Here is a 138,307-nt window from a genome sequence, read left to right on the forward strand (position 1 = left end):
TTTCAATAAATAAATTGGCTAAATCAGACATTTTCTAGAAACTTGGGTCCCCTTGGTAGGGAAGGTTCTAAGTTGGTACCATTAACTAGAACCAGCTGGGGATGCCAACCACCCCCAGGTCCTCTAAACCCCAGTGTGTGGATAGAATCCCCAAGTCTGTATTACGCCTGCCTCCACCAGCCCTGGGAGGGTGAGTGAGATAGGACACCTACCTAGTACCTCTGTGCCAGCTATTTCAATAATCCCAGGTCCATTTAGGAAATAGTGTAGTCTCATCATAGCAAAGAAATAGAAAGTAATGGGATGCAGATGACCTGTGGCTACACTGATGTCGGGACAGCAGTAAGGTTAGAATCCAAAGCCAACACTACCCCCAGGGCCCTCCTTGCCTTCTGTGGGCCACATGTCCAAACAAATCAAAATCTTTTCAGAGAATGGTCCCAGGAAGATAAGCAGGAACTGTGGGTTCTTTCCTTCAGTGGTCCACAGAGGCCGACATCAAGGAGACTCAGTGTTCCAGAAAGCCCTGTGTGGCTTATTGAAAACCACAGGCGCACAGGCTACTGGAAATTGACTTACTAGGCATCAGTGGTAGCCTGCTCCATGGAGCCAACAATGGTTGCTGGTTCAGTGAGCAAGCTCTCAGAGATGACTTGTATGCCCTAACAGCCAGGAAAGACTGGGCAGAGAGAAGGAGGAAGCTGGGTAAGGCTCACTCCGCAGGGGATAGCAGCCCAACATGGGCTGGGGTAGGTATCCACTTCTGAAGCTCAGCTCCATCCCGCTTAGGGTGGCTTTTCTCAGACACAATTTTCGTGTCCAACTGCTATGGCCATACCCAGATAGAATCTAGCCAAAAGAGACAAGCATCTGTGTCCAGCATCTTCTACAGGAGAACTGAGTTTGGACCGGCCTCTGTGCTCTCTACTCATGTATCAGTCAAGGAAGTGAAACCCTGAGGTGTCCTGTTAGCTTCCAGTTGGACCGCAAGGTCTCCTCCTGAAGCTGGGAGCAGAACACCACTACCTAAAGGGTCACGCATGGATCAAAGTCAGGTGGGGATGTTCCCATAAAATATGAGCTCCAGGCTACCAAAGAGGCAGTAGGGATGGGACTGACCACATTGCTCTCAGAACTCCGTAAACATCCACTTACTCTGTTGCCTATGAAGAAGTGATGGTTCAGCCTGCCAGGAAGTGGATGGAGAGCTTGAGTCAGATCTATTCAGGACCAGAGCCTGTGTGTGTCTGGAGAGAGCAAAGGGAAGATCCAGGACCCACTGGGTTGACAGCTACGGGGAGTTCTTGGGGAAAGAAATTGCTCTGAAGGATGAAGAAAACAGAGGAGTTCTGAGGACTAGAACAGAGAGAGGGAGAGAGGGAACCTCCAACTCATTCCTGGCTGCTTGCGGGGGGCCTGAACACACCAGTTCAGACAGATTCCCCTTTAGCCTGGAGGATGCTCTCAGGGGATGGTGTCCAGGAGGTAGCCCACTCCCTGCCCACATAGTCTGGCTCCAGCTTGTCCTTCCAGATCCTCGCCTCTCCCCCACCCCCTTCCTGGTGCTGTGGGTTTGGCAGCCACTTGGGAAACTGTTACTTTTAAATGAATCCACCCCAGAGGAAGTGAAGAGGCAGGCATAGTTTGCCAGCCACTTCTGAGTGACCAATGTTTCTCCCTTCTCTTCCTCCTCCTCCTCCTCCTCTTCCTCCTCCTCCTCCTCCTCCAAAAGGAGAATCAAACACTTCTTCACGATGGAAGAAGGAAGGCTGGTGAGGCTCCCCGCAGAAGGGGGAGGGGAGAAATACAGGAACAAAAGAAGGGGTGATGAGAGGGACTCGTTTGATCTTAATTTTTCCCTTCCATGATAAAAACAAAAACAAAACCTAAAAGAAAACACATCACATTATTTCCCTTGAATTCTTCCTGATTGAGAGACTTCCTGATTGAGGAGGCTACATGCTGTGGTGACTCTGATCATTAGGAGCAAGACCACAAAAATAGCAGAATATTAGCTGGCAGGTGGAAGCGGCCTCAGCTTTAGATCCTGCAATTGGCTTTCTACTGGTTATGCCTTCTGATGGTAGGGACCATCCAAACGCACCTCTGGCCCCATTCTTTTCTCTGAGGCTCAATTCAAGCCACAGTACCCTACCTACATGGGGCTGACAAGCTACATTTAAGCACAGAGGATAACCAAAGCAGCAAGCCCCAAAGACGGTTGAAGGAGTGATTGTCCCAAGTGGCAGTGAATGTTCTGCTCAGTGTTTTTACTGCCAAAAGAGTAAACACTGTAGTGAGGGAATCCAGTTGTCAGCCCAGGCCTGGGGGAGGTACCTGTGGTAACTGGGTGACCTGAGAGGCACTGAAACCCGGGCTAGATGACCTGGTGCTGACTGGCCTGCCTGGAGCCAGGGCTGAGAGAGAGGGAGTAGAGCCAATGTCTGCCTGGCCCTGGCTCTGGCCCTGGTTCTTTGAGCCAGTCTGACCTGTCAGAGTGCAGTCTCTAAGGTCAAGACAACTATCAGTACTTTTTCCTCTCTATCCACTGATCCTGATGTCGTCCCTTGACTCTGTGATCCTGGCATTCTGCTGAGTATTAAACTGCAACACCCCAAGTTCACTCTTCAACAAAGGTGAACTTGAATCTGTGAGTCTCCTTCCTGCCTCCAAACCTTCCTGCTCCTGCTAGCAAAGCCCTTCAACATCCTTAAAAACATCCTTTGCCCATTCCCGACTGTATGGGCTTGGTTGGAGTTAATTCTCTCCCCACCCCCACCCCCAATCCAAGGTTGATTCTTGTGACCCAACCCTTAACCAAGCCACATACCACATTTCCCTGGCCTTCGCAGTTGTTTCCAGGGAAGGGTGATGAGCCCAGTCAGGCCACTCTCAGGGCTAACAAACCTCAATTCTGAGAGTTCTGATTATATAATTAGGGAGGTTGATCTTTCTCTTTGTCTTCTGAAAAGAAAAAGGAATTTAAAAATGGAAGGGGGGGCTGGAGAGATGGCTCAGTGGTTAAGAGCACCTACTGCTCTTCCGAAGGTCTTGAGTTCAAATCCCAGCAACCACATGGTGGCTCACAACCATCCGTAATGAGATCTGACGCCCTCTTCTGGTGCATCTGAAGACAACTACAGTGTACTTAGATATAATAATAAATAAATCTTAAAAAAAAAAAAATGGAAGGGATATCGTTCCCAGAGCTCTTGAAACCATTTTGTGACCATGAGCACGCTTGACCAAGAGGGAACCCAAAGGGTACCAGACTGAAGGCTGCATGGCACTGTATCCCTGCGATGCTACTTCAGCTGATACAATGAGTCATGCTTGGAGCTAGATGCACACGGACTTCCCAGGTAGACTTTATTTAAATCAATTCACTTTCAAGTTCTTCCCTTAGGCTGCTAAAAATTCTAGCTGAGAAGTCAGTGCATGTTCCGCTGCATTCAGATGAGCATTTATAGACACTGCTATAACTCTCTCCTCGGGGGACCTCTGGGCGTCCTCCTGAGATAGGAACTCTCTTCTCCTAACTCTCACCCTGATGGTGCCAGTGAGCAGCCCTGGCCCTCCCTAGAAGGAGGAAAATATTCCCAAACCACATATAGACAATGAAAAGGCACAAGATCAGCAGCCTGCAGGGGCCACAGCAAGCTTTCTGAGGCTGGAGTCTGTCCTGAGTAGCTTCTAGAGAGATCCAGAGGACACCTGAGACATCTAAGCAGCTCAGACGCTGACAAGTAGCAGAACTCTAGACGCTGGGCTAAGACTCCTGACCAGGAAAACTTGCAGAAGCAAGCAGAGTTTCCAACTTGGGCCAGGGACAGTTATTTAACGAGGAATTCAGGCAAGAAGGCATCCACATACCAAGGGCAGCCTTGGATCTGGAGCCAGGCAGAAGTCCAGTTACTTCAGCAAAGTGAGGACCAGAACCGGCTTAGATGCTGAGCCAACACAGTCCTGTGCCTGCCTTGGTAACATCTGGCCAGGAGGTAAGTCCATAGGCCTCCAGATGTGGAGCCAAGGCCTGAACTGACCATCTACTGCGGTAGGGGGCTACCTGTCGTCTGAAACCCTCCTTCCCTCCCTTCCCCTTCCTGGATCTTTGCAGACAAATCTAGGTCAAAAGGAGCCATGTGCCCAGCAATGTTAGAAGGCAATCCTTAAGTCAGGGGTGGTGGCACTTGCCTGAAAACCCAGCAGCTGAGGATGACACAGGAAGAGTCCAAGTTTGAAGTCTGAGCTACAGAGACCCCATTTCACAAACAAAAAAGTAAGTTTTCCCACCCTGCTCCCTTCTGCTGCAAATGTTAGTATGTGGGGAAGTTGCTTGGATGATGGCAGCTGATTTCAAAGCTGAGGGAAAGGCCCAGGTGAGAGTCAGGACTCCACCAAAGAGCCAGATGCCCCTGAGATATTAAATCAATCTCAGGTCCTGTCCATGCTTGGTGTCTTAGTCAGGGTTTCTATTCCTGCACAAACATCATGACCAAGAAGCAAGTTGGGGAGGAAAGGGTTTATTCGGCTTACATTTCCATACTGCTGTTGATCACCAAAGGATGCAGGACTGGAACTCAAGCAGGTCAGAAAGCAGGAGCTGATGCAGAGGCCATGGAGGGATGTTCTTTACTGGCTTGCCTCATCTGGCTTGCTCAGCTTGCTCTCTTATAGAACCCAAGACTACCAGCCCAGAGATGGTTCCACCCACAAGGGGCCTTTCCCCCTTGGTCACTAATTGAGAAAATGCCTTACAGTTGGATCTCATGGAGGCATTTCCTCAACTGAAGCTCCTTTCTCTGTGGTAACTCCAGCTGTGTCAAGTTGACACAAAACTAGCCAGTACAATTGACCCCTTGTCAACTTGACACACAAACACATCACTAGTAAGCCTCAACCCTTACAATCTTATTCATCCCCAAGATCTAAATAACTTTAAAAGTCCCACAGTCTTTACATATTCTTAAAATTTCAAACTCTTTAAAATGTCCATCTCTTTTAAAATCCAAAGTCTTTTTACAATTAAAAGTCTCTTAACTGTGGGCTCCACTAAAACAGTTTCTTCCTTCAAGAGGGAAAATATCAGGGCACAGTCACAATCAAAAGCAAAAGTCAATCTCTAACCGTCCAATGTCTGGGATCCAACTCACGATCTTCTGGGCTCCTCCAAGGGCTTGGGTCACTTCTCCAGCCAGGCCCTTTGTAGCACACAGGTCATCCTCTAGGCTCCAGATGCCTGTACTCCACTGCTGCTGCTGCTCTTGGTGGTCATCTCATAGTACTGGCATCTCCAAAACACTGCATGACCCCTTCAGTCCTGGGCCTTCAATTGCAACTGAGGCTGCACCTTCACCAATGGCCTTCCATGGCCTCTCACAGTGCCAAGCCTCAGCTGCTTTGTGTGACCCCTTCATGCCTTCAAAACCAGTACCACCTGGGTGACCCTTACATATTACCAAGTCCCGCTGCAGCAGGAGTACAACCTTGGCCATCTCTGGAACACAGCCTCTTTGTGCTTTCAGAAAACACTTCCCAGAAGATGTCACCTCAATGATGCTGGTCTCTTCTTAATCACCGCTAATTTCTTAGCTCCAGCTAACCAGCATCAATAGTCCCAGTAATGCAAAGTTTTTGCTTTGGTAGTTCTGGTATCTTGTTAATCACAGCTGATTCTTCAGCCCCAACTAACCAGAACTACAGAATCTTCACAATCAAAACAGCAATGGCCCTGAAAAGAGTCTTTAATTTTCCCTCTGAAATTTCACAAACCAGAGCTCCATCTTCTGCAGTGTTCTCAACATTATCTTCCAAGCTCCTACACGACATCCGACAGAGCTCTTAACAACGGATGGATCTTCAAGCCCAAAGTTCCAAAGTCCTTCCACAGTCCTCCCCAGGACATGGTCAGGTTGTCACAGGAATACCCCACTCTGCTGGTACCAATTTGTCTTAGTCAGGGTTTCTATTCCTGCACAAACATCATGACCAAGAAGCAAGTTGGGGAGGAAAGGGTTTATTCGGCTTACATTTCCATACTGCTGTTGATCACCAAAGGATGCAGGACTGGAACTCAAGCAGGTCAGAAAGCAGGAGCTGATGCAGAGGCCATGGAGGGATGTTCTTTACTGGCTTGCCTCATCTGGCTTGCTCAGCTTGCTCTCTTATAGAACCCAAGACTACCAGCCCAGAGATGGTTCCACCCACAAGGGGCCTTTCCCCCTTGGTCACTAATTGAGAAAATGCCTTACAGTTGGATCTCATGGAGGCATTTCCTCAACTGAAGCTCCTTTCTCTGTGGTAACTCCAGCTGTGTCAAGTTGACACAAAACTAGCCAGTACACTTGGATTTTTTGTTTTATGAGGTAACATAACAATTTAGGTAATTTCACGTCCTAATGTATTCCTATACAAACAGGGTTAGCACCAAGTGGGAATGTGTCAAAAACGCCCCACTCCAAACCTAAAATGCTGTAGATGGGACCCTGAAATGGAGTTCACCAAGGCCCTCAGTCTGGTTGTTGGTTTGAGAAGAGCTGGGGTTTGAACCAGAGGCTCTTGGTGGTGGGTGCTGAAGCTGAAAATCATTGTCTTGCGCCACCATTCCCCTGGGATAAGCAGCTGAGAACATTTCTGACATATACATTTCCCCCATCACGTCCCTGAATTGTTTGCTTATGGAGGCTAAGACTGAGCTGGGCATGGTGGTGCATTTGTGTAATCCTAGCACTTGGGAAGTGGAAGCAGGAGATCAGGAGTTCAAGGCCAGCATCTATTCCATAGTGTGTTCAATGTCAGCCTGAGCGACCTGAGACTTTGTCTTAAAAAACAAAAACAAGTAAAGAAAAAGCCAAAAAGCAAATTGGGGTGGACAACAGTCACAAAGGCAAATGGGAAGCCTCCAGGAGGAAATGGAAGAGATAGCTGAAAGTTAAGGACCTCCATTCATCAAAATAAGTGCAACTTGAAGAAAAGGCAGAATCAAAGACCAGAGAAAATAATTGCAATAAATACAACGGGGCTTGAAACCCTTTGTTTGGGAAAAGGTCACAGAAACTTAAAAAGACTCACGATCCCAGTGATATAAACAACATTCCCAGGCACAAATGCTATGCATGAGCACACGCACGCACTCCCCACTCCCCGGGGCCGGAGGGGGGTGAGTAGGACGAGACTAATCAGAGTCCTGTGAATCAAAAGGAAAGTCTCTAGCCTAACGGAGTAGTGCTGATTTAAACTTGCACATGTCCTTGGAGGTGTGTTTTGGTGGCTTTGGGGGTGCTCTTTGGAATTGCTCTTGCCGTTCTAAACAGCATCAGAAGGGACAAGAAACATGCCCAGGTTGGTCCATCAGGAATTCAGCTTCCATTTGCTTTCGTCTAGAAGTCAGAAATGCCTGGTTGTATATGGTTCTTACAGAAGATGGGGACTCTCACCATTTTTCCAGCTAGGTTGGTAGCCGACAAAAGCCAGCAATCCCATTTCCGAGCACCAAGGCCCCAGTGCAGGGATTTCAGGCACATACTTATTCTTAACCTGGATGCTGGGATTCGGAATTGAGGACCTCCAAGCTGCACAGCAAGCATTCTTAATCCACGGAGTTCATGCCTTCCTTTTGTTGAGATGGGGGTGGGAGTCTTGCTATGTATGTAGCCTGCCCAAGCTGGCCTTGAACTTGCAATCTTGCTGCTCAGGCCCCCTGAATGTTGGCTGTAAACATATGCTACCATGTCTGGTTTATTTTTTAAAGTTAGAAAGGATAAAATGGGAAGATGAAGGAGATAAGACATTTTAAAAAATGACAAAGAAAGGAAAGAGGGGTCAGTGTGAGAAGGAACGGCAGTGACAGATTATTTGGGCCCACCGTGTGTGTGTGTGTGTGTGTGTGTGTGTGTGTGTGTGTGCGCGCGCGCGCGCATGTGTGTATATGCATGTGTGTGCAAGCATGTGAGTGTGCATGCATGTGTGTGTGTGTGCATGCATGTGTGTATGTATGTGCATGAATGTGGACATGCACATGTGTGTTATGTGTATGTGCATGCATATGTGTGAGTATATACGTGTGCATGCATATGTATGTGACTGTGTATGTGTGTGCATGCATGTGTGTGTTATGTGTGTATGTGTGTATGAATGTGTGTGCACACGCATGTGCGTGTGCATGTGTGCTGAGGCACATGCATGTGTGTAAAGGCTAGGGGGTCAACCTTGGATGTCACTCCTCAGGAGCTGTCTACCTTGTTTTTCTGAGTGTCTTTTATCCACTAGTCTGGGACTCTCAGTCTGAATAAAGGAGGCTGGCTGGCCAGGGAGCTCCTTACCCCTATCCCCCCTGCTCTGAATTACAAGTATGCTCATTTCACCAATGGCAGAGAAATAACCTATCACCAGTCACTACACATGCATTGTCACCCTGTCAATCAACCTGTAGGGACTATTGCAATGTCTTCCCAATACATTGAAACTGAGGCTCAGAAAAGTCAAGTAGTTTGCCAACAGGTAACCCCGGAAGCAGCTGCTCTGAGATCCCAGCTGTGTGACTCCAAAGGTCAAGACCCTTCCTGGACCCCAAGTATTTCCTGGAAGGAGCACTTTGTGTTCTCTCTGCTGTGACAGAGGCAGAGGCATCCCACCCGAGCAGAGCATCTCTGCTCTGAGGCTGTTGTCCGTAGCCTTACCAGGGCCGTAAGCAATGTTCAGCCGCAGAAGCCTGCTTCCAGGTGTCTGTCCCTGGCTCACATGATCTCCAGCAGATGAATGCCAGGATCAAAGGAAATGGGCCAGTCACAAAAGAACAACATGCAAGACTCCACTTATGGGAAGTAACAGAATGGTCACATTCAGAGACCAAGCCAGATGTGGTCAGTTACCAAGGGCTGGAGAAAAGAGGATGAGCAATTAGCGTGTTCAGAGCTGCGTGCTCAGAGCTGCATTGTGGAATGCGACAAAGTCCTAGAGATGGAAGGTGGCCAAACAATGTGATGGGCTGAAAGCCACTGACTATACATTTAAATATGGCCAAATGGTAACTTTTATGTTATGCAAAAATTACTTTTGTTTTTGATTTTTTGAGAAAGGGTTTCTCTTTGTAGCACTGGATGTCCTGGAACTCACTCTGAAGACCAGGCTGGCCTCAAACTCGGAGATTCACCTTTACCTCCTGAGTGCAAGGATTAAAGGCATGTGCCGTCACTACCCCACTACAGTCTCAGCATTTAGAAGGAGGAAGCAAAGGATTAGAAGTTCAAGGCCATCCTTGGCTACATAGAGAGTAGGACAAGGCCAGCCTGGGCTACTTGGAATCTTGTCTCAAAGAAACCAAAATAAAAATAGTGGAGAAGAGAAAGAAAGTGAGAAGAAGGAAAAAAGAGACCCAGAGGCGTGTAGAGAGGGAATGAGGACATTCACTGAGCCCCTAAGAGCTGCTAAGTCAAGATGCTGAGGTTACTGCGGCCCATCCATGGTCCTGAGGATGACAGTCGGAAGCAGCCTTTGAGCCTCAGCCTCTTAGCTAACCAGACACTGACAGAGGGCGACAGTTGGAGGGGTTTAGTCCCCACTATTCATTCACTCAGTCACAGAACACTACCTTGAGACCCTGAAGTCACAGTGGAGGGGACACCATCGCTGATGGGGAGGGGTTGGGGCAGCCCGAGGCTGTGGGACCTTAGACAGCCACCCTGTCCTTCCTGCCCTCTGAGAAGAAGCTGATATTACTTTGACCAAGCCTCTGTCTGACATTTCCTGGTCTGATTGGGGGCCATTCTTCCTCTGACATTTCCCTAACCCAATTTCCCGTGGAGGTAGGAGCTGGATTTAACCTTGACCATCTCCAGAAATGGCTTTCCAGGTCCCCTCAAAGCAGAGGGTTACTGGTTCAAATGTGCGCCCAGGCTGGACATCAGCTAGGTAGAACAGAGCGGGGCTGCACGGGTTTTGGAGTCACCTGATCTTGAATTCCGAGTCAGCTTCTGCTGTTTACTATATGACCTGAGCTTAGCCCAAATCAAAAGAGAAATAACTCTAAAGTGGGTTTTTTTGTTTGTTTGTTTGTTTGTTTGTTTGTTGGGTTTTTTGTTTTGGTTGTTTGTTTTTCGAGACAGGGTTTCTTTGTATAACCCTGGCTGTCCTGGAATTCACTCTGTAGACCAGGCTCTCCTCGAACTCAGAAATCTGTCTGCCTCTGCCTCCCAAATGCTGGGGTTAAAGGCATGTGCCATCACTGCCTGGCAGATTTATTTTTCTATATGTGCATATGAGTAAGGAAGCCAGAAGACAACCACAGATATCATTCCAGCTACCTTTCTTAAGACTTATTTTTATTAATTTCTAAGTGTGTGTGTGTGTGTGTGTGTGTGTGTGTGTGTGTGTATGCTGAGGTTTGGTCTGTTGCTATATATTGTGATGCTAAATCCTATACCCAAAGGTCTAGTTGCCTACAAGTGCAAAATTACAAGATTTTGTTGTGCAAATCTTGTTTCTTAATTTAAAACTATTGGCTAAGTAAAAATGACACAGCCAATTATTGGAGGGATTAGAGGTAGGCTGGTATGCTCCTGGTTGGGCATAGAAGGAGGTAGAGAAAATGGGAGAGAAGGAAGCTGCCCTGAAAGGAGATGGGCCATGAGCACAGGGCCAGGAGAAACAGCAAGTATCTGGGGTACACCACTGGGGAGGTAGCCAGGAGAGCAGTTAGGAGAGTAATTTAGGGACGACCCCCCAATAATTGTCAAAGTCAAATAAAATAACCACAATGTGAGTCTTATTCATTTGTAAGCTAGACAGAGATAAGCTTAAATTGGTTCAACTACAGTGTGTGATATACAGTATGTACGTACACATACACACACACACACACACACACACACACACACACACACGAGTGCAGGTGCTCTTGGCCTGAGGTGGTGGATCCCCTGGAGCTGCCCCTACGTGGATGCTGGGAACAAACTCTGGCCCTCTCTCTGCAAGTGAGGTATGTGCTCTTAACTCACCATCTCTTAACACTCTTAGCCATCTCTCCAGCTTTTGTTTTTCTTCTTAAGACAGTGTCTCTCACGGGGCTAGAACTGGTCCAGTAGCTAAGCTAGCTTGCTGATAGGCGCCAGATCTATCTGCCTCTTCTTCTCCAGCACTAGGATTATAGGTGTGTGTCATCACACCCAGCTTTTTAATGTTCTGGGTTCCGGGGATTTAACTCAGGTCTTATTGTTCATGGGGCAAGCACCTTACCGGCTATCTGGTCCAGGTTTCTTTTCTTTTCTTTTTTTTTTTTTTGTTTTGTTTTGTTTTGTTTTCTTTTGTTTGTTTTTCGAGACAGGGCTTCTCTGTGTAGCCCTGGCTGTCCTGGAACTCACTCTGTAGACCAGGCTGGCCTCAAACTCAGAAATCCACCTGCCTCTGCCTCCCAAGTGCTGGGATTAAAGGCATGTGCCATCATGCCCAGTTGGTCCAGATTTCTTGTCTGTCAAAGGTACACAGTAGGGCCTAATTTACACATTGTCCCACAGGAACTCAAGACAAATTGCCTGTCTCCCCACTGATTTGCTCTATGAACTTGAATGAGACTAAATTGAGCTGAAGTTATTCTAAGAGTAAAAGCCACACGGTGCGCTTTACATCCAAGCTCTGCTTGATCTCCCAAACTAGAAACTTTCCACTGTTGCCTCCCTCCACTCTGAGCAACCCCATCAACTCTGCCACTCACTTGGGTGAGTCTCTGGCCTTTCCAACCCCCCACCCCAAAGCTACAGCCCTAAAACAAAGGATCGATGGCTCAGTGGTTAAAGAGCTTGCTGCTCACTCCTGACGACCTGAGTTCTGATCCCCACACCACATGAAAAGAACAGCATGGCTGTGTATACCTGTGAACCCAGATCATGGGGCAGAGGAGATAAGCAGACCCCAGGGACTCACTAGCCCGCCAATCTAGTTGAAGAAGTGAGGGAGGGAGCCCCTGTCTCAGCAAATAAAGAGAACAGCTGACATCAACATGTCCTCCATGCGCACTCACACACACCTATGTCACAGACACCAGCCCCCAATATGCACTCATGCAGAACATTCCGAGGCTGGACCCGGCAGGGCTGCTGGTCACAGTATCTACACACTCTAGCATTTCCCTCTTCTTCATGGTTGATTTTACTTTTTGAGGCAGAGTTTTGCTCTGTAGGCCAGGCATTGCAATCCCTCTGCCTCAACCTCCCAACTGCTGGGGTTGTAGGCATGCATGCCACGACACTGGGGTCTGGCTTGCCCTCTTAAAACAGACATTGTTGCCCAACTTCTCTCCAAATCATTCCAACCACCAAAAATAACTCCTCTATCCTAAAATGACTAAAGAGACAATCGTGTCCCGCTAGGCAACTACCAGGCTAAGCAATCTCTGTTGCCTGGGAGTCATCGCTGCCCCTTGAATCTCTGATAGGAGCATACATGAGTATACATGTCTTCCTTCTGTCACATGAGTAAAAATAAACAAACAAGCCCCTCCCCCCTCAAAAAAATCCACCCCCGTAGTTCCACTCCAGAAAGAATTCTATTCTAAGAATTTCATTCCTAAGGACATATGTAAATTATCCAAATAACTCCTAAAATCCCTGCCCATAGATTGTTCCATAGACTGGCAGAACACCAATGACCAGGAGAGTTAAGCTGTCTGAGGTACTAGGAAGCCACCATAAGAAGCAAAAATTTTGGCAGCTGTCAGGGGGCACGAGAGCCTTTGGGGTTTTTTTCCCCCTCTTTCCAAATCCAAACAGCAAAGAATGGTTTACATTCTTGTAATAATTGGAAGAAAATAAACTGTACAGAAAAGAAAAACCAAGCATCTACAAAGAAAGCCCCACAGTGGGGACCTGTCCTGTGGAAGCAGAGACGCTGAGAAGACCGGACACAGAGCGGCCACGCAGCCTTCCTCAAAGGCTCTGCACTCTAGAGCTTTCTGCTGTGGCTAGATCAGGGAAAGACAAACCCCAGAGGCTCTGGCCAGTCACGGTGAGACTAAGAGGCCGTCTTTTTTGTCCTTGTCACCCCATCTGCAAGTGTGTCAGTGAAGACAGTTGGGCACAGAGCAGCATAGAGTTTATTCCCATATCCCAAAAATGATGGTGGTGGAGCTGAGGAGGAGCACAGCCCTTCTGGGATTAAACTGTTCTGCCTGTAAGGTGGGGATAATTAATGGTACCTATCTCATGGAAGTAGGATGCGCCTGTGTGCCGAGCAGGATGCTTGGGGCCCCCGACATATTTTGCCACAGAAGAACAGGCTAGAACAATGTTACATTTTTCTAAGGGAAAACCCCCTGCCCCATCTCTCCCCCCACCCCACCCCCCGCCCAGTCCCCAGCACCTACACTACAGAATAAGGCCAGTGGCCCCTTCAGCACCACTAGGAAGCCCTTCCAGGGACCTCAAGGAGTCAGGAATCATAGTCCTTTAATCTGAAGGGCACTTCACCAAGGAAATCTGTGAGGAAGACTTAAGAAAACATAAGTGTGCATGCGCAGATCGCAGAGTGTAGTCTCACATCGTGAGAAGCAAAGAACTGAAGAGCCTCAGACAAAGCAGGATTTCGTGATGCCTACCTATACTGGTCTTCTAAAATTCTGCTGCAGAGAGTGTGCACGGCTCCTTTACAGAACCAGATTCGGCCTGCTGCTTGCTGCAGGCGAACCAACCCCGAGAGGGGACAAGATCCTTGGATAATGACACACAGGAACAGGTGGAGGATTCTCATCGCTGTTTTACAGATTGCATGGCATCTCACTAGCATTCTTGAATATTTTAGCTTTGGTAAACACATCCATTTATCCAATTTCAGGGACTTTCAGCTTTTAGGCATTGGGTTTTAGATTCTTATAGGCCTGTCTATTTTCTCAAGCTGCCTCCTCCCGTTTTCCACAAGCCCTTGTCTAAATTGTTGCTCTAATTTCTGAACCCCCAGAGACCCCGTGGGCATAATGTCTGTATGCTATAGCACTTAGAAGTCACTTCTGATTTGGAGATCCAACCAGATAATACTTTAACACGACGCGTGCTCATCTGTTTCCAAGACAGGATCTCACCATGCAGGAGTAGCTCAGGCTAGCCCATGCACCCGCCTCCCAAGTGCTGGGATTACGAATGAGCATCACACATGGCTCATCAGTTACCCAAGGCAGCATCACAAGTTAGTGACAAATATGACTCCATTCCTCTCTGAGTCAGAGGCTGCCGTGTGGATGCTGCCTGGGAACGAAGCAGCCGCTCTGCATCTGTCTTTCATCTAACTGTCTTGTGAGCCCAGAGCACATTCTTATCGTGGCCAAGCCTTGGACTGCCCAACCGACCATCCGTGTGCCTAAGTCCATATTCCACCCTGTGCAGAGAGGAAGGACGTGACTTTGCAGTGACTGGGCTTTCTCTTTTACACCTTTCTAGAATGCCTGGTGTTTTACAGACTATAAATTGCTTTTATAACCCTGATCCTACCCAAATAATACAAAGGACAAGGCGTATTAAAATGAAAGTCAGCGGGAGTTATTGATAGGCCGGGCAGTGAACACTGAGCGCAGGGACTCGCTGGACGTGGCCCGGGCTGAAGCCCTATGAATGGCCAACCTCCCTTGGGGAGGGAGCTAGTCACATAGTCAACTTGAAGTTCAGATAGTTCTAGAAAGAACCAGGTATGGATCCCGGTCTTAAGAGAACTCTCTACCTGAATAAAGACCAAACCAGGTGTGGTCTCCATTCTCAGAAAAGCAGCCGGCCCAGCTAAGCCAAGGAAGAGCATGGTGACACGCATGAGCCTCTCTCAGCCTCTTACTCTTCAGTCAGCAGAGCGTACAGTTAAGTCATGGCTCTTCAACTATCAAAAGAGCACAGGCGTGCCTGCTTCACCAGAACCACTAAGGTGTTAACTAGTCACGGTTAACCATGACTAGTTAACAACAGAGAAGGTGGGCGTGGTTCCTGCACAAGAATGATGAGAAAATCTAAAGGAGTAAGGACTTTTCTGTTTTATTTTTGAGACAGGGTCTCTTTATGTAGCCCTAGCTGTCCTGAAGCTCAGTATGTAAGCTAGGCTGACCTCAGACTCACAGAGATCTGCCTGCCTCTGCCTCCGGAGTGCCGGGATGAATGCTGTGGGCCACCATGCCCAGCCCGAGTAAAGGATTCTTAAACACAGTAAAGGAGGCTGCAGAAAATAAATATCACTGTGGCTGCTCAAGAGCTTTGGAAAGCATTTGGTGGGGTGGGTGTGGGGGGATAGGAAGGGGGGAGGGGGGGAATGACTGCATTAAGATGTTCCGGGACCTTTGTAATTCTGTTTCTAGAAGTCTGCTCTAAAGGCAACACAAGCTGCTTTATTATCAGAGCTACTCACTGCAACAGGATCCATACCTCTTAGAAGGCAAAAACGTACATACTGCCACCATGAGAGTTGGCAGGGTAAGCTTTGACAGAGTCTCTCAGTGGTGCGTCCCGTGGCCATTGAAGACAATGTTTATGGAGACTGTAGTAACACTCAGGACCATGTTTATGTCACCATGCTAAATGACATGGGGGGGGATAAAGTTGTACATAGAGCATGATTTTAGCTACATAAAATCCACATAAAGGAACAGACAGAAATGCTGTCTTGCATGTTATATGCCCCCGGGACTAGTCAGGCTGAGTGGGTTTTTAAACCTTCCTTTAAATACATTTTATTTTGAAATGATAGCAGACTTGCAGAAAAGCTGTCAGAATGCCAAAGCCTACCCTAGTTTCCCGTGCTCCAGTTTCCTAGCAGATATATTTTCCCGCATTGGCACATGCATGTGGACCCTCTCTGCTCCCACATGTGCTGAGGGGGATGCGAAGCTAGTATTTTCTGAACCATTGGCCATGCCTAAAAACACACACAGAGATTCATAGCCAGGCCTTACCAACCAGGAAATCAACATCCAATCCACAGACCTCATGCAAATGTTGCCGCTATCCTAACAACAGGCCTTTTGTCCCCGCCTTTCCAGAACTGGATCTAATCGAAAATCATACCACATTTAGTCACTGAGTTGTTCTGAGGGTTTTCTGGTTTTGTTGTTTAGGTTTTGGTTGGTTGGTTTGGGCTGTGCAGACTTATTTTTACAGGTTAACTCTTAACCTGGGCTAGCTTCTACCTCTTTATGACAAGATCAAGAGTATGCAGTCAAGGCAAGAGTAGAAGGGTTTGCCTTCTCCCCATGTTCACTCTTTATATAAATATGAGCTCCAAGACTCCAGTTTCCTTCCATGGTTTTGTTAGTTACTGTCATTATTTATGCTGACACCCAACAGCCCAAACCTGGGCCCCTTCTGGACAATCCTCTGCCCCTTACAAGTTACCCCCTGAATTTGTCCTTACTTTGCAGCACGCATGCTCCCAGATCATCTGGGAGCAGCTGCTCCTCTAAGAAGCTTTGCTTCACTGTAGCTGACAATGGTTATAGAAGCCAAGATCTAGGAGCTTGGTGCACTCTGTGGTTTCCAGGACCTCGGAGGTCAAACGACGCATGCACATGTCCAGGCATCAACAACTATACATGGATTTACATATATCTGAATCTATACAGCCACTGCCCTCTTTCCCCTGGCAAAACAATCAAAGACACAATACCTTACAGAGGTAACTCCCATGCTTAACATCTGTCTCAGTCAGGGTTTCTATTCCTGCACAAACATCATGACCAAGAAGCAAGTCGGGGAGGAAAGGGTTTATTCGGCTTACACTTCCATGCTGCTGTTCATCATCAAGGAAGTCAGGACTGGAACTCAAGCAGGTCAGGGAGCAGGAGCTGATGCAGAGGCCATGGAGGGATGTTCCTTACTGGCTTACTTCCACTGGCTTGCTCAGCCTGCTCTCTTATAGAACCAAGACTACCAGCCCAGAGATGGCACCACCCAAAAGGGGCCTTTCCCCTTGATCACTATTTGAGAAAATGCCTTACAGTTGTATCTCATGGAGGCATTTCCTCAGCTGAAGCTCCTTTCCCTGTGATAACTCCAGCTGTGTCAAGTTGACACAAAATTAGCCAGTACAGTATCATAGTCCTAGTGTGGTTAGGAGTATGCTGGAGTATAGGCAGCTGGGACCACGCCCCTCGTCACCTCCATCTTACTCCTGTGCAGGCCTCTCCCAAGGCTGCAGCTTCCATCACCACGACCTTCTCAAGAGACCTTTCCTTCTCTCTAGCAGACAGCCAGCCCCTTCCAGGAATGCTGTGGTGGTTTGAATGTGGATGGCTCCCCTAGGCTTACATGTTTGAGTACTTGGTGGCACTGTTTGGGAAGGATTAGAAGGAATGTCAGTGAGGGTGGGTTCTGAGGCTCCAAAAGATTCGCACCATTCCCTGTCTCTGTCTCTCACTGTCTCTCTCTGTAGTCTCTGTCTGTGTCTGTCTCTGTCTCTCTGTCTCTATCTTTCTATCTCTGTCTGTCTCTATCTCTCTGTCCAGCCATCTCTGTCAATCTATCCTCTCTCTTCTTTGTCCATTCATCCCATCTCTCTCTGTGTCCATCTGTCCTGTCTCTGTCATCTGTCTCTCTTGTCTGTCTCTCTCATCTCTGCTTCTCTTGTTTCTTCTTTTTTCGCTCTATGTTTTTCTGTTCATCTTATCTCTCTCTGTCATCTGTTTCTCTCATCTCTATCTGTCCCATGTCTCTCTGTCTGATTCTGCCTCTCTGTGTCTCTTGGTCTCTGGTCTCTGTTTCTCTCTCTCTCTCTCTCTCTCTCTCTCTCCCTACTCCATCCCTCCCTCCCTCCCTCCCTCCTGCTTGTGGATCAAGATATGATCTCAGCCACTGTTCCAGCTGCCTGTCATCATGCCTTCAGCTTGCCGTCATAGATTTCAATGCTCTGGAACTATAAAGCCAATTAAACTTCCTTTTATATGTTGCCTTGGTCATGGTGTCTTATCACAGCTCTAGAAGACAAACTGATACAGACCCTGAGGGCTATCTTGGCTCATCCCCCATGAAGCCTTGCACAGAGGCACCTTCTCTCAGAAGGGAACCCCAACTTATCCCTCCTCATCACCCTTACAGGTCAGGCACTAGGAAACTAAACTGTGTCAAGCCCAGAGAGAGATCAACAGAAGCACAAAGCTGCTTCACAAAGGTGGTTTTCTGGAAAGCTTGCATGTCAGTCAGTTTACCACTCATGGTCAGGCAGAGCAGGGGGGCTGGAAAAGAGGGGGTAAGGCACAGCAGGTTCTGGAGTTGGAAGCTAAGGGTAAGCAATGCCTGGGCAAGGGTCAGCACATTGGGATACTACTCTGCATAGGGATACCTACACAGTGTGGTTTAACCCCAAGACCCAAGCCACCTTGCATGATAGAGGCTGTGTTCCAGACAATGCCCAGGCATGACCTGGCCATGTGTTCTCAGGACCTGTTGGCTTCAGGTTCAAATTTGGCCTCTGACCAAGTCTGTCCCAACATCTTTAGCCCACACACGGAGGAAGCTTTGGGAGGCCCCTCAGCTCCAGCTCCCTTCCCCACTTGTTCACTGGAAGAGAATTGGGACAAAAGAGGTCTCTCACTCCCCGCCTCACTGGGCAGCTCTGGCTCAGCCTCAGAGAACAGCTAAGCTGAGCACAGATGTCAGGATGCTGGTGACATCCCGCTGGTCAGCGAGAATTCAGATGGCCTCCTCCTGTGGAGGCACAGTTGTTACGCCTCTCTCTCAGGACAGCAGCAGCCTGGGAGAAGTCCCATGGTTCCCTGGACACTGTGCTGCTGACCAGACCCTGAAACTTCACAAAGGGACTGTACTGTGGCTTGTGTTTTATCAAACTGACTGGACCATGAGATGCTCTGGGATTATTCTGAGTGTCTCTGGGAGAGTGTGGAAACTCCATCACTGACTGTCTTCAGTCTTAGGGCCTTCAGACCCAAGCTACAGCTGAAACATCAACTATCCAGGGTGTCCAGCCTACTCGCCCTGCAGATCTTGATACTCAGTGGTCTCTGCAACTGTTTGAGCTCATTTCTTATACCCACACACCCTAGTGGCAGCTTCCCTGGAGAACCCCAAGGGACCTAGTAACTCAAAGAGACATACTGATCCGGTTCTGACTGGTTTCTCGGCACAGCCAGGGTAGAGACACAGGGACTCACACCCAAGCCCAGCAGATTCCTTCCCACTCAGTGCGATGGAGACACTCGCTTGTGAATGTATGAACACCCCCTCCTCCTCAAACTGCTTCAGCCAAGGCAGAGGGACCCAATGAGTGGGACAGGCACATTCAGATGCCAGGCTAGTTGGCTTGGCCACCAGCAGGAAGAAACATGTCTAATTCAGAGCCACTAAAGAACTGAGTTCAAAACCTAGCTCTCCTACAAACAAGTTACTTGGTCTTGGCAGCTGGCTTCATCTTTCAGGCCTCAGTGAGCCCCTCTGTAAAATGGGAGTGGCACAGCAGTAGGGTAAACTGTAAAATACTGAGATGGGTCTACTGCATTCATAATAACTCCTGCCTCTTCAGAACACTGATACCAAGGAAAGAGACCACCCAGCCAGTACCGGCAGCCACAGATAGCTGATAATATCCTGTCCATCCTATCCCTTCAAGAAGCAAGAAGGGCCCCTTTTGGCCTCCTCAACACCCTCTGGCCCAGGCCTGAATCTGGCCCTTTCAGGAATGGCCAAGCTCACTCATTTCCACACACTCATGCCCAAACCACACCAGCTCTCTGAGGCTTACCAAAATTAAGATATTTGGAGGCCACAGACTCACCAAAGATCCTTAGGGTGTAACACCACTTACAGGTTCTGCAGTTGAAACTTAGCCAAAGATATAATCAGTTGGTAGCCAAGCCGGACACAGGACACCCGTCTGGAAAGTCTCAAATCTGGCGTCCTTTGAACTGGCTTTGAAGGAGAAGGTGCTGCCCTGGGTCGGGCAGCCAGAGCAGGGCATCACCCGAGGCCTGTTAGATATGCAAATTCTCAGACTCCAGCCCAGACCAACCAAGCCAGAGCATGTGGGCGGGGCCCCACCACCTGCCTTGAAAAACCACTGCTTCAAGTCACCAGCTCTCAAACCTGATGCCCATTCAAAGCGCCTGTGAGGCTCTGAAACACCCCAGTTCGTGATTTTAACCCGGTTGGTCTGTGCTCACTCGGCCATGCAGTTGAGAAACACCCCAGGCTAACCCTGCTCACCTGGGTCTTCCACCCTCCCTCCACGTGCTCAGAGAGCTAAGTTAGAAAGCCACACAGAGCGCTTCAGGACTGTGTGTATGTGTGTGCCTTACTAAAGCCGGCTCCCGGAATCAGAGAAAATGGCTCAGCCTGTAAAGGCGCATCCTGCCAAGCTTGACTAAGTTCAATCCCCAGGTCTCAAGCAGCAGAGGGACCAAACTGACTGTTGCAAGCTGTCTACTGACCTGAGCTCCACATGTATAGCATGGCACAGCTCCCCGCCACCTTCCCCACACCCCCAAAACACACACATGCTAAATGTCAAAGCATATTTTTAAAAAGTTAAGGCAGCTCCTATCCCTTCATCTCATTGTCTTACTACTGGCCCTGGGCTGGCCGATCTTTGCATCTCTGGAGTGGTCCAGCCTGGGACCTGTGTGCTGAACTCAGAAGGCCCCTATGGAAACCTTCGCATCACCACCTTAGCTTCCTTGTCTGAAATACAACTCCTAAGAAAAGGACTGCAGTGTGGAAGTCAGCTCTAGGCTGGTGTATAGATAAATGTGGACAATATCGAAGCCGTTAGCAGTCCAGTGGCCATTTCTGTCCACCCAGTCACAATTTCCCTGTCTAGTCATCAGTGTGTGCTTAGCAAGGATCTAGATTTGCAATACACAAAAGCCCGACTCAAGCTACCTCCTGTGGAAAAGTAAGAGATGTGGCTGTTGCCGCCTTATCTCAGTTAGCAGAGTGCTTGCCCAGCATGCTTAAAGCCCCGAGTTCAATCCCCAGCTCCTCATGAAACCTGATGTGTTGGCGCATGCCTGTCTGTAATTGCAGGAGAGGACAAGAGAATCAGATGTTCAAACTCATCCTTCGTTGTACAGCCTGGGTTCTGTGAGGCTCTGTCAGAGGGAGGGATGGAGAGAAGAGCTGGAGGCATGGCTCAGCTGGGAAGAGCACTGGCTGTTCTTCCAGGGGACCAGGCTCAATTCCCAGGACCCATGAGGTAACTCAAGACTCTGTAATTTCAGTTCTAAGGGACCTGACACCTTCTTCTGGTCTTCAAGGGTACCAGGCAAGCTCATAGTACACAGACACAAATTAGGCAAAATACTCATATGCAATGAAAATAAGACATTTTAAAAGGAAGGAAGGAAGGAAGGAAGGAAGGAAGGAAGGAAGGAAGGAAGGAAGGAAGGAAGGAAGGGAAAGAGGAAGGAAGGAAGGAAGGAAGGAAGGAAGGAAGGAAGGAGATATAATAGGCTTTCCATCTATACCCTGTCTCCCAGGATATCTTTCCTCTGTTCTTGATGCTAGCTCTGTGAGTTATTCTTGCCAGCAGGTTTGCTCTATGAGGTGACCTGCTGGTCACCAACATCTTCGGGCTCACGTCCTATCAGCTGAGCAACCCCAGGAGAGTCTGGCCCCACATTTCCAGCACACACCTGAGCTTTATTTTCACTAACTTGGTTTGGATGCCTTGTCTATCCCTAACAGTCAACTGCTGTCCAGAGGACTCTGGTGAGCCAGATAGGCCTGGGACATATGCCACCTCTCCCCAGTGGGGTGAGGAGGGGGGTTCTAGAGGGAAGTTAAGGAGCATTATGGGGCAGGAGGATAGGAACTGTGTACTAACATCCTGTAGCATGTAACTGTAAGGAGGTCAGGCCCCAGGCTCGGCTTCAGTAGGTCCAGCTGGCAGTGCCCTCTCCTCAGGCATGACAATCACTGTCCTATGACTTTCTACCCTCTGAGGCACTGGCTGTACAACAGAAAGAGGAAAAGGGCTAGAGAGATGGCGCAGCAGTTAAGAGCACTGGCTGCTCTTCCAGAGGACCTGGATTCAATCCCTAACACCCACAAGGTAGCTCACAATTATCTGTTATCCAGTTCCGGGAGATCTGATGCCTTCATCCGGCCTCTGCAGGCACCAGATGCACATGTGGTATGCAGACATACATGCAGGCAAGAAGACGCTCATACACATAAAACAAACAAAGAAGTAAATAATTTTCCTTTGAAAAGAATATAGTGGGGACTGGCCACGGAGTCACACATGTAATCTACACATTTGTGGGGCTAAGACAGGAAAATCACAAGGTCCAGGCAAGCCTGAGCTGTGTAATGAGATCAGATCCTTTAGGGTGAGGTCCTTCGGGGTACAGAAGACGGAGGGAGGGTGTGGCTCAGTAGGGGATGTACTAACCACTACTGAACTGTACATTCTTAAATAGTTAAATGGTAAGGTTTACCTTGTGTTTATTCGACACTGATAATAATGTAAAGAAATAAAAACAGGAGCTAAAGAAGTAAGCCACGCTGGGCAGTGGTGGCGCACGCCTTTAATCCCAGCACTTGGGAGGCAGAGGCAGGCGGATTTCTGAGTTCGAGGCCAGCCTGGTCTACAAAGTGAGTTCCAGGACATCCAGGGCTATACAGAGGAACCCTGTTTCGAAAACAACAACAACAACAAAAAAAGAAGAAGAAGAAGAAGAAGAAGAAGAAGAAGAAGAAGAAGAAGAAGAAGAAGAAGAAGAAGAAGAAGAAGTAAGCCACAAGCGGCCACTGTCAGGAGGTCCTAAAAGAAACCGGAGCCTGGGAATCCCAGAGTATGGGCCGTGGGTTAGGAACCGGTTTGCTTATCTTGCATCTTAAGGAAAATGCTATTTATGATGTGTAAGTACATGAGTGATGTCGTCACAGCTGTGATTGTCACTCTGCTGTACATGACTAACTGTAAGCCTGCCCACGGCTCCGGCTAAGTATCATGCTGTAACTCAAAGTCTCGGAGACATTCTGAAAGCAGGACTCAGTTTGCATGCAATGGTTGCCAGCACTTTTGCCTTCTTTTGTGGCGAAGACGCCAAATAAAACCCAAAGTCCGTCCAGTGATTACCAGGCACTTTGGATTCCATGCATTGCTACAGTTAAAATAAGAATGGCTTGTTCCGCTGCTCCTGGCCCAGTTCAGGCAGTAAGCCTGCGCTCAGATCTGCATGGCACAGATCACAGGGACACATTGAGGGTAAAGTGCAATTCTGTGGTGCAGTCCTGGCAATGAGCCGGCTGCCCTGGCCATTTATATTTTATTAAATCCAACCCCTGCCCACCAAGGGCCTGTGCAGCTGGGCAGGACATACCTAGATATGAAAATCAGTTTATCAGATGCTCAGGGTTTGCAGAGGAAGGAAAGTGTGTTTATTCCATGAGCCCTGCACCTGCACTACGAGATGCCTCTTATGTTGGTGACCAAGCAATAGCCCAAGGCCCTCAAGAGCCCCCAGGGGCTGGACAAGAGCCCATCTCGCTTGAGGGAGAGAGAGAGAGAGAGAGCAGTCAGCAATTACCTCAGAACTGGTCTGTTTTGTTGTGAGGAAGTGCCATTGACTTAAGGAGCCTGGGTGTCTTCCCAGGTACCCTGGGTTTTCTGAAACTGCTCTGGACATCTATACTCACCCAGCTCCTTACCCTGGCTGTACACGTGAGGAGACGCTGGGAGGGGCTGAGGCAGGGTTGGGGGGAGGGGGCTCACTCCTAAGAAGCGGCTTACAGTACCAGCAGGAATTGAATGGTACCAGGCCTGATGACACACCTGTAATCCCAGCAGCACTTGAAAGGTGAGGCAGGAGAATCACCAGTTCGCGAAGAGTCTAGGACATGTAGCTAGATTCTGGCTCAAAAAAAAGAAAAGAAAAAAAATCTAATAAGACATTTAGAGTTAATGTCCTTGCTTGAGACTTAAAATGTAAAACAACAAATCCCAGGTTCCCTAGAATCCGCTGCGAGCGGCGGGTAAGCTGTCAAGAACCGCTTGCCTCCCTGGGGCAAATCCCTGTGCCAGCTATACCTGCCTTCCCTTCTCTCCCCCAGCCTCTCATACAGCTGAAAAGTTATAGCCCTCCAGGGTTGGCCAAATGTTTTGTAGGCTGTGTCAAGTTCACCCTTGGGTTATTCAAATGCTGCTTCCTCTGCCCTCAAATCTTGTTTTAATCTGGACACATGACGTTGTAATGTTTATATCAAGAATCTCCTGTCTCAAGTTTGTGTAAACAGTTCTTACCGTTTATTCTCTGCCTTGTCAAAAAATTCTGATCGCCCAATGGCTGGGCAGAATAGAGAATAGGGCGGGACATCTGCCAGCAGGGGAAGGAGAGGAGAGTCAGATCTCCAGGGAGGGCAGAGGAATTGGAACGAGGAAGAAGAGCTCTGAAGAACCAGATTAATAATAATATGCAAGCATCATGGGGCAGGGCTGGGAGCTAGCCAGATTAGCATAGAATTTTAAGATACGTCATTTAACCGCTCAGCTATTGAGGTGCAGTCTTAAGTGAATCTTGATTTATTGGTGAAGTTATTTGGGATTAGCATGAGGTAAATAAATACAGCCACCAGCAAATTCACTGCTTGCATGTATGTTTAGTATAATTCATTTTCATTCCAGTGCTGGGGAGATGGCTCAGAGGATGAAAAGTACACATGCCACTCAGGTGTAAACTCTTGAGTTTGAGTCAACGGAACCCATTTGGAGCTGCTTGTATTACGTGTGCTAATTATGTCTCCCCCCCCCAAAAAAAACCTGTTTGTACAAGAGGGTCTGCACGTAGTTTCTGGGAACCTACCCCCACTTGGTTCTGATTGGTAAATAAAGATGCCAGCAGCCAATAGCTAGAAAGGAGAAAGAGAGGCGGGATTTTAGGATTTCTTGGGCTTGGGACAGGGAGGAGAGAAGGGAGATCCGCCATGCTTTAGCAGAGTGTGGAGAGAGAAGAGACACAGAAGCGCCATGAGGTAGAGAAGCAAGGAGAACACCTCAGGCTGTGGGCCAAGAAAGCACAGGCCAGAGAGAGGCACAAATGGGTCTGGAGCAGCCGGGATGGAACATAGAAATTAGTGAGTAGTAACTTGGAATAGTTAGCGGAAGGTAGATTCTAACATCATAGAGGTTAGGCAGTCGCTCAGCTGTTGTGCTGTTTAAGGCATATTAAAATATAGAGGCTGTGTGTGTGTGTTTCATTCAGGAACATAAACCATTGAGGCAGGAAGCAACCCCACGCTGGAATTTATTAATCAATATTTAATACTGCATCCATTAAAATATACATGCATGGTAGTATGTGTGCAATGCCAATGTTCCTACTGCAAAGTGGGAAGCAGAGGCAGGGGGATGTCCAAGAGATCTCTGGCCAGCTAGCCTGGCGTGCCTCATGATGAATGGCAAAGAGATCTAATTTCAAATAAGATGGAAGCAAAGACAAACACTAAAGGTTATCACTATCGGCCATGGCCACGCCCAGGCCTACTCTGACGAACTCTACACTGACCACAGAGAATTCTCTTTCCTTAGCAAATCAATGGTTCTCAGGTAGCTGAGGCAGATCATAGGCATAAAACAGGGGCTATTTTGACTGGGGAGGGGGTAGCATGAGGAGGGGAATGTCTGAGTTGAGACCTAAATGAATCCAAAGTCTGCAGCCACAAGGGGATCCAGGACAACAGCTTTCCAGGAAGAAGGATGGTCAGTCGAGGGGCTCGGGTGGACCATTAAAGGTGGCATGTCCCAGAAAGAGCAAGACAGCCTGGCTGCCAATCAAGCTTGAGAAGCCCCACCCCACATCCAACAAGTCATCTCTTTTTCTTCCTGGACTAATTAATGCTGACTGTTGGCATTTAGTCTAAGCTCCGCTCCATGGTTACCTGGCAACAGCCAGGTGTGCCTGACTCACTGTAAAAGGGGCTACTTGCCCTGTCCTCATTCTCTTGTTCCCTTACCCTCTTCCCCCTCTCTCCACATGCTCACAGCCGGCCTCTACTCCTCTACTCCCCTACTCCCTCTCTGTCTCTCTGCCTTTCTCTGTCTCTATTACCCTCTCAACTCCCCTCCCCATGCCCTGAATAAACTCTATCCTATACTATACCATTGTATGGCTGGTCCCTCAGGGGGAAGGGATGCCTCAGCATGGGCCCACAGAGGCACTCCCTTCCCTCACACCTGACTGCACCTCCACCAAACATATTCCCTCTCCCCTTATCTTTTTATAAAACACAACACCGACAGTGATCTTGCTCAAATGTTTGTTCACCATTACAAGATAACCCCATGTGAGCAGAGGGCTCATCTTGTTTAACCTGGCACCATACCTAGTTTCTGAATGTCTAGTGTTTGGTAAAGGAACCAGCCTGAGTGTAGGAATCCCTGAATGCCACGACAGAGGCATGGTCTAGGCATAACAGAAACTTTAAAAGAAGCATCCCCTGGGCAGAAGCCAGGAGCAGGCTCTGAAGGTTTCTTTTACTGACAATATCTATGAGCTGTTCCAACCAGACAAAACAAGAATACTGAGCACAGAAGGAGCCACTATGCCGGCTTTGCCCTTCTGCCTCTTTATCCGAGGGCCAGGTTGTGTGCAGCTCTTTCTGATGCAGACGTTCTCGTGGGCTGAACAAGGAACAGGGGCTTTGAGGCTGATGATTGCCCGTCTATTTCAAAGCTAAGCTTCAAAGTCAGACACACCTCCGTCCGTGTAGGGAGGACTTAATGGAAAGATGTGTCCATGCATCAACATGGAGCCACGTGCATGACTTTGATGCACTAACATGGAGCCACGTGCATGACTTTGATGCAACAACATGGAGACACATATATGACCTTGATGCATCCACATGGAGACACATATATGACCTTGATGCATCCACATGGAGACACGTGCATGACCTTGATGCATAGATATACACAAATCTTTTTTTCCTTAAGATTTATTTATTTATTTTATATATGTGAGGGCTCTACATGAATGAATGGCTGCAGGCCAGAAGAGGGCATCAGACCCCATGTGAGCCACCATGTGGTTGCTGGGAATTGAACTCAGGTCGTCTGGAAGAGCAGCCAGTGCTCTTAACCACTGAGCCATCTCTCCAGCTCCTACACATACATCTTTTAAAGCGAGAAATGTGTGTCTACGTGTTGCTACAGTGACACGAACTCCCTAGGAGGGGACTGAAAAATGCAGCAACTGAAGAAAGTGCACAGCTGGGTTGCTGAGGTCTTAGCCCGGCTGCCTCTGCCCTCGCTCATCCATGACAATGAAAACACAGATAATAAACATGGCCTTCAGAAAACAAATCTGGACCCATCAGTTCCCTGCGCTAAGCCCATCCTATGAGTGCCTCACAGTGGCCTGCTCAGCTCTGCTGTCAGACCGGTCACTGTCACTCTGGCCTCCTCAGGAGCTTCAACCAGTCAAGAACTCCCTTGGGCCCTCTGTGCTCCTCATCACAGCCAGCTTGAGACCACGCCCACTCTCAAGGGCCTGCCCTCACCATGCCCACAGAGCAGGTCAGCTCGGTGTTCCCTCTGAGGATGCCATCCAGTTAGTTCTTGATGCCATGCTCACCTCTCTTTGATTTTTCACCTCTGCCTGCCCCCTCCCACTACTTCACTGAGAATGCTTTCAAAGCGAAATCTTTCCATTAACTTACACTTGGAAGCCACTGCCTAGTAAATGCTCAATACACATGTACTTGACCTCACGGCTACCATGTCCACTCTATGGGGAGCGGAGGAGACCAGGAAGTTCTTCCTTCTAACCCAAGGGAAGAAAGGAGCATCTACCCGGTGACGGTACCCAGAAATCCAGGGAGCTAGGCCCTCACTGAAGAGACAGAGGATTCCTGCCATGTGGTCCCAGTCCAGGGACATTCCCTCTGCCATACCCTGAAACGATCCTTTTCTATGGTGGCCCTGCTCCCTTAAGCGGAGGCCAAAGCAGAACTCACACCTGGGTTAAATTCCCTGCTCAATCCTGAAGCACTGTTTCCCCCTTAGCAATCATCCTAGCAGACACTTTATCACCTCGTCCTCCACCCAGAATTTGGCCTGAGGAACTTATAAGCAGCTGTGGCGGCAGCGTCACCTTTAAGTCCTCTTAAAGTGTCTCGCTTTCGAGTTGGGGTTTGGGTATGGATGCTAATGTTCGCAGAGATTCGCAGAAGTTCCTGAATCCAGAAGGGTTGCTCTCCACGGTTGCTCCACCCTGCCTCTTTCTTCTTCAGCGTAATTGCTCTCCCTTTCTGCCTAGCCTCCTGGCTCCCCATCACGCAGAGAGAACCCTGGAGGCCTATCAGGAGGGCCAGGGATTAATTAAGGATGAAGGGTAGGAATCACAGCTGAAGAACTGGGTGGTTGACCTCACTGAGAGATTTATGACTCCATGGGAGAGTCCTGGGCTGACTTAGGAAGATTAAGAGAATGCTAAGCAAACTGGAAAACTATCATGTAAATGCTGACAGCATTAGGTCATTAATGCAGCTGTCACGGCAGAGACATCTTGAAATCTTGCTGGCTTAAGAGAAAGGTTACATATCATTCGTGCCAAGCTTGGGAATGCTGGGGCAGTAGCCCCAAACCCCAGCGGCTAACACAAGCTTCCCTCAACTCCAACACTCCCATGGGGCTGTAAGAGTCACAGTGCTGTATGCCAGCAAGATTTTGCTGAAAGGACCCTGATATAGCTGTCTTGAGTGAGGCTATGCCAGTGCCTGGCAAATACAGAAGTGGATGCTCACAGTCATCTATAAGATGGAACCCAGGGCCCCCAATGGAGGAGCTAGAGAAAGCACCCAAGGAGCTGAAGGGCTCTGCAACCCTATAGGTGGAACAACAATATGAACCAACCAGTACCCACAGAGCTTGTGTCTCTAGCAGCATATGTAGCAGAAGATGGCCTAGTCGGCCATCATTGGGAAGAGAAGCCCCTAGGTCTTGCAAACTTTATATGCCCCAGTACAGGGGAATGCCAGGGCCAAGAAGTGGGAGTGGGTGGGTAGGGGAGCAGTGGGGGAAGGTGTAGGGGACTTTCAGGATAGCATTTGAAATGTAAATAAAGAAAATATCTAATAAAAAAAAAGAATGGAAAAAAAAAAAAGAGTAACTGTGCTGGACCGTGCTGAGGCACTCAAGGGCACGCCTGAGGGCATGTGGCACCCTGGGCTGAGTGTGCCTGCTCTGTCCACTCTAGCATGCAGAACCACACTGACGTATAGTCCTCTCCGTGTCCAGAAGGTGGAAGACACATCCTGGTTCCCCACTTCTGCAGGGGTTACAGAGAGACTGAAGAGAGTCTAGGACTAACCCAGGTTGGGAGAAACAGGACTTTGCCAATAGCCAAAAGCTTTCCACCAGACCCTAGTATGGGACCTTGATCTGTGACCTGGAGTCTGAAGCTGTTGTGACTTGAAGTTACTTCTAAGCAGGATGAAAGGGGGCAGGATGTCACCGAATCAAACTCCCCTGCCCCTGCTGCAAGCAGGGTCTCATCAGGCAAGCGCTATGGATTACAAAGCAATGGACCATTGAAAACCTAAAGCAGATAAAGCAGATTAGAAACCACAGGAGAACTCTCTTTGGAGGCCTGCCAGCTTCCTTCAAACCCAACTTCCTGTTCAGCTCTGTGACCCCAGGGCACTCTCAGTGAACAGTCTCATCAATCGGCTCCAGCTGGAGAAACATCTCCACCGTCCTGTTAGAGGATTCCTTCTAGATATTTCTCCATGCTTGAATATGCAAAGACTGTCAAACTTTCCCAAGGCCTCTAAAACAAGGAAGAGGCCTCTTCTGGAGCGTTTTATGATAGGTACCGGCTCTCCCTGTGGCACTGTGAGTGTCCTAGAGAAGTCCAGCGACCCAAAGTCACGTGTAGCCACTACGCAGTCACGCGTAGCCAGGGCCTGCTCAAGTAATTTTCATTGTTTTGCTACCTCAGATCATCTGAGACAGAAACTGTCACTGAGTTGACCAAGGTCAGATGGGAACTAACAAGAGACATCGTAATTTCTGCAGATGCAGGTCCAATATCTAGCAAGGGGAGAAAGCCACAGAGGATCCCAGCATGTGATGCCACCTAGCCAGCCTTGGGACTTTCACCAAGTCCAACCTTGAAGCCAGCCGTGGTGACACATGCTTATAATGCCAGCACTCAGGAGGCCGAGGCAGGGAAATCGAGAGTTCCAGGCCAGCCCACCACACAGCAAAACTGTCTCAAAAAAGAGAACAGTTTCCTCAAGTTTCAGTCATAGGTCTACACGTGGTACACACATGACATGATGAGAAAATCATCTCTTATCTTTGAGCTTCATTTTCTCCAAAAATGGGGTAGCAATAGCCCCTCTCTCTTGGTTACAAAGGACTAGGTAGAACGCCCTCTGTAACTCTCTCAGCACATGCCTGATGTAAGTTCAGTGAGTGAAGACTCCCTTACCTTCCCTGTGTGGAGACAAGAAGTGGTGTAGGGGCTGGGAGCAGGGTGGTGACCTCCTAGAGCACAGGAAGAGAAGATTGACGACAGCAGTTTCAGTAGGGAGGGGACTCCCTGACAGGCACCGAGAAATCACAAGGACATTGCTCGAACAATACCTCAAACCTCCTCGTGCTAGAAAAAGAGAAGCCAGGCATGGTGCTGCACATTTCTAATCCCAGCGCTTAGGAGGCAGAGGCAGAAGGATCTCTGTGAGTTCGAGGCCAGCCTGGTCTACAGGTTGTGTTCCAGGACAGCCAGGGCTGTACAAAGAAACCTTATCTTGAAAAAATAAAAAAAAAAATAAGATAAAATAAAAGCAAATGAATCTTTTAGCATGAGTCCAGTTGTGTAGCACTCACATGTACAGCAAGACCAATTGACCTCAAGAAGCTTGGGATAGCACCCTACAATCTTTGCCTGGTGCCTTAAAGGACTCTGGGAAGATTCAAAATTAAAAGGAGAGCGTGGACATGTAGCAGTTGTCACCCTGTCTTCCTCAGGGGACATTTGAGAGGCATTTGTTGGGTGAATGACAGACAGAAGAGTTGAACAGACAATTCCAGACAAGAGCTGTGAACCTTACAAACTGAGGAAGGGCTGTGGAGAGAAAGGAAGCCCTGACAGAGCGTGGCTCTCCTCAGTGTGCCTCACAACCAGCTGGGGCACTCTGGACTAGTTAGCCCCATAGCTAATTGGTTAATGGTTGCTCTCCAACTCTCCTGTGTGTGAGTCACACCAAGGCGAAAAGCAAGGAGGTGCCTAAGGCAGGCAGGGTGCCTCAGCTTGCTACCACAAACACCCTTCACCCCAGAACAGAGCTTGGCGAGGTTGGACTTTTCACACCATGAAGGCACCGAGCAGAGTCTTTCTCCCCCCATTTCTTCCCTCTCCTCCCCACACCCAGCCTCCTCTGGCCCCACTCTCTTTTCTTCCTAGCTTTTCCTATCCTCTCCCACTTCTCCTCCCCTCCCTCTTCTGTTCCCACCCCTTTCTGCCCCCCTTCCTCTCCCTCTTCTTTCTCCTCCCCTCCCCTCCCCTCTAGGTTTGGATCTGGTCCGGGTTCTCACTGTTTGAATACCTGGCCTCCCCGGTCTGCCCGGGCCTGTGCCTGGCTTCACTTCTGCCTCTTCTCCTCACATCCTGAGTCACACCACACCAGGTGGGAAGGCACCTCAGGGGGTGACTGGGACACACCTCCTGGCACAGCCCTCACCCTGGCAGTGGAAAGCGCAGAGGAGGCACAGATGTGTGTGCAATGTCACCCCATGTGGGAAGATGCTTGATCAAGAACGGTTTCCCACTGTCTACATCACAAAGCACAGACTCCACACCTTTACACGGAAGGCTTAGCATGATCCAGCCTATGCTGATATTTTCCAATTCTTCCTTTTAAATTTTCTCTTTATGTGTGAGGAGCCGCCCTCACATTTGCCATTATAAGATGGCACTGACAGCTGTGTTCTAAGTGGTAAACATAGTCTGCACACATGCAGGGGCAGTTTTCCCACCATGTGTTCTGCCTTTCCCGTGATGACAACTGGGCCGATGGGCTGCAGCCAATCAGGGAGTAATACGTCCTAGGTGGAGGATAATTCTCCTTAAAAAGGGATGGGGTTTCGCCATTTCCCTTTCTTGCTCTCTTGCACTCTGGCTCCTGAAGATGTAAGCAATAAAGCTTTGCCGCAGAAGATTCTGGTTTGCTGTGTTCTTCCTGGCCGGGCGTGAGAACGCGTTAATAAGAATTGGTGCCGAAACCCGGGACGAGAAAATCCGGGACGAGAAAAAATCCGGGAAGAAAAAACCCGGGAGGAAACTCGGGACGGGAGCTTCACCGGCGCAAGGAAGATCCCTCATTCCAGAACCAGAACTGCGGGTCGCGGTAATAAAGGTTCCCGTAAAGCAGACTGTTAAGAAGGATTCAACTGCATGAATTCAGAACTTTTCAGCTGGGGAACGAGAGTACCAGTGAGTATAGCTTTACGAGGTAAGCCTGGCCTTGAACTTTCTAAGGAAATTCAAGACAGTCTATCAGAAGTAAAGTGGAAAATAGCTTTATAAGGTATGTTTGGCCTTGAACTTTCTCTAGTGTTAGAAGCCCTTTTGTTCCTTTTCACATGTTATCAAGTGGTTAAGGCAGGGCGGATTCTGGACGAAATTCAAGACAATCTATCAGAAGTAAAGCGGGGAGAGAGAGTAGGAGCAAAGAGGAAACATGGTGCACAAAATAAGTATACAGGCCTTTCCAAGGGTCTTGAACCTGAGGAAAAGTTAAGGTCAGGTAGGAATACCTGGAGAGAGATTAGAAGGAAAAGAGGGAAAAGGGAAAAGAAAAAAGATCAATCAGCGGAGGTTTCTAGGAGAAGGAGCCTATACCCATCACTAGATGAGTTTAAGGAGCTAGTTCTTAGTAGCTCTGAATCAGATAAAAAATTTAGCTTCTCTGAAGAAACAGACTTGGAGGAGGAAACAGCTCGTTATGAGAGAGAAAAGTGCCAGCCAGATAAAATGCGAGCTAATCGGTCAAGGAAAAAGCCAAAAGCGGCTGGCAAAGGCCAGCTTGCTGCTTGGCCTCTTGGCAGTCGGCTTCAAGGTCATAGTGCACCTCCACCCTATGCTGAGCCCCCGCCCTGTGTAGTGCATCAGCCCTGCGCAGAGAGGCAATGGACAGAGAGGCAATGCGCAGACTCGTTCATTCCAAAGGAGGAACAAAGGAAAATACAACAGGCATTTCCGGTCTTTGAAGGAGCCGAGGGTGGGCGTGTCCACGCTCCGGTAGCGTATATACAGATTAAAGAGCTTGCCGAGTCGGTCCGTAACTATGGAGTCAGTGCTAATTTCACTATAGCACAAGTGGAAAGGCTTGCGAATCACGCTATGACTCCTGGTGATTGGCAGACGGTAGTAAAAGCTGTAGCCCCCAGTATGGGAATGTATCTTGAGTGGAAAGCCTTGTGGCAGGACTCCTGCCAGACGCAGGCAAGGGCCAATGCCACCATGGAAGGGGATCAGAGAACGTGGACTTTTGAATTACTTACAGGTCAGGGACAACACGCTGCTAACCAGACAAATTATCATTGGGGAGCATATGCTCAGATCTCAGCTGCTGCTGTTAAGGCATGGAAAGCACTACCTAAGAAGGGAGAGGCAAGTGGGCAGTTGACCAAGATTACTCAAGGTGCACAAGAGTCCTTCTCAGATTTTGTGGCCAGAATGACAGAGGCAGCAGGGCGTATTTTTGGAGATTCAGAGCAAGCCGCCCCTCTGGTAGAACAGCTCATTTATGAGCAAGCCACACAGGAGTGCCGAGCAGCCATAGCCCCAAGAAAGAACAAAGGTTTACAAGACTGGCTCAGGGTTTGTCGGGAGCTTGGGGGACCTCTCACCAATGCAGGCTTAGCGGCTGCCATCCTTCAATCCCAAAAATGCTCCATGGGCAGAAATGATCGGAGGACATGTTTTAACTGCGGAAAGCCTGGGCATCTTAAGAAAGATTGCAGAGCTCCAGATAAAAAGCGGGGAACTCTCACTCTTTGCTCTAAGTGTGGCAAGGGTTATCATAGAGCCGACCAGTGTCGCTCTGTGAGGGATATAAAGGGCAGACTCCTTCCTCCGCAGTCAGAGAGGCGACCCAGGAAGACCCACAAGGGTGGAGCCTATACCATCCTTGCCCCCTGGAACCATGGGCCTTATTCTCGGCCGGGGTTCACTCACCTTGCAGGGCTTAGTAGTCCACCCTGGAGTTATGGATTGTCAACATTCCCCTGAAATACAGGTCCTGTGCTCAAGCCCCAAGGGCGTTTTTTCTATTAGCAAAGGAGATAGGATGGCTCAGCTGCTGCTCCTCCCTGATAATACCAGGGAGAAATCTGCAGGACCTGAGATAAAGAAAATGGGCTCCTCAGGAAATGATTCTGCCTATTTGGTTGTATCTTTGAATGATAGACCTAAGCTCCGCCTTAAGATCAACGGAAAAGAGTTTAAAGGCATCCTTGATACCGGAGCAGATAAAAGTATAATATCTATACATTGGTGGCCCAAAGCATGGCCCACCACAGAGTCATTTCATTCATTACAGGGCCTAGGATATCAATCATGTCCCACTATAAGCTCTGTTGCCTTGACGTGGGAATCCTCTGAAGGGCAGCAAGGGAAATTCATACCTTATGTGCTCCCACTCCCCGTTAACCTCTGGGGAAGGGATATTATGCAGCATTTGGGCCTTATTTTGTCTAATGAGAATGCCCCATTGAGAGGATATTCAGCTAAAGCAAAAAATATCATGGCAAAGATGGGTTATAAAGAAGGAAAAGGGTTAGGACGTCAAGAGCAAGGAAGGACAGAGCCCATATCACCTAATATCTAATGATTGGGCAGTTTTAGTTACCTCCTTTTCAGGAAAAATAGATAACCATTATCCAAAACATCCACTTTTACAGTTTGTCCAAAATCAATCTGTTGTGTTTCCACAAATAACAGTAAGAAACTCACTTAAAAATGGGATTGTGGTATATACTGATGGATCAAAAACTGGTATAGGTGCCTATGTGGCTAATGGTAAAGTGGTATCCAAACAATATAATGAAAATTCACCTCAAGTGGTAGAATGTTTAGTGGTTTTAGAAGTTTTAAAAACCTTTTTAGAACCCCTTAATATTGTGTCAGATTCCTGTTATGTGGTCAATGCAGTAAATCTTTTAGAAGTGGCTGGGATGTGAATAAAAGTTTCCGGGATTGTGCGTTACTTCCATTCAGTATGAGAAATTTACTAGGGCAGCTAATTTGTTAAAAGGTCTTTCTCAGTATATGTTACAGAATTGGACGGCTGAATTTGAACAGACCCTTCGGGAATTGAGACTTGCCATCATTCAGGTCAACTCCAAGCGCTTGGACCTGTCCCTGATCAAAGGATTACCCAATTGGATCTCCTCAGCATTTTCCTTCTTTAAAGAATGGATGGGGGTGGGATTATGTGGAGATACACTTTGCTGTGGATTAGTGTTGCTTCTTTGGTTGGTCTGTAAGCTTAAGGCCCAAACTAGGAGAGACAAGGTGGTTATTGCCCAGGCACTTGCAGCTCTAGAACATGGTGCTCCCCCTGATATATCTATGCTTAAGCAATAGGTCGCTGGCCATTCAGCTCTTGCACCTCATTGCACGGGATAGAGTGAGTGTGCTTCAGCAGCCCGAGAGAGTTGCATGGCTAAGCACTGCAGTAGAAGGGCTCTGCGGCACATATGAGCCTATTCTAGGGAGACATGTCATCTTTCAAGAAGGTTGAGTGTTCAAGTGTCCTTCCCCCAGGAAAAACAACACGGGACCAGACCAGGACCCCTCTGGGTGATGAGCCTGGGAGGAGGTTATGTGTACGGCTCCTTTACCTGCACACTGGGGATTTGACCTCTATCTCCACTCTCATTAATATGGGTGGCCTATTGCTCTTATTAAAAGAAAAGGGGGATCTGTGAGGAGCCGCCCTCACATTTGCCATTATAAGATGGCACTGACAGCTGTGTTCTAAGTGGTAAACATAGTCTGCACACATGCAGGGGCAGTTTTCCCACCATGTGTTCTGCCTTTCCCGTGATGACAACTGGGCCGATGGGCTGCAGCCAATCAGGGAGTAATACGTCCTAGGTGGAGGATAATTCTCCTTAAAAAGGGATGGGGTTTCGCCATTTCCCTTTCTTGCTCTCTTGCACTCTGGCTCCTGAAGATGTAAGCAATAAAGCTTTGCCGCAGAAGATTCTGGTTTGCTGTGTTCTTCCTGGCCGGGCGTGAGAACGCGTTAATAAGATTTATGTTTATGTGTGTGTGTGTGTGTGTACATGCCTGTATATGAGTGTGATTGTGTGTGTGTGTGATTGTGTGTGTGAGACACATGTGACCCCCCACATTCACACACACGCACGTGCACACACACACACACACACACACACACACACACACACACGGAAGTCAGAGGACAGCTTGCAGGAGGTGGTAATTTTCTTTTTTACCCTGTGTTTCCAGGGATCACACTCAGGCAGCAAGCACCTTCGCCTGCAGAAGCATCTGGCAGGCCTCACAACTTCTTTCTTAGCCCTCCCCCACACCACGACACACTCCAGCCAGTGTAAACACTTGCAGTTCTCTGAATTCACCAAGCTCATTCCTGCCTCTGCACTGAAAGTTACTTCCCTCTGCCCTCTTTTCTGGCAGATTCTGCCCAGTTACCTCCTTAAGGCCACCTCCTCTGGGAAGCTTTTCCTGACTGCAGGGAACTGTACTGGGGAGCTCTCCTCACATTCTCCCCCACACTGCTTGAGAAGTATCTCACCCCCTCCCCCTCAAGGCAGTGAGCCCTAGGAAAGCAAAAACAAGATCACTTCCCAGCTCCCAATACCTGGCACAAAGTAGACACTCAATAAACACTTATCTGTCTATCAAAGCCCTAAATCAATGAATATAGTACAGGCTGAGTTCTAGCAGCCAGCATTTATATCTGCTTTCAAAACCCATATCCTTGTGTTGCCCCGTGACTCCTGGGCAGGTTGGAGATGTGCTTAGTCTTTGGAAGGTTGTCCTCACGCCATGGTCATTTTTTAAGGGTTGCCTCTCTGCCGTTCCCCTAACGCATGCTTTCTAAAATGGCTGCACTCAGGGAATGCTAAGGCTGGTCTTACCCCCAGAGATTCCTATTTAACGGTCAGGAGGATAGCAGGGCTCTCTGGGGGATTGTAGTAGAGTTTATCATCATACAAGGCTGCGATGCTCCCTCTGCAGTGTGGCTCCTATTCACCCTTCAAAACTCAAGAGAAATGTTACCTCCTGAACGAAGTCTTCCCAAGACAGAACAGAATCCACCCCCTCTTCCCTCCCTGCAGGTTCTAGATCGGCACTTGTCACCCTTCATCCCCAATGCCTAGCACGGCATCTAACACCCTGAGATGCTCAAAGGACTCTGAATGGACAAATATGGGAATGAGCAAGAGCCCTGTGTCACTCTGGCTAAGGCTGAATGCTGGCCTGCACTGGGAAAAGAGGAGGAGTCTGAGTTATGTTCTGGAAGAGCTCTGCAGGCCTGAGGTCATTGCTGCAATACCAGAAATTACGACACCCCAGCCAAAGCGAGGCATGACCATTAAACAGAGTTCTCTCCTTGTACTTCGCTGGTTAGGCTTGACAATGCATTATTAAAAAAAAAAATACTGAATAAATAATGAAACGATGTCCCAGGAACCACGATTGAGAAGGGCTCTGGTGGCCACTTTTCAAAGCAGAAGCACAGCTGTTCCCTGGGGCAGGGACAAGTCCCTTTGCCCTGTCCTGGATATGTGGGAATATCCTGGACACTCAGGAGGGCTGGCTGTACAGAATATGACCTTTGGCACTCAGTGGTTGGACACATGTCCTCTTTATAACAGTAGAAATACAATGTAAATCGCTTACATTGTTGTTAATTTATTGTAGCCACATTTTAAAAGTTAAAAGCAGCAGGCAGTGGTGGTGCAGGTCTTTAATTCCAGCACTGGAGAGGCAGAGGCAGGGGGACCTCTATGAGTTCCTAACTGCCCTGTTTTACATAACAAGTTCCCAGGTCAGACAGGGCCACATAGTGACACTCTATAAGTGAGACTCATTCAAGCTCCTGTATAGAGAAGTGGCCCATTAAGAGGCTTGACACCAATGCCTCCTCTAGGGTGATGTGCACCAACCCCATACCTGGCTTCGGATTTGGATTAAAGTCCTCTAGTTCTATGGGATCCATCTCATCAGTCTCTCCCACTTCCTTCCTCTCAAGAAGTTGTTTCCAGCAAAGATAGTTTATAGAAATTTGTATTTTTAAAGCTCCAAGACAGGCTGTCTTTCACAAGAATTGGATTCATCCTGTGTTGTAGGTAAAGATCGATTTTGAAAATGTTCACAGACTGTGTTCTCAAAGTGCTTGAAATCCCAGCCCTGGAGAGGTGGAGACCGGTGGATCCCCCAGCTTGCTGGCCAGCCAGCCTAGCCTACTTTGTGAGTTTCAGGCCATTCAAGGACCCTGTCAAAAAAAAAAAAAAAAAAAGTATAAAACTTTTAAAAGTGGTTGGTTGTAGAGATGGCTCAGCTGGTAAAGCAACTCGGAACCCAATTCTGGTGCCCTGAGTTCAGTCCTGGAACCTGCAGGAAGACAGAGGACGGAAGGCGAGTGTTAGCTCCACAGAGTTGCCCTGTGACTTCCACACACGTGTGGAGGAGCACACAATAATAATAAATAATTGTTTAAAGGTGGGGAACACCTGAGGAAACGACACCTAAAAATGATTATGATTATGACAGTTTCACTGGTGACTTCTGGGATATCAGAACCCAAGGACACCTTTTTTTTTTTTTTTTTTTTTTTAGTTTTTGGAGACAAAAACTAAACTAGTTTTCTCTGTATAGCCCTAGTTGTCCTGTAACTCCTTCTATTGACCAGGCTGGCCTCCAGCTCAGAGACTGTCCTGCCTCTGCCTCTGGAGTGCTGGGACTAAAGGCATTTGCTGCTGCCACCTGGCACCAAGGGCAACCTTTTAAAAGATTTTTTGTTTCTTTGTTTGTTTATATGTGTGTGAGTGTTTTGCATGTGTGTATATAAGTGTATCATGTGTGTGGGGTGCCCTTAGAGACCAGAAGAGGGCATTATACCCCCCAGGACAGTGGTTCTCAACCTTCCTAATCCTGGGACCCTTTAATTCCATTCCTCATGTTGTAATGAACCCCAAGCATAAAATTATTTTGTTGCTACTTCATAACTGTAAGTTGCTACTGTTATAAACTGTCATGTAAATATTTGGTGTGCAGGATATCTGATATATGACCCCAAGGGGGTCACAACCCACAGGTTGAAAACTGCTGCCCTAGGAAGAAGATAATTTTTATGTTAAGAAAAAAAATCCATGGATAGGACTCTTTGTGGTAAAGCTATACAGTAAATGTTCCTGTAATTATAAAGACAACTCAGACAGCCATGGCTCCCGGGAACCAACAAGGCCAGAAGATGCCAAGAGAGCGTGCTCGTGTAAGTAGAAAATGCCGCTTAAACTTGGCCTGGCTTTAGACCACCATCCCATGCTAGAAAACCATCTCTTACACTCAGGGAAATGAATAGTTGCATACAGGTAATGCTCTAGAAGATGAGAAACTGAGGCAGGCCTGGGTTCCAACTAGACCTGGAGAAGAGAGTAGGAAGAACCCAGCCAAGCTTCTAGAACACACTGCTAACATCCCCCTGGAGGAGCTGTGCATCACTGAGGCTGCAGAAGCTGAGGCTGGGTCCAGTGAGTTTTGGGTGGCAACCATACTGTATTCTCAATACAAAAACACAGCGTGGAGAGGGAACAGTTGTTCCTCTACCAGGAGATGTCTCCATCCTAGCCCTAAGAAGGGATCAGAATGTAGACTCGGGCAACAGAAATCCACTGGAAAGGGAAAGTGGAACCCTGCTTTCTGAGCTGCAGGAGTCAGAGGCATGGCCTGGGCAGAAGGCAAGCAGGCTCTATGACATGCCCACCAGCTCATGTCAAATCCAGGATGCCGGGACGGCAAGTGACAACAGGGGTGATCAGCTGAGTGAATACGTAATCCCTGAGAGAGTTGCGGACATGAAAGGAAGACACACATGAACTAAGACACAGTCTGGATGCTAGGAATGTGACGATCTCTCAGGAACTACCCACTGAGCCCGGGCTTGTTTGCACCCTTCCTCTAGCCTGTGGGTCTTCAGAAACATAATGCTTTCTTACCTTAAGTCTCCAAGATAATCCTGGCGCAGAAAAGACAGCTCAGTGAGAAGAGCCTAAAGGCTATAGACCTGAGTTTGAGCCCCAGGGACACACATGGTGGAAGGAAAGAAGCAACTCCTAAAAGTTGTCCTCGGATGCATGAAGCATGGTATGTGCCCACCCACTGAGCCCATCCCCACCCCCACATAAATCAATAAGTACATAACTGAATGTTTAGGGGGGTTGTTTTTGTATTTGAGGGAAAGCGTTCAGTCATCACAACCTACATGAAGTGAGAACAGGCATAAGTCTGCAGAGAAAGCCGAAGCTGAAGCAAGAGGCCCTCGTGCCATAGAGATTCCCCGTCCCCTTTCTCTCTTTGGTCCCTTTCCAAAGAAAGGGACACCTGCTCTGGATCTTTAAATGTGCCTCTCCACAGAGCACACCTCCAGAGACAGCACCATTGAGAAGCCAACAGAAAGTTCTAATGAAAAAGACAGGGCCTGTGCTGGTGAGATGGCTTAGGGTAAAGGCGCTTTCCGCCGAGCCTGATAACCTGAGTTCAACTCTCTGAATCTACATGACAGGAGGAGAAACGGGACTCCATGTGTTGTCTTCTGACCTGGACACACATGTGACAGCAGGCGGGTCACAGACACGCACACACACACACACACAGTGTAGTTTTAAAAATCATTTTTAAAACAAACAAACAAAAAACAACCAGCCGGGCGGTGGTGGCACACGCCTTTAATCCCAGCACTTGGGAGGCAGAGGCAGGCGGATTTCTGAGTTCGAGACCAGCCTGGTCTACAGAGTGAGTTCCAGGATAGCCAGGGCTACACAGAGAGACCTCTCTGTCTCAAAAAAAAAATGGGGGTGGGGGTTGGGGTGGAGGGTGGTAAGCCTGGTGTCCAGGCAAGCACTACAGTTAAAGCAGATGTTCAGGAATAAAACCGCGGATAGGACAGCCCACCAGGATGTTCTTCCCAGCTGTGATCTGTCACAATTAATGAAAATGACCCCAACAGGGAGGAGGAGCTAGCTGTATCTCAGAGCATTCCCTGCCTCGAGTGAACAGACAAGAAAGGAGCTGGGACCTGACCAGTCCATCGGAAGGAAGTCCCCAGCAAGGATGTTCTGTCCACAGCACTCACAGCATTCACAGGACCCACAGGACCCTCAGCACCCACAGCAGACACAGCACCCACAGCAGCAGACACAGTACCCACAGCAGACACAACACCCACAGCAGACACAGCACCCACAGCACCCACAGCAGACACAGCACCCACAGCACCCACAGCAGACACAGCACCCACAGCACCCACAGCAGACACAGTACCCACAGCAGACACAATACCCACAGCAGGCACAGCACCCACAGCACCCACAGCAGACACAGCACCCACAGCACTCACAGCAGACACAGCACCCACAGCAGACACAGCACCCACAGCACCCACAGCAGACACAGTACCCACAGCAGACACAGCAGACACAGCACCCACAGCACCCACAGCAGACACAGAACCCACAGCAGACACAACACCCACAGCATCCACAGCAGACACAGAACCCACAGCAGACACAACACCCACAGCATCCACAGCAGACACAGAACCCACAGCAGACACAACACCCACAGCATCCACAGCAGACACAGAACCCACAGCAGACACAGAACCCACAGCAGGGGGATTCAGGTAACTGTGGCCTCTGTTCTCTGGCAGCTTCCTAATAAAATGCAGGCATGGTTCTAGTGCCTAGCTAGTTAAGAAAAAGGAATTCAAAATGGACATAAAACAAAAATATATAAAAGGAATATCTATGATATAATCATGAAGCAGAGGCAGGAAGATCTCTATGAGTTTGAAGCCAGACTGGTCTACATAGCAAGCCCATGGCCAAAGTACATAGTGAGACCTTGCGTCAAATAAAGAAAGGAAGAGAGAGAGAGAGAGAGAGAGAGAGAGAGAGAGAGAGAGGAATCACCCACACTGAACTGTGCCAGGCACCTGGATGCCTTCATGTGGTCATGAGAAGCCTCACCTTGCCACTGGGAGCCACCACCATGAAAGGTAGTTGCTTCTACTGCCATCTATATTAGCAAAGGACCTGCTGTATATTGTGCCTCTGTGTAATCAAGGTCTGCATGGCTGCAGCTAATTGACTAAGCCTGGTCCCAGGCTTATGTCCTGGCCCCTGAACGGCCAGGAATGTAAAGTCTGATGTCCCCGCTGGAGTGACTGATGTAAGAGGAATGTCCCTGGAAGGTTACAGTGTGGTGGTACACATCTGCGAACACTGAGGAGAAGGCACGGAAGGTGCAAATTTGAGGCCAGCCTGGGCTACACAGTGAGTTCCAGGTCAGCCTGGGCTATAGAGGGAGACCTTATCTTAACAAAGAAACAAACAGTGGCTTCGTGGATGGTTCAGAGGACAAAGTGCCTTCTGCACAAGGACACTGACCTGATTTGGATCTCCAGCACCTGTGTAAAGAGCCAGGTGTGACAGTGTGTCCCCTCCAGTTCTGGGGGTGGAGATGGGGACCCCTCAGGTTTACTGGCCAGAAGTCCAGCCAAGATGACAAGCCGTTTCAAGTAATAAAGTGGAGAAGTGACTAAGGAAGACACCCAACACCAATTTCTAACCTCTACACACGCACATGTGAGACCCCGGCTTAAAGCATTTCTCCCTGAAAGGTAGAGCCCCTAAAGCATTTCCCCAAGCTTGTTTTCCCTGGTCTTTAAAAATACAGCTAGAAAGAAGCTCTTTGTTCTCTATAGCCAGCAAAAAGCCTTTTAGTTTCTATACTGTACAGCCAGAGATGCCTGCCTTCCTGTGCGAAGGACACGGAGATAAAAATTCAGAAAGAACTCATTCCCCACTCCTGCCTTGTAAATTTCACCAAGGACACCCAGAACTCTTCCCAACTCCTCCCAACTCTCCTCCCAACTCCTCAGCTAGTTGTTAAAAACCCCCTACTGTCACCGCTCCGGTCGAACTCCCCTGCCCTGCCCTGCGGAGGGACTTCGTCCTCAGCTAGCTGATAATAAAACCTCTTGCAGTTTGCATCAGGTGTGGTTTTCTCTCGGGTCACTGGGGTGCTGGCCAGCTCATCCCGGGACTTGAGCGGAGTTCCAGCTTCGGGGGTCTTACAGAGAGAGAGATAGAGAGAACATGCACACACAAAAATAGGGGACATTACATTACAAGGTGACTCAAGTTCATAGTGGAGATAGTGTGCTTAATACCACTAAACTGTACATTTAGAAACCGTGAGAGGCTAAAAAGGCAACTCAGCAATTAAAAGTACTAGCTGCCCTTCCAGAGGACCCAGGTTCAATCCTTGTGGAGTTATAGCCATCTGTAACTCCAGTTCCAGGGGATCTAATGCTGTCCTCTGGTCTCCTCCAGAAACATTCACAGCACACAGAAAATAAATGCAGGTAAAACATCCATACACATAAAACTAAATAAGAAAAAATGTAAACCAACCTCTCCCCAAATTTTAATGAAAAAAACAAACAAACAAACAAACAAAAAACAGTTAAGGCATACCTCTTGTTGTTTTGAGACAGAGTAGCCTTAACTGTCCTGGAAGTCACTTCATAAAGCAGATAGCCTTAAACTCACAGAAATCCTCCTGCCTCTACTTCCCAAGTGCTGGGGTTAAAGGCATGTGCGGCCATACTGGGCAGTTATGTTTATTTTAACACAACTAAAACTTAACTGAATAAGCAACAAGACCACATGGGACAGCTGTAAATGTACCTCAGTGAATCTCAACAACCACTTGGAGAGTAAGATAATAGAGGAATTAGGCAGGGACACTGGATCCCTAGACAAGCAGGGGTCAGAGACATCGGTTAGACTTGCTCAGCTTACTGAGTGTCTTCTGTGTACCTTGAACTTTCTGTCATCATAACTCACACGAGACGACCGTCATTACATAATTTTACCAAGTTAGTAGTGACCGCCATGCTCACACAGTGTCCACAGGGCTCACCTAATGTCCACAGTGCTCACCTAGTGACCTCAGTGCCACCTAGTGTCCTCAGTGCTCCCCAGTGTCCACAGTACTCAGCTAGTGTTCCCAGCGTGCCTGATGCTTTCACTCAGTCTCACCACAACCCAGGAGGAGGACCATGGCTCTGCTCAGAAGGCACAGCTTATGACCCTGAGGGGAAGGGGTCAGAGTTCGTCCACAGAAGCATAAAATGAAGTTAGTGGGTTCGAAGTAAAGATCTAGAAAAACCTACAGAAAAATGGTAAAGAAGAGCCTTCAACCCCAGTGAGATGGTTCTGGGGGTTAAAGGTGTTTGCCATGCATGTCAGGTGACCTGATTTGAATCCCTGAAATCCACAGGAAGGGGCAAGAATAGAATTAACTCCACAGACTCATCCTCTGACCTCTACGTGTCTGCCACAGCACACCCACCCATGTATAAGCACCATGAACACATACATAATAATATAAATTTTAAATTAAAAAAATTTTAAAGAAGAGATCTCAGCACATTTATGTCTTTGTTAAAGATTTATTTGTTTTTTTTATTCTATGTGTATGGGTATTTTGCCTACGCGTATGTATGTGCACCATGTGGAGCCTGTAGGGGTCAGAAGAGGGCATCAGATCCTCTGGAACTGGAGTAAGAGATGGTTGTGAACCACCTCGCAGGTGCTGGGACTAAACCTGGGTCCTCTGTTAGAGCTGTAAGTTTTCTTAACCACTGAGTCATCCAAACCTTGTACTTAGGTTTTGGTGACCACAGAAATGAGGTGTCTGGAACAGAAGGGTATGTGAACATATGGGATCTATACCTAGTCAAAACTAAAACAACCGGCCTACAACCGGCCTACAACCGGCCTCCATCCCTACATCAGGAAGTCTGACAGTAAGCCTCCTCCCTTACCATATATAGTCATGAGGGAAAACACGAAAGGCAAACAGAGTAGTCACTGAAACACATGCGCAGGAAGCAGTCATTCCAAATGGGCCCACACAGAGTCCGGGAAGCTGCAGCTTAGGAAGGCCTTGGGAGGACTTTAGACTGCAGTGTCCCAGGGGAGGACCTAAGAGGACGTTAGCCTGCAGTGTAAGCTGGAGTCACGGGGTATATCATCTGAAGCTCATATAATAAAGGATTAACTTGAACCTGCTCACTCTAAGGAATGTGTGGGTCAGCCAACACCTGTTGCATCTCTCACTGATGTGGACCAAAGTCTGTATGGCTGCCCAACCATGCGCTCGAGTTTGCTTGTTTATCTACGATCACACCTGCTCTGTCTGGAGGGAAGCCCAGGCAGACTAGGGTGACAGTTCCCCGTTTCACAGTTGATTCAGATTGGGCAGAGGTTGTGTGTCAGGCCCAAGATTGCACGGAGCTAGCAGGCAAGGAAACTGGGATCTGGACCTCACCACAGGAGAAGGTATAAGTCCCTGTTCCAACCCTAGCTAGCTACATACCCGCAACAAGTTACAAGTTCCCTTAGCTGGTCTGACCATATCTGCTATTACTAAAAAGGTGGCCAAAATGTCAGCCTACCAGAATAGTTGAGAAAGTTGGAATGAAGCTTATCAAGTGTTGGCCAGGGACCCAGCTCCCACTGAGGAGGGCTGAGGAACAGGGTCATGTGGTTACCACTATCAAACATAAACACTATTTTTTTTCTTTCTTGGGAAGTCTTACATAGCCCAGGCTGGCCTCTAACTTGCTATGTACCCTGGAGGAGCTTTGTCTGTGATCCTCCTGTCTCTACTTCCTGAGAACTGGGATTCTGGGCTTGCACAGCTACACCCAGTACTGGGGGTAGACCCAGGCCTTCCTATATGCTAAGCAAGCTCTCTACCAATGAGCTACAGCCCCAACTCCCGGCCACAGGTGTACGATCTTGCTGTTCTTCCTCCAAACTCCATGCCCGCAGCCCACGTGAGGGTTGGGGTGGGAGGGTACAAAGGATTAACCTACCAAGGAAACCCAACTGTCTCTATCAAGGGTAAGTCTGTGTGCATTTCCTCCATGGAAATACCAATGGCAGCCATGCAGAGTAGAACAGGATGAAGGTAACCCAGCTCTGTCCTGAAAAGGGCCTGCCTCAAACTCTGTAATGAGAGCTCCCTCCTGCCCTGCCCTTTTTTGCCTTCCACCAGGGAAATGGCTGACTAAGCCAGTAGCTCTCAGCTTTGGCTGTACCCTGTCTCCTGAGGCATAGCTAAGAGATCAGGTTTGCAACTTGAGCATTAGAGGGCACAAAGGGGTCCCCAGGGTGAGAACCCCACACTTGGGCAGAGTTGAAGTTCACAGCCAACTAGATAGAAGGGCGAAGGTGTGTGGTTTTGGGGGGGGAGGGTCAGAGAACTAAATGGGCCTTTGAGGGCAATGATGAGGGCTAGATAGAGTATATACCCGAGGGTACTAGCCCCTCAGAAATCATGATAGAAACAGGAGAAGCTCTGCCTCTGACCAACAACTGCAGATGTCAAAGCAGACCTCAGATGTCAGGAAGAAAGCACCACCTTCAGCTGGAACCATCTCCCTCACTGTCAGACTCAGGGCAAGGCCTTCACAGCCCACAAAGAGACCTCTGGGCCTTGGGAGGCAAGAGCCGCAGCCATCTGCAAACAGTGTATTGCCATTTTGGATATGAAGTCGGATAGCCAAAACACATTAGTATTTTATTAGCAACCCCTAAAAGCTCCTGCAGTGGCTGGAGTCACAGCTCCAGAGGACGCTAGTTTCATATATTTATTTTATGTGTTCAGTGTGTGATTTGCACTAGCTGGCATGGCAGGACACTCAGCACTAACGCATTTTTACTGCATTACTGTGACTTCCCACATGATTCGGACTTTATCGACTGCTTGTACAAGGTCTAGACAGCAGCCACGGGGCTCCCAGGGGCCCCTCTGCTTTCCCTGTGTATCTGCCCATCTCTGCTATTGAAAGGCTTCTTGCCTTGATGTGGCCTCTTCCATATCCAATCTTCCCTCTCTTCTCAGAGTTTCTTTCTTCTATGGCTCCCCAGAGTCCTTCTGTCCATCTTTCTTCCTTCTTTCCTTCCTTCCTTCCTTCCCTCCCTCCCTCCTTCCTTTCACTCAAGCAGAGTCTCATCTATAGACCAGGCTGACATCAAACTCTTCCCATCCTCCTGCCTCGGCCTCCCAAGTGCTGGGATTCTATCCCTACCATTGTGGTACTTCTTAAAACATTTTTATACTCAGTTAAGAAATCTTCAAATGTATAGTGTGTAAGTAAAATCCCATGAAAACACAGTTCTTAGAATAACATTTATGCTGTGTATTAAAGTCAAAAGTGATAGTCTGTTAGATATTGTTAGATATAAAATTCTAACACTGTTTGGGACATAGCTCAGTTGATAGAGTGCTTGCCCTAGCAGGCATGGAGCCCTGGGCTCAATCCCAAATGCTGCATGAAGAAGTCATGTGTGCCTGTAATCCCAGAACTCCCCAAATTAAAGTGGGAACTGAGTTCAAGGTCAACCTGAAATATCTGAAACCCTGTCAAAAGAAAAAACGGAAGGAAAGAAGGAGAGAGAAACAAGGAAGGAAAGAAGAAGAGAGAAACTTACTAACTTTTTTTTTTTTTGAAATAGTGTTTCTCTGTATAGCCCTGGCTGTCCTGGAACTCACTTTGTGGACCAGGCTGGCCTCAAACTCAGAAATGCACCTGCCTCTGCCTCCCAAGTGCTGGGATTAAAGGCATGCGCCACCACGGCCAGTGGTACTAACTTCTTAAAGATAACTTTAAAACTTAGAAATGCAGAGCATCTCACTGGCAGCCACTGGGGCCTCTGGGAAGCAGAGGCCAAGCAGGCATCAGTAGTGGAAGATCTATTGAGGACAGTGATGTCAAAAACAAAGGAGGGGGGAGTGCAGGGAAGTGGCCGCGCACATGGTTAGTCCCAGAACTTGGGAGGCTGATGCAGAGGGGATCTCTATATGTTTAAGGCCAGCCTGATCTACAGAATGAGTTCCAGGACAACTGGGGCTGCCCAGTGAAACTCTGTCTTGAAAAAAATGGAAAAGGAAAAAAAGGGGGAGGTGCAAAGTGGGACCCAGGAGAGAAAGCACACTAGATCTGATCCTGTGGAAGGAAAGGGGTGGGGTTGGGGGAGCAGGGTCAGGGCTGAGATAAGATGCAGAGCTCCCACAGCCTTGGTCAACTAGAGGCTGCTAAGATGCTTCATCCAGAGGCTCTCATCCTGGAAGGAGGGCCGAGCACCACTCTTCTATGGCTCCACGTTGCTCCCACCACCTCCTGCCCATTTGTGGTATTGTAGGCTTTGACCTCCATGTTACAATCACCTCCATCTCCAATCGGTCCAACCTTTATAAGTCCTAAGTTTACTAAATGCTATTCTATTCTTCACCTGGATCGATCACCATGCCCTGAACTCAAGGGAAATGCAATTAAACATTTCATAATTAACTGACAGTCAGTACACTCATACTGTACATACATTGTGACATACAGTACAATAACTTTTTCTTTCTGTTTTTCTTTATATTCCAAAATTTAGATGATATAATAATAATATTTTATTTTTAATTAGAAAATTATGTAATGGATATTTTAAATCAGCTTTTATAGGCTGGAGAGATGGCTCCGTGGTTAAAGAGTACTTTCTGCTCTTCCAGAGAACGGGAATTCAGCATCTACCCTACTTGGCCAGCTCATAACTGCCTATAATTCCAGCTCCTGGGAGTCTGATGCCCTCTTCTGGCTTCCTCAGGCTCCCACATGCTCACAGCATACACACCCAGAGATATACCCATATACATAGGCATACACACTGTCCATGACCCGTCCAAGATAAAGTGGAAGGTTTCTGTTGTATATATGAGGGAGTGTGGAGCCAAAGGGATCTGAGGAGTCCAGAGCAGGGAAAGAAACACAATAGAAAAACATGGCCAGCAGACTGGGTATGGCCATGGGGAGTGGCGGTGTGTGTGAGAGAGAGAAAGACAAAGCGTGTGGACAAAGGAGACTGTACTGGCTGATCTTGTGTGACAACTTGACACAAGCTGGAGTTATCACAGAGAAGGGGGCCTCCCTTGAGGAAAGGTCTCCATGAGCTCCAGCTGTAAGGCATTTTCTCAATTAGTGATCAAGGGGGGAGGGGCCAGGCTATTGTGGGCAGTGCCATCCCTGGGCTGGAAGTCCTGGGTTCTATAAGAAAGCAAGCTGAGTAAGCCAGGCGAAGTAAGTCAGTAAGCAGCATCCCTCCATGGCCTCTGCATCAGCTCCTGCCTCCAAGTTCCTGCCCTGTGTGAGTTCCAGTCCTGACTTCCTTTAGTGACAAACAGCAGTGTGGAAGTGTGTCTTGTGTCTCTCTCCCAGAAGAGGAAGCCAAGGCAGAAGGAGAGAGGAGGCCTAGGCACCAGGCAGTGGTCCTGGGATCCAGCTCAGGTCCGGGTCAACCTGATCTAAAGCCAGTAATAGCATTACTGTATTTCTTATTCGGAAGCTTCCTTCCCAACCTGCTTCTTGGTCATGATGTTTTGTGCAGGAGTAGAAACTTTGACAGAGGAAGACCAAGAGAGTGTGTAAGAGAGAACTGAGAGGAAGACAAAAAAAAGAGCACAGGATCAAAATAGCGAGAATGGAAAAAGAACAAGAAGCTGGGGAGGGGAGGCCGTGAGCTGGAGAAGTCTGAGGTAAAGGGCAGGGTGAGAAGAGCCAGGATGGACTCAGAAATGTGCAGCAGGTTCTGGTGATACCAAGGAAGCCTGGATGCCAGCATGTGCTTTGATGTGCTAATGGGCACCACAGATACCATTTGCCCCTTGTGCCAGGAAACTGGCTCCCTTGGTAGTTCCTGAGGCATACTGGCGTTTGTCTAACCACCAGGATTTGAGGAAGGGAACTGTACTTTGGACCTGACTCACATAAATAAAAATAAATTTTCAATCTTTCATTCTCTCTCTCTCTCTTTCTCTTGCTCTCTCACTCTATGTATAGTCATATGTTTGAATAACAAAAAATTACTCAATTTGCTGACTCAACAAATTGCTTCCAAATAAGAAATACAGTAATGCTATTACTAGCTTTAGATCAGGTTGACCTGGGCCTGAGCTGGATCCCAGGACCACTGCCTGGAGCCTGGGCCTCCTCTCTCCTTCTGCCTTGGCTTCCTCTTCTGGGAGAGAGACACAAGGCCTTGCAGCTTAGCACTGTTTCCTTAGCGTGAAGCAGTTACAGACTTCTGATGTAGCCACATACAACGTTAAGACAAAAAGAATAGGCTGTGGGTTTTATTGCAGAACTTAATTTTCTCATCAGTGGTCACTTTCTGGACTAAGATCGATCGCACAGCCCAGGGATGCCTCAGCCAAAAGAGGATGTTGTGAATCCTCTTTAGACTTAAGCTTCCGAGGGCAGGGACTGGAGCATTAGACCTTTAGTTCCTAACATGTGTCAGTCAGAGGCATGCAGGACTTTCTTCAAACTGCATTAAAGACACTGTGAGCAAGAGCGAGCTTGGTATTGACTCAGAGTAGAGCACAGAAGGTTTGCCGGAGTTTTCCTTTCCTGTGAGCTTCCAAGCCCTCTGTCCTAGCGTGGTGCTTTCTGTTATTGGGATAAAACGCTGACCAAAGGCAGCTTGGGGAGGGAAGGGTTTATGTCAGCTCACAGCTCAGCTCACAGTTCATCATGAAGGGAACTCAAGGCAGGAACAGTAGCAGAGGCTACGGAGGGAGCTGCTCCTGGCTCATTCCCTCCCCACCCCACCCCACCCCTGCCCACAGCTTTGCTCAGCCTGCTTTCCTACATAGCCCAGGACCTCCTGCCCAGAGCTGAGCTGGGCCTTCCTGCATCAGTCAGCAAAAAAGCAGCCGTTCCCACAGGCCAGTCTGATGGAGGCATTTTTCTCTCCCGAGGTTTCCTCTTTCCAAATGTCCCTAGCTTGTGTCAAGTTGACAGCCTCATGTTACTTTTTCCCATACTGCCTTCTGCCTAAGTGGCTAATCGTTATAATCTCAGGTCCCTCGAATTATGTATAAATTTCTCAAACCACCTTATTTATAGTTCCTCTTCTAATCAAGAAGTCGTTCTAGGAGAATCCCATGTCTAATCCCATGCAATGCAGCATCTATACACCAAATACCCAAAACATGTTTCATAAATGAATCTATTGCTGCACAGACCTCAGGCCCCTAAACCCTTTTGGCCCAATGAGGCAAGAAATGAAAACTTATATTCACTGAGTCTTTGCAAAACAAACAAACAAACAAAGAGGCAAAAGGAACACAGCCGAGTTTTTCTGCTCTCTGACCAATGCCGGGGTCCTCATCATTACAAAGCCCACTCTGCTACATTAGCCTCTGCTGACTTGTTCATCTTCCGGCAGTTTCCCTAAGTGTTCTTTTGCATATTGCATAAGGGTACCACAAAAATACTCCAAATGCTGTCAGAAAGATGAGTGGGCGGCCATTGCTTTCATCCCAGTGTGATAAGGGGGGTAACAGTACACTAGAATTCTTCCTCTGGTGGTGGAGGAACAGTACGATGCTTGACTGTCAAATGTCCATTCTTGTAAAACTCCAAAGCACCCATCTATAAAACACCACATATTAAGCCAGCCAGTGAGTGCCTCAGAGCCCAGGTTCCCCTGCTTGTGTTACCCGAACACCAGACCTTGTAAGTAACTGTGGGACACAAATGAAGACCCATGCATAGGCCTTCAAAGCAGATGCACAGCTAGCCGAGTCTCTATGTGGGCCCCCAACAAGTGGAGCAGGGCCCTTCCTAAAGCATAGCCTGACTGTGGTATCCCTTCCCCAACAGGGCCAGCAGCCATGCCTGGCCTCAGTGGGAGAGGATGTGCCTACTATGCAAAGACTTGATGAACCAGGGTGGGGGAGGATACCAAGGGTGGGGCCACTCTCCCAGGGGAGGAGGGAAGGAGAGATGGAGGAGGGTCTCTGAAGGGGAGACTGGGATGGGGGTGAATTTGGGATGTAAATAAATAAGTAAATAAATAAATAAGATATTTTGTAGAAAGGCTTCACATTTAATCTTGAAACAGCATTCACACATGAGCTTTCCAGTATCCCAAGGAACTCATAGACATTCCAAACAATAACATCCCTTGGATAGTGTGGTTGTTTAAATATGCTTGGCCCATGGGAAGTGGCACTATTAGGAGGTGTGGTCTTGTTGGAGGAAGTTCATCACTGTGGGCTTTGAGGCCCAGATCTCAAGCTCCACTCAATATAGACAGTCTCCTGCTGCTGCCTGGGAATCAAGACGTAGAATTCTAAGCTCTTCTAGCACCATGTCTGCCTGGATGCTGCCATGCTTCCCCACCATGATGATAATGGACTGAATCTCTGAAACTGTAAGCCAGCCCCAATTAAATGTTTGCCTTTATAAGAGTTGTGTTGGTCATGGTATCTCTTTACAGCAATGGAACCCTAAGTAAGACAGATAGGTAAGTTTTCTCTGACATAGTCATTTTTTTCTATGATTTTGATGACCATTGGTCTTTTGAATTTTGAGTTTCCTAAAGGATTCGGCTGACCATGCATATAAATATACATATTGTCTTTTTTGTTTGTTTGTTTTTGTTAACACATGTCTCCCCATTTACAAGACAGACCAGACACAGTGGCCTAGGCTGAAGTGTACATAGGATAGGTTTATTCTGCCTCCTCTTTCTATATGGTCAGTGTAGGAACACAGCCTGTGGTAAGCATAGGAGGCCTATATTGTCTTTGTTTTGTTTTGTTTTGTTTGTGTTTTGTTTTGTTTTTGAGACAGGGTTTCTCTGTATAGTCCTGGCTGTCCTAGAACTCAGAAATCTGCCTGCCTCTGCCTCCTGAGTGCTGGGATTAAAGGCCTGCGCCACCACACCCAGCTTATATTGTCATCTTGATGTCCTGGGTCACATCTCTATCCCTCAGGACACATGTGAGCATCCTTCAGCACATTCCCAGCCTTGCACTGAGTGTAGCCATTTTGGGGCCTAGCCACTTCACAATAGCCAAAGAGCAGGAACCCAAGAAGCCACTGGAATGTGAGTGGAGAGGAACAAAATGAGATATATACAAACAATGGAATACCATTTGGCCTTTAAGAAAGATTTACGGCTGTTCAGTAAATTCCATTTCTAGGCTTGAACCAAGTTGCCAAGTAACTAGTTCAGGATTTTCTTCGGATATTTCTCAAGACGCGTTTCTAGTTATGTTTGAAGTGAGCCTCTTTTTTTTTTTAAGATTTATTCATTTATTCATTTTGTCTTATGTGAGTACACTGTTGCTCTCTTCAGACACACCAGAAGGGAGCATCAGATTTCATTACAGATGGTTGTGAGCCACCATGTGGTTACTGGGAATTGAACTCATGACCTCTGGAAGAGCAGTCAGTGCTCTTAACCTCTGAGCCACCTCGCCAGCCCCTGAAGTAAATCTCTTTAACTGCTGCTATTAGAGTGAGGTTTGTTTTTTGCAGTGCTAGGGATTGAACCCATGTCTCATGCATGATAGGCAAGGACCCTACCACTGAGCTAAAACTCCAGCTAGGATGTTTAAATGATAAAAATTAAACATGCCGTTGCTATGTGGAAACAGGGCTTGACTTATGACATGAATATTAAGCTGGTTTTTAATGCCTCCGATTGACATTCCAAAGACATTTTTCTGTTCCCAGTTGAAAATTAAAGTGCAGGTAGCCAGGCAGTAGTGGTGCATGCCTTTAATCCCAGCCCTTAAGAGGCAGAAGCAGAGCTGATGCTAACATACACTACAATATGGATAAACCTCGAAGACATGAAGCTAAGGGAAATGAGCCAGACATAAAAAGCGAAGTGATATGATTCCACTTTTACGACGTACTAGACATTAGAGCTGAAGGGACAGCCATGGAGAGGCCAGTTTAGGGGACCCGGAGCTTCAGCTTGGGATGACGGAAAGCCCTGGAGGCAGGCAGTGACAGCAAACAACAGCAAAGGACCTGGTCACCATAAATTCTATGCTTAAAATGTTTCAGCAAGTCAGCCATGGTGGCACTTACCTCCAGGTGGGAAGATTGAGGGTTCAAGGTAGCCTGGGCTGCGGAGCAAGACCCTGTCGCAAGAAAGAAAGAAAAAAAAGGTTTAAAATGATAGATTGTATGTATGTTTTCTAAAACTTTTTAAAGTAAGGTTTTAAAAGCCCTCTGGAGCCCAGAGGACTTGGGAGCTGGAACTGACGAGAAGGCTGCCTCTCTGAGAACTATCTTTTACAGTTTGCATACAAGGTTCCATGCAAACGTCCAAGTGAAGGTCTCACCCAGCGATCCCAGCCAGCTATGAAGCCTATGGACCATAGCAACAACCAACCAGGCATGATAACCTAAGGGTGCAGTAGTGGTACTCACACCTTGGCATAACCAACAGCTCTCTAATTGGACTTAAGGCCCACTCAACACGAGGAAAAGCATGCCTGCTACTGGAAACCTAGCCAACTACCTGAGGCTATTAAAGCTGTGAATCTTGAAGAACCTACAACTGCCACTTTACTAAACCAGTATAAATCCTGACTACATTCTAAATAGCTGTCCTTATACCCACAGATAAGTATAATCCTCACCTTCAATCAAGAAAACCTGTTGCTTTGCAATGGATAAAGACCATTAAAGAAACCATACTAATCAAAGTGCAGAGTCATGGCACCCCATCCCAACTGATGCATCGACTACACAACTCCTGTACCTGAGGCTCAGGGATCATTTCAGGAAAGAACAAGTGCCTGTATGCACCAGAGGAACAAGGAGTTTGCTATGAGATTGCACTTCCTGGAGCTCTCAGAAGCTCTGCCCATAAAGTCTCACTAACATGGCTGCCTAAGCATGAACTGAACAGGGGCCACACCAATGGGCATGTTAAACATGCATGAACACTCCCGCTCGTGGAGGGACACTCAGCATGGTGGTGTGTACCTCTAGTCAGGAGGCAGAAACAGGTATATCTCTGTGAGTTCAAGGCCAGTAAGTTCCAGGACAGTCAGGGCTCCATAGAGAGACCCTATCTCAAAATAAAAAGTATTGTATGAAAGAAAGTTGGGGCTAGAGAGAAGGTTCAGCAGTTAAAAGCATAAACTTCTCTCAGAGTTCAATTGCTAGCACCTAGAACAAATGGTTTGCAACTACCTGTAACTCCAATTCCAGGGGGATCCCATACCTCTAACCTCGGCAGGCACCTGCATTTACATAGAAAAGAAAAAAAAAGAAAGAAAGAAAGAAAGAAAGAAAGAAAGAAAGAAAGAAAGAAAGAAAGAAAAGAAAGCTGACATAGTGACACACACCTTTAATCCTAGCACTCAGGATCTCTGACCTGGCCAGCCTGGTCTACAGAGTGCGTTCCAGGACAAGCCAGTACTATATAGTGAGACCCTTTCTCTGAAAAAAAAGAAATGACACCTGACCAAATTGTATTCATCTCAAGTAGACAAGATCATTTCTACATTAGATAGCTAATTAACTAATAGATTTGCCACCTTGCCAGATTAGAGGAGAAAAACCATTGTCTCTGAATAAATAAAAGGTTTAACTAAATCTTACTATTCATTCAAGACAGATACAAATATGAATCCTTTGTCCACTAAAACACAAGCTCCTTAACCTTCAAAGGCTCATCAGTGGCAAACTCTCTTCTCAGTGACACTGCATGCCTCTTACAGGGACCAGAAAAAAATGGATATCTATTTATCCACATGTGCAATAGTCACCCGAGAACACTAGAAATTACAGAGAAATTATTGTTGTTAATAACAGTTCAGCAAATTACTGAATGCAAAAAAATACAACATGCAAAGTCATTGAGTTTGTATAATCAGCAACAAATTTCTTTTTTTCCTTTTGAGACAGGGTCTTATCTGCTAACCCTGTAGCCCTGACTGGTCTTGAACTCACAGAGATCTGCCTGCCTCTGGCTCCTGATTGCTGGAGTTAAAGGTGTGTACCGTCACACCCAGCTTTAATAAGATTTCAAAGGTAACCGTCTTGTATTAGTCACCTTTCCTGCTGCTGGGATAAACACCAAGATCAAAAGCAACTTCTGGAAGAAAGACCATTTTGACTTATAGTTCCAGAGGGTTGAGCGGCCATCTTGGCAGGCATGGTGGTGACAGGAGCAGAAAGCTGAGAGTTCCCATCTTCAAATACAATCAAAAACCAGAGAGAGAGAGAGAGTTGCTTCTGCATCCTCTGCCCATCGCCATGGCTGCCTACAAGCTGGTGTTGATCCGGCATGGAGAGAGCGCCTGGAACCTGGAGAACTGCTTCAGCGGCTGGTACAACGCTGACCTGAGCCCAGCGGGCCATGAGGAGGCAAAGCACCAGGTGTTGCAAGATGCTGGCTATGAACTTGACATCTGCTTCCCCTCTGTGCAGAAGAGAGCGATCCGAACCCTCTGGACAGTCCTGGATGCCATTGACCAGATGTGGTTGCCAGTGATCAGGACTTGGCACCTCAATGAGTGACACAATGGGGGTCTAACAGGTCTCAATAAGGCAGAAACTGCTGCTAAGCATGATGAGGCCCAGGTAAAAATCTGGAGACGATCTTATGATGTCCCACCGCCTTCCATGGAGCCCGATCACCCCTTCTACAGCAACATCAGCAAGGATGGCAGGTACGCAGACCTTACTGAGGACCAGCTACCCTCCTGTGAGAGCCTGAAGGACACTATTGCCAGAGCACTGCCCTTCTGGAATGAAGAAATTGTCTCCCAGATCAAGGAGGGGAAAAGGGTCTTGATTGCTGCCCATGGCAACAGCCTCGGGGCATTGTTAAACATCTGGAGAGTCTCTCAGAAGAGGCCATCATGGAGCTGAACCTGCCCACGGGTATCCCCATCGTCTATGAACTGGACAAGAACTTGAAGCCCATCAAGCCTATGTAGTTCCTGGGAGACGAGGAGACCATGCGCAAAGCCATGAAAGCTGTGGCTGCTCAGGGCAAGGTGAAAGTGAAGGCCAGGAGATAGACTCCTACCCTGACACCCTCCCTGCCTGTTCCTACCTCCTGCACTCTCCCCAGCACCTGCCACACTGACTACGTCTTTAGGATCTTAAGTTTAAGTTGTAGCTGCAGATGGGGGCCTGTGGCTCCCGTTTTCATTGTAGTCTTTTATCCCCCCGCACCCACTCCCTTCATAGAATCTAGTCAGAATAACACCTCTGGGGGTGCAGGTTCTCGGACCATACCGAGGGACAGCTCCCTGTACCAGGAGAGTTGAGAGACAGTAACTATAGTTTTTCTTAGGTCTTTGTTTACTAAGGGTCTGTTTAGGAAGAAGTCAGGGAGGAACTGTGCTGTAGTATGACCAATGAGGAGAAGCTGCAGTCCAGCTTTGTCCCTGGAACCTGTCCTGCACTCTTCCTGCCATTAGGTAACTGGGGGCATAGTCAATCCAGTGGTGAGTGGAAGTAACCTCATGGTGACTTTAACCCTGCTTTCTCTCTGACCCTAAAGGAGCTGCTGGTCCTAGAAGGTTGGGGTCAATCTTGTCAAGTCTATGTTACATTTACTTTTACACACACACACACACACAAAAGTATATATACATATTATCAGCACCCAAAAGCAACTCTGAGGTTGCTAGTGGCAGTCCTGTGTGGTCACCAGAAAATAAGCCACTCCTCATATCTGTGGGATAAACTCCTTGTACCTCTTGCTGTGTTTGGATCCCTTTGGCTTGTTTTGTAGAGGTGAAGTGCCCCTGGATCATGTCTCAGTTTTTGTCTTTCATTGTCTGAATCATAATCATGTTCCAGCTGCTTGACCCTACCGTGTGGGTTCAGAGCTCGTTTGGGCATAACAACTAAGTCTCTTTCCAGATCAGTATAATAAAGGAGTGAGGTGCAATTAAAAAAAAAAAAAACAGAGAGAGAGAGAGAGAGCGCGCTGGAAGCAGCAAACCCTCTCCCCAAGTGACATACTCCTCCAGCAAGGCCACACCTCCTAAACCGCCCCCCAAAATGCCATCAACTGAGAATCCAGTGTTCAAACATCTGGGCCCAAGAGGGACATTCTCATTCAACCATCAACATACCAAAATACAAACGGAAATGAATAAATATGACAAATTACACAAGTACTTTATGGAAAAAGTATAAACTCACTGCAAATTTGGTTTTGTTATTTTTGAGACAGGGTTTCTCTGGGTTGTCCTGGCTATCCTGGAACTCTGCAGACCAGGCTGGCCTTGAAGTCACAGAGAGCCACCTGCCTCTCCCTCCTGAGTGCTGGTATTAAAGGTGTGCACCATAACTGCCCAGCTCAAAATAAAAAATAGTAAGTTTATTTAGAATTTAATAAGATGCCTAGTCATTTTAATATGCTTTTCTTCTAAAATACTCTATTGAAAACTTTTTAAAAATTAATTTTTTTATGTTTTCAGTTGTTTGGGGTGTGTGTGTGTGTGTGTGTCGTGTCAGTCAATGGACAGTTTGCAGAAGTAGGATTCACTGTCTACCATGTTGGTCACAGGGATCAAATCCAGGTCAGCAGTCTTGGCAGCAAGCGCCTTTACCCACTAAGCCATTTCACTGGCCCCATTGTTTTAATTATAGTCAAACTTGCTGAACACCTAACAGTGGTTAAATTCATTCCCATCTCCTATCTCCCCGGTTTCAGTGGATTACACAGCCTTGCACATTTGCAGCCTTGTTACTAGGAAGGTGCATTGGTTCGGGTATGAGGATGGCACCTATTGTCTGTAACACTTCTTTAGGCTAAGTCCTGTGTTTTAAGTATTTAGATAGATAGCCTGTGGGCTTCTCATAAACCAGGAGCAAGATTGACAAGAGGAAATGGGGAGTCTGACTGCGGGCAGGGGCCCCTGCTGGGCCCCAGCAGCCCTGAGAGGGTTCCGGTGAATCAGGGTGCTCTAGAAACTTCAATTGAATCCCAAGAAACTGGTTCTAAGAAAAAGGTGCTGGGCCCGAGGGAAAGAACCAGCCCCTGCCCAGTGGGAAACATAAGCATCTGGGGTTTCTCACTCTGCTGAGTGGGACCGCAAGTGGAACAAGCATTATAGGGGGTTCGAGGCAAAAGGTTAGAGACCAAGAGAAGACAGAAAAGCCACTGACCCTTCTGCTTGCCCATGAACTAAGACTGAAATTAATTCAACAGACATGTCCAGAGCGCTAGCCTCAATCCTTGTCAATGCTGTAACTGAGCTTTCTAAAGTGGTTATGTCCAGGCCCACTGAGGGGACGTTTCCACGTTGCCATATACCATGCCCATTCTAGGCAACAGCCACATGAATCCGATGCCATTCATTTCCTGATTTTACATAATAGGATTTTTACACACAAGTCCAGGCTCGATGATGGTAAGGGAGGTAGTGAGGTGTGTGTGTGTGTGTGTGTGTGTGTGTGTGTGTGTGTGTGTGTGTGTGTGTGTAGGGGGAGGTATCTAGACAGAAAATCAAGTACATACACATACATTTTAATAATGCAGCCTGGGAGAAACTCCAATTCAAGGAAAGGCATCTAAACAAAACAGTGACGCGAAACAGGCGTGGCACATCAGGACAGTGATGGACATAGCTGATTTTGGAAGGTTCAAATAGAAACAACGTATAAAAGTGAAGTGGAAAATATCTTCAGTTCATAGGGGATCACAGCATAAGTGTCTAGATCTAGAAATGTTAAACTTAATATTTTTAAAATTATCCATAGCTGGGCATGGTAGTGCAAGCCTTTAATCCCACACTTAGGAGACAGAGGCAGTTGTACCTCTGTGATTTCAAGGCCAGCCTGATCTACACAGTAAGTTCCATGCCAACCAGAGATGGAAGGGGACTACGCAGAAAGACCTGTCTCAAAAACAATACAACAGCATCATCAACAATCTATTTCTTTCCATTTATTTGTATGTTCTTGGGTTGTCCATAGAGACCAGAAGAAGCCATCAATTCCCCGAGGCTGTGGTTACAGGCAGTCGTTAGATGCCTGACATGTGGGTCAGAAACCAAACTTGGTTCCTCTGGAAGAGTAGCAAATGCTCTTAAGTGAGGAGACATCCCTCCAGCCTCAAACTTATTTTTTTTTTCCCATTTGTACAAGGGTAAACTACTATACTACATATAGCACTAATATATAAGGTCTTATCTACTAACTTTGATTACCAAAACTATAGAGCTTTCTCTAAATAAAGAAAAGAAATATTGGATTGTGACAACCTCCTGTGCCTCGCCAGAGAGCAAGGTTACTATCACCCAGTATGTGTCAGTGATGGAGGAGAGCCCTGAAAAGCCGTCTTTACCCTCGCATCTCTTTCTATGTTGGATAACCAGGATTCCTGAGGACTTATGAAGCATCCAGGAAGGGCCGGGCAGCCAATGCTGTGGTTTCGAGGTTGAGCACTGGCAGTCAGATGCAATAGTGACAAGGATGCAGGGCTGAGATTGCTGCTGGCTGGCTAGCATAGGCAAACTAGTTAAAATAAAGGCTAGTGGGCCATCAGGATGGCTCAGCGGGTGAAGGTGCTTGCCACACAAGCTTGCCTGACAACCTGAGCTCAGTGGGACCCTGAAAGCTGCTCTCTGCCCTCTACACAAACTATAACATGCACACCCCTGCACTCACACACATACACAGTAATAATAGGTAGCATATTTAAAGATCAGCAATAATACCAGAACAGCACCAGGAATACACGGACGCCTTTACAGATGACAGTTATAAAAACTGCAGAAAGAAAAAAAAACATAGCACATCCAGAATTGACTTCTCTTTGAGTTATGTTGTGGTCTGTGTACTTGCCCCACTAACTCATAAGCTAAAACTCTGCCTCCCAGTCAGACTGGATATGGGGAGAGAACATGGGAGGAAGTGACTAAGGCTAAGTGAGGTCATGGGGTCTCTTACAGGTCCTAGTCCCAGAAGACGAGAAAGAGACCAGGGTAGATGGTTTGATGGTTAAAGCGCTCAATGTCCAAGCATGAAAACTAGAACAAGCATGAAAACAGAACCCAGTGGGCTGTAGGTAGCATATGGCAGCTCTCCTACAATCCCAACCTCAGAAGGCCATGACAGGGGATTCCCCAGGTCCAGCTGGCCATGTTGGCCAGTCTTGCTTCTGACTGAGACATCTTGCCTCATTGAATAAAATGGAAGGACAGTTAAGGAGATTTCCTACCTCAATCTTGGACTTCTGCATCCACACACATGTACATGTACCCACACATGTGTCCACACACACAGAAACATGCACATACACAAAAACCAGGGGGGGGGGAGGAAGAAGAGATAGATAGATAGATAGATAGATAGATAGATAGATAGAGGAAGGAAAGAAGGAAGAGATGACACAGCAGAGAGTTCACTACACACCTTCAGAGAAGCCAGGTGAAGACACAGCACGGTGCCACCTGAGCAATGAACCAACACCACGGCACCCTGACTGTGGGACCTGGATTCGGTTACCTGTGCCACCCTGTCCAGTCTTTTGGTATGGCAGCCTGACCAGACGAACAGCAAGCCGATCAGCCACCCTGCCTACCAGCTCTTCCATTGCCTTCCACTCCAATTCTCCTTGAGGCCCTGCTTCCCCATTGTTCCAGCTGCCAACCTGGTTGGAGATCCCTCATGCCCAGAAACACAGAGTAGACTCTGTGCCTCCCCTGGCTGTGTGCCTCCTGCCTCCTTTCTCATGCCCCAGCAACTGCTTCGTGCCTTGCTCCATTCTATCACCTGGAGTATCTCAGATGTTTTAACCCATTGTGTTTTCTCTGAGTGCCAACTCTAGCTCGCCCTCCCTACAACTCTCTGTGCTCACTTCTCAGACATAAGCACCTGGTCCCTCCAGGTGCACTGGAGTCTTTCCATTGTAACTGAAAAAGATGTCTGATTCGGACCATGGCTGAGACAGCTAGCATGAATACTGTCCCTCTCTGCCACAACCCCACCTTGTGTCTTTGTGCCTTTTTTTAGTGCAATGTTCCCAGGCTTCTGAAGACAGCTTTTCCCATGAGACGGGTTCTGTCTTAGAACCAGCAGGCTTAAGTCTAAGCACCCCAGGTTAACCAGGCTTCACATTTGACATTAACATGTCAAAAGCCAAGAAGGACTGGAAGGCTCATTCCTGAGTTAAGCATCCACCCAATAGAAAAGAGGAGTCTAAAACCCCTGACTAAGTCACTGCCAAGAAAGAGAGCCAGCCCCATCTCCATAAGAAGAAACAGAACAGACAAGCCGTCTATCCTTCCAGGTAACACTTGTACTGATACAGCCCAGCACACAAGCCCCTTCTCCATCATTACTGCCATGACTTTAACCTCCCAACGAGTGGATCCCAACTCCTGCGCTGCCCCACCCCTCCCCAGCCCCAGAGAATCTGTTCCAAGCCATAATCCAGTAGAGAAGCATTGGAGCCCTTGGAAAAATAGCAATGCTTTTCTTCTATCATGATTCATGCAAACTTGGCTGTGAGCGTATACAAAGAAAAGAACACGTCCAAAGCAGAACTCTTGAGTCCTTCCAGAATAAGGCTGAGTCTCAATTTGAAAAGATGGATTTAGTTTGCACGGCAAAGGGGAAACATGGCCTAGCTTTAAAGGTTAGGTTAAACCTGGATTAGAACACAAAATAAATCTACAGATGCCGCATCCCGAGAGACGTTTTTTAAAATATAGTAAGCTACTCTTGGCAACAGAAAGTGAATTGGATACACTTTTGAAGAGCTTTTAAAACAGCATGAGCCTCTCTGAGAGCAATTTCACATTGTGTCCTTCAAATAAGAAAAAAAATTTAAAAAATAACCCTGAACTTGATCTTGCATACCTGTCACCCTCAATCTCAGGAGGCTGAGTCAGGAAGATTGCAAGTTCAAGGCCAGCCTAAGCAACAAAATGAAACCCTGTCAAAAAAAAGGAAGGGAAAGGAAAGGAGGAAGGAAGCCAGAAATTTCATGACAAAGAACATTTTGAAAGCAAGCAAACAAACACACTGAAGATTTATGAAAAAAATGTTTACTATGACATTGTTGATTATAATAAAACTATTAAAAGCATGAAAAGGTGACTAAATGCATGGTGGTAAATGCTTTCCATAGAATATTTTTAGTAATGAAAAATCATATTGACGAGAAAGATGGTTCAGTAAAGGCAAAGGCACTTGCTGCTAAACCTGACAGCTTGAGTTCAGATTCCCAGGACCCACACTGTAGAAGGAAAGAGCCATTTCCAATGAGCTGTCCTTCAACTGCCACACTACACCCTGATAGATAGATAGATAGATAGATAGATAGATAGATAGATAGATAGGGTATAGTATAGGCAGACATATCTCATATCTCTGTGGGTTTAGGTCTGGCCAGGTCTACATAGCTAGCTCAGAGCCAACCAGGGCTATCTAGTGAGACCCTACTTAAAAAGTAGAAAATGCTTAGAAGGCCACAATAGGTTTTGTGTGTATGCTAATGATGAGTGAGAAAAGATAAATTCTAAACCATTCATTGCTTTTTGTCACTGTAACAAACAACTTACAGGAATCAACACACAGGAGAAAGTCCTTAGGTGGGCTCATGGTCCCCAGTGTTCCCTTTGCTGGTCACTTTGTCCCTTCACTGTGGACTCACACTGAGGCAGAACATCACCACGGGAGCTCATCAGAGCCAAGCTTCTTCCTTCAGGGCATCCAGAAAGAAAACATGTGACACACACCTTTCATCTCTAGCACCTGGAGGCAGAAGCAGACAGATCTTTGTGAGTTCAAGACCAGCCTGGCCTACCTAGCAAGCACCAGGCCAACGAGGACTGCATACTACATATTGAGACTCTGTCTCAAAAACAAGCAAATGAAACACTTTGCAGGGTGTATCCTCCTCTCACTAGACTGTATCTCCTGCGGTTTCCAGCACCCACCCTCGGGAGTCCATTCAATCATGAATGCCTCAGTGGTTTAAGCCCTGTTGAGATGAACTCTCAAAACCCAGTCAGGTCCCCAAAGCCTCACCTCTGAACGCGCCGGCTGCACTGAAATCTAAGCCTTTAACACATGAGGATATTTCAGGTCCAAACTATAGTATTTATATAGTACTGTCACAATGACATCAAAGGAAAAGATGTTGTATGAAAACAAGGGTGGTAAGGGTGGGTGCTGGAGAGATGGCTCAGCAGTTAAGAGCAAAGGACCTGGATTCAGTTCCTAGCACCCACATGGCAGTTCACAACTATCTGTAACTCCAGTTCTAAGGGATGTGATGCCTTCTTCTGCTAGCACCAGGCATGCACATGATACACAGACATAGACACAGGCAAAACACCATACATAAATGTGTCTGTTTTTTCTTTTAATTAAACATTTAGTTGGGTGTAGTGATACATACTTATAATCCCAGCACTTGAGAGGTGGAGACAAAGAAATGAAGAGTTCAAAACCAGCCTAGGCTATGTGAGGCCCTGTCTCAGAAACAACAACAAACAAAGAAAAAAACCTTTTAGCCAGGCATAGTGGTGCAGTCAGTCCTCAGGAAGCTGAGTCAGGAGGATTAGCATGAGGATAGCCTAGGTTACAGGGCCCAAACCAGATGTCCGAGTTCCTTTCCTCTCTCTTGCTGTGATAAAACACAGTGGCCAAAAGCAACTTAAGGGAAGGAAGGATTTATTTGGCTTATACTTCCCTTCCAGACCAAGTCCTTCATTGAGGGAAGTCAAAGCAGGAACCCAAGAAAGAAACCATGAGCAATACTGCTTGATGGTGTGTTCCCAGGCTCATAGTTAGCTAGATTTTATCAAACAGCCCAGGTAATGGTGCTACCCATAGTGGGCTGGGCCCTTCTATGTCAATCAACACACAGCCATGCCCACAGTCCACCCTGATAAGACAATTACTCAACGGAGACTTTTCCAGATGACTCTAGACAGTGTCAAGGTGACAATTCAGCCAACCTAAGACACCAGGCTAGCCAAAACTATGGAGCAAGACTTTGTCTCAAACAATATAATTCAATGAAAACTTTTAAAAGTTATGTGACCCAGTTTATTACTACTACTTTTAGGCCTGAACTGCTTGAATCAGCTGACAAATTCTATGGTGTAAAGTTCAGAAATAAGGTTAGTCACATTGATGTGATCACAGCAGAGATGGCCAAAGATTTTGTAGAAGATGATACCACACATGGTTAATTGAAGGATAATGCTTGCTGTCTTGGAAGATGTGTATAATAATGTGATCCATACACAGGAACTGTAAATTTTAAAACTAAATATTTGGTTATTATTAAGTTATTAGATTTAGAATACACAGTCCTTTTATACTTGTCTTTGTATTTTATAAGCTCCCCTGTAATGTTACATTTCTACATATAGTTGAGGAATTTTATTTCCTACTCGGCTTTTTGTAAAGTGTCCTCCTATTTTAAATCTATTGAGATATTCTAAATATTCTTCCCAATTATTTTATAGCTTCTATTAAATAATTGGTTTGTGACTAACTGTAAATGTGGCCTTTGGTCTTTGTAATGGTTAGAAACATTAAGTACATATTTTGCATAAAAAAAAAGGTTATGTGAAGAACGGGCTACGGATCTAGGTCAGTGGCAAAGTAATTGTTTAACATGCAGAAGGCCCCAGGTTCAAAATATCAAAATTATAATAAGCTAAACTGTAGGAGTTTGGGGCATGGTTCAAAGGCAGGGTATTGTTCATAGGCCTGTATTCCATCCCCAGCAATAGTAATTGCTGTCGTTGTTGTTGTTAAAAAATCATAGAATCCATCTTTACAGTCCAATTGTAGAGGGTAGAAATCAGGAAACCCGCAGTCTGTCTCACGGTCTTTTTGGCTGCGTGACTCTGCGTGATCCAAATCTGCTGTGCGTCCCCAATTCCTTTGTGCTTTTCTGATCAGATGGGAATGGGACTTAGCTTAGATGAGAATCAGCCCAAAGAAAACTGCATCTCTAGCACCCAGTCCAGCCTCAGCTGAAGCCAAGACTCCCCTGTCAACTGATAGCACTTCTTAGCAAGCAATTCGCCCACATCAACCTGAAGCTACAGAGGTGTTTGCACTCTGACTTTTTGAAACCTCAGAGCATGGGGGTAACGTGAGATACGGGAGAGACATGTGCACAAAGGTCTCAATTAAGAATGGAATGCAACCGTAAAAATAGTTACGATTACAAATAGCATGTAGCAACACAGGGAAAGACTTATGTCACCGTACTGTGGGAGACAGAACGCAGGACTGCAGGGATCCTGTCATTATGGCCACCTGAGAAAATGCACGTTTAAAGTCCTGGAAGGGAGCACACAAGGGCTGCCCAGCTCCTGTTCAAGTGGCGGGATAATGAGAGAGTGTTTTCTCTTTCTCTCTCTCTCTCTCTCTCTCTCTCTCTCTCTCTCTCTTGTTTTCCCTTTAAAAAATAATATTTTTGAGACTGGAGAAATGGCTCACTGGTTAAAAGAATTTGTTGCTGTTGCAGAAGCCCCAAGTTCTGTTCACAGCTCCCACACTGGGTGGCTCATAGCCATCTGTAACTCCAGCCTCTGGCCCCACAGACACCTGCACACATGTGAACAAATCTTCACATAGGCACACACACACACATACACTCACACACATATCACACACCACCACACACACACACCGCACACACATACATACTGAAATAAAAGTAAAACCAGGCATAGTGGTGTTTGCCTTCATATCCAGCTCAGGAGAGCCAGAGGTACACAGATCTCTGTGAGTTTGGAGCCAGCCTCGTCTACATAGCAAGTTCCAAGCCAGACAAAGTCACATGGTAAAAGTGATAATAATAATAATAATATCTCATTTATACATTATGTTTTGTGTTAATTATAGTAATTAAATATAAATATGTTAGTATAGTTATGCTTATATATAAATAAGTAAATCTAATAATAATAACAAATATTTTGGGGGCTGGAGAGGTGGCTCAGCTGTTAAGAGCACTGACTGCTTATTCTTCCAGAGGTCCTGAGTTCAAATCCCAGCAACGACATGGTGGCTCACAACCATAATGAGATCTGACACTCTCTTCTAGTGTGTCTGAAGACATCTGTAATGTACTTAGATATAATAATCAATAAATCTTTGGACTCTGAGCAGGGTCGGAGCGAGCAGGGCCGACTGGAGAGAGCAGAGGGCCTTAATTCAATCCTCAGTAACCACATGAAGGCTCACAACCATCTGTACAGCTACAGTGAACTCAGACACATAAAATAAATGAATAAATCTTTTTAAAGAAGGACATTAACATCTACTGAACAGCTATTTTATGCCTTATACTTTATATTCTATATTTTGATTCAATGAACCAAGGGGAAACCCTTATAACCATTTTGCAAGCAGGGGAAGATGAGGCTCAGAGAGGTTGAAATGGCATCCTGAGAGTTGGCAGGATCAGAACTGAAGCCCAGCGCTCTCCACCGTATCCCCTTAACTACCCAAAGCAATCCTGCGTCGTGTATGCCAGAAAGAATGATAGCATCTTCTATGCGTGTTCTTGTGTAATAACCCTGTCCGTTTAAACTGTGTCCTCCCTGTTCAAATAAGGTATAAGCAGCTAAGGGAGGTTGAGTCACCAGCGCTAGAGATACCAAAGTTGGAAACTGACAAAGCGACGAGTCTAAGGCAGGTCAGTCTGCATTGGTAAGAAAAAACCAGAAACTTTGAGATTCACACATGGGCTGCCACTCCTGGTGCCGCTGCCACCTAAACGGGAGTGTCTTACAGGGAGGAGAACACATGAGGAGCTGGGTTCCCAGGCTGTCTTGAGCTGGTCGGACTGGCTCCGTCATCACTTTTGTATCTGAGGCCCGAGGCTGGGTGAGGTGGAGCTATGCACAGATGGTTCATGTGGCCTGGCCTCGGGCCAACACAGATGGTGTGGTATTAACATGCCAAAATGTTTCAAGAAACGCTGTTAAAGCTCTCCTAAGGATCCTCAAGGTGGGAGGGAGGGAGCACGCCATCTCTCCTATGGTGGAAAATGTCCGAATCATCTGGGTTGGCATGAGAAAGAGCTATCTAGTCTCTTGGACTGCTCCAAAACCACACAGTAATTGGGCTCCAGAATCCAGAGCCAAGACTGGAGCGTGGTACCAGGCCCCAGAGCACACAAGACAAGTAAGGACCCAAACTCTCAGAAGCAAATCCAAGTCAACCTCAGGGTGACCAAACGAGAGGCCCTAGGCCAGGAAACAAGTAAAACCTAAGAGCAGCAGAAGGTCCAAGATGTGAGACATAGACTAGAGTGCTCTGGCGACAGGGACTGTTGGGAAGGCTACACTGTTGGTGAGACTGAAGATGGATGCATGCCTCTAGGGGGCAATTAGTCACTGTCAGGTACACACATGCTCTGAGACGCAGCAGATCCTCTCTCCGTAACTCTACAGACAGAGTCCCACACAGAGTCCCAAACTGCTCCTAAAAATTTTTAATTAGATGTAAAAAGTTAAAATATATAAACAAATATATAAATATAAAATTTTAAATATAAAAAAAATAAAAATGCAGTAGCAGGGTGGTGGTGGCACACACCTTCATCCCAGCACTGGGGAGGCAGAAGCAGGGAGATCTGTGAGTTCAAGGCCAGCCTACTCTACAGAATGAGTTCCAGGACAGCTGGAGTTAAATAGATAAATACTGTCTTAGAAACTGCCCAAGCATTTGGAAACAGGCATGTGGAAATCCTATGTCAGTTTTTTATCCTTTTCTACGTTTTTCCTCCTTAACCAGTATGGATGCTGGGAACAGAATGTGGGCCATCTAGAACAACTAGTGTTCTTAACCACTGAACCACCTCTCCAGCCTACTGTTTTAAATTTCTTTTCTTTGACATTTAACATCTGCCATGTTCTCTGAACCAGTCCCATGACATGGCCGATAGCAGCTCCCTGAGAGACTATAAAAAGGTCACCTTTCTATAAGCTGGAATTTTGCCTCACCAACTCTATTAAGGCAGAGACAAAGAGAAGATATCAGCCTGAGATCACAGAATCTTTGAGGTTATCCTACTCCTTTGACCCTCAATTTACCACCAAACCTTATATTGATGCTCAAAGGCTCAGGGCATTTGTGTCAGGCTGAGGCTCGCTGGAAGGCAGGACTGGAATTGGGCCTCTCCCTGTAGCGTGTTCTCATCCTACAGAGATAGGCAAGAGAGTGATGCTCTGGCAATAATTGGTCGCCATGACCTACTTTCTCCTGAAACAGGAGGTGAGATGTCTGCAACCCTTTGCAGACACCCAAGGAGAGGGCAGCAGGACTGAAATGGGTCAAAGGAGAAGGAAGAGCAAGACCTGGAGAAGATGGAGAAGCTAGCTTGTTCTTAAGGCAATGCGCCAATCCAGCTGACCTTGAGCGTTGCAGCTGGAGGCCTCAGAGAGTGTGTGGAAGTGGAGACAGACCCCAGCCTGGCCAAGATGGAGAGTCCATCAGAACTCTCCTCCATAGCTGGGCTATGTTCTCAGTGGTAAGCTAGAAAAAATGTCTGTCCCCAAAACAGCAATGGAAATGGCCCATGTCCAACTTGGAAAATAAAGGAAAGAAAAATGTTTTTACCCTTACATAGACCACAGGCTATCCATGATGTTTAATTTTGTACATAAAAGGCCAAAACCCTCATGAGCTTTCAGAGGGAAGGAATTAACTCTCAGAGCATCTAAGGCTGAATAAGACCATTGCTTCCAAGGAGTAACAGCAGAGGCTGACCTCTGACCTTTATGAGCACACACACCACTCACACACACACACACACAGACACACACACACACACACACACACACACACAGAGGAAAGCAACATATAACACACACACCACTCACACATACACCACACACACCAACATACTACACACACCAACACACCACACACACCACATCATACACCATACACATATACACCACACACATATACCACACACACCATATACACCACACCACACCACACACACCCACACACACACACACACACACACACACACACACACCACATGGGAAGAGTATGCCGCATTATTAGAGCATATGTGTACCTGACAGTAACTAATTGTTTCCTAGAGGCATGGATCTGTCTCTGAGAAAAGCCATCTCAAGGTGTCACACAGGGTCATACTGGCTAATATCAGAAACACAAGGAGGCCTATGGATGTGGTAGGAGAACGCCTAGGAAAGATAGGCAATAGAGTCACAGACAAGTAACAGAAGGTCAGGTGGAACAATGCACAAGTCCAAACCCTTGGACTTTCTCTACGTGTCTTTGTTACTTTCTTCACGATAAAACCCCATGACCAAGACAATCTGTAGAAGAAAGAGTTTATTTTTGGCTTCCAGTTCCACGGGGTTGAGAGTCCATGTTGGCAGAAGGGAGACACGGCACAGCCCTCCCTCATGGGCAGGGAGGCACGGCACAGCCCTCACGGTGGTGAGAGCCTGAGTCTGAGAGCTCCTATCTTGAACCAGGAGTGAGAAAAGCAGAGAAGGCAAACTGGGAGTAGACGAAGCCATTTACTCTCAAAGCCCGTACCCAGGATGCACTTCTTCCAGGGAATCTAAGCAACCTAAACCTCCCCAAATGGCTCCACCAAGACCAGAGGGACACTTTTCATTCAAACTGCCACAGTCTAGAACGGAAGCACTTCAGTGGAGGAATAAGATGATCTGTCTTACAAATGGAAAAAAAAATCACTTTGGCTTCTGCTCTCAGAATATATGAATGGAAGCAGAAAACCAGACAGAGCCCGGCTTCAGGAGGCAGGTGAAAAATGACAGGCAGCTCCTGGAAGGAAGGAGGTGAAAGGGGAGGTCATGTTTGGGGTGTGTCGGCATATACAACGAATTCATGCCTGATGCTGGCTGAATGCCACCGTGATGCCAAGACTTTTAGCCTGAGAGACTGGCAGGAAAGAGTTAATGTTGACTGACACGAGGAACAGGCTTAGCGGACAGGCACAGAAGTTTCAAGAACTCCCTGAGTCTGAGACATCTGTAGGTCAAAGGGAATTGTCAAGTTCACAGTCAGACGCATGGAATCCAGGGGAACGGTTCAGCTCCAGATCCAAGCTTGGGACAGAGTCACGTAGACAGTGTATGAAGCCACGTGGCCTGCTGAGCTCATCAAAGGAAGTGTGATCGGAGCTGAGAACCCAGTGCTGAGCACCAAGGCCTATCCAACAGTCAGAGGTCAGAGGTCAGAGATAGGGCATGGTAGCTGTGGGGGGGAGAAGCCAGTATAGATGAAAGAAGGCCTGAGAATTTGAGGTCCTGCAAGCCTCACCAAGGAGGAGGTGTGTGGAGGAAGGTGTATATGTTTCCAAGTGTTAGGGCTGGGTCAGTGGGGCAGGACTGAGCACCAGCCACCGATGACAGCAGCCTAAGGTGGTGAATGAGGCAGGTCCTGGCTATCCAGAGAAAATCACTACCCACCAGAGAAGCTAAGATCAAAACTGGTCTGAAATGGTGTGTGTGGAGCAAACAAAACTTTGACATGCTCTGTGTGGGAGCGTGGATCGGTGCATCCTTGAGGGAAACCCTTTGACATCAGAACTAAAGGTAAATGGGCATCATCTCTGACCCATGATTCCCTTCCTAGGTGTGTGCCCCATAGCAAGCTGTGCATCTAAAGACACGAATTAGAGTTTTCACTGCCTGAGCATAGCAGCCCCAAACTGGAAATATCCCACCAGCAACAGATCAGTTAACACAGCCACACAGTGACACAGAATCCAGCCCTGAGATCAAGCCAACCACTGCTATCTGCAACCACATAGATTATAAAGTCATGGGCTGGGGACTCAGTGGTAGCGCACTAGCCTATCATGTATAGGACCCCAGGTTCAATCCACAACTCCACACCAAAAAAAAAAACAATTAAAACTATAAGTCATGCATGGCGGTTTGCCTATCACACGCAGTACCCTAGGTTCAATCCTCAGCACTGCACCAAGTAATGTTTAAATAAATAAATAAATAAAAGCCAGGCATGGGGGCAGATGCCTTTAGTCCCAGCACTCAGAGGCAGAGGTGGGCAGATCTCTGAGTTTGAGGCCAGCCTGGTCTACAGAGAGTTTCAGGACAGCCAGAGCTACACAGAAAAATCCTATGTCAAAAGCAAAACAAAACAAAACAACAAAAAGTTTACATAAGTAAAAACCAATTTAAAAGGAATATAAACTGCATAACTCACTTAAATGTCAAACTCACGTAAGACTGTTAAACACACACATACAACATCAGCAAAACCTTGTACAGTACATAAGCTGGGTATGGTGACTCACGCCCGCAATCCTCATACCTAAGGCTAAAACTGGAGGAGTCGGAATTCAAGGCCAGTCTGGGATACATAGTGAGACTCTATCTCAAAAAACAAACAAGCAAAATGTACATTAAGATTCGTAGCAGTGAAAAAGGAGGTCAGGAATTTAAAAAATACCAAGGAGGGGTATATGGAAGGGTTTGGAGGGAGGAGGGGGAAAGAGAAATGATGTCATTATAATCTCAAAAATAAATGGGGGGGGGATTCATAACAGAGATATTCACAATAGCCAAAGGTAGAAAGGGTCCAAGTGTTGGTGAATGGGTGGGGAAATGTGGCACAGCCATACAATGGAGCTACCAGGAGCCACCACAAGGAATGAAGTGCTGAGGCGTTCTACAACAGGGAAGGACCTTGGAAGTACTAAGCTGAAAGAAAGACGTCAGTCAAAAAAAAAAAAAAGAAGAAGAAGAAGAAGAAGAAGAAGGAAAGAAAGAAGACGTCCATCACAAAGGCCCTGCTGCATCCACCATGATCCCGTTTCTGAGTCCACAGAGCTAACTAACAAGCAGCTTTGTGGCTGCTGCAGGCTGAGTGAGCAGGGGCTGGAGAGAGACTGATGCTAATGGAGAGGCTCTTCCTTCTAAGTGATGCCAGCAGGCTGAGGTTAGGAGCAGTGGAGGTTTGCCCAACACTGTGAGGGGCGAGGGTACCGAGTGCCACCCTCTATATTTTAAAATGGCTGAGATGGTAAATGATTTATTTTATATGTATTTTACAAAGAGATTAAAGGGATTTATGGCATAATAAATCAGAACCCTAGTTACCTGGAGCAAAGAAAGGGGGGCAGGGTCCTGGGGTGCTAGCCATATTCTTTTTTAAAATCTGGGTGGCTGTGACGTGGACAGGTTCACTTTATGATGATTCATTGAGAGGGAAAAGAAGAAATCAGCAGCCAACTCTTGCTTTGTCTTGCTTCCAGGCAGAGTCTCCTAGGCGAGACTTGAACTCACAGCATTCCACTTGCCTCAGCCTCAGGAGGCTGGAATTATAGGTGTGAACTACCACACCCAGCTGAGCACAGGCAATTCTTTCTTTTGAAGATTTTTAGTTTTGTATTTATATGTCTGTGTCTCCTTATATGCATACCTCATGTGGTGGGGATGCCTGCAGGAGCCAGAGGAGGGTGTCAGATCCCCTGGAGCTAGAGTTACAGGGGGCTGGGAACTGAGCAAGGGTCCCCTGAGAGAGCAGCAAGCCCTCTTAACCTCCTCACCATCTCTTCTGCCTCCCCAGTACAAACAACTCTTAAGAAATTTTGCTTTTGCTGGAAAAGTGGACAATTGTTATAGGAAAATGTGAATGAAGGGAAAGCTGTTTAAGATAGAAGATAACGGGAGCTGGAGAGATGACTCAGCAGTTAGGAGCACTGAATGCTCTTCCTGAGGTCCTGAGTTCAAATCCTGACAACCTCATGGTGGCTCACAACCATCTGTAATGAGATCGGATGCCCTCTTCTGGTGTATCTGAAGACAGTGACAGTGTACTCATATATAGTATACATATAAAATAAATAAATAAATCTTTAAAAAAAAGATAGAAGATAACATAGTAATTTTTTCAATTATTTATTTATGTGGCATGGCACCACTGTGAAGGTCGGAGGACAGCTTGTAAGAATGGTTCTCAAGCCAGGCAGTGGTATAGCACACCTTTCATCTCAGCACTCAGGAGGCAGAGGCGGGCAGATCTCTGAGTTCGAGGTCAACCTAGTCTACAAAATAAGTTCCAGAACATCCAGGACTACACAGAGAAACCCTGTCTAGAAAAACCATTGAAATCATTGATGAAGAGGAAGAAGAGGAGGAGGAGGGAGAGGAGGAGGAGGAGAAGGAGGGAGAGGAGGAGGAGAAGGAGGAGGAGGAGGAGGAGGAGGAGGAGGAGGAGAAGAAGAAGAAGAAGAAGAAGAAGAAGAAGAAGAAGAAGAAGAAGAAGAAGAAGAAGAAGAAGAAGAAGAAGAAGAAGAAGAAGAAATGATTTTCTCCTTCCACTATGTGGGTCTGAAGTATGTGGGTGAAGTAGAGGAAACAGGAATCACACAGCAATCGCTTCTCGGCCTTTTGACTAAGAGATCAAGTGAAGAATCACACAGCAGTCCTTGAACAATGGATAAAAGCAGGATCTCCATCTATGGAAACAAGCAGGAAGCTGAGTCTCACAGGTACCTGTTTTATGGAGTAGAGAAGACCAGTGTTTGGTCTTCAGAAGGATGTCTGGGGTTTATACCAGGTTTGTTGTCCTCTAATTTACTGATATACCATCTCAGACTCCAAGGGGAGTTTGATGAGGGTCAAATATCCAGAGGTGGAAGTAGAGCCACGCCTCTCTGGTTCTGGCTGGACCACACCAAACTGCCTGTGGGCCTCAAAGTCCTCAAACAACTCCTCCAACTTTTAGAAGCAGTTCTCTGAGCTTATAAGGACCTTGGGACCCAGTGAGCAAGTCTGCTTTGCCCTGTGGCCTCATCAACTGCCCCAACCATAACGGAGAACTTTACCTGCATACATTTCCTATCCTCCATTTTTACAGGCTGGAGGATTCTCACTGAGGAGGCTGTCTCCATGGCAAAAGCCCTTCGTCACACTGGTATCTGGCCCTCTTCCAGTTCTATTACATCTTTCTTGGAATGCAGAGGCCATAACAAAAGACTCCGCGCTGGCTTACATTTTAAAAGGCCCTTCGCAAGGACGAATGAGAGCCCCTTTATATTCAAATGATGGTCAGCCAAGCTATGGTTTGCCCAAGGGCACACAAAGTGTCATCAGTAGCATATGACTGAGAGTCCCAGATGTCATCATCTTTCCTCAGTATCTGCCTGCATGCAGGACTCCGAATGGACACAGGGTGTCAATCAAGACACACTCAGCAGTGAGGGATGAGGGGATTTTGTCAGACTGGCATGAAGCCATCAGGCAGACGTTAGTAGATTCTGTAACTCCAAGTCCCGGAGAGTGTTGCCCTCTTGATGGGGGCTTGGTGACATAATCACAGTGGCATTCCTCTGTGCACTTGTCTTGCCATGTGCAGAGGCTACAGTGGGATAGCCTTAGAATTATGTCTACTGCCTAAACCACCCAAACCTGTAAGTGTGACTTCATTTTGAAAAAGGGTCCTTTCATGTGTACTAAGGATTTTGAGAGCATCTTGGATTACTCAAGGGGGTCCTAAATCCATCAGCAAGCATCCTTATCATCGAAGCCAAACACAGAACGGAGAGTGCCATGATCAGATCACACACCCCGGGCAGTGAGGAATGAACAGCTATGAGCAGAGGAATGTGGGTGGCCCTCAGAAGCCTGTGTACAGAGTCCAGACTCTCCTCAGAAGCTTCTAAAGGAACAGAGCTCCGCTGCTCCCATTTCCCTACTGCGCTGTCCAGAACTTAAAACCAACTAGCTTCTTGGTAATTTGTTTGGGAAAGTCTAGACAAAAAAAATGAAGAAACCAAAAACTATGGTTCTGTAGTTTACTTAGTGCTAGAACCCTGCACACTGCCCCTGTGTCCAGGAGTGTGCTTAGCTGTCCCCAGCACCCTGTGGGCTTTATAGAAAGTATAAAGTCTCCAAGAGAAGGAAGTGTGAGAGAGGCACCAAGAGTGTCTATCCCAGGTGCCATGTGCAAGAGAAACACCCTCTGTGAGTATCTGCTGAGAGAAGAGAGCTTGAGGGAAAGGAAGGCCGTGGGTGGCCAGAGACATGACCTTCACGAGCTCCAAGGACAGGGCTGCACAGTCCTGGGGAGCCACCAAGCTCTGCGAGCACCCTGGTGTAGTGCCACCTTCCTGAAATGGGGCTGTGACATGCTCTTACAAATGAGAAGATCATTTACCTGGTACCGCAGCCTGACCGCCTCACATAGGCAGCCTGTCCCCACACCTGCCATTCCTCCTTCTAGAAATAGCTCCAACCTGCTTCTGCTATAACCGTTACCTTCACTGAGGTCGTCATCTCTCTCACTATGGTCCCCAGCCTTAGTTTCTTCCCCAGAATCTCCCGAGAGGGAAACCCACTGTCTTAGTCGGGGTTTCTATTCCTGCACAAACATCATGACCAAGAAACAAGTTGGGGAGGAAAGGGTTTATTCGGCTTACACTTCCATACTGCTGTTCATCACCAAGGAAGCCAGGACTGGAACTCAAGCAGGTCAGGAAGCAGGAGCTGATGCAGAGGCCATGGAGGGATGTTCTTTACTGGCTTGCCTCACCTGGCTTGCTCAGCCTGCTTTCTTATAGAACCAAGACTACCAGCCCTGAGATGGTCCCACCCACAAGGGGCCTTTCCCCCTTGATCACTAATTGAGAAAATGCCTTACAGTTGGATCTCATGGAGGCATTTCCTCAACTGAAGCTCCTTTCTCTGTGATAACTCCAGCTGTGTCAAGTTGACACAAAACTAGCCAGTACAATTGACCCCTTGTCAACTTGACACACAAAAACATCACTAGTAAGCCTCAACCCTTACAATCTTATTCATCCCCATTCTAAATAACTTTAAAAGTCCCACAGTCTTTACATATGCTTAAAATTTCAATCTCTTTAAAATATCCATCTCTTTTAAAATCCAAAGTCTTTTTACAATTAAAAGTCTCTTAACTGTGGGCTCCACTAAAACAGTTTCTTCCTTCAAGAGGGAAAATATCAGGGCACAGTCACAATCAAAAGCAAAAGTCAATCTCCAACTGTCCAATGTCTGGGATCCAACTCACGATCTTCTGGGCTCCTCCAAGGGCTTGGGTCACTTCTCCAGCCAGGCCCTTTGTAGCACACGAGTCATCCTCTAGGCTCCAGATGCCTGTACTCCACTGCTGCTGCTGCTCTTGGTGGTCATCTCATGGTACTGGCATCTCCAAAACACTGCATGACCCCTTCAGTCCTGGGCCATCAATTGCAACTGAGGCTGCACTTTCACCAATGGCCTTCCATGGCCTCTCACAGTGCCAAGCCTCAGCTGCTCTGCTCAACTCCTTCATGCCTTCAAAACCAGTACCACCTGGGTGACCCTTACACATTACCAAGTCCAGCCACAGCACAAGGTACAACTTTGGCTATATCTGGAACACAGCCACTGTGCTTTCAGAAAATACTTCCCAGAAGATGTCACCTCAATGATGCTGGTCTCTTCTTAATCACCGCTAATTTCTTAGCTCCAGCTAACCAGCATCAATAGTCCCAGTAATGCAAAGTTTTTGCTTTAGTAGTTCTGGTATCTTGTTAATCACAGCTGATTCTTCAGCCCCAGCTAACCAGAACTACAGAATCTTCACAATCAAAACAGGAATGGCCCTGAAAAGAGTCTTTAATTTTCCCTCTGAAATTTCACACACCAGAGCTCCAACTTCTGCAGTGTTCTCAACATTATCTTCCAAGCTCCTACACAACATCCGACAGAGGTCTTAACAATGGATGGATCTTCAAGCCCAAAGTTCCAAAGTCCTTCCACAGTCCTCCCCAAAACATGGTCAGGTTGTCACAGGAATACCCCACTCCACTGGTACCAATTTGTCTTAGTCGGGGTTTCTATTCCTGCACAAACATCATGACCAAGAAACAAGTTGGGGAGGAAAGGGTTTATTCGGCTTACACTTCCATACTGCTGTTCATCACCAAGGAAGCCAGGACTGGAACTCAAGCAGGTCAGGAAGCAGGAGCTGATGCAGAGGCCATGGAGGGATGTTCTTTACTGGCTTGCCTCACCTGGCTTGCTCAGCCTGCTTTCTTATAGAACCAAGACTACCAGCCCTGAGATGGTCCCACCCACAAGGGGCCTTTCCCCCTTGATCACTAATTGAGAAAATGCCTTACAGTTGGATCTCATGGAGGCATTTCCTCAACTGAAGCTCCTTTCTCTGTGATAACTCCAGCTGTGTCAAGTTGACACAAAACTAGCCAGTACACCCACCCATGTCACATTCCTGCTAGAGACAGTCAAGCTGTCAGTGTAACTTCAAGATCTCCTGCTTCTTGGCTTCACCCATCACTGTGTCCCCTCCAATTCACAAGGCTTCTCACATTTAGGGGCCTTTAAACACATAGCTCCCCTGGCCTGGATGATGCCCCACAACCACCGCTTGCCTAAGTCCTCAAGGACTCGGCTTAGAGGCTGTCTGGTCCCTGGAGGGGGTCTCCTTGACCTTCCACCCTCCTAGCTCCACCTTTCTCCACAGACTCCTTGGTTCACGTGGACAACTCTATGGCATTGTGTGTGGCATTTTTCTGTGTTCCGTTAAAGCAGGCATGTCTCCTCCTCATTCGCCCTGTGTCTACAGTACACAGAGGTGTTCAAGGGCAATTGATGGAGGAGCTTAATTAAGAGCAGCAGCTCCAAGCAAGCTCAAGGCAAGTCTAGGCTAACAAAAGGCAACAACCAAACTTAATAGCAAACCCACACCAGATTCCCTTGCTTTATCTGAAATAAAATTCACCCTCGAGTTTTGCCAAATCTAAATGCTCCCCACTTTAGAAAAGTAAACACACACACACACACACCAAATTCAGAATCAGACATGAGCTATACCCTATGTCTGTAAACTTTGGCCAGCTGTCTTCACCACCCAAGCCTCAGTTTCTCTTTCTATAAAGTGGGAACTATAAATGCTACTTCCTGGGACTGGGAATGTAGCTCAGTAGGCAGAGGGCTTGCTTGGCTCGCACAGAGCCTTGGGTTCCACCCCCCACCCCACCCCCAAAAAACAGCCTGTCATAGTTAGGTTTCTATTGATGCTGAGAATTCACAGAAGTTTGTCAACAAGGATGAAGCCAATGAATAAAGTCATCTTGAACCAGCTGGAGACTGCAGAGTCAATGTGCCTCTGCTGCCACCTTCTGGACGATGGGAATAAAGCCACAGGTAGCGGCTGAGAGGGATTTCAAGGGCCGTTGCCAAACATATGGCTCTCACTTGTATCTGCCACGTTTGTTCAACAGCTAATGAAAAGTTATCAGAGCAGATTGCTTCAGAGATCAAAACTACCTCATCAGGGAAAAAGTAAAGAAAGGAAAATGAAGCACGGAACAACATTCCGAGAATGGGAGAGCACCTCCTGGGACAGCACCTCCAGAGACAGTGTCTCTCTGACATGAACGCAAGAACCAGGGAGGCAGCCCTGCGGGGGAGAAGGAAATAGCTCCTTTAGAACCTATGGGAGATGTGGCCCCAAAGGCCACCGGAAATGCAGATCCCGTTCTCCTGACCAATATAAAACAGATAGTCGTTTAGAAACAGCTTAATAGAAACTGCTGGAACCTGGGAGGCGAATATCTCCAAAGGTCATGGCTTTGCAACCAGACTTGCTAAGTCAACAAAGTGGGAGGCAGCCCAGCCGCTCCGTTAAATCCTGCAGCCCCTGGGGCTCTTCTTGGCTTGTCTTACCTACATACATTAGTGCACACTGAGCACATGTGCCTCCAAATCCATCACTGTAATTTGGATGGGGCTTCTGCTCTAGCATAAGGGCAGAATCCAAATGGACGATGGCCAGGATCATTTTTTGTTCCTCCCTATTCCAACCATCCTGTAAAAGCTGGAGCTAAGAATGCAAACTTTGAAGAATCAAGGGCAGTGTAGGACCAAGATGTTTACTTAGCCAGGGAGTTTGCTTCCCAGAGAGGCAGGCTCAGATTTCTTCCTGCAGCAGGGCTAAGCTGAGTCCAGCCAGTTGCTTCTGAGAAAGGAAAGGTCCTGGTTGGCCCAGGCGACAGGCAGTTTGGGGGAACACCACCCTTGCCAGGGAGGGTTTCCTGGAGACTGACTACCATTCTAAAGTGACACCAAACTTCATTAGAAATGGGAGGAAGAAAGACACTCTGTAGGATTCCCAACACCCAAGAAAGCCATAAATCAGAAACAAGGATGTATTAAAGTATCAAAATGGGCCATCGAGACAGCTCACAGGCTGAGGTGCCTGCACACAGGCCTGATGACTTGAGTTTAATCCTGATTCCCATAAGTTGCCTGGATCCCAGGCCAGATCACGAACTCCTGAGAATTGTTCTCTGACCTGCATGCATGTTCCACCGACAGACAGGCAGATAGACACTCGTGCACACACGCCCGCACAAATACACATACATACACACACAATTTATTAAATTAATAAAATTATATACAAAATTACCTATATAAATTGCAAATAGCCAGGACAGGTATCATAGCTCATCAGTAGAGTACACACCACCACCACCCATGATTCGTGGTACTCACTCCCTCGCACATGCCTGGAGAAGCTTCTTGGTTAAAGATAGTGTTTAAGGGCTGGAGAGATGGCTCAGCGGTTAAGAGCACTGACTGCTCTTCTGAAGGTTCTGAGTTCAAGTCCCAGCAACCACATGGTGGCTCACAACCATCCTTAATGAGATCTGATGCCCTCTTCTGGTGTGTCTGAAGACAGCTACAGTGTGCTTAGATTTAATAATGAATAAATCTTTAGACCAGAGTGAGCGGGGTCGACCAGAGTGGGCGGGGTCGACCAGAGTGGGCAACCTTCCTTCCCAGCAACCACATGAAGGCTCACAACCATCTGTACAGCTACAGTATACTCATATACATAAAATAAATAAATAAATCTTTAAAAAAAATAAAAGATAGTGTTTTAACTCCAGTTCCAAGGGCTCTGACACCTTCTTCTGGCCTCAAAGGCACCAAGCATACTTGTGCTGTGCATGCATACACACAGGCAAATACTCATACAGGTTTTTAAAATGTGAAGAAGAAGAAGAAGAAGAAGAAGAAGAAGAAGAAGAAGAAGAAGAAGAAGAAGAAGAAGAAGAAGAGAGAAAGAAGAAGAGGAAACAGGTGTAGAGGTGTAGAGGCCATCTCCGAGTCTCAGGGGACCTCTGGCTTGAGGCCAGGCTAAAGCCACATCCTACCCTGTCTAAAACAAGGATTATTTTCCTTGGGTCCTGACAGTCCTCTGCTCCCCAGTGGCCCACTGGCTTGTCCTTCTGTTTCCTCTTTTTCTGTCCCTTTATCACCTCTCTCTCCCCAGCCCTGGTTCACACTTGTGACAGAAGCTAGGCAGCAGTCACCATTGCCCTAGTCAACAGCAACAGTGGCAAAGGCACAGCTGGGGTGACCCCAGGGACTCCCCAGCCCCACCCCACGACACTATTGCGCAACTGCACTCAGCAACCCAGCAGAAGGTGTCCTTTAGTGTCCTCTTCCTTGGCCCCCTCCTCCTTAAGAGTCCCTTCTCAGTTAGGCCTGCCTGGCACCCGTGCTTACCTGGTTCTGCCCCAGCCCACCCTGGTGACCAGAGCCTTCCCATAGCCACAATTCTTCACTCCTCGATAAATAATCTCAGACTCTGAAAATGCTGAGACTTCTACTAAAAACCCAAAAATCTCCGTTTCCACCTCCAGCACCTCCTCCCTCCCTCTGCCCCTCTCCGTTTCAGACTTTTCTAATAGCTAGCACCCGGTGGCCATGATGGCTCCCTCTGTGGTAGGAAAAGCCCTGTGCCTGAAGCAGGCAGAGAAGATGTGCAGACAGCATAAGCCAAACTGAACAACATACATGTTTAAACTACACACACGTGCACACACAGACAGGGAGAGAGACAGAGAGATCTTGTGCACATTCTTCATGGGCATTTGGAAAACAATTTAAATATTCAACTGCTATGATTCTCTAAATCTTTTCTAAGGCAGATAAGAAGCCCTTGGCTTTTCATGGAGGCACAGGTGGCTTATTCTGGTGGACCACAGACTTGCCAGGGTGTGAGGGGCTGATAAGGCTACCAGACTAATGTGGGGTGTGTGTGTGTGTGTGTGTGTGTGTGTGTGTGTGTGTGTGTGTGAATGTGTGTCTCTGTTCACAGCTTACCATGTGATCCTAGAGGAGTCTGTCATTCTCAGCTTTGAAGTGAGGTAAATTAGCCACTGCCCACTCTGTATGCTAAATAAGCCTTTCCCCCTCACTAAAAACAAGCTGGATATGGTGGTGCACGCCTTTAATTCCAGCAACTTGGGAGGCTGAGATAGGTGGATCTCGATGAGTTCGAGGCCAGCCTGGTCTACATAGTGAGCTCCAGGACAGCCAGGGCTATGGAGACAGAATCTGTTTAAAAACAACAACAACAACAACAACAACAACAACTGGCTTTATATAATTAGAAGTGTTCAAAGATTAAGTAGAAAGTAGAATTTCATGCCAATTAAAGAAGATAAAATTGCTGCCTTAATTAACTTGCCACTTACTTTCTCAGCCAACAGTCCTTGAAAACTAAGTAAATGTCCCATTTTCCCATCAGTAGAAATAGCTAGCAATCACCCACAAACTCACCAGTCCCTGCTCAGCAATGCCAAATACACAGGAGCAAGACAGCTTAAATTTGTCTTTTCCAGGGTAGTCTCAGGTCTCCAGTATGTCAATCCTTAAAGTGTAATTCATGTTGGGTGCCTTTAATCCCAGCCCTAAGGAGGCAGACACAGGCAGATCTCTTCGAGTTCGAGGTCAACCTCATCTACATAGTGAGCTCAAGAACAAGCAGAACTACATAGTAAGAGCCCATTTATAATAATAATAATAATAATAATAATAATAATAATAATAATAATAACAATAATAATAATAATAATAATAGTCAATATAAAATCTCAGTGATAAAACCTTAAAGCTATTCAGGTCTATGAATTCTCTGATCACAAAACAGACCCAAGAAAGCATCCAGCATTTTGAGCAACAAGCAAGGACTTACTACCCACGAGGCCAGGTCCTTCAGAGTGGCTGATGCACTCTGTAAACTACTGACGGGTGACAAAGCCAGCAGCCTGCTTTAGCCAGGTCCCCAAAGAGCAGCCCTCACTCTCCTATTGGAAAGCACAGGGGCTGGTTAACCTCAGCCCTCACTTGTCCTATTCAAAAGTCCGAAGGCTGGTTAACCTCTGGCTCCTCCACAGAGCCCAAATCCCAGGCTCCATGGAACCTGGAAGTACAGCTAAGGGCAGAAGAGCAACTCAATGGTCTCCCTTGGGACCAGGACCCCTGCAGAAGCATGAGACTCGGGAGGCTTTTACCACCCAGGCTCAGAAAGGAACCCAGAAACTCTTGCCTCTGGAGCTGATCTAAGCCTAGGTCACTGGAATAGCTGTCACCTTCAAGCCACCCAAGATGGGTGTCCCAGTTAAGGGAAGACATGACCACCATAGACCCGTATCTCAATCCCTGTGATTTTAGTATGCACACATCCCATAATCTCTAGCAGGCCTCCTGTCCCAGGGTCTCCAAATACAGGGCTTCTTGCATTCTACTTTTTTTTTTTACCTTGGATGTATGTAAATGCACTTTATGTGTTTTTATGTATTTATGTACAGGTATGTATTGTGTGTATATGGGAGCCCATGGAGGCCAAAAGGATGTCATCAGATTGCCCCGGAACTAGAACTTAGCACGGGTGCCTCAGGTTTTACTGCAGGCAGGGAACACGATCAGGGTGAAGCAAGAATGAGACTTTAATCATCCCTATTTTGGTAACTAGTGCAGGGCCAAGACTTCTTGGAATCTGACATTATTAGCTCATATTTAAGCATAGCACAATTTTGGAAAAAAAAAAAATTTAGTTAACAATCCGGCCCTGGGAGTGCAACGAAGTCTAAGACATTTACACTGCAGCTCTTTACAAAGTGCATACGGCGTCGCTGTCAGATGGGTTCTGGTGCTCTAGATGAGGGTCTAGGGAGAATGACTGGCAAACACATCGCCCGGCCCTAAGAGAGCACAGAAGTCACTTAGGCAGCTGTAAAGTACAAATGGCATCCGTCACAAGGATGAGTTTTATAGCCTAGGAATAATGCTCAAGATTTTAGGGGGAAAGGGCCTGGGCTAAGTATAACATAAATTCTGAGGTGGGCGGAGCCTGGCTCATCAGAGAGCAAAGGATCACCAGGGCGTTAACCGCATCCATTCCCAGCATCTCAGGAGGAAGAGGCCAAACATCGTCCTTTGAAGGCTGCCTGTGTTTAACCCTCCTGGCTTCCCCAGTGTGCGTGCACGGGGACTTTCTGCCTTCTATAGTTACTGTGAAGCCTGTCTGTGCGTGGAAGGAGCCCTTTGTGATACTTTAAAGGTATGACACAGTCAGCAGTGGGGCTGGCAGGATGGTTCAGCAGAGGCTCCTGCCACCCAGCCTGCAGACAAGTTCAGTCGGCACTGGAGAAAAAGCTCTGCGGTTAAGAGCACACACCGCTCTTGCAGAGAACCTAGGTCCCAGGGATCAAACTCAGGTCCTCAGGCTTGGCAGCAAGCTCCTTTATCCACTGAGCCATCTCACTGGCCCACTTCTTGTCTCCTAGTACCTCTTGGCCCAACGCTACTAGAGTAACACTTGTCTGTTAGGCCACTAGACAAACACTAGTCTTACATATCTTTTTTTTTTTTTCTTCAATTGAAAGTGAAAATAGCCGGGTGTGGTGGCACACGCCTTTAATCCCAGCACTTGGGAGGCAGAGGCAGGCAGATTTCTGAGGCCAGCCTGGTCTACAAAGTGAGTTCCAGGACAGCCAGGGCTATACAGAGAAACCCTGTCTTGAAGCCCCAAACCCACTCCACGCCCCCAAAAAAGAAAAGAGAATGGATGCTAATTTTTTTTGTTGCTGAGTTGTTTTACTTGATACTGGAGATTGACACCCGGGCTCCATGCATGCTAGGAAAACACTCTGCCACTGGACCCTGAATGGTTTTTCTTTTTTTCTTTTTTTTTTTTTTTTTGGTTTTTCGAGACAGGGTTTCTCTGTATAGCCCTGGCTGTCCTGGAACTCACTTTGTACACCAGGCTGGCCTCGAACTCAGAAATCCGCCTGCCTCTGCCTCCCAAGTCCTGGGATTAAAGGCATGTGCCACCACACCCGGCTCGTGGATTTTCTTTTTCTTTTTCTTTCCTTTTTTTTCTCTTTAAAGATTTATTTATTATTATATATAAGTACACTGTAGCTGACTTCAGACGTGCCAGAAGAGGGCATCAGATCTCATTACAGATGGTTCTGAGCCACCATGTGGTTGCTGGGATTTGAACTCAGGACCTTCCAAAGAGCAGTCAGTGCTCTTACCCGCTGAGACATCTCGCCAGCCCCATGGTTTTTCTTTTTAAAGTAACGAAAATGCAATTAGGATTAGATTATAATGTGAAGTCAGTGTCCCTTTGCTCTCCTTCCCTTGGCTGGGTTAAGGCCTGAAACATTTGTGGTGTGTGGGAGGAGGGGAGGGCTAGGCATTTTCTATTTTTTTTTTTAAAGATTTTATTTATTTATTATATGTAAGTACACTGTAGCTGTCTTCAGACACACCAGAAGAGGGCGTCAGCTCTCATTACAGATGGTTGTGAACCACCATGTGGTTGCTGGGATTTGAACTCAGGACCTTTGGAAGAGCAGTCGGGTGCTCTTACCTGCTGAGCCATCTCACCAGCCCCTAGGCATTTTCTATAGTGAAAACATTTTCCATCAGAACGAGCCTCATATCTCTGTGCTTCACATACTTTACCGAGGAAAGGCAGCAAAAAATTGACTTTTAAGCTGAGCATGGAATCTCAGAGAGGAAGAGGCAGGGGAATCACAAGTTTAAGGTCATTCTCAGTCTACACAGAGAATTTGAGACCAGTCTGGGGTATTTGAGACTATGCCTAAAAATAGAGAGCTGGGCAGTGGTGGTGCACGCCTTAAATCCCAGCACTCAGGAAAGCAGAGGCAGGGGGATCTCTGAGTTCAAGGCCAGCCTGGTCTACAGAGTGAGTTCCAGGACAGCCAGGGCTACACAGAGAGACCCAAAAAGAAAGGAAGAAATTGACTTTTTGCTTCTCTTCAGTAGGGATATTTATGTGTTTATTTTCTTGAATACTCACTCTCTGGAACATCTGCTGGCTTTTATTTTAGAATGTATTCTGTTTGCATAAGGAGCTACTTTCACGGAGAAATCTTGTCAAACTGATTAGTCTTAGCTCTATGAGGCCATTCTAATATTTAATGGAAGAGAAAGGTGGCACCGCGCACAGGCTGGGGGTCCTGACTGAGTGAAAAGGAAAATGGACTGGCAAGATGGCTCAGTGAGCCACGGGTGACTGTTGCCAAGCGTGACTACCTGAGTCAACCCTGAAAGCCACCTGGTAGGAGAGAAATGCCCTCGATGGGCTGTGCTCTGACCTCCACAGGTGTACTATAGTATGCGTGAGCAACTCACAATCAATGTTTTAAGAAAAAGGCAAGGCAGATACACAATCCTCACCTCTCTGTCTCCTGGCCATATATACAATGTGAATGGCTGCATCCTATTTCTGCCTCCACGCCTTCCCCACCGAGGTGGCCAGAACAAGAAAATCCTGCATCAAAATATTCTTCTGGGGGCTGGAGAGATGACTCTATGATCAAGAGCACTGACTGCTCTGCCAGAGGTCCTGAGTTCAATTCCCAGCAACCACATGGTGGCTCACAACCATCCGTAATGGGATCCGATGCCCTCCTCTAGTGTATGTCTGAAGACAGCTGCAGTGTACTCATACAAATAAAAAACAAATAAATCTTTAAAAAATTCTTCCACCTTTAAGTAGTATTTTGTCAAAGCAAAAAGAAAAATAATATGGGGCTGGTGAGATGGCTCAGTGGGTAAGAGCACCCAACTGCTCTTCTGAAGGTCCAGAGTTCAAATCCCAGCAACCACATGGTGGCTCACAACCATCCCTAACAAGATCTGACTCCCTCTTCTGGTGTGTCTGAAGACAGCTATAGTGTACTTACATATAATAATAAATAAATCTTAAAAAAAAAAAGAAAAAGAAAAATAATATAATCGAAGTCTAAAATTTTCAGAAAAAAAAAGTTGCTGTGTCCTGTTATCTTTTAATAAAAATCCTTACTAACTTTCTAAATTAAGAAAACAGAAACCAACTTTAAAAGCCAAAATTATGTTTAAGACGTATCAATATAAATAATCTCAGCCCGAGGCAGGAGGATCACTAGATTTAGAGGCCAGCCTGGAGTATTTAGTAAGACCCTGTCTGTAAGTAAATAAGATGGGCACATACACATAAAAAGTCCTAAAGATCAAAGGCAAACAGCAGTCAACCTCCTCCGTGAGTGGACAGATGGACAGCATGCTACTCTGACAGATCCCAGATCCCCAATGCCCTGTCAGTCTCCACAGCAAAGCTTCTTTTTCTAAACAAGGGCCCTTCGCATGAGCAAGTGCTCTGGACTCCTCTGCTAAGAATCTAATGCGGCAAGGTCTTAAAACTGATAAGCCACAGGTCTGCTCAGGTCCTTGTTAAACCCTGGGCCCAAGAGAACAGCCAAACAGCCCACTCTTGGGTTATCCCAGCGCTTATAGAAATGCTGTTTGGTTGATGCTTTTAGAAATATGATTGGACATCTCTCTTCAACAAGATGCTCTGTCTTAAACCAGGCCATTAATTGCCAAGTCCTAAAGTCCACAAGGAGAGCCTCACATAGGCCATTTACATGCCAGTGAGCCAAAGGGCCTCTAACAGAAGACGAATGCTTGTATTTAATTTTGCTCTTCAGTTCTGCCTTTTGACCTCAAAGAGATCATTAAAGGTGGGTGTGGATGAAGGGGGAGTTAGAGGCCAGAGGTACAGGGAGAAGGGTAGGGCCTGTCCAGTCCTAGCAGGCAGCGCCACAATTCTGGGAAGCTGGAATGTACATTGTTAAAAGGCTTCACAAATACTGGAATAAAGCCTGGAGCAAGACAATGGATTTCTAAGTAGAGGATTATTAGTGATGCCAGGGACCAGAGTGGGAAAGGAAGCAGCCTAAAAAGGCATGGCGTTAAGGCCGTAGTAGTCACAACCGCTCTAAGCAGTAACATGACATTCAAAGCACAGGGTCTGAAGACAGACTGACTGGGTTCAAATCCGTTCTGCCAGTTACTAAATGTGGAACTGAGCTGCAATTTCCTTAGCTGATTCTCCAGCGACTTAGCATTTCAGGACCCAGCAACTCTACCTCCAAATGCACACCCCAAGGAACTCAAGACAGCATCAGACAAAACAAGGATGCTTGTAGCAGCCCAGACACCAGCAGAAGACACATTCCAGATATCTGCCCATTGGTGGAGGAAGAACAACCAACAGAATGTGGTCCATCTAATGATGGGAGCATTCATCTGCAGAAAGGAATGAAGCGCTGACACATCCTGCAACGTGAATGAGCCTCAAAAATATGCTGAGGTGAAAGGAGCCAGGCACAGGACAGCATCTACTGCACGATTCCATTTATAGTCAACTCACGTCTTCCTACCCAGAATAGGTAAATGGATGGAGATGGCCTGCAAATGAGTGACGGCAGGCTAGGAGAAGGGAGTGGAGTAACCACTAACGCCCGGGATTTGCTTTTGGAGCAGTTAAATATTCTGGAACCAGATGGTCAAAGAACAACTCCACACTGACACATGCCTCTAGAGTGTACATTCCAAATGATAGATGTATAGTTATCTTTTGCAAAAATCATAATTGTTTTTTTAAGTTTACTCTGTGCCTCAGTTTCCTCATCTGTAAAATGGACATAGGGTTTTTGGAAGAGTTTGGGTGTTGAGGTTTTGTTTTTTTAAGAAAAAAAGGAAAAAAAAAAAAGAAGAAGAAGAAGAAGTCGCCTGGCAGTAAGCAACCAGCAAGGGTAAAACGCCATGCATGAGAGTGTTTTTTCCAGGTTAGGGATGCTTTCAAATCTGTCTGGTGAGCAGTCTGCCATGTGTGCTCATGGAGCACATGAAATGGGGCCAGGATTTCTCGCTTTAATCACAGTTAACAAACTCACGCAGGACTCATGGCTACTGGCTGCTGAATTGGACAGTACAGTTCTAAATCCTCCTGCCCGGTCCTCAGAACAACCCTAAGAGGTAGTTATTATCAGCCCCATACTAACAATACATGGGAAACGTCCCTCACAGGTTCAGGTGTGAACACTTGGTCCTCCAGGTGAGGGCGATACATGGGCATCCTCGGAGCCCTCGGACGGGAGGCATGGGAAGTGGTAGTGGGTGACTGGGAGCAGCACCCACAGGGCAATCACAACTGCCTGTCACCTCCCCAGGTCTTAGGGACCTCACGCCCTCTTGTAGCCTTTGTGGGCACCAGGCAAGCACATGGCACACACACATATACATATGCAGGCATTCACAGGACCATATAAAATAAAACTGACATTCAACAGCCCTCTGCTGTAAGACCAGCCCTGTCACACGTACACATACACACACACCCATCGGCGTGCTAAACACATCTGTCTGCCTCTGTCTGTCCTGGGGCCCAAATTCCAAGGCCACTTGCCCTGCATTTTCTCTTTTCCATTCCAGGAGGCCGCCACCCTCCATTGAGAGGAGCACTCCCTGTCCTGCTCCACGCTGGCAAAGTTAGTCTCACCTGACTGCAGCCCAAAGGGACTTTCTTTGCAAATCTTCATATCTTCTAGTAAGAGCCATCTTGGATCACCAACCCAATTAATATGCACTGTGCCAGGCAAACCGTGGGGTACCAGATACAGCCTAAACATAGGCTACTGCCAAGAAGCTCACTGATAAAGCAGGGGCTGGCACTGAGAAAAGGTAGGTGAAGACTGTAATAATGGGCTCAGAAAAAAAAAAAAACAACAAAAAACAGAAGCTGGCTAGCACAACATGAAAATACGTTTCTGGATTAAAAGGGGCCTTTGGGTTTTGTTTCTGCAGACATGAAAGAACACATGTGTATGACCTAGTGTTCGGGGTGAGCCAAGCATCCTGCCAGCCATGCAAGCATGCCTAGGTGAGCCCTCACCCAGGCTCCCCAGCAGCTGTGCCCTGCTCTGCTCAACTCTCTGCTCTCTAGCTTCAACTCTCATTTACCTACACACTGAGGAACGGACAGTCTCGCTTGCCTTCAAAGCACCCATCAAAGTACCCATCGACACCCACAGGCTTCCCTGCCCTGCAGCCTCTTAACGGGCTACTTATTGCCTGCCTCAGCGTGCCATCCACAGGTTTCTCTTGATCCAGAACACCTGCCCACACCTTCCCACCCCATTCTCCGACCCCTGGGCTACAGATGCTGGCAGGGCTCACTCCCGCAAGCTCCACAGCTGTTGGCCTGAAGTCGTCGCATGGCCGCCAGCACCTGGCCACAGCTGACTGAGATTCCAAACCACACTGCCAAGGCTCCACACCTGGGAAGCTACTTAGCCAAGAGATACCCAGGAGCTGGCTACCAGATGAAAATTCTGTTTTCAGAGGTCTGGCCTCGGCCATCGCTACTCCAGGACAAGGGGGAAAATTCCTGTCAAGAAACACAGGCAGGGCAGTGCAGAGGGCGTCATGTGCTAACAGGACAAGTACTCCCAACTGCCCATTGCTGGTTCAGAAATGACTTCTGAGGTACTGACTCTGGAAGCAACTACCTGTGTAGATCGTAAGGCCGGATGACTAGCTGGGTCTGAAATGGCAAGTGTCAGTCCTACCCAATACTTGCTGGGTGCTTCAGCTCCATCACTTCAGTCCTCTTCACAGTGTTAAAATGGTCCGAGTCTGCATGATGGTATAGAAGTGCCAATCACTCTTCACCCTACCATCCCAGAGGGCTTTCTTTAATTCTAGGATGCGATACAACTATAACTCATTCACGGACGGATGAGAACCTGGCAACCAGGTCCCTATCTTGAGTTAAAAATGGTCTTTAGGGTTAAGCCATTCTACACCACAACCGTTGATCAAAACCTCCCACATTGTGTGGACCCAGTATAAACAATGACACCTTAGACATTCCGTGCGTCAGATTCTGACCAGAGCCTGGTCACTCTCCTTGTTGCCTCAAAATAAGTAAGGTATCACCTGAGAGAGGCAGGGCTTGCAGGGGAAATAACCCAACCATAGACGGTCTCCATTGATGTGCTCCCTCCCGTAGACTCAGCAAGTGCAGAGTGATTCACAAGGTCCCAGCCCAAGATTAGAGAAGCAATCAGATAGTGCTGGGAGAGACTTCAGGGGCTGCCTACAAGTTGGGGTGAGCTTCTGAGTGATGCCTTTCAATCAAGCATGCTCCTGTAAGGAACCCCAATAAACTCACTGGTTCACCAGGCTAGACTTGGTATGGTTTATTGGCAGTGCTGGTCTGTGATGGATAGACATTTGATACATACTAGTCAATGTTAGGTTTTTCCTCTATGTAGACTTTTCTATAAAGGGAATGTGGCCAATCAATGTGTGTTCTGTTGTGCTGATCCACAATGGTCTGGCTGCCTGTCACTGCAAGCCCTATCAGAATCTTCTGCAAGGGTGGAAATACAAGCTCTATTATCTGCACTGTGCAACATGGTAACCATGTGGCCATTTAAGCACTTACAATGTGACAAGTGTGGCCCCTCTTAGAGGCACAGACCTTTAAGCACTCTGGGATAGAGGCAGGTAGATTACTGTGAGTTTGAGACTAGCTTGGTCCACTGAGTTTCAGGCCAGCCAGGATTACAGTGAGAATCTGTCAAAAAAAGAAAAAAGAAAGAAAAAGAAAGAAAGAAAAGAAAAAAGAAAAAAAAGAAGAGAAAACCAGGTGTGCATACGTGGTACACAGATATAAATGCAGGCAAAACATTCATACATATAAAAATCTTTTTTTTTTTTTTTTAGACAGGGTTTCTCTGTGTAGCCTTGGCTGTCCTGGAACAAACTCTGTAGACCAGGCTAGCCTCCAACTCACAGAACTCCATCTGCCTCTCCCTCCCAAATGCTGGAATTAAAGGCATGTACCACCACTCTCAGCTATACCACCACTCTCAGCTATAAAATTAAAATTTTAAAAAGCAAATGACAAGGCTAGGTGGTGGTGGCACATACCTTTAGTACCAGCACTCCGGAGGTGGATCTGAGGACAGCCTGGTCTACAGATCGAGTTCCCGGACAGTCAAGGTTACATGGAGAACCTGTCTCTAACACCCACTCACCCCCCCACCCCACCCCCCAAAAAAAACCACAGTAAAGGTTCAAAAATGCACCATATATTCTAACATGCATAAGGATTCAATATATACTAAGGGTCTGAAGGTCGTATGATGAACCAAGAAGAGAACAAACAGATGGGCTACCCAGTGCTACAGAAGTTAGTCAACTGCTTGAGGAAGAGATCCAGTTGTACTAAGCAAGAGGAGAAACTGAAAAGGCCGTTAAAACTAAGGGTGGAGCTGGCGAGGTGGCTCAGCAGTTAAGAGCACTGGCTGCTCTTCCAAAGGTCCTGAGTTCAATTCCCAGCAACCACATGGTGGCTCATTTAACCATTATGTGATATGCCTTCTTCCAGCATACATGTGTGCATGCAGATAGAGCACTCATATATATAAAATAAATAAATATTATCTTAAAATCAAAATCAACACCTGAGGGTATAGCATGGAAGCGTGTTCACATAGCATGTGTGAGGTCATAGATCTGATCAGTACTGGGGAGAAGGGACAGAGTCACAAAAAAATTTGGCCGGGCATGGTGGTGCACGCCTTTAATCCCAGCACTCGGGAGGCAGAGGCAGGCGGATCTCTGAGTTCGAGGCCAGCCTGGTCTACAAAGTGACTTCCAGGACAGCCAGGGCTACACAGAGAAACCCTGTCTCATAAAAACCAAAACAAAACAAATCTTCCCGCATCAAAAACAGCAAACAAAGGGAAGAGAAGCATAAACTTATCTGTAAGAAATGAACGACAAACAAAAGATTAACATTCTCAATGAGTTGTTTTTTTAAAGATTTATTTATTCATTTTATGTCTATGACTACACTGTCTTCAGACACACCAGAAGAGGATATCGGATCCCATTACAGATGGTTGTGAGCCACCATGTGGTTGCTGGGAATTGAACTTGGGACATCTGGAAGAGCAGTCAGTCTTAACCGCTGAGCCATCTCCCCTGGCTCTCTCAATGTATTTTTAAGACAAAAATTAATAAGAAAAAGTAGCTTAAGTGATGATGTACCGCTTTCATCTACTGAGTGGTGAATTATAAAATGATGAAAAGGAAGTACGTAATCCCCAGTGCAGACAAGGGCGTTGCCTCCTGCATGTGATGCTGGAAAGAGCAAATTGGCAAATTTTGTTCTTTTACCTAATTCAGTAATTCCACTGTCAAGTAAGTCCCCTAAGGAAGTGCCAGTGAATGTAACCAAAGATTGACAAGAATCTTCACCAATATCGTTTATACTTTTAAAAAACTATAGCCACAGGAGATTAATTAAGACAAGGGAATGCTATGAATTCATTAGGTGTTTTCCATGTTATTAAATGAACTTAATATTAATTAAGGCTTACTATTAAGTAACTTGTTCAAAATACTTTCCCAATGATATCAAAATGTTAAGGTCCAGCTGTTGAGGCCTGTAACCTCAGCCACTTGAGAGGCTGAGGCAAGAGCATTCAAAGTTCAAGGCCTGCCTAGACCTGAGAACTTTTCAGGCCAGCCAAAACTTAGTGAGACCTGCTCAAAACAGAAAATAAAAAGATGCCTGGGGTCTGTCTCAGTGGTAAAGCTCTTGCCTCAAATGCAAATTTAGGTTTATCACAAACAAACAAATACCCAGTATCAAAAAAAATGAAAGGATTTATTTCAGCTTCCTCCCTTACTCCCCAAATGCCCTCCTTTGTGCCAATCTGCCCCTCCACCCCCTACTGAGGCACTTCCCACTCCCTCCCCCGCCACAAAGCTGGGCATCCTCCATGCCATTCTTGGCCTGTCCATCCTTGGGGTAAATCGTTTCCTGTGCCACCTCAACCTTCTTAAAAGACAAACTTCTCCCAATACCCAGCGCCTCCTTCTCTGTCACTCATCTTCCAAGTCTCCCTTTTTCCTGCAGGTGAAGGAAGGCGCTATTTCTTGAATGATTGATTTAAAAGTACAGATCCAATTCAGATACAGGAAAAGAAGTCACTGTTCAGCCTCACTTCGGTGATCTAAGTGACTTTCTGCTCTGCTCTGCCCTAGTGTTGGGATAATCTTGGGCACTGTAAAGGCTGTCTTTGTAGTATTCAGTGTTGATTTTTGAACCAGTAGAGTACTGTCCGGACTTTGGTACTGTTATTTTTATGAAGCATCACCTGCATCGAAGATTGTACACATTCTCCTCTATCACTTCTGATTTGTTTGATAAACAGCTGATGGCTGGGCAGGAGAGTAAAGGTGGGACATCCAAGAAGAGATCGGAACTCTGGGAAGAATTGAGAGGTGGGAGATCTGCCGGCCAGACTTGGAACTTGAATGTACGGGGCTGAGGAGAGGTGATCAGCCAGGTGGTAAACATGGCTAAGCCATAAGGACTAAGCTTTCATAAATAAAGTCTCTTAATCAGTATTCGGGAGCTGGAGGGTTGAGGCAGTCCATCCACACCCTCGTCCCTCCTATCTCCACAGGTATCATGCAGGCTTTCACAACAAGAAGAGAACACACAAAACTATACTTTCTCTTGGGTTTGAACTGGGTCCCTCACACCTAGTCTAGATTAGAGCTGTATATGCTTAGCCTGGAACAAGAATTGAAGCTGAATCATATGATTTCTGTGTATTTTAGATTTAACAGGCACTAGCAGTACTCATTTCTGGAACCAAAGATTAACACCAAGTAAAAGTATGTTACAAAAATCAATCCGTTCTTCTGCCAGCTCTCGACAATTCACACACCAGCTCATCACAAACCTGCCCCGAGACTTGCATCACAACTTCAGCCAACTGGTGGTGCTCGACCACTAGTGGCCAGCCTGGTGCATGGCGTGTTTAGCTACAAACAGCTCTGCTGACTGTCCCTGCAACATTTTCATGGCTCGCCAATAGATCTGTCCGCAGTTCTCAGGTTTACCGAAGGGATGGTTCAATTCTTCCTTGATGTAATCCATCCAAAGATCTTCAAAAGGAACCAAAAAACTACTGTAAACGTAGCTAGAAAACTGGGAAGGCTTTAATTAAGCAAATTTAACTATTAATACTAAGCCAGTTAAAAAGTTCTGAGAAACTTCCGCACATAAAATTAAGAGAATGTAAATATATATGAATAAAATAAGGTACTCTGACACATTTAAGCACTGTGTAGTGTTAAAGTTCAGCCTATCTATTGCCTCAAACATTATCATGCCTTTACAGTAAAAACTTTCAAATTCCTTTCTATCCTCTCTAATTTTTTTTTCCAAGACAGGGTTTCTCTGTGTAGCCCTGGCTGTCCTGGAACTCACTCTGTAGACTAGGCTGGCCTTGAACTCAGAAATCCACCTGCCTCTGCCTCCCGAGTGCTGGGATTAAAGGCGTGCACCACCACTGCCTGGTTTCCTCCCTACTTTTTAAAAGACACGGTACGTGTACCATGTTATCATCTAGTCAGCCCCACACTGTGCCTCAGCAAGCTAGCCCTGTTGTAACTGACTAAGCACTGACAGTTCCTCCTTTCCTACTATGGTGACTACATATGACCAGCTGTGACTACTGGCCTGTACTAGCATTTTCTTTATAAATACTTGGTTTGGTTTTGAAATTTTGAGATAGGGTTTCACCCTGTAGTCCAGGCTAGCCTGGAACTTACTACATAGCCTAGACTGGCCTCAAAACTCCTGGCAATATGCTTCCACCTCTGTAGCAATAAGGTTATAGTCATGAGTCATAAGTTATTTATTTTATATTGTGTGTACATACACACCAACATGTCACAGCATACATGTGTAGGGCAGAGGAGAACTTGCGGAAGTCAGTCCTTTTTTTCTACCATGTGGGTCCAAGAGATCAGATTCATGTCTTTAGGCTTGAAAATAAGTGCCTTTGGCCATATAGCCATCTTACCCGGCCACACAAATTTCTCTTTTTAAGAGACCCAAGGGCGGGGGCTGGTGAGATGGCTCAGTGGGTAAGAGCACCCGACTGCTCTTCCGAAGGTCCAGAGTTCAAATCCCAGCAACCACATGGTGGCTCACAACCATCCGTAATGAGATCTGACTCCCTCTTCTGGAGTATCTGAAGACAGCTACAATGTACTTATATATAATAAAAATAAACAAATCTTTTAAAAAATGATTTCCACCTTTCTTATCTGTATCCCTTTAAAAAAAAAAAAAAAAAGAGACCCAAACCAAGCAAATCTTTCTCTGAGCCACAGTTGGTAAGAGAAGTAGTGGATACAGGGGTTTGCAAACTTAAGTGATAAGAAAACACTACTGCTGCAGAGGTGGAGGCAGGAGCACTACCAGGGGTAGGAGTCTAGGCTATATAGTGAGTTCCAGGCTAGCCTGGGCTACATAGAATGAGAACCTGTCTCAAAAAACACAAGGGGAAAAAAGAAAACAGAAAAAAAAAAAAAAGACAAGACCACACACACACACACACAAGGGAAGAAGGCAGGAGAAGCACTGAAGAACTGTTCTAAGAAGGACAAACCAGAAACACTACCCCAGCCATGTAACAGCCAGAGACTGCAGCTACTCACCAGAATCTGAAGTCCCAAACTCTCTCAGCGCCCTCTCGTAATACTCCCTCAGGTTTACCATCTTGCAGGGTTCCTATAAAAACAATCAGAACATCTGGCTTCATTCATCTGATCATAAATTCATATTTTAAGCAACTACTACCTGTTAGGTTTGAAGGAGAAGGACCAAACCAGCCTAGTTTCTCAACTTATCCGAAAGGAAGGAAGGAAAGACCAGGCGGGGACTGGCCCAGCAACTGAGGACACCTGCCACCAAGCCTGACAGCCTGAGCTCACCCCCAACACAGAAGGAGCCAAGAGTCAACTCTCAAAAGTTATTCTGGGGGCTGGTGAGATGGCTCACTGGGTAAGAGCACCCGACTGCTCTTCCGAAGGTCCAGAGTTCAAATCCCAGCAACCACATGGTGGCTCACAACCATCTGTAACGAGATCTGAAGCCCTCTTCTGGAGTGTCTGAAGACAACTACAGTGTACTTACATATAATAAATAAATAAATCTTTAAAAAAAAAGTTATTCTGACTTTCACAGGTGCACCGTGGTGCTCACAAAATAAACAAGACGGGCTGGAGAGATGGCTCAGCAGTTAAGAGCACTAACTGCTCTTGTGAGAGTCCTGAGTTCCAATCCCAGCAACCACATGGTGGCCCACAACCACCTGTAATGGAATCAGAGGCACTCTTCTGGTGTGTCTGAAGACAGCTGCAATGTACTCATATACATAAAATAAATAAATCTTTAAAAAAAAGAGAGAAAGAAAGAAAGAGAACAAGAACACGTGTTGCTCTTGCAGAAAATCTGAGTTCAGTTCCTATCCTGACACCCAAGTCCTATGGCTCACAAGCACCTGTAACTACAGCTCCAGAGAACTCAAGGCCTCTTCCAGCCTCCAAGGGAATCCGAATTCCTATATAAGTACTTCCACAAAGAAACACACAACTTAATTTTTTTTAAAAAAGCATTGGGGAGGGGGGTAATGGGAGACTTTCGGGATAGCATTTGAAATGTAAATGAAGAAAATACCTAATAAAAAATTGGGGGGGGGGAGCATTTAGTATAAAGTAACTATTTCATGAGTTTAATCCCTAGCACCACTAAAACAAAAATTAGAACACTGGGCAGTGGTGGCACGTGCCTTTACTCTCAGGCAGAGGCAGGAGGATCACTGAGTTCAAGGCCAGCCTGGTCTACACAGTGAGTTCCAGGACAGTCAAAAGCTACACAGAGGAAACCCTGTCTCAAAAAACGAAACAAAACAAAACAAAACAAAAAATATTTTCAAATCTCCCTTCTCCAAGCCACATATTTTACAGTCAGTTTAACTTCACATGCACAAATATGCAAACACTCTGCTACAGAATCATAACACACATGGCACTATCCACCTTCTTTCCTATCCACTATCCCACTGGGCCTTGTGTCTCTCACACGTTTCACAGGCAGAAAGCCTGCCTACACAGATGAGGGGAAGACTGACAATGAAGTGACTTATCTAGGCATAATTATTACGTTAGTAATCAATACAGAGATTGATTATTAAATATTATGCTAAACTGTCTCAGCATGTAAGGCTATATTATACTTCAGCACAAAACAGCTCAATCTCACTAGTGATTTTTCAAAATTCAAATAAAAACAAATACCAAGTAAAATACCAAAATCAAAGAAAAGAAACAACAACAACAAAACAAAGCCAAACACTTAGAGAAGCAAAGAGGAAATGGGTATCTGCATCCATTAGATCCATCAGCTACCTTTATAAACAGTTACAATTCTTTTAGAAAGCTGCATGTTAGCAAATATACATTAGCATATATAACAGACATGATAGCACACATCTGACTTTTTTTTGTTTTTTGTTTTGGTTTTTTCGAGACAGGGTTTCTCTGTGTAGCCCTGGCTGCCCTGGAACTCACTCTGTAGACCAGGCTGGCCTCAAACTCAGAAATCTGCCTGCCTCTGCCTCCCAAGTGTTGGGATTAAAGGCGTGTGCCACCACTCCCAGTACACATCTGATCTTTTAAGAATTTTTTATATATTTATCTATTTTATGTGTTTTACCTGCATGTGTGTGTGTGTGTGTGTGTGTGTGTGTGTGTGTGTGTGTGTATCATGTGTGTACAGTGCTCATGAGGGCTGGAAGATAGTGTTGGGTCCCTACAACTGGAATTACAAACAGTTGTTACAAGTCACAAGGGTTCTGGGAACCAAAACCGGGTTCTATGGAAGAGTAGCCAGTGCTCCTAACCACTGAGCCACCTCTGCAGCTGCTATATGACAATACTTTAAAATTCGTCTTTTTTTTTTTTTGGTGTGTGTGTGGGGGGGGGGGGGTTGGACCATGGTACCACAGACCTTTAATCCCGGCACTCAGGAGGCAGAGGCAGGCAGACCTGAGTTCAAGACCAGGCCAGCATAGTCTACAGAGCAAGTTCCAGGACATCCAGGATTACACAGAGAAACCCTGTCTCAAAAAAGAAAGAAATATACTTTATATATACAATGAGAGAGAGAGAGAGAGAGAGAGAGAGAGAGTTATTTGTCTGATTTTGAATTGTTTTGACTTTTGAGTCAGGATATTTATATGTAGCCTTGGCTAGTCTAGAACTCAGTACAAAGAACAGACTGGCCTCAAACTCACAGAGATCCTGAATGCTGAGATTAAAGGTGCACACTATACTACCTCTCTGAGCTATTACTTTTTTTTTTTTTTTTTTTTGGTTTTTCGAGACAGGGTTTCTCTGAGTAGCCCTGGCTGTCCTGGAACTCACTCTGTAGACCAGGCTGGCCTCGAACTCAGAAATCCACTTGCCTCTGCCTCCCAAGTGCTGGGATTAAAGGCGTGCGCCACCACTGCCTGGCAAACTATTACTTTTTAACTGAGACCTTCCTACCTTTTCACTGTATTCATAAGTTACAGTTAAGACCACCTGAGACAGATATCAAGTGCTCACTGCACAGCCTGACAGGAGAGGAACAGGACACAGGAGTTCAGCAGTAGCTGTACCTCCCCCAGCACAGGGCTTCCTCTCCCGCCTGGGTTTCCTGTTCCTCACAGGTGACTTTCTCCTATCTGATTCCCATTCTTAGCAGCTCTATGGAAAAGAGGCTGAGCCAAGGGACCGGGAGTTTGTGCTCCACTCTAACAAGTTAAATAACAGCGCGCTGCTCTGAGTGTAACCACAGAGATGTGCTTCCAGGCAGAAGTGCTCAGAATACTCACCTGCTCCTTTTCAAACTGCATCATTTTCCTGAAAAACTCAACCGAAAATGGACGGCTTTCCTGTAAACTAAAAAGGAGTGGAAATGTTAGTTCCAGCAGCAACAGAAAGCCTTTTACAACTTATAAATATGGATGAATAACTAGGCTTTGCGCCCAACAACAGGTCGTTTAACACAGCCAAACTGGACCTGCTGGAGCCAGTCCCATGCCTCAGCTTGGAGTGACTGACCCTTCGCCACCCTAAAACAATTTCCCACACACGTTGTGTTGTTATTGTTGTTGTTGTTGTTGTTTGTCTTTATAACAATTCTCTCTATGTTGCCTTCTTTGGTCTCTAAACTCCAAATGATCTCCTAATTTAGTCATGTATCTTAAATAAGTGCTGCTACTAAATTTTTTTGAAGAGGAAATGTAGTGTGAATTTTGGTTTCTTTAAAAACACAGAAATATTGTAAGAATATGTTTTCGTTTTAATTCCCTGGTATAGGATATGAGGCTTGGCTGCTTCAGATCTGTCACAGCAGCTGACTATGATTTGTCTCGTGCTCTAGCAGTGTCGTAGTTTTGACAGCTGCAGATAAGTTTCTGCCAGTGTGTGACATTTGGTATCCGGGACTCTTCAAAGGAGATATAAATGCTAGAGCCCTGACAGAGACTGCTGGTTGGCTCTAATTTGTTGTTCTTTGTCAAGTAGTTGTGTGCAGAGAAGAAAAGAAGAAATTAGATATCCTACTGGTGAAGATCAAACTCGCCCCAAGAAACTCGATGCCCTTAATCAGTAGGAAGCAGTCTAAGGATATTGTTGTCCCCTTTGCCCTCTGTCCTTTTTTCTCTCCTACCTAGTGTTGAGGGGGCTAAAAGAGAAAAGAAGAGGGGTAGAGAAGGGTGGAAGAAAAAGGAACCCACAAAGTAGCCTGGCGACAAGGGAAAAAGGCTATCTAATGCTTTTCAACTGTATTCAAAACTAGGATTAGAGTGTGGTACCTTTTAAACACTGCTCTGGCCTTTTTGTAGCCTCCACTCCGATAGGCCCAATCCAGGTATTTCTCCTTCAGAGTTACTGAACTGGCACCTGTGACAGCTATAATAGCTTTCTACATTTAAAAGAAAAAAACAAAAGGAACTTAGAGATATAAAACATATTATGAAGACCCACCCGAGCTACTAGGTCATCGTGACTTAGGATATAAAATAACCAATCCCTGCACAAGGGACAGAAATGGGAGCTTGTACCTTAAAGATGGCTTCCGTGTCCTCCTGGCTTTTAGCACTTTCACTCCACTCTGCCCAAGAAATCCACAAGGGCAGACAAACCTGCTCACAAAAAGGAAGCCATTAGATGTGACTATGCAGAAGTGCTCTGAGAGACTCACCACTATAAAGATGGGTTACAGCCCCCAGCCACGTCATCCAGAGCAACAGTTTGATAATTTAGTCCAATTCCAGTGGGGAACCCAACCGTAGCCATCATCAGCCATCATCTGTCAGTGAAGCGAGCAAAAGCCCACAGCCAATCAGCCCCACACTACTCAGGCCTTCTGTCTGCAGTCTGGGAGCCACGGCATAAGAACTGACATAGGCTGGCCTGCCTGATCTTCAGTGTGGAGAGGCAGACAGCAGAGAGCAGGAACTGAGTCTGTTCCCCACCTGACCCTCTGCAGTCCATTTTCCCACTCACTAATATAAAAGACTTACTGCCAAATAAATATAGAACATTGAAGTTTGGATTTTTGTGATTACAGGGCGAGTTTATAATCAGGTGTGTGGATACAAGTAAGAATATTCCACTGGTATTTTTTTATTTTAAGAGATTTAAACAGAGTAAGAGATCTTACATGATTTAGTAATGTTGCAAATAAAGGATTAGAAACAGAAGTAACTTTCCTAGTCAATCCTTGAGCCACTTACCATCACTTAACCACAATTGTCACTCTAGGGTTTGCTCTCAACAGACAAGTATAGTACAAATGAGCATTCACAAATTTTCCAAAAGGTTCCAAAAAGAGGGGGAAGAGACATAATTCAGTTGATAGAGGGTTTGCTTATCCTGCTCGAAGCTCTGGGTTCAATCTTTTTTGTTTGGTTGGTTTTTGTTTTGGTTTGGTTTGGTTTTTGAGACAGGGTTTCTCTGTGTAGCCCTGGCTGTCCTGGAACTCACTCTGTAGACCAGGCTGGCCTCAAACTCAGAAATCCGCCTGCCTCTGCCTCTCAAGTGCTGGGATTAAAGGCGTGCGCCACCACCACCCAGCTGCTCTGGGTTCAATCTTACTCATGCACATAAAATAATAAAAATAAATCTTTTTTAAAAATGAAATATAAAAGAAACAGTTCACAGACCTGGGGTTTGAGGTGTGCAAAGGCTTCCTCAAAGCGCATCTCTACATCCGGGCTCTTTGAGTCAATGAGCACCTGGAGCTTCGTCTGCCACATTGTTACAGAGTCCTTGAACAATTCGGTCCCAGCCTCTGCCACCTGCAGTGCTTCTTTGAAGAGGTCCTGGCGCAGCAACAAGTCAATCTAAGGAAGGCAATGCACACGTAAAGGGCCACTTGAAAGCAAAATTACAGATACAAATAGATGCGCAGAAAGACTATCTCTGACAATAAGTCCACTAGTCTCCTACGCCTTTACCACAGCTGCTAAATAGGCAGAAAGGGCATCTGGGATTCCTCCTTTCCCTCATCCTACCCAAAGGATCATCAGAAAGTCATAAAGACAGCTGAGGAGATAGATGGCTCGGCAGGTAGAGGTGCCTGCCAGGCCACCCTGCCAGCTCGCTCTCTGGATCCCACACTGAAGGGAAGAATTACCTTCCGAAGGTGCTCTCCCCACACACATGCCATGACACAGACATACAGAGTGATGGCAATTTCCTTTATCAGAAAACAAACGAAAGGCGGAGAGCCTGAGTCATTTCAGCTGGAACCACACCCATCAGAGCAGAAGAAAGACAGAAACAGTGTTTGTAGACTTGTAAGGAAACACGTGTATTCATTCACAGGTCTAACTTTCTCAAAATGTAACTGGATAGTGTGTAACATGACTCATGGGGGCTGGAGAGGTTACTTACGGCTCAGGGGTGAAGAGCACTGGCTGCTCTTCCAGAGGACCTGGGTTCAATTCCCAGTACCCACATGGCAAGTTATTTATTTAGTCTCAGGGGATCAGACACCCTCTTTTAGCCTCCTAAGGCACGTGCAGCCAAACACCCATACACTTTCGATCTGTTTACAACAGAATTTTACAAAATTGTGAAGAAACCCAATGAACAGCAGTTTGTAGTTGGTTCCTACAACAAGTACATTTACTATGCATTGTTACAGGGCAAATTTAATACTCAGAAAACCAGACACTCTGCCCTACCACAGAGCTTCCCATCTAATGAGACAGCAAGATCTTTGCCTCGACAGAACAAGAACCACCTTGCTATAGGAGGGCAGTGCAGAACAGCCAGCATGGCCCATGGCAACGGTGAGAAAGAACTTCAGGAAGGGAACTTCCAGCTAACACTTAAAGACAAACAGGTACCAGACAGGTAAACACAGAACCCCAGAAAAGAGAAGGCTCTCCAACCAGTTTGCACAAGGGGCTGACGATGACAGACAAACTTAACACAAGAGGAAATTCATGTTTAGTATGACTGGAGGGTGACAGAAGATGTTTCCAGAATTACAGGCAGGGACCAAGTTAAGAAGTTGGAGTAAATTAAAAAAAAAAAAAGGTTTGAGTAACTTTACCCAAAAGATTATGGGAAAACTAGAATAATCTTGTAATTTTTACATTTATTTGTGTGTTTAAGACATATATGTTGTTTGTGTGAGCATACACATGTACATGCTGATATGGGGGTATGTATATGTGTGTGTGTGTGTGTGTGTGTGTGAGAGAGAGAGAGAGAGAGAGAGAGAGAGAGACATATATACACATATATGCCAGAGAGAGAGAGAGACATAAATACACATATATGCCAGAGAGAGACACACAAACACACATATATACACATATATGCCAGAGGTCGTCAATGTTGGATGTTTCCCAGAATTTCCTTCTATTTTTTTTTTTTGCATGTGTCTATGTGTGTGATGTGTGCATGTGTGTGCACATGTATGTGGGTTCAAATGTGCATGCAGGTGCACGTACATATGTGTGTTCATCCGTACGGATATGCAAGACTGATGTGATGTTAGCTTCCTCCATAGCCCTCACCTTTTTCATCAGGCAGGGTCTCTCAACTAAACCCAGAGCTCACTCATATGCTAATCTAATTAGCCAGTTCACTCTGGGAATCCATCTTCACCTTCAGCACACAGAATTCTAGGCATTTACATGGGTGCTGGGGATCCACCCTAAGCTGAACAGATGAACTCCAGGGCTTCTGCCTTCCCAGCACTGGGACTGCAGTGCGATGCCACAACAATGAGAAGAGTTAGGGAAAGCAAAGGGGAAGGGATGAAATGGGCACACGGGGTGGGGGTGGGGGTCAGGAAGAAAAAGGGAGGGAATAAAAGGAAGGGAAGGAAGCCAGGAAGAAAGGGGAAGGGGGGAGGAAAAGGGGGGAAAAGGAGGAAAAGGGGACGGGGGAGAAGGGGGAGAAGGAATGCGAGGGAAAGGGAAGGAAGGGGTAAAAGGGGGGAGGGGAAGAAGGGAGGGGAGGAGAGGGGAGGGGAGGGCTGGAGAGGTAGTCCTACAGTCAAGAAAACTGGCTATTCTTACAGAGGACTCAGGCTAAATTCTCAGCACCCACATGGCAGGGAAGAAGAGGAAGGCGAGGAAAGGGAGTGCTCCTTCCAGTCGGCTTTGCTCGCTCTGACTGTTCTGCTGCCGTGTACCTTAATCAGAATAAAGCCCATGTACCAGGCACTGCATTTGCTCTCTATGGCCTTACCCACTGCTTGTACTGGACTTCAGAAAGCAGCTTCAGTTCATGGGCCTTCCTGAATGCAAGCATGGTTCTTTCCAGCCTCTGGAAGCAGAAACGTGTCAGGTCATTAGGGAGATTCTGGCAGGGGTGGGCCATTGGCCACTGAGCTGGGCAAAAGGGACTTTGCACATTTCTGAGAATTCAGAATTCTGGGGTGTGACTCAGGATGAGATGAGCTAAGCCCCTGCACCTGGCACAGTCCAAGCAGCACAAAGCCCTCCTGCCCTATATCCAGATTAAGGGCAAACCAGGCTAGATCTTCACGATGACGGGTCACCCACAGCAAAAAGCAAGCGATTAAGTGTGAAATGCTGGAAGCTGCCCAGTGTTGTTCTGCAGAGAACAGACGCTTTCTAACCACTCACTGTAGCTATGCAACGTAAATCCTTACCTGCCCTCTGAGGGGCACACTACTGGTCTTCTTAGAAAACCTCTCCAAGCAAAAGGTGATGTAACACTTCCACATGGCCTCTGGAAAAGGCAGATGACACCAATTAGATCACCAGTCCTCTTAGTTCAAAAACCTTTCTTTCTTTTTCTTTCTTTCTTTCTTTTTTTTTTTTTTTTTTTTTTTTTTTTGGTTTTTATGAGACAGGGTTTCTCTGTGTAGCCCTGGCTGTCCTGGAACTCACTCTGTAGGCCAAGCTGGCCTCGAACTCAGAAATCTGCCTGCCTCTGCCTGGGATTAAAGGCGTGCGCCACCACGCCCGGCTTTAAAAGCCTTTCTTTGAAGAGGAAACTCCTCTAAAGAAAGTTTAAATTGGGAGCTGGAGATGGCCCGATGGCTATGAGCATGTGCTGCCCTTCCGGAGGACCTGAGTTAAGATTACAGCATTCAGGGGCTGGAGAGATGGCTCAGTGGTTAAGAGCACCGACTGCTCTTCCGAAGGTCCTGAGTTCAAATCCCAGCAACCACATGGTGGCTCACAACCATCCGTAATGAGATCTGACTCCCTCTTCTGGTGTGTCTGAAGATAGCTACAGTGTACTTAGATATAATAATAAATAAATCTTAAAAGAAAAAAAAAACTTTAAAAAAAAAAGATTATAGCAAACTGGGTAGGCCACAATCCCTGCAACTCCAGTTCCAAGGGATCCGACACCCTCTTTTAGCTTCTGTAAACAAGTTTAAATTAACCCGGCTTTAAAAACAATTATTCCCATTGTATGGAATCAAATGTATCAGATATTGGGAGAAAGCAAGTGAGCGAACACAGGAACTCAGATCCCTGTCTAGGCTTTCTATCTCCGCTGCCTTTAATATTCCAAATGAGAACGAAATCTCTAATGGAAGATACAGGATGGTGCCCCACGTAGTGACTCATCCCTTTAACCCCAGCACTGAGGAGGCAGAGGCAGGCAGAGTTCAAGGCCAGCCTGGTCTACACAGAAAGTTCTGGGCTAACCAAGGCTAGGTAGTGAGACCCTGTCTCCAAAGGATATAGAATAATAAGCAGTCTTCTAGATTATAATTTCTTAGGATTTGGGGGTTGGCTGGCTTTGTTTTGTTTTCTTCTGAGACAGGTTTCATGCAGCTCAGAGAAACCTCAAACTCAACTCTCAAGTTAGAGATAAACCTTGAACTCTGGACCCTCCTGCCTTTATCTCCAAGGCATTGACATTATTAAGTCTGAAGCAGTACTTGCAGTTTATTCCAGTGCTGGGGATCAAGCCCAGGCGTCACGTGTTCTGCAAAGCACTTGACAAACTGAGCTACAGCCCCGGCCCTGAGAGTATATGTATTATTTATGCCAAGCAAATGAACATAAATATCTCTATTACTAAAGAAGTTCACAAAAGCTCTAGCACACACCTATAATCCCAGCACACAGGAGGCAGAGGCAGGTGGGTCAGGGGTTCAAGGCCAGCCTAGAGTACATGAAATCTCATCATGAAAAAGTCTGGCTTTTTACCATCACAGAAATAACAACTAGAAAGAGGCATACAGGGATAAGTATACAGTTCAGTTGGTAGAGTGCTTGTCTAGCATGCAGGAGGTACCACACATTGTGGTTCGGAAGTTCAAGGTCACCGTGGCCTATCTAGATTGAGGTCAGCCTGGAATACATGAGGTCTTGTCTCAAAAAAGAAAAGGAGGCTGGTGGTGGTACATGCCTTTAATTCCAGCACTTGGGAGGCAGAGGCAGGCGGATTTCTTAGTTTGAGGCCAGCCTGGTCTACAGAGTGAGTTCCAGGACAGCCAGGGCTACACAGAGAAACCCTGTCTCGAACCCCCCCCCCAAAAAAAGGAGGTATAAAACAGCTGGCAAGACAGCTTAACACATAAAGGCTCTTTACGCCAAGCCTGAGGACCTCAGCCCACATATCAGAAAGAGAAGCAGGAGCTGGAGAGATGGCTCAGCAGTTAAAGGCATGATCTGCTCTTACAGAGGTCCTGAGTTCAATCCCCAGCAACTACACAGTGCTCATAACCACCATATAATCTGATCGGATGCCTTCTTCTGGCATGCAGGTGTACATGCAGATAGAGCACTCATATAAAAAAAAAATAAATCTTAAGTTAAAAAAGGGAGGGGTGGTGGTAGGGAGATGGCTCAGCAGTTAAGAGCACTGACTGTTCTTCCAGAGGTCCTGAGTTTAATTCCCAGCAACAACATAGTGGCTCACGACCATCTGTAATGGGATCCAATGGCCTCGTCTGATATGCCTGAAGAGAACAACAGTATACTCATAATAAATAAATAAATAAATAAATCTTTTTTGAAAGCGGGGGGTGGGGGGGGCGCATGGGGCTGGAGAGATGGCTCAGCAATTAAGAACACTGGCTGCTCTTCCAGATGTCCCGAGTTCAATTCCCAGCAACCACATGGTGGCTCACAACCATCTCTAATGGGATCCAATATCCTCTTCTGACATGTCTAAAGACAGTCATATACATAAAATAAATAAATGTTTAAAAAAGGGGTGGGGGAGAACCCAGTACAGTGAGCTGTCCTCTGACCATCACGTGTATGCTGTGGCATTCACTCACACACATACAGAGATTTCTCTTCCTTTTTTTCTTCTCTACTAGGGGCTGAACTCAGGGCACAGTCACAGTCAGAGACAGACGCACCTGTAGGCAGGGCCTTCACTGCCTCCTCATACACCGCGCAGCACCTCTCTTCCCTTCGGCCCATTTCCACTGCTTTGGCTTGTTTCGACACAGGCTGTTCTTCACCTGGTTGGGACTCGATCTCTAATTCTCGCCGCGCCACATAATCCCAAGTGAGTGGGTCATCGGTGTGCAGAGCTTGAAGGCTGAAAATGACAGTTTACTGGCAACTGCCCCATGATAGAAACTAATTCGAAAATAACAGAATTCCTATGGTCCACAAAAGGGCACAGGATACCCTTTTACAGCTGCAGTAACACAAGAGTAATTTCCTCAGAGGAATAAATGTAACATATGCTAGTGTTCATGTTTGCTGCATTTGGTTTCTTGTTAATACAGTACTATTCTGTTCTGCACTGTGGCATAGCTTGTTTCTTTATTGGAAGGCCTATGTTTACTTCTAAAAGTTTTTTTTTTTCATTTTGCATCAAGAGGTGGGAGTGTCATTGATGGAACATTTAAGTAAGAAATGTATATAAAAAGAACAACAGAGGCCTTCAGAATGGTGTGTATCAAGAGACAATAGGGCAAAATATCAAAGTGACAGCGAACCTATCCTATGATAGAATCTACTATTATATTAGGATTATTAAATTCCTAACAGATGGCGGCCACCACTGGGAGGAGAGGCCCCTTGGTATTGCAAACTTTATATGCCCCAGTACAGGGGAATTCCAGTGCCAAGAAGCAGGAGTGGGTGGGTAGGACAGCAGGGCGGGGGGAGGGATTAGGGAACTTTCGGGATAGCATTTGAAATGTATATAAAGAACATATCTAATAAAATTTAAAAAAAGAAAATACTCAGTAACAATCATAATGGTAAATATGTAATTTAAAAAAAAAAAAAAAGAGTAATTTCCTAACAGGCGTTCCAGAATAGCTTAACAAATAGACTAATCAATGGACCAAAGTTGTTATATATCAATTAGATTGCAGAATGTTTCAGGCATCATTTACAGATATTAACTTTTAGCTGGGCGTGGTGGCACAGCATTCAGAAGCCTGAGGCAGAATGATTCCCACACATTCAAGGCCAGCCTACCCTTCTTAAAAATAAACAAACAAAACCCCAACAAATATTATCTTTAAAATTATTATAGCTCTCCAAATCACATCAGTAGTTATCTGTGGCCACAGACACCTCCATGAGCCCTGCAGAGCCTGGTCTCTTAAATTCTTCTAACAGAGGCAGAGAAAAAACACAACGGAACTCTCTACCAAAACGCTGAAGAATTCAAAGAACAAACTGATGCATGTTCTAGCTTCTCTCCTACGACATGAAGAAGTGGAACCCAAGAACAAAGGTGCCGAATGTAAACGTTATGCAGTGGACTGGGTGAGCAGCACGCCCAAAGGCCCGTGGAGGGTTTGTAAAGGATATCCTTTTTCTTTTTCTTCTTATTTTGTTTTGTTTTGGCTTTTCTTCATTAAGATTTACTTATTTATTTATATGAGTGCTCTATGTGCATGTACACCTGCATGCCAAAAGAAGGCATTAGATCCCATTACAGATGGTTGTGAGCCACCATGTGATGCTGGGAATTGAACTCAGAGCCTCTGGAAGAACAGCCAAAACTCTTAACCGCTGAGCCATCTCTCCAGCCCTTGTTCTGGTTTTTTGAGACAGGGTTTCTCTGTGGAGGTCTAGCTGTCTCAGAGCTCACTCTGTAGACGAGACTGGCTTGGAACTCAGAGATCCATCTGCATTTGCTTCCCAAGTGCTGGGATTAAAGGCTCGCACCACCACTGCCCGGTGTATATTCTTTTCCTCTTCCCCCAGCCTTAGATCTTAATCACAGACCAGAAGCAGACATGTTGGCCTCACCATAGCTTTACTTACTCATCATAAATTTCCTTCTGTAGATCTTTGGCAAAATCAAATAGCTGAGCAATAGCAAGAAGTGACACATGGAATTCTGCACCTAAAATTTAAAAGTTGAGGGGAGAGGGCGATCTGCTGTCGGTTAAACTGTAAAGACACACTTCATTCTAAACGAGCCATTTTCTTTATGTATTAGAGTTAGTCTTTTGGGGATTGCTGTCTTTTGCCTTGAGACAGGGCTTCACTATCTAGTCATGGCTGGCTTCTACTCACTCCTCTCCCGAACCCTAATGGTAGGGATCAAACCTACATCCTTATGCTGCAAGGCAAGCACTTTAAGCTACAAGCCCTACCTCAGATGGCCTCCAATCAGGAACCTCCTGTTCCCCCGGGTGTTAGGGGCCACCATACCAAGCTTGGTTTTTGTTTTCCTGGTGCTGGATCCAACCCATGACCTAATGCATGATGGAACTAACACTAAGCTATGCTCACAGTTAGAACGGGCAGCCTCCTTCTGGTGACTTTTGTTTTTTGTTTTTTTAAATAGAACAAAGAGAGGAGATAGTCCTATATCCCCACCACATGTACAAAGACATTAACATTTTGAAATATTTCTAAATATTCTTAAGTTTCATAAACTTAAGGGCATAAGGCAAAGATTATATCATCTACTCCTTTCCAACTCCCCCAAATTAGTCAAATACTCAATAAAACCTTACTGAAATGCCCGATGATAGCTCAAAAGGAAGCTTTTTCTGAAGACACAGTATACTTTGCTTACAAGCTAACAGTCCTTCTCATCACGAACAGAACACCTACCAAAAGTAAGTATGTAGAGAATACCTACCTTTAATCTTGCTTATAGAATTTTTATAAATGATCCGTGCCAACTCGCCTTTAAGGATTTCTTCAGGATGATCAAAATCCCCCTACAAAGCGTTATAGCAACTGTTACTGAAAAGGCAGTATCAGGAAGTACCCAAAAAACAAAAAACAGCCCACCAGGATGGAGATTAACAGGCCTAGACTACCAGCGCCAGCCACAGGACCAAGGCCAGCTCCTTCACTTGTAAGGTGTGCAGCTTGAATACCAGTTCTGTCACTCAGCTGCTTCTCTAAGGCTCACTCTCCATTAGACCAGAACAGATCCAGTCGCACATACCTTGATTAGCCTTCTGTTTACTATTTTGAATTAAAAAAAAAGTTCTGAGGGCCAGGAAAATGGCTCAGTTGATGAACGGCTTGCCACACAAGTATAAGGATACAGTGTTTATCTCCAGTACTTATGCAAAAAGCCAGGTGTGGTGGCAGGCACCTGTAACCCTAGTGCTGGGGTGGGGAGAGACAGGGATCAATGGGGTCTGCTGGTCAGCTGTCTGATCAAATTGGTGAGTTCCATGTTCAGCAAGAGACCCCCTGTCTTAAAAAAATAGGATGGAAAGGACCAACAAAATAGCTTAAAAGGGAAAGGCACTTGCCACCAACGCTTATGACAGTCCAGTCCCTGGAACTCACATGGTAGGAAGAGAAATCCTACTCCCACAAGTTGTCCCCTGACCACCACACACACATTATAGTGCCTGTAAGACACCCCTCACCCACCCAACACACTCACAAATAAAAGTATCTGAGCAGTTTATTCCCAGCGCTCAGGAGGCAGAGGCAGGTGGGTTCAAGGCCCGTCTAGCCAACATACATGATCCAAGCAGAGCAGAGCCACATAATGAGACCCTGTCTCAAAACAAATAAAAAATATTTTTTTTTTAATTTTAATACTAAGGGCCAGTGAGATGACTCATTGATAGGTCCTGCTGCCAGGCCTGGTGACCTTGGCTAGATCCCTGAGGTTAATGATGGAGGGAGAGAGCCAACTCCTCTACATTATCCATCCTCTGACCTCCACACATACACTGTGGAACACAAATAAATAAGTGTGATTTAAAAGATAAATAAGAGCTGATGAGATGGCACTGTGAGGAAAGGTCCCTGTGCTGACTGACCACCTGAGATGGACCTTCAGGGTCCATGTGACAAACAATGAGAACACGTTGTCCTCTGACCTCCACACACACACCTGACATGTGACCCCGCCCCTTCAAAACAGCATTCTTAAATGTGATTAAAAGATACAATGTAATGTGAAGAAGCAGTTGAAGGGATCCACACCAACCTCTGGCTACCACTTACAGGTACTTACATGTACACACATGCACTCGCACACTCCCTCACATGTGAACACATAAACACACCCCGCACATGCACTTCCCACCTACACACAAAGTTCTGAGCTAGAAACACACTAGTGGTACAGCAAATTCTTTGGTTTCTGCTTTAGTTTTGTTGTCTTATCTTTTGAAGACAGGGTCTTGCTATATAGCCCGACTAGCCCAGAACTCACAATCCTTCTGGCTCAGTCACAAATCCTGGAATTACAGGTCTGCCCCATAACACCAGCTCTGACATTCCAAGCTTTTTCTTTAAAGTTATTCAGTCACATTACAAATTCCATAAAAAGGAAAAGAGCCAGCGATGGTGGAGCACACCTTTAACCGCACCCCTCAGAGGGCGAGGCAAGAGGATCAAGAGCCCACAAGATGGATGGCTCAGTGGGGAAAAGATTCCAAGAGAGAACCAACTCCCTCAAGCTGACCTCTGACCTCCCCACAAACACCATGACATAAACACGCACTAAAATATCATTCTAAAAATTAAAATAACTTACAAACTCATTTGAAAGTGAAAAATGTAACACTAAGTTGGAAGGAAACGTACACCTCAAAGATTCTTCTTTTCTAAGGAGGCTGGGAAGACTAACCGGCTCTTACCATGTCCATGGCGGCTTTTTCAAATTCTTGCTTCTCCTTTCTCAGTTTCTCAGCATGCATCAGCTCCATCCTAAAGTACTAAAAAAAGGAAATAATGACCTAGACGTCCTTAGAGATGACTCTCAAATTGAAAACATTCAAGATGGCTTCTTAAAAAAACAAACAAAAGAAAAACAACAACAACAACAAAAACCATTACTATCTGATCCAGGAAAATGAGAGGACCACATTTGACTTTGGAATGAACCTAGCTCATGTCGATGAGGTCGGATAAAGACGAGACTACTTTGAGATTGCTTGATGTGTAATCCATGTGCACGAGTCAAAAGACTTAATGGAAGGTTCTGTAAATGGCTTCATTTAAACTCAGCCAGATATAGTAAGAAGCCTTGTGCTGCCTGGGTGATCCAGACTTCTATCCCATTTAGGACAAAGGAGGAGACGTATGAGAATACGTTCACTAAACAAGAGGTGTCTTTTCCCTACGGTGGTGGTTTGAATGAGAATGGCTCCCACAGCTTCATGCACTGGAATGCTTGGTCCCCAGTTGGTGCAACTATTCAGAAAAGATTTAGGAAGTGTGGTCTTGTTGAAGGACATATGTCCTTAGGATGGGCTTTCAGGTTTCAAAAACACATACCACTCCCAACTAGCTCCCTCTCTGCCTGCCTGAGGATCAGATATAAGCTCTCAGCTACTGCTCCAGCACGATACCATGCCTGCCTGCCTGCAGCCATGCTCCCTGCAATGACAGTCAGGAACTTTAATTTCTGCAACCGTGAGTGTCTAAATTAAATGCTTTCTTTCATAGATTCCCTTGGTCAAGGTATTTTGTCAGGACAATAAAAAGTACAAGGTATGGTGGCACACCCCTCATCTATGTATTGAGTTCCAAGATGGTAGAGAGACCCTCTCAGTCTCACAAAATAATAGTCACAAGATGGATCACTAATCATACCAAGATCCAGGAAAGTAGCAAGGCATACTCACATAGCCTCAGAACATCAACCTTGCACTCCACGTGTATACACACACAAAACAATAATAATTTCATGTTTGAAAATCACTCATATTTGCCAGGCAGTGGTGGCGCACACCTTTAATCCCATCACTCATGATGAGGCAAAGGCAGTTGGAGTCTGAGTTTGAGGCCAGCCTGGTCTACAGAGAGAGTTTTAGGACAGCCAGGACTATACAAAGAAACTCTGCCTCAAAAAAAAACAAAACACAAGAAAAGTCATATTTGGGCTGGAGAGATGGCTCAACAGTTTAGAACACTTGTTACTGAGGACCCAGCTTTGATTCTCAGCACCCATATGGCTGCTCACAACTGTCTGTAACTCCAATTACAGGGGATCTGATGCCATCTTCTGGCCCCCTCAGGTACCCATGCTTATATGCAGGCAAAACACTCATACACATAAAATAAAATAGCAGAGCAAGGTGGACATGCCTTTAATCCTAGCCTTTAAGCCCTGGAAGGCAAGGGCAGGCTGATCTTTCTGACTTTGAGGCCAGCCTGGTCTATACAGAGAGTTCCAGGACAGCCAAGGCTATACCTAGTCTCGATTTCAAAAAAGGGAGAAAAAAAGTTAACTTAATTAACATATTTTAATGTTACTCTACTTATTTGTTTTTTGTTTAATTATATTTTATGTGTACGGGTGTTTTGCCTACACGTATGTCTGTGTGGCACCTGGTCCTCTTAGAGCCAAGAAGAGGATGCCGGATCCCCTGGAGTTACAGATGATTGTGAGCCAACATGTTGGTGGTGGGAACTGAATCTGGATCCTCTGCAAAAGCAGCCATGATGGTAACTACTGAGCCATGTTTCCAGCACCTCTGTTTTTAAAAGTAGCAACAAAATGTTCATAAAGCACCCCTGAGAAAATAAAGTACGCAGAAGAGGGGGGATAACGTCACTGTATTTGTTCTCTATGCATGACGGAGACATTGCTACCGCTCTCTGAGGGTCACAGAGTCTCTCTCTCTCTCTCTCTCTCTCTCTCTCTCTCATTCTACATGCCCACTCACTTCTTGATAGAGCTTTGGACACTCGGGATGAAAGCGTAGAGCTCGAAGAAATAACTGCCTGGCACTTTCTGAAGACAAGCGGTCTTCCATTTCCCATTTGGCTGCCATGATCCACAAAGCTACAGGAGAAAAACATTAGACTTAATTTCAGTAAATAATTGATGCTCCAACTTTAATACTTATTGAGTAATTTGTTAATCATACCCCAGGAAAAAGAGAGGGGCTGAGGGAGTTTCTAATGGTAAGTTTGACAACTCCATCTAAAGTGAGAGGAGGGGCTGGCAAGCTAGCTCAGCAGGGAAAGGTGCTTGCCACCTAATGTCTTGAATTTGGTTCCTGGAACCCACAGAGTAGAAAAGAGCTGCCTTCTATGAGCTTCCCTCTGGACTCTACATACTGTGCCAAGGCACATGCATACCCACACATGCTGACGCATACACAGAATGACCCCTGCTTGGTAATCACAGCTCAACTTTCTTGGAGGGTCACAAATACCGGCCAGCCATTGCTTTTAGCTTTCCTGAGCATGTGACTGCTGAAACTGGGCACGGCTATTTCCAGACTCTCTTGCCCCCGTGGGTAAGCCCACTAACGTAGCCCCTCCAGAAACCTCAATTTAGGAATCACGCCTGCTTTAGGGACGATAAAGACAGGCCTTGAAATTGCTAAGATCACTAGATTCCTGGGTCATAAACTTGTGGTTGACCTAATACCCTGACTCCAGTTCCTGGAGCACCTCCACTGAAGAGCAGTGAGACCTTACTCACCACTCACAGGAGAATCTTTCTCTTACCCTTTGTGCACACCTTGTGTCAGCCAACCTATCTTATAAATCTACGTTAATATCTCCTCCTTCTAACTTTAGAATCACTCAGCACCTACTGCCCCCACATAAAATATACCCCACGGAACCGGCAAGCTGCCTTTCCATCAGTGAAAGGAAAACCCACCCTTCCTGTGCACGAATCCAACGCCTAGCACAGTGACAGTCAACACAGCAAGTGGGTAGATAAACTAAGACACAGCAAACTGTCTGAGTGAGCTCTCCAAATGACGTCCCAGGCTCACCAAGCACAATAAATTCTAAAACGGCCTGATTTTGAATAGAATGTAGATTTTGAGATACCTGGCTTGTTTGAGTGAATGGCAAGCATGGCAGAGAATATCTTGCTAAGGTGAGTTTTGGTGCCCTGCAAAAGAGAAAACACTTTACTTCCTGAACACAGAAACCACCGCTTACTAACTAGAAAATCAAGTGAGGACGCCAGGCGTGGTGGCTCCTGACTTAAGATCGGCACTCAGGAGGCACAGGCAGATGGAGCACTGTGACTTCAAGGCCCATCCTGGGCTACATAGCAAGCTCCAGGCCAGACACACAGACAGATACACACTCACTCTCCCTCCCTCTCCCCCTTTCCCCCCCCACACACACTGAGAAAGATCTGTTATTACTAGAGACTTACAAGACCCACTCATGCTTTTTATCCCTAAACTATTAAACATATATTCTAGCATTTTTTATTACTGAACAAATATACATAAAATGATTTTCTTTTCACGTGACTTAGAATCCTGTATATGGTCAGATATTCAAATGTGACACTGGGGCCCGGCTTCTGTCCCCCTGGGTTCTTTCTCCAACTGTTAACCATGTACCTCTATGGAGTTCAATAACACAGAATGAAGCTTAAGAGGAGAGAGAAGGAGAAGCCGCATATGGCTTTACTCACCCATTTCTTACAGAAAACTATATAGGAGAGCCAGAGCTGAACATCATCCTGCAAGGGAAGCATAGGAGAAGACGCTCGAGTTCCATCTTCACACTGCATTGATTCACTTCAATGAAAGCAGGCAAGCTCCAAAAGAGCCAGTGTGCCACACACTCCTCACCTGGGAGTGCTCTTCCTCACTGATGCCTGGGCTCTCTTAACCATGAGAATGAGCTAACTCCCACCGACCATGTTCCAAGACAAAAATCTGTATCTATCTAATATGTCCAGTGCAATTGTAAAGGCTTCTCAAACCAGGTAAAGAAACACAAACCAGCCGAGCAGTAGTGGCGCATGCCTTTGATCCCAGCACTTGGTAGGCAGAGGCGGGAGGATTTCTGAGTTTGAGGCCAGCCTGGTCTACAGAGTGAGTTCCAGGACAGCCAGGACTACACAGAGAAACCCTGTCTCGAAATCCCACCACCCACCCACCCCCCAAAAAAAAGGAAAAAGAAAGAGAGAGAGAGAGAGAGAGAGAGAGCAACCTCCCATTCTCAGAGCACTCTTAGATACATCAGTCCCCAGCAAAGCTAAACAGCAACGCACTGGGAGGCTGCCCATCTCCAAGCTGTCACCCAACAGGTCCCTGCTGATTTCCTTGACTGCCTTTTCCCTGACAGTGTCTCATGTACCCCAGACTAGACAGACAGACCTTCTTTTTCACAAATACCTTTAAATCCAATACCTGGCAAAGTAGCTAGTAATACATAAGTAGGGATAAATGAACTAGCTAGTCAACAAAAACCATTAACATCAACTGTCGAAGCAGAGGGTAACCTTGAACTTCTGATCCTCCTGCCTCTACCTAACTCTGGTATGACATACAGGCGTGTGCCACCACACCACTTTTGAGGTGCTGGGGACTGAAACTGGGGCTTTATGCATGCTAGGTAAGTCCCTTTCCACCCCCTTTTTTTTGGTTTTCTGAGACAGGATTTCTTAACCATGAGAATACATCTAACTCTAACTCCCACCAACCATGTTCCAAGACAAAATCTGTATCTATATAATGTGTCCAGTGCAATTCTAAAATAAAGGTAAGCCCCTTTAGATTTTTAGACAGATCTGGCTGTCTTAGAACTCACTCTATAGACCTGGCCTTCTAAGTGCTAGAATGTAAAGTTTGTATCACCATGCCCAGTTCTTTTGATTTTTCTATCTTTAATAATGTATTAAACACAGTGCTTAGGATCATCCTCACAGAGTAAGAAAAAGGTGAGGAGATAAACGCTCTTAACAGCTTCTGTGGCTCAAAACCTGCTTCAAGCAACGGTGTCATCACGGAGGTAAGTATTGAAGACTGGAGAGGAACAGAGAGGACGAGGCATTTAAAGAGTCAGATATCCAACTCCCGATACATACACTGGGCATCGTCATGTGTCTTCCTGTGCACTCTCATCACTTACTTTCCACTTCGCTGAAGCACGACCAAAGACACCCTGGACCCGATGTACCATAGAATATTCAATCTCATCCTTCTTAAATGAATATTTAATTCTCTAAAAGGGACAAAACAAAGCCCTAGTTAATGAGTCACATTTATCCAAAGTAGCCTTCACACATGCTCACTCTCAGTATCAACAAATAAATAAATAAATAAATAAATAAATAAATAAATAAAATATCAGAGAATTACAAGTATCCACTTTGGGCACAACATTGGCTATCAACAGTCAGTGTCTCCCAACATAAAACAAACTTTAAAAAAAAAAATTAAGCATTAACTTACTGCTCTTCTTCTCTGGATCAGCTCCAAAAGATTAATTTCATACTATGGGGGAGGGGGAAACACAAAGAGAAACATGAAGAGCATAACGTTTTAAATACGGGAAATGCATAAAAAAGTTAACAACTTGAAATAAAAGACAATTTGTTATTAATAGCCAGAATTCAAAAAAAAAATCTCTAGAATGCCCTGAAAATTCACCTTAGTTCCATAAAATTTACATACACACACACACACACACACACACATACATCTATAGTAAGAGTCTTGTAGGCAGCTAAGAAGCAAAGACAACACATTACTTAGTAGCATGAGATTTTGTAAGATTTATAATATTAATCCAACTTCCTACTTAAAGCAGCATGTTCTAATTTTCAATTTAAAAATTAAAAAAAAATCTAAGTCAGGAATTGTGGCACAAATCTATACCTCAGAGGCTAAGGCTGGAGGAGGGGCGAAGTTCAAGGCGCTAGTGAAGTATGTCAAAACCGGGCATGGTGATGCACGCCTTTAATCCCAGCACTTGGAAGGCAGAGGCAGGCGAATTTCTGAGTTCGAGGCCAGCCTGGTCTACAGAGTGAGTTCCAGGACAGCCAGGGCTACACAGAGAAACCCTGCCTCGAAAAAAAAAAATCTGTCTCTACTCACTTTCTGAGTAGTGTATCTAAAAGTCTGTACCGCCATGCCTCCTGCCTCAGATTCTAAGTGCAAGCCATCAGATCCAGCAAAGCTTTAAGTCTTATGTTTTTGTTTTGATTTTTGTGAGACAAGTCTCACTGTGTATCCAGGCTGATCTCAAACTCAAGATCCTCCTGCCTCAGCCTCATTAAGCGTTAGGATTCTAGGCAGCACCATCATGGCTAACATCCTACCTTTCTGGGGACTGAAGCGATGGCTCAGTGGCTATAATTCCAAAAGGGGGGGAGTTCAGTCCCCCGAACCCACATTCACAACCATCTGTAACACTTCCAGACCCAACACTCTCTTGGGGCCTCTGCAGATATTTTTTTTCATCTTTCTGGTCTGACTCTGTACATAGTAGCCATTCTCCCTCCTTTGACAATTCATCCTATATGTTTAATCTCAACATCAATCTCTTGTCCATTTAGAAGATGGAAAAAATCTCAAAGCAAACCTCTTTTGCAGGTTGACAGTGCTAAGCAAGCCCTCTACAGACCTTCCAACCGCCTGCCGTTGTCAAACTCCTCTAGCAGGCCCACTGCCAGAAGACAAGTTTCCTGCTAAAATCCTGATACACAATGATGTTGCTGATCTACTGACCCAACAGGAGGAAATAGTTCACTCTGACAAGGACCAAGCCTTATTGGGCAATTGCCCTCCACACAGTCATCTCTGATCCTAATTTTAAAAAACGTGCACACAATCATAGAATTCTGGATTTCTGTAGAAAACTGCTGTGAAGCTCACCACTGTCTGATTTAAAATTCTTGAAGGGAGCTGGGCGTGGTGGCGCACGCCTTTAGTCCCAGCACTTGGGAGGTAGAGGCAGGTGGATTTCTGAGTTCGAGGCCGGCCTGGTCTACAAAGTGAGTTCCAGGGCTACACAGAGAAATCCTGTCTCGAAAAACCAAAAAAAAAAAAAATTCTTGAAGGGAATTAAAAAGCTATAGACTCACTCACTTGAACATAGTTGATAAAGTCTTCCTTGAGAAGGGTTCTCCGATGTATTTTGTATTCTAGGTCGGAAGCCTTCTTGATGATAGCCCTGCAGAGAGAGCAAATTACACTGTGACATTTGAGAGGTTAAATGTGATTTTTATTTGGGATATACCGAAAACGGACATTTAACAGGAACATCTAGTTCCTGAACACAGTTATCTTCCACAGGCAAAGCACGCATTCTCTTACACACTTACTCTATGCTGTTACACACTTACTCTATGCTGTTAAGAACATCCACATACAGTTTTAAACTTTCAGGAAAATCACCTCAGTTGCCAAGATCATTACTGTTCCCACCAGCAAAGTAAATAATGCCTAATGCTTTTTATTATTTATACATACTAACAAAGATTTCTCCTCCAAATTTAGGCTACTTAGGGGCTTGTCTTGGGGTGTGTGTGTGTGTGTGTGTGTGTGTATGTATACATTCTCTAGAATCAAACTCAAGGCGTTGGCATGCTAAGCAAGCACTCTGCAATGCTCTTAGCTTCAATGCTTAGGTTTTTGTTAACCAAATCTCTATCCTAAAATCTTGGGTCTATTTTCAGCATGTAAATTCTTAAAACCTAAATTGTCTCTAACTAAATATTACGACAAAGGAGTGAGCATACATGTGTTCTAAGAAAAACAGAATACTCAAGACAATATTTAAGAATGGTAACACATTTAGCACCGCGCCCCCCTTGTTTTTCCAGACAGGTAGCACTCACAGGGATCCGCCCACCTCTGCCTCCCAAGTCCTGGGATTGAAGGCCGGTGCCCTGACTCCGGGCAACATTTAGCACTTTCTAAGCGTCCTCGCGGTGTTTCCTAACGTTTTTCTTTGCGGATCCTACACTCACACTACTACTGCACTTTTATCTAGAGTCATAGAAAAGTAAACTGTTACAGAAAATCACTAAAAGTAACTGATTTTACCAAATTACCAAATGCCAACTATATTCCGTGCCCTGTGGCAGAGCGCTAAAGAAGCATAGGAAATGAATTGAATGGTCTTCAGTCTATAAGTTTAGTTAGGGAGACCTACCCACTCCCCCTGGGCTTCCGTGGCGCTGTACTCGACTATCTAAAGCTGTATACCCCAAACTTTTAAACTATAACCATTTTCTAATCGGAATTCTCCCGCCATTCACACTGCCCAGTATCCTTGACGGGCTAGGATCCTGGCTGGATCACCTTTACGGCCGCAAGACCCTGACCATTGGATGACGGTCAGTAGGAAGGGTAAACGGACTGATTATGGATCGCATTGCAATACGTTAAAGTTGAATTCTGACCGTGGTCAAATTCCAGCCACGGACTTTTCCCTCTGCTAGCATGGTAGCTACAAACAAACTCAGAAAAGTCAGCACGCCGGTCCCCGCCACACACTGGCCTCAAGCTCCCCTCCGGCCTCCCCGCTCCTTCCTCTTCCCTGATCCTCTCTCACTTAATCTCCGCGTGACTGAAGAGTCCGATGCGCTCCAGCTGTTCCAACTCCGGGATTCGATCTTCTATACGTTCCTGAATTATCTCCGCCATGAGGCTGGAACTTCACAAGCAGCCGGGCGGCCGATAAGCGTAGAGAACAGCCACCTTTCAGCCTCACTCTTAGTGATTGACTGAACGTGCTTCGTAAGTCCCGCCTTTTCCGCTTCCGCCATTGGGGAGCCCCTCTTTTCTAGCGAAGCCGCTGTCGCCTCCCTGTGGTTGACTATAGGATTGCAGCAAGAACCTTTTCCGGTCTGGGAATGCATCTTTTGCGGGGGCGGGGCTGGGGGCGGGGCTAAATCCTCGCGCCTCGGAGACCGGAAAAAGCTCCTCCCGGAATACCTGATAGGAGCTTTAAGTACGCTACCTGGAAGTCATTTGTTTTTATCATGCTCCTGTCGCAGGTTCTCGCTTCTCGTCACCGAGAACACTGAAAACTAAAAAATGTAACTGAAGACGATATTGTTAATTATGCAAATTCGATGAGGCTCTAAGGCTGCGGACCAGCTGCCCTGGTCTTAGTCGGCTGGCTTCACGAAACCAGTATGGTAACCGTGCATTTTCACGTCCCAATGAAAGCCTCTGAATGGTTGGTTCTTTTTAAAATGGTGAGAAAAAATGTATTATTTAAATAATTAGGGCCATCGTGCTACCTAGCCTGGCAACCTAAATTCGGTAGAAGGAGAGCACTGACTCCTGCAAATTATCCTCTGATCTCAACACGCGTTCTATGGCGCGTGTGCCCGCCCACGTGAATACACACACGGTTTTTAAATTAAAAATAAATATCTTGACCTATGTAGACAAAATACTTCAAAATTTTAGGCACTGGATAAATAGCAGAAACTGTCATTTGTTTTAGAAAACAATGAAAAGTTTGAAAGTTGGTGAAATAGATCAATATTTACACAGATCTTCCTTACAACATTGTCCAAGCAAATTAGTGTTTCTAAGAGATCCACCTTGGAAGCAACATTGCTGTATAATTACTACCACCTTAAAAAAAAAATCTGTGGTTCCCTTCTCTGTTAAGTTCTGGAAGATGATAAAAAGCCAAAGCAGGGCTTCTTGCTAGACCTGTTATTAGAACACTCACGTCGTTACCCCGGTCTTCTACGTGATTTATGAGAGGGAACTAGACTTCATAGTCACCCAGAGCCACCCAGCTCCTTGCTTTCCTTCCCTTTCTGTTTCACATCTTGTCCCACTGGCCTCAGAACTGACACAAAGGTCAATGTGAGCTTCATCACTTCCCAGCCCTTTCAGATCTAAGATCTGAGACATGGAAGGAAATCATGTATGTAAATTAAAGATGCAGTTTCCTTGTAATAGTAACGCAGGACTTGTTGTTATTAGTCAGAATGGGGATGACTGTGAACAGCAAGTCCAGTGTGGGCAGGAAGCTTGTAATAATAAAAAAAAAAATCAACAAATAAATGCGCAAGTGTAAGGCATTTATAACGTTTCTTTAAGTTCAAGGAAGTCAACAAGCCTGACAGATTGTAATCCTTCCTTTCCAGACAAATTTGACAGAGAGTAATGAGCTAACTACAGTTCTTTGTTGTTTTTTTTTTTTTTGGTTTTTTTTTTTTTTGCTAACTACAGTTCTCAACTGTGCTCTCCACTGTTGTTTTGATATTTAGCTGTTATACTTATCTTGCCTTAAGAATTACTATAATAAAAATGACAAAATCGTCTCTTCACCTCAGCCTGTCATAATAACAGCTGTCTCACTATGTGCCCAGTACTATGAGCAAGGCTGTGATCTTCATGTGAATCACATGAATGTTTTATTTTTGGTTGTGAGCCTAGCCTTTACAGGCTGAGCCATCTCTCCAGCCCAGTGTTTTATTCATTTAGCTGACCCTGGTGGTGAACACCTTTAATCCCAGCATTTGGGAGGCAGAGGCAGGTGGCCATCTTTGTTTGGTTGTTTGTTTGGTTTGGTTTGGTTTTTGAGATAGTGAATCTCTTATGCATACCAGGCTGTCTTGGAACTCTCTCTGTAGACCAGGCTGGCCTCTTATTCAGAGATCCATTTACCTCTGCCTCCCCAGTGCTGAGATAAAGGCATGCAATATCACACACAACTCTATTTTGTATCATCATCATCACCATTATATCAACCTAAGAAGGCTGAAAACACCTACTAAGGAATGGGGATGGGAGGGGACATCTAGTTCAGTGGGCTAGTGATAGAACACAGACAGTCCTAAGCTCAATCCTCAGAAACAGTTCACCCCCCCGGAAAAAAAAAAAGGAAAGAAGAAAAGGAAAAATTACCAGCCTTCGTCTCTAAAACACATTTACATGAAGTTTGCATTTTATTTCACATAACTCACTAGTATAGCTTTACACTCCTGATCCTGATCAGCCAGAATCTCCCATGTGCTGGCACTGTGGGCCACTGTGCTTGGCTTTTATTTGTTTGTTTGATTGTGTGTGTGTGTGTGTGTGTGTGTGTGTGTGTGTATTATATGTATGTATGTATTGCATACATCTATGTATTTGCACCACTCATGTGTCGTGTCTAATGCCCAAATCAGAAGAAGGTGGCAGGTACCCTAGGACTAGTTGCAGATGTTTGTGAGTTGCCACGTGGGAAGTCCTCTGTAAGAGCAGCAGGGTCTTAACCACACTGAGCCATCTCTCCAGCTCCCGTGTGCTTGGCTTTTTAAGTAGTTGTTTTGTTTGTTTTAATCTGTTGTGTGTATGACGTGTGTATGATATGTGTTGGTGTGTATGTGTGTTAGTGTGTATGATATGTGTATAATGTGTATATGATGTGTGTTTGTGTGTATGATGTATGTCTCTGTGACTGAATGATGTGAGTTTGTATGAGTGTGTGGACCCACGGGACAATGTTGGGTGTTGAGCCCTGCCTTCCACTTTCTCCCAGTTGATGCTTGAAGCAAACAACCTGGCCCTTGAGTTTCCTGGGATTCTCCTGTCTGCACTCCTGGAGAACCTGGGTGACAGGTGGGTGCTTTACATGAATTCTAGGGATTCCAGTTTCTGGGGATCCAAACGCTGATGCTCATACTTGTATGGTAAGTACTTTAACCACAGAACCAGCTCCCAAGTCAAGTGGTTATTGTAATATAGAGTTTCATGATCCCTGTCTCAATGACCAAGAAAGAGAGAGGCCAGAAAGATGGATTCTGATCACCTACAACCTTCAAGGAACAGTTCATCCCCATTTTGGTGCTGATGAGCCAGTTTGGAAAACAGCAAACTGCCTTCTGCTAAGATCCTGAGACAATCTCACAAGAATCCCACCATAGGAACACTAACCAGAAGTTAAAACGTCCACTCCTGCCTTTAACACATTTGGATGTATACTTGAAAGTAAAGTTGAACTTATCCTTGGGTTGGTCACATTGTACAGCCGAAGACAAAGTTCATAGAGGGCTCAATGGCTCGAAATAGCAAAGAAAGAAATGTTAGTCTCCTCCAGCCCTCATCATTATTTGAAAAAAGAAAAATACCTAATTACAGACACAATGACAGACAGGCAAAGCACCTGGAGTCCCATCCCCCCAAGCTGTTCAAAGTTCCCGTGCCTGCTTCTCCCACACAGAGAGCCCCGAAGGACTTCAAAGTCAGGCATAAATGATAGACACAGACAAGTCTTTGATGCCTAAAAACTGCAGAGCCCTCAGGTTGATTCCTCAGTGGAACATCTACACCTTTCAATGGTATCTAGCGACGTGGAAAACAAAAGCGTCAAAGTTTTGGGTGACATCGTTACACACATTAAAATATTTGGAACCAGTAACTCTCCATTTCTTTTTCTATTATCTACAGCTCCCTTTGCTCCACAAACGGCACTGGATAGTAAATTACTTCTGGCACTCAGCCTTGTCAGCTTGCCAGACTTCAACTGGAGCAAGTTTTTATAACCCAGCTAATAAGCCCTGGAAATTAGGAGGTAGGCACAATGGAAATAATGACATGGTTTTTAACTGTAGGAGCACAGAGCGACAACGTGAGATTCCAATAGATTCTACTTCTTAACGGTTTTTCCCCCTAATCAAATCATCACATTTTTAAGTTACTGTAGTTCAGAGCACATATAAATGCAAAGGTTTTCTTTTCGTTGGAAAAAAAATAGTTTTGTGTCTTTTTCCTGTAGTTTTAAAATTATGCTTTTGTAAACTCAAAAATAATAATAAATGAATGAATGAATGAATTAATTAATTAATTAATAAAAGGAGGAGGAGGAGCAGGTGAGAAAAGAAGAACAAGAATCGAGTGGCTTAGGCAAGCAATCTAACTATTAAAGCTAAGTGACATCTTTTAAAACCAGATCCCAAAACAACTGGCTTCTAGACCTAGCAATTGTCTGTCTGTGGATGCGTTCTCATTCTCCCCAAATGATGCCTGATCAGCTACGACTATTATTTTTTCCAGCTTACCCAGTTACAATCAAAACTGTGTGCTATCCTTTTACATCTTCTTTTTTCCTTGTACAAAACTTCCAAAAAACTGAAAGTGAATATTACATTTGACTTTTATCATCCAAAGGCACTGGAGACATGAGACATAGTATCCATTTCTCTAAACCTAATTGTTACATCTGCTCCCAGTCACAATTTACAAGGACAAAGGAAATTCTTTTACCTCCATCTTCTTCTGCTTTCCATATGCTCAGTCCAAAAACTTTGATGCAAAGTAGTTTACAGTTTGTGAGGTGTGTGTGTGTGTGTGTGTGTGTGTGTGTGTGTGTGTGTGTGTAAGCCAATGTTAACATTGAAACCTTCCTCCAGAGCTGGAGAGATGGCTCAGTGGTTAAGAGCACTGACTGCTCTTCCAGAGGTCCTGATTTCAATTCCCAGCAACCACAAGGTGGCTCACAACCATCTGTAATGGGATCAGATACCCTCTTCTGGTATGTCTGAAGACAGCTACAGTGTACTTATATAAATAAAATAAATCTTTAAAAAGTAAAATCTGTGTATGTATACATGTATGCAGGATTGTGCAGAAGCCAGAGGTCAACCCTGGGTGTCATTCCACAATGTTTTTTGAGATAGGGTCTTTCACTGGGACCTGGGGCTCACCACAGGCTGGACTAAGTTGGCTGTCTAGCAAGCCTTAAAATCTAATTATTTCCTCACCTTCCAGTGCTGGGAACACAACTGTGTGCCACCACACCTGGCTTCTTTTTTAAGAAAACTTTTTTTTTTTTTAGGAAGAATAAATAGGCCAGGTGGTAGTGTTGCACACCTTTAATCCCTGCATTTCGGTGGCAGAGGCAGGCAGATCTCTGAGCTACACAAGAAAATTTGTCTCAAAAAAAAAAACAGAAAATTAAAGCAGGGGAAGGGAAGGGGAAGAAGGAGGAGGAGGAGAGATAAAGGTAGCTCTGGTAGATTGCTTCCTTAGCACATGTGGGGCCTTGGTCTACTCCCTCAACTCTACAAGAAAAAAAAATGTAAGAAGAAAATTATTTGGTAGAGATGTATTACTTACAGTTAAAAAAATAATAATAAAATCCTAAGAGAGACAGGGCCTTGAGAGAGGAGAGTTGGTTATGCTCGGTTTTGGAGACAGCCAGACTCTCAGCCGGTAGCTCGGGCTGTTCCAGCACCCAGAGAGATCTCCTTCCTCAGCATCGCAAGTGCTGGGATGACGTGAGCCCCCACACACACACCCGCCCAGCTGACCGGAACATTCTGAGGATGCAAAACATACAGAAGCAACTATGCAGTTTAGGAAAGACAGAGACTAGGGAGGAAGGGAAGAAGACAGAAACTGAAAGAACGCTGAAGATTCAGTGAGCCCCATTAGTAAGAAAGAGGACCCTGCACTGAGGCCCACAGACTCCTACAGGGGAGGTCCGATTTTGACCTCTTTGGAATCCAAGTCGCTTGAAGCTCTGTGCCTTTGATATCTTCTGTGTTAATTTACAATAGTGACAAACTGCCGAACAAGGAAGCCCCCATGTTCTCTGCAACTCTCAACAACATCGGGGTGCGTAGCTGCTGCCACATACAAGGAACGATTTATTTTCATGCTTTCTGCCAAATGATACATTCGAGATGATCTTCAAAGCCCAGAACAAATGGAGCCCATGAAGCTTTGAACATTTATTACAATGCACAGGGCAAAATGCTGTCTTTCGAACCCTTAGGTCAGGAAAAGTACAAGGGACCAGGACGGGGGTGGGGGGGTGGGGGGGTGGTGTCATGAGCAATGTGCAATCAAATTTATGTCGGAAAGTGTCATAGTAAAACCTATTCTTTTTAAAAAATGAAATCACTTTATTATGATTAACTAATACATCTAGTTAACATTAGCATCACACAGGGGACTTAAGTAAACTACACAAACACACGCCCAGTCCCAAGCTCAACCTCACACTGTACTTCCATACAGTTCCAATGGCCGTCCGGAGGCAACGTTACCTTGCTGGGCTTGTACAGTTTACTATACAATGCATTTTTTAAAAATCAATGAATGAATTTTTATGATTCCTGATACTTCAATATCCAGGAAGTTGAATTTACTCATCCATCATGAAAAAAGAAAAACTGTAAAAGAGACAAAACTAGAAAAACAAATCAGCTGGGCGTGGTGGCCCATGCCTTTTATCCCAGAACTTGGGAGGCAGAGGCAGGCGGATTTCTGAGTTCGAGGCCAGTCTGGTCTACACAGTGAGTTCCAGGACAGCCAGGGCTATACAGAGAAACTCTGTCTCAAAAAACAAAACAAAAAAAAAAAAAGAAAAACAAATCAGTTTTCCGACTCCAGGGTCATTTTGTCATCTTGCACTGTATTACATACATGTGTGTAATGATAAAATAGAATTTTCTCAACTTTTGTTTTTTTTCATTATTTTTATAAATAAATAAATGTTTGTGTATTTATTTATTTATTTATTTATTTTGTGACAGGGTTTCTCTGTGTAGCTCTAGCTGTCCTGGAACTCACTAAGTAGACCAGGCTGGCCCCAAACTCAGAAATCCAACTGCCTCTGCCTCCAAGATGTTGGGATTAAAGGCGTAGGCCACCACTACCCAGTTAAATATTTAATTTTTATAAGTATTACACTGAACATTTATTTTCTAAAAAAAAAAAGAAAGAAAGAGAAAAGAGAAAAAAACCATTAAAGGTGGTGGTGCACACCTTTAATCCCAGCACTCCGGAGGATTTCTGAGTTCAAGGCCAGCCTGGTCTACAAAGTGAGTTCCAAGACAGCCAGGGCTACACAGAGAAACCCTGTCTTGAAAAAAAAAGAGAGAGAGAGAGAGAGAGAGCAAGAAAGTGCAAATAGCAGGGTATATGGCAAGCTAGGCTCCACTTTCAGCATGAATATACTTTGCTTTAGGCAAGTTTGATGCTGTAGATTTACAGAAATAGATTACTATTTAGTCACTTTGAACAATAGCTTGTATTTTTGTGGGAATGGTGTCTGTCTGATTTTATTTTTAGAAAGAAATATGTAGACCAAGCTGACCTTAATGAATAGAGGTTTGTTTGCCTTTGAATCTTGTGTTAATATTAAATCATATGCCTTACAGAGAAACCCTGTCTCGAAAAACCATAAAAACAAAAACAAAACAAAAAAAAAAAGGCATATTCCACCATACCCATCTTACATTTTGACCAAAGCATAATACTGTTAGAAATCTAAATACTGTATTTTAAGCATAGTTAAAATTTATTAAAGAGCCGGGCGTCGGTGGTGCAAACCTTTAGTCCCAGCACTTGGGAGGCAGAGGCAGGCGGATTTCTGAGTTTGTGGCCAGCCTGGTCTATAAAGTGAGTTCTAGGACAGCCAGGGCTACATAGAGAAACCCTGTCTCGAAAAAAAAAAAAAAAAAAGGGGGGGCTGGAGAGATGGCTCAGGGGTTAAGAGCACTGATTGTTCTTCCAGAGGTCCTGAGTTCAAATCCCAGCAACCACATGGTGGCTCACAACCACCCATAATGAGACCTGAAGACAGCTACAATGTACTTACATATAATAAATAAATAAATAAAATCTTTAAAAAAAAAAGAAAAAAAAACTTATTAAAGATTGTTAAAATTTTGCTGTTAAATTAAATTATTAAATATGTGTATGGCTGTTTTGCCTGGATATACAAAGGGGTACCACAAGTGTGCAGTGCCCTTGGAGACCAAAAGAGAACAACAGATCCCTTGGAACAGGAATTCTTTGTAAATTACAATTCTTTGTTAATAGCTATATGGCTTTCAAATCCAGGTCCTCTAGAAGCAAGCAATGCTCTTAACAAGTGAGCCATCTCTCCAGCCCTTAAAGATATTAAGATATTAAAGATATAAAGATATGCCTTTAATCCCAGCACTCAGGTGGCAGTTTGAGGTCAACCTCATCCTGCAAATTCTGGGACAGCCAGGGCTACACAGAGAAGTCCTGTCTCAAAACAAAACAAAACAAAACAAAAAAAATCCCACAAGTTTTTTAAGTGATTGTGATTAAGATACGTTAAGATCACTATAATGTATTCTGAGTACAGTTTGGCAATACTTATCCACACTTTAAAATGCATATGATTTATGCCCACCAATGCCAACATTGCCTGTCCTGTACAAGAAAGTCAGTGAAGCACTATTTGTAATGGTTTAAAAAGGAGAGAGAGAGAGGGAAAACTATCTATCGGGAGAGTAACTACATAGTACACATATACAATGGTGTAGTGTACTGTGGACCTAGTTGTGAGTGTGTATGAGTGAGTGAGTGTGACATTTGAATTACATGACATCATACCTAGCTTTTTATGTGAGTGCTGAGATTAGAGCTCAGATCCTATGCTTGTATAATAAACTCTTGATCCACAAAGCCCTCTCCCCAGTCCCTACTCTAGAACTGTTAAAGAGAACGAGGTTCAATAGGATTACATATCAGTAATCCCAGCATTTAGGAGATGGGAGCAGCAGCAGCCTGGACTATATAGAAACACTATCAAAAACCAAAACCAGGAGGCTGGAGAGATGGCCCAGTGGTTAAGAGCCCTTAGTTCAAGTCCCAGCAACCACAATGGTGGCTCACAGCCATCCATAATGAGATCTGATGCCCTCTTCTGGGGTGTCTGAAGACAACTATAGTATATTTACATATAATAAATAAATAAATCTTTGGGCCAGAGTGAACGGGACTGGAGAGAGAAGAAAAAGTGTCTGAAGACAGCTACAGTGTACTTACATATAATAAATAAATTTTTTAAAAATTTAAAAAAAACAATAACAATTCAGAAAAGGGATGAAGAGAATGGTATGTATATACATACGCAATGAAGTGCATGCATACACGATGAAATGGAAACAGGACTATTGCACTCTATTACAAATTTTGTGGTGGCACACGCCTTTAATCCCAGTACTTGGGAGGCAGAGGCAGGCGGATTTCTGAGTTTGAGGCCAACCTGGTCTACAGAGTGAGTTCCAGGACAGCCAGAGCTATGCAGAGAAACCCTGTCTCGAAAAAAAAATTTAAAGAGCAAATTGAAGAGTAACATATTGTATAATCCCCTTTAGGAGTGTGTGGGAGGTGTTTAAACAAGATAAACCAGGGCTGATAAGATGGCTCCGAGGGTAAAGACACTTGCTGCTCTGCTGCCCATCTGAGTCTGATCCCTGGAACCCAAGTAGAAGTAGAAGAAAAGAGCCAGCTCCACAGATTGTCCTCTGGTCACCACAGCACAGCAGGGCTCTACACACACACACACACACACACACACACACACACACAATAATAAGTAAATAAATAAAATTTAATTGATAAGTAAATCTTGGAGAACTGTTCCCCAGACCATTCATATTTGTTATCAGGGGAACCATGTTGCCAATATGAGTAATATAATGAAGACATTGGTTTTGGTTTTTTGGTTTTTTGGTTTTGGTTTTGGTTTTTTCTGAGACAGTATAGTGTTTCTATACTATACTGTATAGTGTCCTGGAACTTACTCTGTAGACCAGGCTGGCCTAGAACTCAGAAATCCACCTGCCTCTGCCTCCCAAGTGCTGGAATTAAAGGCATGCTGGACAAGACATTGGTTTTTGTAATTTCTGTTTAAAGAAAACACTTAGGGGCTGGAACAATGGCTCAATGGTTAAGAGCACCGACTGCTCTTCCAGAGGTCCTGAGTTCAATTCCCAGCAACCACATGGTGGCTCACAATCATCTGTAATGGGATCCGATGCCCTCTACTGGTGTGTCTGAAGACAGCTACAGTGTACTCACATGCATAAAATAAATAAATAAATCTTTAAAAAAATAAAGAAAACATTTAATAGTTTAAAGAAAAGGTTCAGAATTAAGCTGCAGTTCAAATGGCATGTTCAGCATCCCTTTAGGCTTAGCGAGGGGAAAGTATACTTTACCTGAATTTCTCACCGATAACTCGAAGCAAATACCCTTGGCTTTCCTTCTAGACACTGTTAGTTTTGGTTGTTGTTGTTGTTGTTGTTTTGTTTTGTTTTTGACACTGTTAGTTTTAATTGTCAGAATCGTTTCTGTGTAAGGAACCTTGAGATTCATTTTTCATAGGCAGACCACGTTTTGTAAATGAAATGAGATTCTCATAATGAGGAGAATTGTTCTTCTGGAAGAGTCTGTGCCTTTTTGTCGCCACTGGGAACTGTCCAGGTACAAATTAACATTTTAAAAGACCTCAAATTGTTCACCCAAGCAGCTCAATTATTGGTCGCTCTTTTACAACTTGGTTTGCTAAAAAAGAAAAAAAAAAGAAAAAGAAAAAAAGAAACCCACATTCAAATTGGATCGCCTCCACCCCAGCTCTTCAACACACAGGTATTGTGGACAAGAGGCCGCTTTTTGACTACAAACCGCCTTATTCATTTAGAATAACTTCATTCATAAGGCTCATTGGACAGCTAGTCTGTGCCCATCACAGGCATCACAAAGGACTTTGCCTACCTTGTCATTAATTCCTAAGCAGCTGTGTGTTAGTACCCTCATTTAACAGATAAGCAAACCAGGCTCTAAATGAAGTTACTTGGGCAAGATCACACAGCTAGTAAGTGGGGAGCTTGCTGGGAAATCTAACGCATGGAGTAAACAAAGGTGACTAACCATGGTTCTTTTACGCAGTTTTTGTTTTGGTTACATTCGTTTTCGTTTTAAAAGCCAATGAGTGTTCTGAAGTTATAAAAATAATAGCATTCCCTCCCGGCTTACATCCTCTCTGAGTTTAACTTCACTGTGCCGTTATATGAAACTTCTCTAGCTATTTCTATCGATCTGTCACCAGATTTTTAGATGTTCCTTAGAACCAACGTGTAGCACTTCGGTGTTATTCAGATACCGCCCCGCCCCCCCCCCCCCCCATTAGCTCCCCGGGTTCTTTTCTACCTCTACCAGGAGCCTTCTTCCTTCCACAGCTTGACAGCTCTTATTATGCTTTTAGGCATAGAATCAACCCATTGTGGCTCACTTTGATCCGAACACGCCTTGTAGTGACTTGCGGGGCAGGGCTGAGAGACTCGGTACCGGGGAGTCGCGGGAGTCGGGAACACACTGCCGAGCCGCCACCTGCCCTCCTGCCTGCACATTTCCTTTGAGCAGAGCCTTTGAGGGCTGCGAAGCTGGAGGAGTTAGGGTAAGACAGTGAGGGCAGCGCTTAGCTAGTTAGGAGGTGAGAATCTCCGCCACGCCAGGGTGGGAAGAAAGGGTCAAGTCTGAGGTGAGGATGGAGATAGGTCCTAGGTATAGAAGAGGGTTCCAGGTCTGGTGTGAGAGTGGAGAGAGGATCAAGATGGGAGACAGAGATCAAGATCTGAAGTGATGAGAAGGATTCATGTCTTAGAAAGGCTGAGGGGAGGTCCTGGGAGGATGTGTGGGTCTTCAGTGATGGATTGGTTAAGACTAGAATTGGAAAAGGGACCCAGGTCTGAAGAGGGGTGGGATTGAGGCTGGGGTGAGAGAGGGATCTAGGTCGGAGGTGGGGTGGGAACGGGAGCACTAAGACTGGTGGAGTCCGCACTGGCGAACGGACAGGTCTTAGTTAGCTGGGTGTCGCAGCTCCGGGTGCAGGAATGGAACCGATGCTTTCCTCACGGAGCAGGCACCGCCCTAAGGAAGTCTCCCGCCGGCCCGGGTCCGCGACTGCGCTCGCGACAACAGGACCGGGTCACCATCCTCCCGCCTGGCCTCAGCTCCCTGATCCTTCTCCGAGCGAGCGACGGACCGGCCTCTGCCCACCACACGTTCCTTGTGAAAGCAGGCCGTGGGCGGTGCCCGGGCTTCAGCCTTCCCAGAAGCCGCTTTTCCTGGGGCTCTTGAGTTGAGGAGAGCACTCCCTGCCGTTTCCCCCAAAGCAGGTGATTATGAAGTCTTCATCAATCTGAAAGGGGGTTCAAGACTGCAGGAAAACTCTGTCTTTACGGAGAGACGAGCGGAGTCTGGTTCCCACTAAGTGTGGTATTGTCGCTGGTCCCTCGCCAGTTCTGCTCTTCATTCATCTTCTTCAATTCTCCCCCCAAAGGGCAACTCAATTGTGGGCTAAATAAAACTTTAATTTACATTATTATGGAATCAAAGCTACTGTTCACGGTGTCCCTGTGTAGTATAACGCAGCGGTATTTCCTTTACCAGCCTTTTGTTTTTCCCGGGATCAGTTATTATGAAATGTGGTTTATTAAGCTTTCTATGTACTCATGATCCATTAATGTCCCCTCTAATGCGCTGTCCGAACTGTAAATATTCACAATGTCTTCCTAATACGATCGTGACTGCGGAACGGTTGAATAGGAAGCCAATTGCACAACTGTTGTTCTAGGGTTTCTCTTCACTGTCGTCCTGGGATTTCAGCTCTTGTGTGAGTCCCTTGTGATCTGGATTCTGTATTTATTTTTCCTTTAGTTTGGTAGGGCACATTCTCCAGTAACTTTCTGAAAAGGGGTAAGATGATAAAAAAAAATTAAAGATCTTAATTGTCTCAAAATTTCTTTGGTTGATCACCTCACTTGATTAATGTGGTAATTTGTCTGATTATATGATTCTTTTTGCTTGTTAGGTTTTGGTTTTTCAAGACAGGGTTTCTCTATTTTTGATATTCTGAAAAGGCAGGAAGACATGCCTTAATGTGTGTCTTTTCATTCATTGAGCTGGGTAGCCCGGCTCAGTTTAGCTAGGTTTGGGTTTAGTTCTGGAAATGTTTTTGTGTTGCTTAGTTTCCCTTCACATTGTTCATTCTGTTTCTGTTCCAGCTTCATTTCTCTTGTTGTGATAAAAACACTCAGACAAAAGCAACTCAGCGGAGACGGGATCTGCTTTAGATGGCAATTTCAGGCTGCATGCACAGTCCATTATTGTGGGGAAGTCAAGGTGGCAGGAACTTGAGAACAGCTAGTCTCAGGCAAGGGGGGGAGGGGCAGGAAAAAGGGAGAGAGAGAGAGAGATGTATGTAAGCTAACTTGCATTCAACACCCTCTCTAAACTTACATGGTCCTCAAACTCCTGGCCTAAGGAATGGTACTACCCCCAGTGGCCTGGATCTTCACAGAGAATCAAGATAATCTCCCACAGGCCAACCTGATCTAGACAGTCCCTCACTGCGACTCTTCCCAAGTGATTCTATATTGAGTCAAAATGACAATTAAAAGTAATTATCACAGGCTGGTGAGATGGCTCAGTGGGTAAGAGCACCCGACTGCTCTTCCGAAGGTTCAGAGTTCAAATCCCAGCAACCACATGGTGGCTCACAACCATCCATAACGAGATCTGACTCCCTCTTCTGGAGTGTCTGAAGACAGCTACAGTGTACTTACATATAATAAATAAATAAATCTTTAAAAAAAAATAAGGAACCATCACAATCTCATCACACACACACTCCACTCACCTCTGCATCTTGCAGCAGTAAATCTCCAACCCAACTATGCCCTGGCAATGATAACACAACTCAGTTTATTTGAATACATGCTGTGAGCCTAGATTGGGCAGATCTACTGCCACACTATTCTATGAGACCCCTTAGAACTTGTGGTTTCTCCAGGCCATGTGCTTCTGCTCCACTTTTCTTCTTCCTCCTCCTCTCCCTCTCCATTTTCTCTATCTTCTCTCCCCCTCAACCTTCCCCTCCACCTTCCCTTTTATCTGCCCAATCATCAGCTCTCCTTTATTTTACAAATTAAGGTGGGGTGCAGGTTTGCAGGAAATCCCCTGAGTGCTGACTCATTCCTTGTTCACAGCCCCTCACAGGAATTAACATCAAATATGATCAGCCCCAGGGCTGGCAACAGCATCTCTGCTCTTTCTTTCTAAATTCCAGGTATTGGTATCCTGGAATGTCCAAATCATTCTCTTCCTTTCTTCTTTCCCCTCACACCCCTGGATACATTTATTTTTTAAATCCTTCTACTCTTCCAGATCGAACCATTTATATAGTACTTTATACTAATATTTTCAACAATGGTATGTATGCTAGTCAATGCTCAGTCACCACCTGGCTCTTTTTGTTGTTAGATTTTTAAAAATTTGTTAAACCGGGCAGTGGTGGAGCACGCTTTTAATCCCAGCACTTGGCAGGCAGAGGTGAAAGTATAACAAAGTAAAAACAGAATTCTAGGCCTTTAGGCCCAGGCTTGGGAATGTGGCCTTTGTAAAGGTATGCTAATCATAAAACAGATAGGGACATTCCTCTACCGACCCGCTTCCTGGGTTCAAAGAGTGTTCATTCAAAGAAAGTCACCCTGACCATTGCTGGAACCCGCTATGCAAATGTGCTTTTGTTAGGGGCTCTTAGAAACTGTTTTGAGAAATAACCCTCACAATTACCAGGTATTCCTCGTGGTGACTCTTGTAACTTTGCACTTCCTTGTGACTCTTTCCCCCCCCCCCCCCCCCAGACAGGGTTTCTCTGTATAGCCCTAGCTGTCCTGGAACTCACTTTGTTGACCAGGCTGACCTCGAACTCAGAAATCCGCCTGCCTCTGCCTCCCGAGTGCTGGGATTAAAGGCATGCGCCACCACGCCCGGTTCCTTGTGACTCTTAACTGGTATTTTTGGTATTTTCCAACAACGCCCTTCCCACCTCCTTGAGTTGTGGTTTCTTCCTTTAAATACCCCCTTACTCGGGGCACCACGGTCCTCTACCCCTGCGTGGTGTATGACCATGGGCCCTAGAGCGCTCTTGAATAAAAAAATCCTCTTGCAGTTTGCAGCGAGACCGTTTCTTGTGGGTGATTTTGGGGTGTCGCCTCTCCTGAGTCAGAACGTGGGGGAGTCCTCATGTTGTGGGTCTTTCAGAGGCAGGCAGATTTCTGAGTTCCAGGCCAGCCTGGACTACAGAGTGAGTTCCAGGACAGCCTGGGATACACAGAGAAACCCTGTCTCAAAAAAAAAAAAAAAACCACCAAAAAAAAAAAAAAAAGAATGCTCAGGAGAATTGGTAAAAGTGTTTAGCTTTACACTCAATCCCTTGAAACCACATAAAGGTGGAAGAAGAGAACCAGTACACAAAGCTGTCCTCTTGTCCTCTTCCCTACACAGTGTACTGGTTTTGTGTGTGTGTGTGTGTGTGTGTGTGTGTGTGTGTATGTGTGTGTGTATAACACAAGGTGCAACATGTGGATGATTTTTAACTTTATGACTCAGAAGCTAGCTCAGAGAGGCTGAGAAAGCACCTAGTGGACCTTCCTCGTCAACTGATGTCCCACCAGGAATGCCGCTCACCATGCCCTCTCAATAAACCTCCTTCCAATTCATTGTCCCTCCATTCTACTTCCTGTGCTACTTCCTCTTACTCTCTCTGTTTTTCTTTTTTTTCTTTTTTTTTTTTTCTTTCTTTTTTTTTTTTTTTTTTTTTTTTTTTTTGGTTTTTTCGAAACAAGGTTTCTCTGTGTAGCCCTGGCTGTCCTGGAACTCACTTTGTAGACCAGGCTGGCCTCGAACTCAGAAATTCACCTGCCTCTGCCTCCCAAGTGCTGGGATTAAAGGCATGTACCACCACGCCTGGCTCTTTCTGTTTTTCTTTTCAAAGATTTATTTTTTTAAATTTTTAAAACATTTTTTTAAATTAATTAATTATTATATGTGTGTGCACTGTAGCTGTCTTCAGACACTCCAGAAGAGGGCATCCATCAGAGTTTTGTTGTGGATGTTTGTGAGCCACCATGACGTTGCTAGGATTTGAACTCAGGACCTTAGGAAGAGCAGTCGTGCTCTTAACCGCTGAGCCATCTCACCAGCCCCGATTTATTTATTTATTATTACAATATGTAAGTACACTGTAGCTGTCTTCAGACACACCAGACCAGAAGAGGGCCTCAGATCTCATTACTGATGGTTGTGAGCCACCATGTGGGGATTTGAGCTCAGTGCTCTTAACCACTAAGCCATCTCTCCAGCCCTGTTTTTCTTTCCTTAATAATCCTATATTCACTTCTTGTCAACGGCTTGTTTGCTCTGCCTCTTGACCTATGGTTGACTTTATTTAATCCTGTTTATAATATTCAAGCACAAAGCTCTTGGATTAAAGCTGTGTGCTGAGCCACACCACAACTAAAAACAGGTTTCTCCAGTAAATAACACAATCTTGGGGTTCATGGTGTCATCAAATACCCTGCAGTGAGATCCAGGGATTGAACTCAGGTCGTCAGGCTTAGCAGCAAGTGCTCATATCTGCTGAGATATCTCCTGTTCTACAGTGAAATCTTCTCTAAAATTAAAAGTGCACCAGTAAATAAAGTATAATATATACATAAGTATGCTTAACATTTATAACTGAGACATAAATACCCCATGTAAAACATTGCTTTTGTGCCTGTCACTAATGTATTTTCTCCCTATGGAATTAGCATACATCTTATCAAAGTCATACAAAGGTTTGTCTGACCTAAAATATTTAAGGTCATGACTCTATGTACAGACTG

General features: G+C 45.8%; 1 protein-coding gene, 2 long non-coding RNA genes, 1 other non-coding gene and 1 pseudogene across 7 annotated transcripts; 2 read left to right on the forward strand and 3 right to left on the reverse strand.

Moving 5' to 3' along the window:
• Positions 1–23,602: 23,602 nt before the first annotated feature.
• Positions 23,603–31,575, reverse strand: LOC108167316. Its single transcript, XR_880035.2, has 3 exons — positions 31,521–31,575; positions 30,404–30,574; positions 23,603–23,820 (listed from the first exon to the last, which is right to left on the reverse strand). It is a non-coding gene; the product is annotated as an uncharacterized LOC108167316 (long non-coding RNA).
• A 21,195-nt stretch (positions 31,576–52,770) lies between these two features.
• Positions 52,771–52,902, reverse strand: Gm24454. Its single transcript, XR_003949918.1, has one exon. It is a non-coding gene; the product is annotated as a small nucleolar RNA SNORA51 (small nucleolar RNA).
• Positions 56,365–57,345, forward strand: Gm11203 (predicted gene 11203; annotated as a pseudogene).
• A 35,797-nt stretch (positions 57,346–93,142) lies between these two features.
• Utp6 (UTP6 small subunit processome component) lies at positions 93,143–121,574 on the reverse strand. Its single transcript, NM_144826.3, has 19 exons — positions 121,405–121,574; positions 119,934–120,018; positions 118,296–118,337; positions 117,973–118,065; positions 116,528–116,575; positions 115,924–115,987; positions 114,798–114,916; positions 112,764–112,841; positions 110,786–110,867; positions 109,957–110,038; positions 108,078–108,262; positions 105,393–105,472; positions 104,966–105,043; positions 102,418–102,597; positions 101,314–101,394; positions 101,065–101,174; positions 100,081–100,147; positions 96,860–96,932; positions 93,143–95,296 (listed from the first exon to the last, which is right to left on the reverse strand). The coding sequence occupies exons 1-19, from the start codon at positions 121,494–121,496 to the stop codon at positions 95,142–95,144; spliced, it is 1,794 nt and encodes a 597-aa protein (NP_659075.1). The 5' UTR covers positions 121,497–121,574; the 3' UTR covers positions 93,143–95,141.
• A 10,607-nt stretch (positions 121,575–132,181) lies between these two features.
• Gm30875 lies at positions 132,182–134,376 on the forward strand. Of its 4 annotated transcripts, XR_003949721.1 has the most exons (3): positions 132,373–132,450; positions 132,841–133,032; positions 133,498–134,376. It is a non-coding gene; the product is annotated as a predicted gene, 30875 (long non-coding RNA). The 4 variants fall into 4 exon arrangements; XR_388888.4 differs by lacking the exon at positions 132,373–132,450 and adding an exon at positions 132,182–132,224 and having other exon boundaries at positions 132,841–134,365; XR_388887.4 differs by having other exon boundaries at positions 132,288–132,450; positions 132,841–134,365.
• Positions 134,377–138,307: the final 3,931 nt, after the last annotated feature.

This window comes from Mus musculus, chromosome 11 (genome assembly GCF_000001635.26).
Source record: "Mus musculus strain C57BL/6J chromosome 11, GRCm38.p6 C57BL/6J".
Taxonomy (NCBI): domain Eukaryota; kingdom Metazoa; phylum Chordata; class Mammalia; order Rodentia; family Muridae; genus Mus; species Mus musculus.

Bases quoted from the DNA above. Each gene is read 5' to 3' on its own strand.
- Utp6 (NM_144826.3), bottom strand. From the start codon at position 121,496: ATGGCGGAGATAATTCAGGAACGTATAGAAGATCGAATCCCGGAGTTG. The intron at 118,066-118,295 runs GTAAGTTAATGC...TGTCCCTTTTAG, and splicing joins TGATCCAGAGAAGAAGAGCA to AGAATTAAATATTCATTTAA. The intron at 114,917-115,923 runs GTATCTCAAAAT...TTTCTCCTGTAG, and splicing joins CATTCACTCAAACAAGCCAG to CTTTGTGGATCATGGCAGCC.